Source organism: Muntiacus reevesi, chromosome 4, assembly GCF_963930625.1.
Source record: "Muntiacus reevesi chromosome 4, mMunRee1.1, whole genome shotgun sequence".
Taxonomy (NCBI): domain Eukaryota; kingdom Metazoa; phylum Chordata; class Mammalia; order Artiodactyla; family Cervidae; genus Muntiacus; species Muntiacus reevesi.
In genome coordinates this window covers 135,080,200-135,224,378 of record NC_089252.1, presented here as the reverse complement: position 1 = coordinate 135,224,378, position 144,179 = coordinate 135,080,200, and the positions used below count along the sequence as shown (strand labels likewise).

General features: G+C 39.5%; 1 protein-coding gene across 2 annotated transcripts; it reads left to right on the top strand.

Annotated features, from left to right (window-relative positions):
• Window positions 1-40,531: 40,531 nt before the first annotated feature.
• KITLG (KIT ligand) lies at window positions 40,532-137,287 on the top strand. 2 transcript variants are annotated; one of them, XM_065934179.1, is made up of 10 exons: window positions 40,532-40,731; window positions 80,433-80,546; window positions 92,752-92,814; window positions 110,344-110,514; window positions 113,026-113,185; window positions 113,915-113,998; window positions 122,455-122,564; window positions 123,225-123,292; window positions 124,294-124,370; window positions 132,906-137,287. In XM_065934179.1, exons 1-9 carry the CDS (start codon window positions 40,717-40,719, stop codon window positions 124,331-124,333), a joined length of 825 nt encoding a protein of 274 aa, XP_065790251.1. In that variant the 5' UTR covers window positions 40,532-40,716; the 3' UTR covers window positions 124,334-124,370; window positions 132,906-137,287. The 2 variants fall into 2 exon arrangements, with proteins under 2 accessions (XP_065790251.1, XP_065790252.1); XM_065934180.1 differs by lacking the exon at window positions 113,915-113,998.
• Window positions 137,288-144,179: the final 6,892 nt, after the last annotated feature.

Sequence of the window (144,179 nt, the reverse complement as noted above, 5' to 3'; positions counted from 1 at the left end):
GGGGTCACGAAGAGCCAGACACAACTTAGCGAAACAACAATTACCCCTTTACTCAGGGAAATACGGCAGCGACTCTATCTTGTAGCTTGCAGCTGTAAAAACTTAGGCATTAAAAAAAGAGAGACGGTAAGTTAAGTATTTGTTGGAAATCACTGAAACCCTAACACTAAGCTTTAGTGCCCCCAAAAAGAGGACTGAAGGGAAGGAGACATGTTAGAAGAAGTCATGGGGGAGGGGAGTATCTTTCACTAATATGTATGCTTTAAAAAGACAAGATAGCATAAAATTTGAATAAACAGTGAACTTGTGTGTGCCCCACTCTGAAAGCTTAGACACTAGAGTATTTCCTTGAAAAGTCTACAGGTGTGCTTAACCTTGGAGCTACTTAATGTGAGAATGGCTAAGAAGGTATGTATGTCATTCTGAGGAAGAAGTATATGCAACCTCCTCCTCAGTTAAAGAGAGAAAAACTGGTTAAAAGTGCTAAGAAACTGCTGAACTGCTTTTAAAAAAAAAAAAACTTTTATTGCAGTAGAGTTGATTTAAAATGTTTAAAGTGATTTAAAATGATTTAAAATTTAAAATGGAATTCCATGGTGATTAGGACTCCGCCAAAGGCCTAGTTTCAATCCCTGGTCAGAGAACTAAGATCTCACAAAGCATGTGCTGTGGCCATAAATAAATAAATAGATAGATTAATTAATGAATTAATTACATGTTGTGTTAGTTTCTGCTGTAGGGTAAAGTGAATCAGGGATACATATATCCACTTTTTAAAAAATATTCTTTTCCCATACAGGTCATTACACAATATAGAAATAATTCCCTGTACTATACAGTAGGTCCTTATCAGTTATTTATATATAGTAGTATATGTATCGAAGAAGGCAATGGTACCCAACTCCAGTACTCTCGCTTAGAAAATCCCATGGACGGAGGAGCCTGGTAGGCTACAGTCCATGGGGTCGCTAAGAGTCGGACACAACTGAGCGACTTCACTTTCCCTTTTCACTTTCATGCATTGGAGAAGGAAATGGCAACCCACTCCAGTGTTCTTGCCTGGAGAATCCCAGGGACGGGGGAGCCTGGTGGGCTGCTGTCTCTGGGGTCGCACAGAGTCGGACACAACTGCAGCAGCAGTATATGTACTTTGGTCCCGATCTCCCAATTTAACCCTCCCCCTTTAACCCCACCCTCTCCCCCTGGTGAGTATAACTTTGTTTTCTACATCTGTGGCTCTATTCCCTGTTTTGTAAATTGCTTTGAGCTCAACAAAACAAATTCTGATTTTGACTGAGTTAATGTCTCCTCCTAGGGCAAAACAGAACCAGAATACCTAAAAGAACCAGCCAGCCTACCAACTCCCCAGGACAATAGACTTTTTGGGAGTACTGGGATCTTTTGAAAATCTGATGGGAAAAAATGGAAATAGTGTACTTTTTTTTATGTCATGAGTTTCCAGAAGCCCATCCTTCCTATGAGGATAAAGACCCCTGAGGAAGTCAGAAGCAGCTCGCAAAGCAACCATATTGAGGGGCTTTAGTAATAACAACAGCAAAGATGCCTTTCAGAGGCTGAGGGAGTCCTCCAGCAGCCTAGCAAAGCAGCTGGGAACTGATCAAGTGACTGCCAGATGCTAAAAGCTTTTGGGACTCCAAGCCAGAGGCAAATAAAGCTACATGAAATAAGTCCAAGGTGGGAAGTTCAGAGCGCCACTTCCCTGCTCTGATAGTCTGTTTAAACAGGTTATCTAAGACTGTTTCTAGGCCCATGAATGAGAATGGGTCTTCTTCCCGTCCCTTTATGGCTCTGTCTTTGAACAGACTTTGAAGGAAGGGAGGTACAGATGTTCAAAACTCGTATTTGTTTAGGCTAGCATAGCTGTTATTGATGATCTCATGAGAAAACTAAACAGGTGACTGTATTAGTCAGAGTTCTCCAGAAAAAGAGAAACAAAAAGATATATATAAAGAGGTTTATTATAAAGAACTAGCTATTGGAATTATGTAGGCTTAGAAGCTTACCATCTGCAAACTGGAGACTCAGGAGAACCAAAGGAATAGTTTCGGTCTGAATCTGAAAGTCAGTGAACCTGAACAGCTGATAATGTAAGTTTTCTTCTGAGTTTGACTCAAAGGGCAAGAAATGACTGATATCCCGCCCAAAGACAGTCAGGCACAGAGAGAAAATTCTTCCTTACTCAGCAATTATATCCTATTGAGGCCTTCAACAAACTGGATAAGGCCCACCCACATTAAGGAAAGCAATCTCTTTTACTTGGTCTGCCAATTTAAATGTTGATCTCATGGAGAAACACACTCACAGACATATCCAGAATAATGTTGAATCAAATATCTGGGTACCCCATGGCCCAGTCAAGTGGCCTAGTCAAGTTGACATATAAAGTTAACCAACACAATAACTTCTAGTGGAAGAAAGACCAAGGAAACTTTTAAGGGAATCCAATCATAGTCCAGAGAACATTAAAAAAAACTTCAAACACTACTGCTAATTTTTATAGATACAGTTAACAAAAGCAATCAAGCGGCCATAATGACATTATACCATTCTCTACCACGCGCAAACTAAACAACCCAAAAGTATCAGCTGTTTCTTAGATCTTATTCTAAAACATAAGCAAAAGTATTTTCTTTTTATATTTTATTTAAGATAATGCGCTGAAGGTCTATCAAGAATACATTGCAGTGTCTGCCTTGCTGATCATGCTTTTTGCAAAGAGCTGTTTTCCTTTTATTTGTTGTACGTTTATTTCTGGGGCCATTATGACAGTTTTGAAGTTACACAATACTTATCTTGGCAGAAGTGATCCAATTTTTACAAATATGTGTATGTAATAATCTAACCCACTGTATCATAAGTATGGAAAACTAGAAAGTGTTGAAAGAACAAATTTTTTTAAACTATTGCTTGGATTTTAAAATGAGATCAAGGGTGAGTCTTAAAAACTATCAAATGTTTGGTCGTCTAAGAACACATCTATCAGTGGGTTTTGGTTTTTGATAGTTTCTTGTTTATCTATGAGTTCCAGGCACTGGAATTTGGTCAACTGTCTAATTAAGAGGAGTAATTTCAACAACAAATAATTTCAAATCATGAACAGCCTAAAGCACACTGTATTTGATTTTATATGTTCTGTGAGTTTTTGTCTTTTTTTTTTTATGTTAAAATTCCATATGTTTTGCTGATACACACCATAGCCTTCCTCATGGTTACGTATCAACAGCACAATGGGAGGAAATTCTGACTCTAAAGCTCTACTTGATTTTGGGTAACCCCTAAGGGCTTCAATGGTGGCTCAGCTCAATCAGTTCAGTCGCTCAGTCATTCCTGACTCTTTGCAACCCCATGAACTGCAGCATGCCCTGTCCATCACCAACTCCCGGAATTTATTCATACTCATGTCCATTGAGTCAGTGATGCCATCCAACCATCTCATCCTCTGTCATCCCCTTCTCCTCCTGCCTTCAATCTTTACCAGCATCAGGGTCTTTTCAAATGAATCAGTTCTTCACACCAGGTAGACAAAGAATTGGAGTTTCAGCTTCAGCATCAGACCTTCCAAGGAATATTCAGGACTAATTTCCTTTAGGATGGACTGGTTGGATCTCCTTGCAGTCCAAGGGACTCTCAAGAGTCTTCTCCAACACCACAGTTCAAAAGCATCAATTCTTTGGCACTTAGTTTTCTTCACCATCCAACTCTCACATCCATTACATGACCACTGGAAAAATCATAGGTTTAACTAGTTGGACTTTTGTGGGCAAAGTAATGTCGCTGCTTTTTAATATGCTGTCTAGGTTGGTCATAACTTTTCTTCCATGGAGTAAGCGTCTTTAAACTTCATGACTGCAGTCACCATCTGCAGTGATTTTGGAGCCCTGCGCCCCCCGCCCCCCAGCCACCAAAAGAAATCTGTCACTGTTTCCACTGTTTCCCCATCTATTTGCCATGAAGTGATGGGACCAGATGCCATGATCTTAGTTTTCTGAATGTTGGGCTTTAAGCCAACTCTTTCACTCTCCTCTTTCACTTTCATCAAGAGGCTCTTTAGTTCTTTCACTTTCTGCCATAAGGGTAGTGTCATCTGCATATCTGAGGTTATTGATATTTCTCCCAGCAATCTTGATTCCAGCTTGTGCTTCATCCAGCCCAGCGTTTCTCATGATGTACTCTGCACATAAGTTAAATAAGCAGGGTGACGATATACAGCCTTGACGTACTCAAAGGGGTACATTCCTGAGTTGGAACCAGTCTGTTGTTCCATGGCTCAGTGGTAAACAATCCATCTGCCAAAGCAGAAGACACAGGTTTGATCCCTGGTCTGGAAAGATCCTACATGCTGTGGAGCGACTAAGCCCCTGTACCCCAACTTCTAAGCCTGTGCTCTAGAACCCAGCAGCGGCAGCTCCTGAAGTCTGAGCACCTTAAAGCCCATGCAACAAGGGCAGCCACCACAATGAGAAGCCCGGGCACTGCCACTGGAGAGCAGGCCCCGCTCACCTCAACCAGAGGTGAGGTGCAACCGTGAAAACCCAGCACAACCCAAAATGAATGAATAAACCAATAAAATTATTGTTTAAATATCCGGATATTAAGTTTAAAAGGAATCTGAGACAGTTCGTGCAGTAAATAAATCCTGTGCAGTTAATTTTAAATTGAACATGCACAGAAAATCCAATTTAAAAAAAAAAATGTTGCTGATAAGTTTACTAAACTAAAACCCACCAGAACAGAGGGGAGTAGAAACATGGTCAGCCACTTTACTATAAGTTTCCTCGCTAACATCTCCCCTATAATAACTCTAATGCACCTTGGTCTCCTGCCATGCAAGGCTTTCATGGCAGAAAAGAAGACAGAATTTTTTTAATAACAACTTAAGGGAAATCCTCTGAGGCCCTTCTCCATTAGGTTCTGAAGACAGGATAAGGAAGAAAGGGAAATTGAATTTTCATATCTAATAATTACATTTATTTTTATGAACTTTCATAATACATATCTTTATAGACATTAATTATTTGATGGAAACACCGCAGCTTTGAAGGTTCCGACATAGGGAAAGCATGTGTGCACCCTCAGTTAGGGGAGACTCTGGAAGTGTCTCCAGCACATGGTTCTTTCTCAAGTGTACTCCTGCTTTCTGTCCGAACCTCTTGATTTTTCTCTTAACTCTTCTCAGTTCTTGCCCACTTCTTCCCCTTCTCAGCTTAACTCCCTCCCTTTGACTTTTCCCTTTCCCAGGTGACACCCACGCCGTCCCTTTTTGTCCTGACATCCTGTGAGGAAAGCCCTCCTCTCTCAAGCTTTCTTCCTGGATACCTTCCTCCTCCTAAGATTCTAAGGTCCATATTTTCTGAGATTGAGCTACTTCATGATCTCAATCATAGCCCCTCAGGCCAGCTCCTCAGGAGTTACTTTCCAGATGACGGTCCCTTAACCACTGATGAAGCAAAATGAAGTAAGGGAAGCCAGAAAATTAAGGGAGCACAAAAGCAGAAAGACAAATTAGTAGCAAGTTTATTCAATACTGTCTGTGCATCTCAGGGCAGGGGAGCTGGTAATAGGTCACAACATCCAGAAATCACTTTGACAGCGCAACATCAGTCATGACTAAGAGCCAGGCCCTGTCTGTGCCTGGCGCCAGGTCTGTGGCACCAATTTATATCTCCCTTTAAGGCCCCTGACTCCTGATACAATCACTGATGTAGGGCGTGCAGTGTCAACCACAATTAATACCCACACTCACCTTCTAATCCCAGTCATTGGACTATTGACTAGCATTAGAGATTCTTTGTTCCCCCAAAGATTAAAATTAACTAATGTGAATGAATATTATCTATAATACCCTCACTGTTTGGGATAGAATGAACCAGTATGAATTGAATGATTTTTAACATGATGACAACAATTTAACACAAATTAAATTGTCCCAGAAGCATCTCTATTTTTAAACCGAAAAGCTCAAGAGGAAAAAATAAATGAGAGCCATAGAAGGACTATGGATCAAGAATTTTTTATTTGTGAGTCACAGTTACTAAGTGTGGCTTTGCACTTCTTAATGAAGAGAATTTTGGAGAATAAAGCAGTGACTAAGAAAAAACAGATTGCAAAACAAGCATTGTATCAGTGGCAGAATTCCAGGATGATAGTGAAAAACCACACTGAGACTGATTACAGAGTCAGATTGTTTTTCCATCAAAATTCTCTTTTATGAGATTTGTCAATCAAGTGGACTCCATTTGTCTTTTCAAAGTTAGATGACCTCTAAAGAGGCCAGTCTTACCAATATATCCATCCTTTTCATTGCCATCCTATCATGGTCTTTTATATCTGGATAAGATTTAACCCCCATAACCTCACATAGGGTAGTTAATGAAACAAGTTTCAATAGGATATTGCTAAACTTGAGGACATTTAAAAAATGTTAGCTTAACAACCTCTCAGAATTGCCTGCTTACTCAGTGAACAGTGTACTTTTCACTATCTTGCACAGCATTTTCTTTGTTCTTTCTGCAACCCTCTCTCATCAGAGTCCATGCTTTGGACTTGTTTTTTGCATAAGTAATAATCCTGTAAATGTGGTTTTTTAACAACAAAAACAACAAGTCACTACTCAAAATTGAATCCTGCTCCCCCACCATGATAGAATTCATAAATAGTTGCTCTTTTATAATATTGGCCCACTGGATGTATCAAATCATTGTAGTCTATGAAAAAGTGCTTCGGGGGCTCATGTAAGTAAGTCATGTCACTTTTCAAAGGAAGACGAAAGAGAGGCATAGAAGGAAGGAGAGAGGGAGAGATAAAGGGAGGGCGAAAGTTCTAGGGCTGGAAAAAAAAGGAAGCACAGCAAAGGGCCACAGTGTTTTGCAAAATACAACTGGGACTTTGATATCCTACATACTATCATGAAGTTTCAGGGTACAGTTTGTACGTGTGTGCACAAGAATATGGTTATTTTCCTTGTGGTTATGATATACCAGCCTAGACTGAATTCAGTAGAGTATTACACACAACAGCGAAACCACATTTGTATGTCCTTAACAATTGTAATTTTAAACAAATACAAGAAATTCTCATGCATTCTATACAGTGAAATACCAAATACACAGCAGGCCTCCCTCTTTCTTTTACCTTTTTTAGGTTAGAGGCCAAGCAAAGGTCAACAAAAGAGAGTACCTCTATCCTATTGCTCTCCAACTGCTTGCTCCTACTTTCTTATATTACGGTAGAACTCCAAGGCCATTTCACCAAGTTAACCCTCTAGCACTGCATGTTCAGCAAACGGGGAACCTGGTCCAACATGCCAGAACATGAGTAAAGCAAGCTGGCAGGAGATCTCATTATCCAGTTGCTAAACATAGTAAGGAGGTCAGAGTACCACATCCATGCTAAAGGCAACTTAGCGTTTCCTTGACCTCCGTGTTAAGAAGGAATTAAACTTCTTTCAATTTACAACACTCCCTCTAGTCCCCACGCCTCCTCCACCAACCTCATCTCCTGCCCCAGCCACTTCCAGACACTTTACATCCAAATCCTTGCCAATGAGGAAGAAACAGGAGAAATTTTAATGACCGCTCTAGTACACATTGTCAAGGACCTGCCCCATAATGGATCCCCATGACCATTAGCAGCAGGAATTCCTGCCAGAGATAAGCAACTGTGGGCTTGATAACCTCAGATTTCAAAAGTTTGAAACAACAAACATGATTTCATTAAAGCCTTCTTCCTACATGGGAGGACCAGGCACCAACACAAACACGATGATGAATGATGCGATTTCTCTGGAAGGGAGTTTCCTCTTCACAGTGCGCTGTCGTGCTTACAGTCAGAGTATCCTGGAGCTGGAAGGGGCTGCTCGATGTTCAGGTTAGAAAGTGACAGTCACAGTCGTGATGAGGGGGATGAACCTGAATCCTACTGTAAGAGTGAAGTAAGTCAGAAAGGGACAAATACTGTATATTTAGGCGACGTATGGAATCAAGAAAGATGGCACTGATGATCCTACATCCAGGGCAGCAAAGGAGACACAGATGTAAAGAACAGACTTCTGGACTCAGCGGGAAAGAGAGAGAATGGGATGCTTTGAGAGAATACCACTGACACATACATATTACCATATGTCAGTGCGAGTTTGATGTATGAAAGCAGAGCACCCAAAGCCAGTGCTCTGTGACAATCTGGAAGGACAGCGTTAGAGGAGGGAGGGGGGTTCAGGATGGATGGGGGACACGTGTACACCTATGGCTGATTCATACTGATGTACCGCAAAACCCATCACAATATTGTAACTATCCTCCAATTAAAATAAATCCATTTAAAATAAAAAGGAAAAGAAAAGAAAGTGAGACTCAGAGTGTATGCCTTGTGTGCAAAGGCCACAGAGATGGTAAGCATTAGGACTAAAAATTAAGGTCCTCGGATTCCCAGTTAGTACTCTTTTATCCTCAAATGTTTGTATATCTTGGGGTCACCAGCAATGCTCTTGAAAAATGCTAAGCTCCTAGGTCTCATCCTCAGAGCATCCTGGTTGGTAGACGGCATGGAATCTGAGAATGTATTTCTACTGAGCTCCCCTTTGTGATTCAAAGGCAAGTGGACCCCACTCGGGGACAGGGTACAACAGCTGCTGAGAAGAACACCAAAGTTTGCTCATGATATTTATACACATTTTCTGCATCTTTTTGGGTCACCTCTCACAATTCTTCCTTTGCCAATGGGTTCATGACTAACTCATCAACAAGCAGAACTCATGTTTAAACCCCCAGTGCTTTAAAACTCCATGTAGTACTGTGTTGGGGTAGGTGTGAAAAGGACAATCTCCCACATAAAGAATTGCTCAAGTAACACATGCATATATGCTCATTGAAAAATTTAAACAGTGCAGAAGACTGTAAATTAAAAAGTGAGGTTCTTCCTTTATCCCTCCCCTAAGCTCACTCCTCTCCCCAAAGTTACTTACTGCTGTTGGATGAGTACCCTTCAGATTTTTCTATACATTTACACACACACACACATAAGTGTGTGTGTGTGTGCTTTTTGCACTTTTTGGGAAAGTTCTGCTTAGAGAATGATCTCAGCAATTGTTTCTTTTATTATATAGGTGACAGTGGATACAAAACTTCAATCAAGGACATCTCAGGATACGTAATTATCCTGAGATAATTATCCACTGCTAGTGGTAATTACAGCATCCTTCCTTGATCGTTCTAAAAATGAAGGCTTCCTGGACCTCACTCACCTCCTCAAATACATTTTGGTCAATGTAAGTAGTGTTCCTCAGTTATATAAAAAAAATCTGTGAGGATGCTAAAGGAAGAGGAAAGGGCGGGCAGTCACACTGTGTAAACGCGTGAATACTATTATAGAGTTCTCATGCGAACACAAGGTGCTAAATTAATTCACCTGGTTCCAAGTCCTGCATGACGGAGGATCTGCTTCTGTGAGAAGGGTTGCATGGGGTAGGGTCAAGGACATAAAGTGAGTGCTGCTGTGCATTCAGACAAAATGGACAGCGTTTGTCTGCTTTCCCACCTTCTAAATCCCTCAATGCAATTGTCACTCTCTGCATCCAACTGAAATGGCTCTTGTTAAGGCCGCTCAGGACACCTAACTGCTGAACCTTGTTCTCTTGACTTCTGCAGCACTTTTTATTTAACCATTTCTGCCTTATCTCTCCTCTGGTTCTAGTGAAACAGTATTCATTGTCCATCTTCAGCAATTTCTTTTAAATCTTCGTATACCTCAAGATTCTATCCTGGGATTGCTTTTATGCTGGCTCTATATCTTCTGATGGTGCTCACAGCCTCAGCAATGAAACCCAGATTTTCATCTACAATCCCATTTTATACTGAACTCAGGGATCACCTTCTGAAGAGCATCTGCAGTTCAAATATGGCATGTCTAACAGCAAACTGGTGTCTCCCTCCCCATTTTTCCACCAGCCTCATCTCTACCCTATATATTACTCCTATCAGTTAAGGATAAAACAATGTATCAGTTCCCGAATCAGAAACTCCATCACTGTTCCTCCCTTTATCTTATTCTTTTCATCAAATCCTATGGATTATACCTCCAGAATATCTATATACTCTACCGTCTGCACTCTGCTCCCATTAGTTAGTTACCCTTGCGCTCATCATCCCAACTTGGACCAAAGTCATGGCTCCCTAGCAGGCATCCCTGTATGAAATCTCTTTCTTCCTCCAATTCCAAACAGTTTGTACCAAAAAAGTTCATGTTTCTGAAATATATAACATATATGGTGCTCTCCACTTAATAACCTTAAATAGTTTCCCATAACCTACTGCATATAAATTTAAAATCCTTAACATATTTTCAAATCCTGTCCCAATCTACATTCCCAGCCTTACCCCTGGTCACAAATAACTCAGCAATTCCCTCAAAATGCCATAAGCTTCCTTATCTGTTTTGGCCGTTCAGTTCTCTCAACCCAGAGTGAAGTCTGCCAACAACTCCTTTAGTTTATAAAATAAAAGTTTTCTCCTCTGTAAATTCATGCCCACCTGTCCACCATCTCCTTCAAGGCACTCACATCTTTCTCTGGGTCCCACTTTGCACCTACCTCTAACAGGACACTTACCATTGCATTCGTTCACATATTCTTTCAGCCAGCATGTAAGTAAACACTCATAACTGTGTATAGTAACATAATTTCTAAACCCAATTGACCCTAATGAACCTGCTATCCTGGAATTCTGTACCAACTTCCAGTATATAGAACTGAGCCTTGTATACAAAAGGCTCTCAACAAGCTGAATGGATAAATGAATAAAACATAAATAATAGCCGTGCATGGAAATGACCTTCATCTTATTTCTCATGATGCCAGACACTAGAAAACCACAGATTTGAACCCTATTACCAGCTCTGAGTCCTGCCCTCCAGAATGTGTTCATTCATCCTTTTATGTGTTCACATATTCAATAACTGTTCAGTACCTGTGATATGCCAGGAGTCAAGGTGCCAGGGAGACAGCAATGAACAAGACTGAAAGAAGCACTGATTTCTTGCAATTTACATTCTAGTGGGGAAAAAAAAAACTATAGACGAATATAGAAGTAGAATGTATGGCATTCCAGTCAGTGATGAATATTAGGGATGAAAATAAAGCTGAAAAGGGAAAAAATGCTGGGAATATAGCTAAAGTTTTGGTTGGGGACAATCTATATAGAGAGGTCAAGAAATGGCTTTGGGAGGCATAATTCTAATTTGTACTCCGGGGATGATTTCCTGCAAAAGTCAAGAAAAGAGGATGCCAAACTACTTTCCTAGCTCTTTCTCAGGGGAGAAAAACAAAAACAAAAACAAAAAACGGGGAGAGAGGGACAAAGAGGCCTCCAACACACAACCATGTGGTGTGGATTTATAAGGAGCAGGACAGAAGTGTTGCCAATCTGGGCCTAGGGTCATAAGTTCATACTTGGGAGAGCCTCTGGACTTTATAAGAGAGGAAAAAGCTTGAAGCCCTTGGGCCTCGCAGGGAGCTTTGGAGAAGAAGATCAGGTACTTTATCAGAGAGAGGCTTGGACCCGAGGCACTAGTCCACCATCTTCTCAGTCTGCGGGCATTCTCTGTCTAATAAAGTCACTGTTCTTTGCCCCCAACAATTCATCTCTCGATTTACCAGCCTGTTGGGCCCATGAACAGTACAAGCTTGGACTCTGGACTCAGCAACACTAATAACCCAGAAACCCAGCCTATCTACCTGCGAGAAAGAAGGCAGGGCCTGCCACGTGGGCTCTACTCTGGCAGATACGCCAACCTGCTTCCACCTGCCTCCAACCTACCCCCACAAGAAGAAGAATATAAGGAGGCCATGGCTCAGATGATTCTTCAATGACATTGCTAGGTTTTTCTTGATGATGACACTGGTACATATCACCCAGATGATTTGCCTGGACTCAGGCAACTTCTCACGCAATCTCTCTGGTTAGTCACTGATTCCTGGTCCATTATCCAGAGTTATAAACCTCTGTGGCAGTACTGCCAGTGTGCTGGAGCTGACCCATATTAGCTCATACCAAAGAGCTGTTAAAAGTGCAAACACTTTGCAAGTCCATTTATCTCATTTTGATAGCTTGAAAGTGATTTCAGTAGGAGTATTTATACCAGGGAAATTGGAACAAGCTACAGATTCTCTTTTCCTTCCCTACTCCTGCATTCCCCACTGCAGTTACCAATCCACTGCTTGGTTTAACCTGGAAAACTTGCATGCAGATCCTGCTGTATCTAATTTCCATGGATGTATCACCATGGCCACATGATCCTTTCTGTCTGTGAGTTCTTAGTCTCACCCCATTTAACTTACCCTATCCTGCTGGTGCCCATGTCTGAGCATGGGAATATTCTCTGCCAAAAGCTACCATGGCAGGGGAGATAAACAGCCCTCTCATCTACAGTATGATCTGGCTTCAGAGTATGTAAAACTGAGTGTTACAGGTGGATTGTAGAGTCACTAGCTCATCAACCACCCATCCTATTTCTAATAACTTCCATGGCATCACTGATAGAGAAAAATGCGAAGTGAAATGTTCATAGAGATTACAACGTACATAGCCCAATTTTAGAGTGCTGGATTGTGGCCCCAGAAAAGTCTTAGAAGTGAAGACACATGCTAATTAAACATAAAAGACTTCGAGCGGTTATTTTTTTAAAGCATCTTTTGACAACATAGGTGAAAACTTCCCGAAGGAAAAACTATTTGGAGCTGAGAATACATATATTTTTTCTTTCCTTCAATTTCTCCTACATTTTCCTGCCATATTATTTTCTAAAATACAAATTTTATTGTAACAACAGATTTTTTTTTTTTTGGGAAGAGAAAAAAAGTGACTTTGTTACTTTGATAGGCAAAGGGGGTACACAGTAGGCTAGTGCCTCAAGAACTCTGCCCTGTAATTTAAATTATTTGATGAAACTGTATATGGTTGCATATGGTTGCAATTAACACTAATTTTTATATCTCAATGAGAAAGAATAATTAGGACAGTGTAACAGTAGGAAAAATAATGCAGAACTTATTAGGAATTTAAAAGTACAAAACCTGGGAATTATACACTTCTTTGAATTATTAACATCCTGCTCCCATTATTTATGATAATCATGAATTAAATGTAGTTCTACTTAGTTTGATACCTTCCTACAAACTTGCTTAAACATAGGAGTCATATCAGGGTCTTGTTTAAAAAAAAAAAAAAGAAGGTCTTAAGCAGACCTATTGAATCTTCACAGGGAGAGACCTGGAACATTATAATAAATGTCTTAGGTAATTTCATGGTCATACAATCTGGAAAATATGGGTTTGGTACAACCTTCTATTTTTTAATAAATGAAGAAACTTCTCTGGAGAAATAAAATACTGATGGTTAAAAACAACCAACCTAAGACTATTAATTAAGTTTTCATAGTTTAAGGCAGTAGACAGAATAATTCTAGATTTATGAGACACTATTTCCACAATAAAAACAGACAACCAACTTTTATGGAAAGGCAAACAAATGTATTATATAATAGTAACAATATTACTATATGAATCATTTTTAAGAAATTAAGTAAATTTTAAATTATATGCATCATTTAAAAGATTAAACATATATTTGAAAACCATCTATAAATAGTTAACTAAGCAAATTAAAAAAAAACAAAAAACTGCCACGTTGCCTTTTATGACCTGTTTTCAGAAGTCCCATAGTAATTTTTCTACTGCTTTCTATTTATGGAGGCAGTCAGAAGGGCCCACCAAGTTTTAAAGAGGAGGACTGCAGTGGAGAGAGGCACAGACTCCACCTCTGGACTGGGAAATTGCCAAAGTCTGTAGGATTGGAAATGTTCTTGCAGCCATTTTTGGAAAATACAATCTACAACAGCGGGGCTCTTATTGAACATACTTGGGATGACTTTTAACTCAGAGTACAACCCCACATAATTTATTTTAGTCTATACAAATGCATCCCAAAACCATGTTGAATGTAGCTTGAAATTGTAGGTTAATCTAAAAAAGAAACTTAATGAAATTCATTTTTAAACAGAATGCTTTTAACATGGTGAAAATGTGTGATTCTGATTATTCATTTGATCATGTGTAACTGGTCAATAAATAGGTATACACTTTTGCATATAAATGTATGAGTTAAAAGGTAGATGTAACCACAGCTGTCTCTCTATTTCTCTATTACCTTAACACACTCATATATACCTGGGGATATATATATATATATACACATATATATATTTCCTCATATCATACATATGTATCTGTGTGTATAACTAATTCAGAAATGTCTTTTTTTTTTTTTAGGAAACTTTATTTTCTGCCTGTCTTATTTCCATTTCCTGTTTAAGGGTCTGTGCAAGAGCAACCTAAGACCACTCAGTGGTCGCTCCTACCGGTTCAGTGGCCAAGCAGTGGGAGCTGCAATCCTGTCCTCGGTGTTGGGCTGAGCGCGGCAGTCTTCAGTAGGAACAGCTGGATGGGCCCAGAGGGCACCAGCAGACCCATCTGCAACTCCATGTCAGGTAGCAGTACATTTGGGCGCTGGAGCAGTCCGTTCACCCTGAACTTCCTCCCGAGTCGAGGCCTTTCCTGCAGCAGCCAGCTCATCCCGGGAGAAGAGATCAGGCTGACCTTCCGGAGCGTGCTCAAGGGAGTCGGCGCCACGCATGCGCAGAACTTCTCGCCGTGCATCCACCCGGCATTGTTGTTGATCGGGGATGGCGCAGAGAGTCACCGGGACAGGGCGACGAGAGACCGCTTAACAGAAGATGCCTCCGAGATCAGCCCGGGGCCAGTAACCGCTCGAAGTCTTGGCTTCGGAATGGAGGCCTGGATGGAGTTAGGAAAGGTTCCAGAAGAGCAGGAGCCCGCAGAAGGAACGGCTCCAGTGGCAGTAGCAACCTTCAGCCCAGTTCGCTGGCCAGTATCCCTGGAGGATATGACACTGACATCAGCCCAGGGGCCGAGGGCAGCTGTGGCAGGAGCTGCCAGCAGAGGCTTCTCTCGTCAGGTGTAAGAAGTACCACCACCACTCTTCCTTTCATAGACCATTTAGCAGTCAGGGTTGGTGCCACCGAAGTGGGTTCCTGCTGCAAACAATTTGAGGATACCTTCCTTTCTCATTTGCAGGACATCAAGGGCTCCAAACATTGTGATCCTTTTCCTTTAACGTCCATGGGGAACCCAGAACAACGCTGTATGACCCCTTTTGGGGTAATGCAGAAAAGCAGGAATGCCATTTTAATAAATAAATAAAAACATGCAGTTAGTTCAGTTCAGTTGCTCAGTCGTGTCCGACCCTGTGACCCCATGGACTGCTGTATGCCAGGCTTCCCTGTCCATCAACAACTCCTGGAGCTTGCTCAAACTCATGTCCATCTAGTCAGTGATGCTATCCAACTTATCCAAGATAAGATGCTATCTTATCCTCTGTCATCCCCTTCTCCTCCTGCCTTCAATCTTTCCCAGCAGCAGGGTCTTTTCCAAGGAGTCAGTTCTTTCCATCAGGTGGACAAAGTATTGGAGTTTTCAGCTTAAGCATCAGTCCTTCCAAAGAATATTCAGGATTGATCTCTTTTAGGATTGAATGGTTTGATCTCCATGGAGTCTAAGGGACTCTCAAGAGTCTTCTCCAACACCACAGTTCAAAAGCGTCACTTCTTCGGCACTCAGCTTTCTTTATAGTCCAAGTCTCACATCCATACATGACTACTGCAAAAGCATAGCCTTGACTTGATGGACCTTTGTTGGCAAAGTAATGTCTCTGCTTTTTAATATGCTGTCTAGGTTGGTCATAGGGACTTCCCTGGTGGCTCAGACAGTAAAGTGTCTGCCTATGATGTGGGAGACCCAGATTCAATCCCTGGGTAGGGAAGATCTCCTGGAGAAGGAAATGGCAACCGACTCTAGTATTCTTGCCTGGAAAATCCCATGCATGGAGGAACTTGGTAGGCTACAGTCCATGGGTTCGCAAAGAGTCAGACACGACTGAGCAACTTCACTTTCACTTTACTTTGTAGGTTGGTCATAGCTTTTCTTCCAAGGAGCAAGTGTCTTTTAATTTCATGGCTGCAGTCACCATCTGCAGTGATTTTGGAGCCCCCAAAATTAAAATTTGTCACTGTTTCCACTGTTTCCCCATCTATTTACCATGAAGTGATGGGACCAGATGCCATAATCTTAGGTTTATGAATGTTGAGCTTTAAGCCAACTTTTTCACTCTCCTCTTTCACTTCCATCAAGTGGCTCTTTAGTTCTTCTTTGCTTTCTGTCATAAGGGTGGTGTCATCTGCATATCTGAGGTTATGATATTTCTCCCAACAATCTTGATTCCAGCTTGTGCTTCATCTAGCTTGGCATTTCACATGATGTACTCTGCATAGAAGTTAAATAAGCAGGGTGACAGTATACAGCCTTGATGTACTCCTTCCCCAATTTGGAACCAGTCTGTTGTTCCATGTCCAGTTCTAAGTGTTGCTTCTTCACCTGCATACAGATTTCTCAGGAGGCACAATAAAGGACAGAAATGGTATGGACCTCACATAAGCAAAAGATATTAAGAAGAGGTGGCAAGAATACACAGAAAAACTGTACAAAAAAGAACCACATGACCTAGATAACCACAATGGTGTGATCACTCACCTAGAGCCAAACAGCCTGGAATGTGAAGTCAAGTGGGCCTTAGAAGCATCACTATGAACACAGCTAGTGGAGGTGATGGAATTCCAGTTGAGCTATTTCAAATCCTAAAAGATGATGCTGTGAAAGTGCTGCACTCAATATGCCAGCAAATTTGGAAAACTCAGCAGTGGCCACAGGATTGGAAAAGGTCAGTTTTCATTCCCATCCCAAAGACAAGCAATGGCAAAGAATGTTCAAATTACTGGACAATTGCACTCATCTCACATGCTAGCAAAGTAATGCCCAAAATTCTTCAAGCCAGGCTTCAGCAGTATGTGAACCATGAACTTCCAGATGTTTAAGCTGGATTTAGAAAAGGCAGAGGAGCCAGAGATCAAATTGGATCATTGAAAAAGCAAGAGAGTTCCCGAAAATCATCTGCTTCTGCTTTATTGACTATGCCAAAGCCTCTGACTGTGTGGATCACAACAAACTGTGGAAAATTCTTCAAGAGATGGGAATACCACACCACTTCACCTGCCTCCTGAAAAGAAACACTATACTAGCAAATTAAATGGTGGTCAATTTACATGCAGTGAAAATTTTGAAGAAAATGCATTCTAGATCTGAGAGAACTCTGAGCTCTTTGCAGCTACAGTTCACTCTTAGAAGCTGAACTGAGTCCCCTCAAAATGTTATATATGTTGAAGCCTTAATCTCCAGTACCTAGAATGTGACTGTATTTGGAAAGAGGGCCTGTAAAGAGGTGACTCATTAAAAGGAGGGCAATAGGGTGAACCCCTGACTGTTGTCCTTATAATGTACTCAGTCGCTCAGTCATGTCAAACTCTTTGTGACCCTATGGCCTGTAGCCCACCAGTCTCCTTTGTTCATGGGATTCTCCGGGCAAGAATACTGGAGCAGACTGCCATACGCTCCTCCAAGGAATCTTCCCAACCCAGGGATTGTACCCACATCTCCTGCGTCCCCTGCATTGCATGCATGTGAACACTTTACCCACTGAGCCACATGGGAAGCCAGTCCTTATAATAAGGAGAGATTTGGACACACAAAGAGAAAACCAGGGCACAAATGCACAGAAGGACAACCCTGTGAGGACAACAGCAAGAGGTGATACCTGCAAAGGAAGAGAGCAGTTTAAGAAGAACCAGCCCCACTGACACTGTGACCATGGACTTCAGCCCCCAGGCCTGTAAGAAAACTACATTTCTCTTGTGTAAGCTACCCAGTCAGTGGTAGTTCCTTATGGCAGCCTAGGAAACTAACATAGCCACTCAATCTACCATTTAAATGCATGAACAGAATTAGATATCTCTCAATATTTTTCCAAATATTCTATCAAGTGTTTTCTATCCAAAAAGCTGAAATAAAATTTTGAGAAGTCTGTCTTTTGTAAAGTCTCATTTGTTGCTGGTCAGTTGCTCAATCATGTTCAACTCTTTTCGACCCCATGGGGCAGCACGCCAGGATTCCCTGTCCTTCACTATCTCCTAGAGTTTGCTCAAACTCATTTCCATTGAGTCAATGATGCCATCCAACGATCTCATCCTCTATTGTCCCCTTCTCCTCCTGCCCTGAATCTCTCCCAGCATCGGGGTCTTTTCCAATGAGTCCACTTGTTTCCCTAAATATTCCTCCTACACTTGTGCTCCTCAGGCACCTATGTTTAAGGTTCTTTGTGATTCTTTTTAAAAAGACAGTTCCAAGTATATTCAAACCATGTTATTACCACAGTTCCCTAGGAAAAGCACAACTATGATTTAAGATGAGAAGTCTTATTATGAAATGAGCCTATGTTTAAGTAGCCTTTTGGTTTTAACTGATCTTTATTTTTAAAAATGAACAAAATGCAGCGTTAGGATCAGAGCATTTGCTACTTGAGTTAATAGCCACAAGAGACTTAAGCACTCTTCTGTGTGACTATAAATGCATTGACCTTTCTACACAAGGATGGAACTGCTACTGTATAGTCATTATTTAAGCATAAGCTGACAGGAGAAACAACAACAAACACCTTTGTTTCATTTTAAAAAGGAAAAATATATTCATAGTCTTTTAAAAAATAGAATGTGCAAGCATTTGTGTTTACTTGTGTGAGTTTATGTCTGTATATTTGTATTAACACATTAATTAAGTCAATAGAATAAACCATTTATGAACTCTGTGTCTTAGTATAAATTCCTAAATCTAAAACACTGTTCCCTCATCTAGAAAATTGGTGAATAAAGTGCAGTCTCTAAAGGATTGATGTGGGAGGATTAAAGAAGAAAACATGGCCGTATTTTCCCTCTGTGATGACCCACACTCGCTGTGGAGTCTGCTTCTCTCTGTATCTGAATAAATCCACTTCTTACCTATCACTTTGTCTCTCACTGAATTCTTTCTGCGATGAGATATCAAGAACCTGAACTTCATTAGGTCCTAAAGCCAGGTACTGTGGGTTTTGGCTGGGTTTGAGTCCCAGCACATGGGTTCGAGTCCTGATCTGTGTTAAACAGTTTCAGCTGGTGACCACAAAGTGATGGTGATAAGGTAAGAAAAGGTTTAAAGTCAGGTCTTGGTCCTAAAGAGTTTCCCGAGACACCTGAGCCAGGTATACTGAGGAAAATGCTCTGCTGTTGTCTGCTTATTTGTGACTGGCAGGTCAATTCTGAATGCTTATGCACATCCAGGACAGAATTATACTGTTTTCTTTGACTGAGGTTTTTCTCCTACATTTTTTTGTTCTTATTCATTTCTGATCTGTTTCTTCTGTTAACCCCAGAAGATTGCTTTTATTCTCCTCCCTCTTACCCTTACAAGTGTTGACCCTTTATCCCCAACTTATAGCTAAACCACCTTCAGCTCATCACCAACACCATTGGGGATGTCTTTGTGCCATTTCTTTATGACAGCTTTTGGGTACTAACAACTGGTTGGGAGACCCCCTTGGAAGGGATAGCATCTAAAATTGTAAGTGCAAATCTTGACCAAATTGTGTGGTGGATTCTGACTTAAGGGTAAAATTTTGAATAGAACAGGAATTAGAGACATCATCCCTGGTTTGGCTCTGAAATGGGTCAGGCGGCATCAATCCCAACCAATACCCACTATGTCTCATCCTCCAGGACTGGGAAAGATTCAGACTACTGGGATTAAAACCAAAGAAATTTGTTAGGCTATGTAATCATGTTTGGCCATAATATGAGTTAGGATGCCAAGAAAAGTGGTCACTAAATGGGTCCCTGAGTTATGATAGTATATTGCAGCTAGATTTATATTGTAGAAGGAAATTTAAATGGAGTGAGCTTCCATATGTTTGAATTTTCATGACCTTGTATTAGATCCACAAGGGATTTAAGGTGTGTGTAGCTCTGAGGGATAATTCTTGTAAGGACACAAAAGATGTTTTAGCTGATTTACTCTTTAGGGCCATCCAAAGATTAAATCCTTTGCAAGGAGGAGCCACAGCTACTCCTCACCTGCTGGGAGGAACCATTGCCTTTGGGGGAGACACAGCTAAGGATGGAAAAGAGGCCCCACCCATATTCAGGAACCTCTTCTTTGTACCCTGAGTTACCCAAGGGGCCCACCCTTAGCTCAGCTAGCAGTGTCAAAGCTCTAAGTCACCAACCAACTCCCCCTACAGTTTTGCCTGTGAGAGAAGTTCTCGATGGAAACCGAGGAACAATGAGCTTATGTACCTTTCTCAATATCTGATCTCAGTATGGCAGAGAACAAGTTGGGAAGTTTTTCTGAGGATCCTGAATGTTTTACAGAAGAATTTACCCTACTAGTGAGTGAGATCTTTTGATCTCACCTGGGAGGACTTACAGAGTTTCCTATTGCTGTACCCCTGAGGAAAACCAGGGTATAATACTGGCAGCCTGAGCCAGACAGGACCATGCGGTGCACCAGGTGAGGAAGGACGCTGTCCCTTAGGCAAGCCCACAATGGAATTACCAGCTGAATTCTATTGCTAGAGATAGACAGGATCATATGACTAACTGTTTAATAGAGGGTATGAAGAAACTTACAGTAAAGCCTGTTAATTATGAAAAGCTGAAAGAGGTCTAACAGGAACATGAAAATCCTGCAGTTTTCCAAAGGAGATTAGTGGAGGCTTTTAGAAAGTATACAAATGTGGATCCCTCCTCCCCTGAGGGACGGACCCTTTTGGCTATGCGTTTCATAACCCAGTATGCCCCAGACATCAGGCACAAAATTCAGAAAGCAACTGCTGGTCCTCAGACTCCAATGAATGATTTAATCCAGTTGGCTCATTTGGTTTTCAATAATCAGGATATAGCTGAAAAGGCTGAACACATCCAGAGAAATATACAAGAGACCCAAATGACTGCAATGACTTTGTCTGCTCAAAGACCACCAATCTGGTCCTGACAGACCACAAGGCCCATGGGTACCCATACAAGGCCGGTATACCCTGTGTAGACAAAAGGGGCACTGGAGGAAGGACTGTGGTCAATGTGTCCTTTACAGGCAGCCAGGTATTGGCAGAGGGAATGCCCCAGATACCAGAGACTGTCAGGGGCCCCTCAGCCATTGAGGCTTTTGCAATCAGAAGACTGATGGGAGCCAAGGCCAAAAGTGGCTCTGCCTGGAGATACCATCTACATAAATAATGTCCAGCCTCGGATGATCATTGATGTGGCTGGCTACTTGGTAAAATTTCTTATAGGCACTGGGGCAACCTTCTCAGCCTTAACCCAAAGGATTGGAAACCTTAGCAATCATAAGAAATATGTAATGGGGTTGTCAGGGAAGAAACAGACACAATTTTCTGGAGCCTGTTTTGTGCAATGCTAATGGTCAGTTGTTTTTACCTTCATTTCTGGTTGTGCCTGATTGTCCACCCCTTTAATAGGAAGAGATTGATTAACTAAGTTAGGGGCCACTCTGTTTCTGGAAGGGCAAAGGAGCCACCCTCATTGCCAAATGATTTTAACAGAAAATAGAAAGGGACAGGTTGAATCTGAAGTTGAGATAGAAGACTTACTAGGCCCTGGAATGTGGAATTCTGAGGTCCCAGGTCTGCCCAAAGATGTCCAGCTAATGGTTACTATACAAGATCCCCAAGAAATAGCTGTTGTTCACTGTAGGGGACATCAGACTCAGATTCTCAGGTCTGAAATTGGAAAGGGAAATCACCGAGTTGACCAAGAAGCAAAGAAAGCAGCTTACATACCAACAGATAAAACACAGGCAGTTTTAAAAGTCCTAGGCTTGGATAGAGGAAATGCAACAACCTTGCTATACCAAGGGAAAAAGTTGTGCTAAAAATAGGGGGTTAATAAGTCAAAGCAATAGTATACGTTAGGTAAAAAGATTATGATTCCACAAGCTCAACAATGGAAAGTAATCAAGGCTTTATATGAAGCTGATCAGGATTTTCTAAGATTGGATGAAATTTAGTTGGCCAAATGGATTTTGTTAGGATTGGGCTAAGACAAGACTGGATTTGGTTTCTCTCTCAAAAGATTCTTGAAATGCTACTTATGACAAATTGAGCGGAGTTTCTTCACCTGTAAGTGACTTATATTTGCTTTTGAGATCGTTATAACCTTGGATAGGGAATAAGTATTGTCTCCCTGTGACTTATGATTTATCTGACTAAAACTTAACCTTGTGATGTTTTAGAGGACTCCTGAGGAATCTCAGAGAGAAATATTTAATTAGGGTTATTTGGTATGTTAAATGTGATCATTTGTAATTCTGGTTATTGTAACCAAACTTTATCTTACACTGTAATCAGATATTTGACCATGACTTTTGAGTCTTTTGTCATTTATAGATATTTCTGTACACTGGTGCTGGTACAAAATGCTTCATCATCAAAAAGATACATAAGAAGACTAATAAGAAACCAGTTACAACAATTCTACATCAAGAAGATGGCTATGAAGGGATTTCAGCCCATGTGGACTAAAACAAGGAGCTTCCCAGTCCCTGGGGCCCCTAGATCAGGTATCCAGAGATTTTTACTCCCTGATAGGTAGGGATGATGCCTCTACTCAGCCTGGAAGCAATTACAGAAGATGGCCCTTCTGCTTTCCATAAGAATATAGGAGTAAAATCTCTGTGGGGGGAATGTAACAGGAGGGACGGGGTAGGGCACAACTTTTGAAAGAATGACATAGCCCAAGCACATAATATAAACCGACTAGAATCAGATGGGACCGAGATGGCAGACAAGACTAGATCCTGATCCTCAATCAGCAAGTGAAATGACACACCCAGAAGTGCCATGACAGTTCCAGTTCAGCTCAGTTCAGTCACTCAGTCGTGTCCGACTCTTTGCAACCCCATGGACTGCAACACGCCAGGCTTCCCTCTCCATAACCAACTCATAGAGCTTACTCAAACTCATGTCCATCAAGTAAGTGATGGCATCCAAACATCTCATCCTCTGAGGTCCCCTTCTGTCATCTGCATTCAATCATTCCCAGCATCAGGGTCTTTTCAAATGAGTCAGTTCTTCAAATCAGGTGGCCAAAGTATTGAAGTTTCAACTTCAACATCAGTCCTTCCAATGAACACTTAGGACTGATCTCCTTTAGGATGGACTGGCTTAATCTCCTGACAGTCCAAGAGACTCAAGAGTCTTCTCAAACACCACAGTTCAAAAGCATCAATTCTTTGGCGCTCAGCTTTCTTTAAGGTCCAACTCTCACATCCATAAATGACTACTGGAAAAACCAAAGTCTTGACTAGATGGACCTTTGTTGGCAAAGTAATGTCTCTGCTTTTTAATATGCTATCTAGGTTGGTCATAACTTTTCTTCCAAGGAGCAAGAACCTTTTAATTTCAAGCTTCTTGTAGTTTCATCTTTTAATTTCACCATCTGCAGTGATTTTGGAGCCAAAGAAAATAAAGTTTGTCACTGTTTCCATTGTTTCCCCCTCTATTTGCCATGAGGTGATAAGACTGGATGCCATGATCTTAGTTTTCTGAATGTTGAATTTTAAGCCAACTTTTTCACTCTCCTTTTTCACCTTCATCAAGAGACTCTTTAGTTCTTCACTTTCTGCCATAAGGGTGGTGTCATCTGCATATCTGAGGTTATTGATATTTCTCCTGGCAATCTTGATTCCATCTTGTGCTTCATCCAGCCCAGCGTTTCTCATGATGTACTCTGCATATAAGTTAAATAAGCAGGGTGACAGTATACAGCCTTGATGTACTCCTTCCCCAATTTGGAACCAGTCTGTTGTTACATGTCCAGTTCTAACTGTTGCTTCTTGACCTGCATACAGATTTCTCATGAGGCAGGTCAGGTGGTCAGGTATTCCCATCTCTTGAAGAATTTTCCACAGTTTGCTGTGATCCACATGGTCAAATGCTTTGGCATAGTCAATAAAGCAGAAGTAGATGTTTTCCTGGAACTCTCACTTTTTTGATGATCCAATGGATATTGGCAATTTGACCTCCGACTCCTCTGACTTTGTTAAAAGCAGTTTGAACATCTGGAAGTTCATGGTTCACATACTGTTGAAGCTTGGCTTGGAGAATTTTGAGCATTACTTTGCTAGCATGTGAGATGAGTGTAATTGTCCAGTAGTTTGAGCATTCTTCGGCATTGCCTTTCTTTGGGATTAGAATGAAAACTGACATTTTCCAGTCCTGTGGCCACTGTTGAGTTTTGCAAATTTGCTGACAAATTGAGTGCAGCACTTTCACAGCACCATCTTTTAGAATTTGAAATAGCTCAACTGGAATTCCATCACCTCCACTAGCTTTATTCTTAGAGATACATCCTAAGGCCCACTTGACTTCGCATTCCAGGCTGTCTGACTCTAGGTGAGTGATCACACCATTGTGGTTATCTGGGTCATTAAGGTCTTTTTTGTATAGTTCTTTTCTGTATTCTTGTCACCTCTTAATATCTTTTGCTTCTATTAGGTCTTTACCATTTCTGTCCTTTATTGTCCCATCTTTGCATGAAATGTTCCCTTGGTATTTCTAATTTTCTTGAAGAGATCTCTACTCTTTTCCATTCTATTGTTTTCCTCTATTTCTTTTCATTGATCACTGAGGGGGGCTTTTTTTTTTTTTAAATCTCTCCTTGCTATTCTTTGGAACTGCATTCAAATGGGTTTATCTTTCCTTTTTCGCTTCTCTTCTTTTCAAAGCTATTTGTAAGGTTCCCTCAGACAACCATTTTGTATTTCTTTTTCTTGGGGATGGTCTTGATGACTGCTTCCTGTATAATGTCACGAACCTCTGTCCATAGTTCTTCAGGCACTCTGTCAGATCTAATCCCTTGAATCTATTTCTCACTTCCACTGTATAATCACAAGGAATTTGATTTAGGTCATACCTGAAAGGTCTAGTGGTTTTCTCTATTTTCTTCAATTTAAGTATGAATTTGCCAATAAGGAGTTCATGATCTGAGTCACAGTCAGCTACTGGTCTTATTTTCGCTGACTGTATAGAGCTTCTCCATCTTTGGCTGCAAAGAATATAATCAATCTGATTTTAGTATTGACCATCTGGTGGTGTCCATGTGTAGAGTCTTCTCTTGTGTTGTTGGAAGAGGGTGTTTGCTATGACCAGTGCATTCTCTTGGCAAAACTCTATTAGCTTTTGCCCTGCTTCATTCTGTACTCCAAGGCCAAATTTGCCTGTTACTCCAGGTATTTCTTGGCTTCCTACTTTTGCATTCCAGTCCCCTATAATGAAAAGGACATCTTTTTTTGGGTGTTAATTCTAGAAGGTCTTGTAGGTCTTCATAGAACTGTTCAACTTCTTCAGCCTTACTGATCAGGGCATAGACTTGCATTACTGTGATTTTGAATCGCTTGCCTTGGAAAAAACAGAGATCATTCTGTTGTTTTTGAGATTGCATCCAAGTACTGCATTTTGGAGTCTTTTGTTGACTATGAAGGCTACTCCATTTCTTCTAACGGGTTCTTGCCCACAGTAGTAGATATAATGATCATATGAGTTAAATTCACCCATTTCAGTCCATTTTAGTTTGCTGATTCCTAAAATGTCAGTGTTCACTCTTGCCATCTCCTGTTAGACCACTTCTAACCACTTCTAATCCTTGCCTTGATTCATGGACCTAACATTCCAGGTTCCTATGCAATATTGCTCTTTACAGCATCAGACTTTACTTCCATCACCAGTCACATCCACAACTGGGTGTTGGTTTTGCTTTGGCTCAGTCTCTTCATTCTTTCTCCACTGATCTCCAGTAGCATATTGGGCACCTACCGACCTGGGTAGTTCATCTTTCAGTGTCCTATCTTTTTGCCTTTTCATACTGTTCATGGGGTTCTCAAGGCAAGAACACTCAAGTGGTTTACTATTCCCTTTTCCAGTGGACCATGTTTTGTGAGAACTCTCTACCATAACCCATCTGTCTTGGGTGGCCCTACACAGCATGGCTCATAGTTTCATTGAGTTAGACAAGGCTGTGGTCCATGTGATCAGATTAGTTAGTTTTCTGTGATTGTCCTTTTCATCCTGTCTGCCCTCTGATGTAGAAGGATAAGAGGTTTATGGAAGTTTCCTGATGGGAGAGACTGACTGAGGGGGAAACTGGGTCCTGTTCTGATGGGCGGGGCCATGCTCAGTAAATCTTTAATCCAATTTTCTGTTGATGGGCAGGGCTGTGTTCCCTCCCTGTTATTTGTCCTGAGGCCAACTATGGTGGAGGTAATGAAGATAATGGCACCTCCTTCAAAGGGTCCCATGCACACACTGCTGCACACAGTGCCCCCAACCCTACAGCAGGCCACCACTGACCCGCGCCTCCACCAGAGACTCCTGGACAGTCAAGGGCAAGTCTGGGTCAGTCTCTTGTGGGGTCACTGCTCCTTTCTCCTGGGTTCTGGTGCACACAAGATTTTGTTTGTGCCTTCCAAGAGGCGGCTCTATGGTGGGGTTAATGGTGACCTCCTCCAAGAGGGCTTATGCCATACCCAGGTCTACTGCTCCCAGAGCCTCTGCCTCTGCAGCAGTCCACTGCTAACCTGTACCTCCACAAGAGACACTCAGACACAGTTATGTCTCATTTTCTGTGGGGTCTCTGGGTTCCCAGTTCAGTTCAGTTGCTCAGTCGTGTCCAACTCTTCACAACCCCATGGACTGCAGCACACCAAGCCTCCATGTCCATCACCAACTCCTGGAGTTTACCCAAACTCATGTCCATTGAGTTGGTGATGCCATCCAAACATCTCACCCTCTGTCATCCCCTTCTCATCCTGTCCTCTATCTTTCCCAGCATCAGGGTCTTTTCAAATGAGTCAGCTCTTCACATCAGGTGGCCAAAGGATCGGAGTTTCAGCTTCAGCATCAGTCCTGCCAATGAACACCCAGGACTGATCTCCTTTAGGATGGACTGGCTTAATCTCCTGACAGTCCAAGGGACTCTCAAGAGTCTTCTCCAACACCACAGTTCAAAAGCATCAATTCTTCGGTGCTCCAACACTCATATCCATACATGACTCCTGGAAAACCCATAGCCTTGACTAGATGGACCTTTGTTGGCAAAGTAATGTCTCTGCTTTTTAATATGCTGTCTAGGTTGGTCATAACTTGTCTTCCAAGGAGTAAGCGTCTTTTAATTTCATGGCTGCAGACACCATCTGCAGTATTTTGGAGCCCAAAAAAGTAATGTCAGACACTGTTTCCACTGTTTCCCCATCTATTTGCCATGAAGTGATGGGGCCAGATGCCATGATCTTAGTTTCTGAATGTTGAGTTTTAAGCCAACTTTTTCACTCTTCTTTTTCATTTTCATCAAGATGTTCTTTAGTTCTTCTTCACTTTCTGCCATAAGGGTGGTGTCATCTGCATATCTGAGGTTACTCTGGGTTCCCAAGGCACTGTTAAAAGACGAAGGAAGGGGCAGTGGCCCAAATTCTGGAAATCTCTGCCCCTTCCCAAAAATAGTTGGACTAATCCTCCACCATTAGCATGTGAAGTTACCCAGCCTAAAAACTAACCACACCACATTTTGCCACTGCATTCTCTCTCTGCAATGGCCCACATTCTGTCTGTGGAGTGTGCATCTCTCTGTATCTGAATAAATCCACTTCTTATCAATCAAAACAGGAAAAGAAAACATATGCAAAACCCTTGGCAAAGTGGCTGATACATAATAAGAGATCAATAAAAGTCAGCAACTAAAATTGTATTACCGTAAAGCTGAATTCCTCAAGAACAGGGCCCTGTGTTATCTCAGGGCCAGTATCATGCCCTAGAGAGTAGGTTCTCTTTGAATATTGTAGGTTGAATTAAATTGTCAGTTGAACAGAACCAAAATATATATTATATTTTATATATACATTTACACATTTTTTATTTCTGTTACTTTCTAAAAGTATTTTAATATGGCAAAGAAAAAATTTATCAAGTATTTAAGTAGCTAACTGAGGATAATAAACTATTTTAAGTAATCTAAGTTAGTTTAGACTTGATTCTTACAAACCCAATGCTTTTAAACTCTATGTAGTCAGTAACCATGTTTCATAAGACCTCTGTTTCAAAGAAATTTTAATCATTTTGTTAGTATTCCAAGTGCTTTATTCATCAAAATATTTAATTTTTTCTTTGCTATGTCACGTTGAGAAATTTGATTTCTGATCTTAAAAACTTTGAATTTTTTTCCCAAAGAAAGACAAAACATTTTGCTATTTCAGCTTTCAAGGGTCTGAAATCAGTTCAAGTCTCAAAGCTGAGAGTGGCACAAATCCATTCAATTTAGCAAAGTGTGTCCTCTGTTCCTCTCTAAATGTTACAGAGAATTCTTCATCATTTTTCCATTTAAAAAAATGAAATGATAAGCCAAGGGCATCAACATATCATGAACTCATTAGAGGAAAGCCTATCTTGATTGCTTACTTCTTGCTCTTACAATTTATCCCAACAAGATTCCTTGAAAGTTATACCAGAAAAATAAGACAGTGAGAATGTTTTATGATGGAAAGATTGTTTGCTGGGGCAGAATTCAGGAATCCAGATTCCAGCCTTGATCCTACTGAATCACACCATTTCTGCAGTATACCACTAAATTTCTCTGGATCTCAGCCTTCTTTTCTGGAAAATAGAGAATATGATGTATATGTCCTTCTCCACAAGGATATGATTATGCTTCAAAAAGTAGTGAACATAGTTTAAATATGGGAAATTTTTGTCTATTTTGTCTGCTATGGCATATATTTTTTCCTATGAAAACAAGTATTGAGTAAGCCAATCCCACCAATAGACATAATGTGGATTTAACAATGTACTCCAAACATTTACTGCATCCCAGTTGTGTATCATTTATTGCCTGCTTCTATGAACTAGGAGCTGGCAGTTCTGAATATTCATTGGAAGGACTGATGCTGACGTTTCAATACTTTGGCCACCTGATGCAAAGAACTAACTCATTAGAAAAGATCCTGATGCTGGGAAATATTGAAGGCAGGAGGAGAAGGGGCCAACAGAGGATGAGATGACTGGATGGCACCACTGACTCTATGAACATGAATTTGAGTAAGCTCCGGAAGTCGGTGATAGACAGGGAAACCTGTCATGCTACAGTCCGTGGGGTCACAAAGAGTTGGAAATGACAGAGCAACTGAACTGAACTGATGAACTATGGACTTGAAATGTATTACTTTAATCTTTAGAAGGCAACTACCAGGTAGTCATTTTTATTTTAACTTGACAGATAAAAAACCAAGAGAGTCAGTCCTATATATTTCGTCCATCTGTGCAGGAAAAGTTCCAGATTGGAGCCAGGAAACATGACTATTCCCATTTTACAGATGGAGCTTCTGAGGCTCAGAAAAGTTGAGATTCCCCAAGTCAAAAAGAAGGTTTATGACAGATATAGGCTTCAACACTTCTGAGTGATGGATACTGGGAATTCCATTTAACCTATGGGGAAACTGAGGCTCAGAGAGTTTTAAGAATCTGCCCTAAATTTCCCAGGCAAAAACTACTAAAGCCAGGATTTTATCCCAGGTCTGCTGACTGCAAAGCTAATGTTCTTTTCATTACCATACAGTGTAAAAGGAAGGACATTCGACACAAAATATACTTCCTCTTTTTATACAATACACAGTGTAAAATCAATCGTTTTGCACTTTATAACTTCCTTGTTCATTTTTTCCTCCATTGTTGGCTACAAAGCCTCTCTCTGCTCTTCTACCTGATTTAGCTGGTCTCCAGAAGTCATACATGTTCTGTTTCCTTTTCAGAGAAAAAGGTTTATATAGCATCATACTTTCTTTTTTTTTTTTTTAATCAGTTCTGCTTATATTGCTAGGAGTTCAAGGATTATCTTCCTTAACAAAGCCACATCTTTGATGTATTCGATTTAGGAGAACAGCTTCAGTGTAAGGATGAATTGACAAAAACTCTTTATTGAAGTTCAAATAGAATAACTTTGTACCACAGCAAATAATCAAGATTTTAGCCAACCCTTTTTGTTCACCACGTACTGTGTTGTCGATATTCTTAAGTGAACCTTCCCCCTAGGAAGCCTTCCTTCCTCAAAATGCCTCCTTTAGGTTAGCTGTTGGCGCTTTAATACCTTTACTACTTTATTTCTGCTCAAGCAAACTTTTTTAGTTTCTCTTTTTCCTAGTTAGTACCATTGGAAACCAGATTAAAGGCAGCTTCTCACTTTGCACTGATAGTTGATCAAGATAAGCTGACAAACACAAAGGTTACAGAGATGATATTGTACAAGCTATACTAAGGTCGGGTATCCAGAAACCGGATAAGGTGGATTAAGGGAAAAATCAGCACAGATAATCTTAAGCTTCCAGTGTTTGCCCTGAAAAGACTCAGTGCTAGCCTAACTATTTCCTGAGCTCTACATAAAAGAACACAGCTTTGCTTTTGGAGCCCTTCATTGTCATGAAATCAGTCATTTGAATCAAAATCCTTAAGGACATTTTCCATGCTGAGAGTCTTGCTTTGAAAAGTGTCTAATTATCTCAGAGTCCTGATAGCTATCCAGCATGCCCTACACTTGACAAATTATTTTCTACCATTGGACCCCAGGAGAAAACTCTGCAAAGTAGATACTGTACTATCAGAAATATTTAACTCACTTCTTAGCCCCTAAATTATTCCATGAACAAGAAAAAATCATTTGGAGAAAGGATGGGCTTTTAAAGCCATTCAGGCACAGGTTAAATCCAAGACTGGCCACTTTCTATCTGTATGTCCTTGAGTAGTCACTTAACTCCTCTGTGGCGAAGTTTCCTTATCTGTAAAACAAGTAATTATGCCCACCTCATAGTAGTCGTAGTTTAGTTGCTAAGTCATGTCCGACTCAATTTAATTAGCCTGCTTCTCTTTCTCTAAACAATGACAATGATTAGCATCATCCTGTACATAAATGGTTTGTCAAAACCAAACAATAACTGTTGTGCAAGGAGTAAAGTGAGAATTATTGTATAGATTACTACAGAGGTTAAATAATATATGCAAAGTACATGGTAAGTGCTCCATAAACCATTATGAACTGACTCAAGCCAATTCAATATGCACAACTCTTAGATTCTTTATGGTAGATTATGCTATGTGGCTACAAGATCTTGTTGAAAGCAAATCACAGACCAAATTGTGCAACACATATAGACCTTCTCCAGGGGATCTTCCTGACCCAGCGATTGAACCTGGGTCTCCCAGATTGCAGGAAGATTCTGAGCTACCAGGGAAGCCCCAATAAAATGATAGACATAAACCAGGTCACACCAAGTATTCTTTATAGCTTTATAAAGTTCCAGCTCTTAGTACAGTTAAGTGTTCCACTAACACCTCACATGAATTATTTACTCAAAACAAACACATCATTAGAAATTCTCTTACCCCATAGCTGGAACCAATCTGTTTAGGACTCAAGTCTTAGGCATCATTTTTAGTGCTAAAGCTTTCAGGCCTCCTTGCATCATTATACCCTGTTCATGACTATGCTTCCAGAACAATTTTAGTCAGTGCACATATCCTGAAGAGCTTTAATTTTACCAGTGAGACTGCCTTCTTACATTAATGATGTTGATCAATAAGCCAGCATTTTCACCTCTGAAAAATTATTTGCCATATTTTATGCTGTTTATGAATAATATCAAATATTCCTATTTCTAACCTATTTGCCATCTATGAAATAAGCTAGATTTAGATAGCATAGATATGGATGATAGACGCACATACATTAGTATCTCATAGTGCGTGGAACTTTTAGCTTGAAAGCTAGCTGGCTAGCCCTGGACTAAAATTCTTGAATATGATGTTTTTAGTACGTGGAATGTACTCTCCATCAAATAACATACACACAGTACTAAGCTGCATATTTTTAAGGTAAATGAAAGATATCATAGCAAAAGTCAATCCAATTTAAGCATGAATTTTTTATAAATGAAAAAGAAAACATATATTTAAAAATCAGTGATTATGACAATGATTACCTTATTTTTATCTACTGTCTCATGTTAGGTGCAGGCCTCAGAAAAAGAAAGCTGGTTACGAGGATTTGCCATGGGAGCCTCCACAGTATGGAATAACAGATCTGAATGGGAAAAAAAAAATTTTTTTTAAGGAAAGTGGGTGAGAGTGGCTGGTGTATATGGCTAAGATGACAATGCTAGGGCTTACCAGCCATTCTAAGCTTGGATCTCTCAATTATGAAAGCCATCTCTTCCCTCATGGCCTTTGCAGACTAGGTTGAAAAGTGGTCAAGATCTGCATAACCTCTAAAGATGGGGTCATTGCAAATAGTTTCTAGCTGAGGGAAAACACAGACAATAAGGTACATTGTTAACAAAAGTCTTTTATCCAAACTTGATAAGTGGTCTGATGACGCTGGAGGGAGACATAAAAAATCTGCTACTTGTCTAAGCAAGTTGCACATCCACTTTAAAAAAAAAAGTATCTACAATGCTTGTTTCAGACTTTGGAACCCACAATAAAGAGTAAAGTTTATTTGTTCTCTAGCTGCCTTAAAGTCAAATTCTTTTCACTCACCATGCTCCAGAAGAAGAGGAAAGTTCCAAATACATGACAACTTCTCTGCCATTCCCTGTTTATAATTTTTAAAGGGAGATAACCAGGGGAGTCACATTACATTTCATGATAGAGCTTTACCAAGTTCTAGTACATTTGTCGATGTCTCTATACTGTTCACTGACTATGCCATTCAAGAGCTGAATATAACAAACTTGTCAATTAGGAAATAAGCCATTAGCTAGCAACTTCTCATTTAAATGATTCATTAGAGAACGCATTTCAAAACTACAATGAAAAAAAGAACACTGCTACAGTTCAAGTCACACATCTCTTTTAAATCAGATAAGTGAAGAGAATAACATCACTGACAAAAACATCACCCTAAATTAATTTATCTAATACACATAAAAGTTATGGGACATATATGGATGTCATAATATCAAGGGAAATTCTGTAAAAATGTGGAATTATATGTTTTTTAAATGTCATGGAGAAGAGGGACTTGTAGTAAAATATTAAAAGTTCTAACAGCTCATGGTATTTGATCATCATATATATGTATGGATACATATATACACATATATGTATATAGAAATGCATATTCCCAGAAATACATATAAATTAGAAAATCAATTCTACTTTTTTCTCTTCTCTAGAAATTCTTCTCTAAATAATCTTAAAATCATTATCTTATTAATAAATCACTCTTTACTGTAAACAAGGTAGAATATTTACTCTTTGATCTGGATTTCTTGGAAGTAGTACTTCCGGACTAGTCAGAAAGTGTTTCATAAGTCAATTATGGAGACAAATGTTCTCTTCCTCATTCAAATAAGACTTTCTGTGGCCTCCATTCTTCATCTGTAGATGAACGGTGTAAACCACATTTTATCAAAATTCTTTTCTAGTTTTAAAACCTAGAAATAGTGAAATAACTATTTCTGAAATTTTTAAGGATTTGAAAGACACAAAAACATTTATATAAGTTGAAGGGAATAATTATACCTATTAAAAATAAAACTTTGAGTCAAAACATATTTGCTAACCTTTTATTAAAAAAAAAAAAAAAAAAGAAATCACATGAAACTATTATCAAGCCCCCATTCTCTTGCTTGAGTGTTCCCATCAAATTCCCACAGCTCATTTTATTCTTTCGCTCAGCTCATACTGAGAGTATCCTTCTCTCTTTCTCTGAATGAGGGCTCATGGATTACCAAATAACTTTCTCATTAATTGTAAGCCTAATGAATGTTATAAGGAGTGAGCAACCATTCTGCTTCTAAGAGGAAGTGTTATTTGAACCAGGATTTGAATGACGAAAAGGATATTTCAGGCATAAAATAGAGAAAAAGCTACTCCATGCAAAAGGAACAATGTGAACACAGGAACAAAGGTGTCAAAGAGAAAATGTTGAGAAGTCCAATATGGCTAGTTGGAAGAAAGTAGCTAGTACGATTGATGAGTCTAGGGAGCTACAAACACGTATTGTGGCCAAATTGCGGGGAACTTCAGATTTTATTCTCTAGTTATGGAGAATCAGACTACATTTATAGACTGTGAGGTACTGTGCCTAGATTTTTATAGATGCTACTGTAATGTTGACAGTGATGATGAAGTGGATGGGAAGAAGAAAAGCCAAGAGACGGGATGACATTAGGTGAATCTGTTCAAATAGTTTTAAATGAAATTCATGAGCTCTGAAGTGGGGTAGTGAGGATTGAAATGAATGATACATGTGAGAGGAGATTATTGGGGGTAATTAAAAATTATGTTATAATTACCGAAAGCATTAAAATTATTTGTCAAATGAATTCATTAATGAATAAATGAGTTAATTCTACAATTTTTTTTTTTTCAGGAATGTAATTATTTACTGTTGTTTTTAAACTGGACTTGTGATTAATTTTCAGGTACCTGTAAAGGGAAAGAATGCTGATTACCAATTATTAAAAGTATTTCCTATCCTTGGCAATATTTTCTAATCTGTATTCTATAATCAAGAAAAAATAAACTAATGAGTTTGACAGTATTCCCTAAATATAAGAACTGTTGGGTTTTCAAAGAATACTCTGAACTGTTATCTTTTAGCATTTTTAAGGCTGGTCAAACCAGACATCAATAGGATAAAGGAAGCTTCACATTTTTGTAGCTTGTGGCAAATCCATAGGAAGAAGGTAACATTTCCAAGTAACTTTAGCAGGAAAATATTTCAGAGGATTCTGATTGGTCCATCTCAAGTGATGTAGCCATACCTCACCAATCAGGGGATTGGCCAGGATTCTAAACCCAGGCCTCTAGTGAAGGGGGAAGTTGGGGAAAAAAGGCTTGTGAATGACAATCCCTCCTCAAAGACTTGGAATTATCTTGTGTGATTTCTACAAAAGAAGTGGGATGCTGGTAGCAGAGGAAGAAGAACAGGAGAGGTGCTGAGTAGGTAAAAAATCCTAACCATAGTCCACAGCCTGAATTAGATCATGCCTTTTTCACTTACCAATTGAGGATCCTGAATAAATTACTTAATCTTCTTCGTCCTCAGTTTCCTTATTGATCAAACAGAAAAATTATCTCCCTTACCTGATTGTTGTGAGAAATTGGTGATATCATATAAACTATGGGCCTTGTCCAATTACTGCCTCCTCTCTGGCATCAGCAAACTAATCAGAATAATATTTAAGAGATTCACTGTGTTCTGCTCACTGCACTAAACACTGAAGGTAAAATAATGAGTGAGGATAGTCAGTATGACTTTAATAATCACACAAACAAATGTGAAACAGCCTCTGTTTTATAAATACTATAAAAGAGGGGATTCATACTTGAGTTTCTAGTAAGAACGTGCATGCGTGCTAAGTCACTTCAGTCATGTTCAACTCTTTGCAACCCCAAGAACTACTGCCCACCAGGCTCCTCTGTCCATGGGATTCTCCAGGCAAGAATACTGGAGCGGGTTGCCATGCCCTCCTCCAGGGTATTTTCCCAACCCAGGGACTGAACCTGCATCTCTTATGTCTCCTGGCAGGAGAGTTCTTTACCACTGGCGCCACCTGGGAAGCCCTTCTAATAAGAGACATGCATGCTCAGTCGCTCAGTCATGCATGATCTTTGCAGTCCTGTGGACTGTAGCCCACCAGACTCCTCTGTCCATGGGATTCTCCAGGCAAGAATACTGGAGTAGGTTGCCATGCCCTTTTCCAGGAGACCTTACTGATGCAGGAATTCAACCGTGGCTCCTGGGTCTCCTGCATCACAGGCAGATTCTTTGCCCACTGAGCCACCTGAGAAGCCCCTCTAAGAAGAGGGAGATGATCAAATCAGAGGTTGGTGAAAACCTACTTGAAGAAGGGAATTTAGGAAATACTGAGTTGAGATCTAAAGAATAAGAAGATATTTACTAGGTGACAAGGAGCGAGTTGAGCAAAGTGGTGTAGGCAGAGGCAGAAGGAAGAGTACTGAATGAGTACAGGCTCTGAGATAGGAGAGATTCTGAGGAATATCAAACGTCTCTTGCCTCTGGAGCAGGAGCACTGCACGAATTGACTTTGGAGAGGCAGTGAGGAGCCAGACCTCAGAAGGTTTAAAGCCTTTGCTTTTTTTTTTTTATTCCAAGAGCAATGGCAAGCCACCAGAGTTCTCAGCAGAGGAGGTTATGTGATCAAAGTGTTACATGTAAGGGGCAACCAGAAGGGGTGAATGAATAAGAGATGTTTCGTATGCAGGCAAGACTTACCAGACTTACATACTAAATTAAATCTATCTCTAAACAACATCAACAACAACAAATGTTAAAGCTCAAAAGAAAAAAAAAAAAAAGCTTTCCAACAATTAATCAAAAACAGCATGATGGACCAACTAGCACTGAATGTATGCAAGTAAAGACTGGATAATCATGGGCAGACTTTCTTCCCAATATATCAACGGTTGAACTCCCTGAACCCTGTAACAGGAGACTACTATTCTGCAAGAAAAAATTCCTGATGCTTCCTATCCATTTAGGGCATAGTCTTACCTCTTGTTCACTTTTAAGTAGCTCTTGGTTTCCTTCTGCTAAGGGGCTGGAGGCTGGCTCTTGTTTTCTCTCAAAAGCCTACCCTGAAGAAAGATCTGAGTCTTTCTGACCCACTTCTGACCTCCTGATGAGCTTGCCCACAGTCTTCGATTGGTATGCTAGCTCTTCTAATTGCTTGGATATCTTCTTTTATGTTGCTCAGTCTCTCAGTCATGTCCGACTCTTCAGGACCCCATGGACTGCAGCACTCCAGGCCTGCCTGTCTTTCACTGTCTTCTGGAGTTTGCCCAAGTTCACGTCCACTGCATTGGTAAGGCCATCTGACCATCTTATCCTCTGATGCCCTCTTCTCCTTCTGCCCTACATCTTTCCCAGCCTTCAGGGTCTTTTCCAATGAGTCAGCTGTTCGCATCAGGTGACTGAAATACTGGAGCTTCAGCATCAGTGCTTCCAATTCTCCAACACTCTGCCTTCTTTATGGTCCAGCTATCAAAACTATATGTAACCACTGTCTAGGTATGTCATAGCTTTTCTTCCAAGAAGCAATCATCTTCTAATTTCATGGCTGCAGTCACCATCAGAATTGTAGCATCGTATGAAGGAAACAGCAGATACAGAGTTATCAATGAGAAAGTCAATCATGCTATTAATGGAGCTAAAAAGCCATTGACTATGGAGGTGGAAGAAGAAAACAGAACTGAGAGGGAGAAGAAAGGAAGAAGGGAGGAAGAGGGAGAAGAGAGTGAGTCATTCTAGGAGATGAGCATATTGAGTACCGAGATGAATTATCCAGTTGATTGAAAAGAAACTGGACTGAATTTCTGCTAGGTCTAAATTCTCTGGTTTCTTTAAACCTGTTCTAACCTATAGGCCATTTCCTCTTATTGGTTTCATAAAATTAGTATGGTTAGATAGATGTTGGCCAAGCTTCAGTAATTCTACCATGTTGATTTTTGTCAATATCTATCTTCCTTTACTACCAGTTTTATTTAATGTTATAAATTAAACTTCTTTTAAATTGACCCTTAATTTTTTTTCTAAAAAGCAATCAACTTGGACTCATCTGTTTAATATGATATATATGTTGTGTGTGTGTGTGTGTGTGTGTGTGTGTTAGTTGCTCAGAGGTATCTGACTCTTGCTGACCCCATGGACAGTAGCCCGCTAGACTCCTCTGTCCATGGAATTCTCCAGGCAAGAATACTGGAGTGGGTTGCCATTCTTTTCTCAAAGGGATCTTCCTGACCCAGGGGTCAAACCCAGGTCTCCTGCATTGCAGGCAGATTCTTTACCATCTGAGCCACCAGGGAAACCCTATATATGTTATACATGTAAATATATAGTAAGCATTTTAAAAATTCACATTTCAACTTATCCTCATTTGATAAACAAAAGTGTAGTATCACATATAGTCACTTGAGGAACCTTTACAGTTAGGCATGCCACACTGTTAAATCCCTCATTGGACACAAGATCATAGAACCCGCATAGAGTCTGAAATAGAATCAACCTTCCTCAAACTCATTTCCCTTTCCATTGGTCCATAATGATACATTTCAGGAGTGTGACTCCTTAGTGCGTAATACATATGCAACTCTTTGGAAGATTCTGGCAGACCAAAATTACTCCTAAAGGCTGGTTATATTAAGATTGGATTGCCAGGGAGGAGTCATTAGTTAAATGATTTTCCTCTACTGTCCTATTTGTTTCTGTTTTCACACTTACCACTCTGTTTAAAATGGTTTTATAGCACTGTTTTGACTGAAAGTAAGTAATTATTTAACACTCTGAACTTTGGTTGTGGTCTTTTTTCAAACACTTATTTTCATAACTATGGAGGAGATAGTCTCCTAGCCAGAGATCTGTGGCTGCTTGGAGTAAAGCACTTGATGAAGGATGCATAGTGAAATAAATCCACATTTCCACTCCATGTTCTCCCGGAGCTTGTTTGCTATTAAGTGTGGTGTGTGTTGAGTTACATCTGACTCTTTGTGACCCCCATGGACCGTAGCCCACCAGACTTCTATGTCAACGAGATTTTCCCAGCAAGAGTGGGTTGCCATTTTCTCCTCTATGGGAACTTCCCAAACCAGGGATGGAGCTCGTGTCTCCTGAGTCTCCTGCACTGTGGGCAGATTTTTTTTTTTTTTACTGATGCGCCACCAGGGAAGCTCACATTGAGTGTGGCAGATAGAATAATGCCTGCACCTGTTGCTCCCAAACCTCTACGAAGATATCAATGTTCTAAGCTCTGGAACCTGTGAATATGCTATCCTAAATGGCAAAGGGGAATTAAGATTGCAGATGGAATTAATGATGCTAATCAGATGATTTAGGGAGCATACCCTGGATTATTCAGGTGAGCCGAATGTAATTACAAGGTCCTTCAAAGCAGAAGAAGGAGGCAGAAGGGAAGGTCAGAGTGGGTGATATGAAGACTCAACTCACCATAACTGATTTTGAAGAGGAAGATGTCTGTGAGTCAAAAATTCTGGATAATTTCTACAACCCTGAACAAGCAAGAAAAGGAATTCTCCCTAGAGCCCCGAGAGATTCATTTTGGACTTCTGACCTCCAAACTGTAATATAATAAATATGTGCTGTTTAACATGAATAAGTTTTAGTTATTTGTTACAGCAGTGATGGAAAACTAATACTTCAAATTTTACCTAGTTTCTTGTTTTTCATGATTATAGGTTTGGCATATTCATTTATTTAAAAAGGCTCACTGAATTAATTTGGAATCCTACTCATTAAAATACCTAATTTCTAAATTTACATAATATTCTTTCTTATAGATTATTGACATTAATCTCTAGTACATATTTTCTTCAAATTATTAATAAAATGCTTTTTAGTGGTCTGAAATTATAAGAACAAATATAATGGGGCTTTAGAGAGTCAATAATTGTTTTAAATAAAAGCTGTATAGCCAGGACTCTGGATTCAACTTAAGTTCTGCCATTTACTAGCTGTGATTTGGGAAAGTTGACCTAAGACTGTTTCACCAACTATAAAATGGAAATAAAAATGACAAGACCTGTATAATAGATTTGTGGAGAGGACCTAAGTGAGATAATCGCTATAAAGTACTAACACTTTACAGGCACAGCGCCTGGCATGTAATTAAGTGCATCACACAGTGGTTTTAGCTATTATTGTTGTTGCACTATCTGACTCCAAAACCTTCTCCAACAACAGAAAGTACAGGTTTCAAAACTGCCTGATTCTATGGCCTGCCTGTTACCTACCGCTTCTCTTTCCATCTAAATTTCTAAAGCAGCAGCCATAAATCACTCGGGAAACAGCATCTCCCTTAGCAACATTCAACTCTGCATCAACAATCATTTCGATGATTAAATATCCATTCACTAATTATTAAAAAAAAATTGGAGTGGGACAATGACCTAACTATATAGATCCTAATTAAGCTTTAAACATTTTTTCCCCTAAAGCAGGACGAGGTGAATTCTTCGCTAGGCCCCCAGTGACCCCTCCCGCCCCGCCTCTGCAGTACAGAAGGAACGGCCAGCCCTCGCCCAAGCTCCAGGTTTCTCTTGAGTCCCCCGGCAGTGCCAGGCTAAGAAGCAGATCAGAGACTCCCCGCGCCCAGCGCGCCGCGCAAGTGGCGGCTGCAGCGTGTTCACCTTCGTCCTAGGCGCCCCCGCGCCCCTGTGCTCTCGCAGCCTTGCGCGCACCGGCCCCCCAGCGCCGGAACGCGCTTGGCTTGATCTGTCCAACTTCTGGTGTTCCAGCCGCCCTCCAGGGTCTGCCCTCCCGCTCCCCTGCCCCAGCCCGGGCTTGCTTCCCCGGGGCTCCGGAAGGGAAGGAGGCGTGTCCGGAGTAGGCGGGCGGGAGCCGTATAAAAGTGCTGGCGGCGCGCCGGCCAGGGCTTCGCTCACCGCCTCGCGCCGGGACGGGGATCGCCGCGCCAACACGGGCAGTGGAGAGGGCGTTGCGCTCGGGCTCAATGCGTGGACTATCTGCAGCCGCTGCCCATGCAGTATGCCGGAGCTCCAGAACAGCTAAACGGAGTTGCCACACCGCTGCTTGGGCTGGATCACAGCGCTGCCTTTCCTTATGAAGAAGACACAAGTAAGTAGGGCGCGCCCGGGAGCTCGCCAGCTCTCCAAGAAAAACCGTGCCCGGAGGCCGGCGCGTCCCGGCCGCAGCTGCCCCGGCGTGCGGGGCTGTGCCTGCCGGACTAGCCTGGAGGCTGCGGGGGAGGCGGGCGCGGCGCGCGAGCCCCAGCCGCCCGGCCCGGGTGAGCCTGGAGAGGAGGAGTGGAAGGGATGAGGGAGAGCGGGCATCAAGTTTGGAGCCATAGCCCGTAAGTTGGGAGCTGTCAGTCGGGAGCCGGCAATTCCTGTAAGACAGAAGGATCTGTTCTTTGGCCGGAGAGTTGAAGTTATTCCGGAAAGGCATGTCCTTGCACGGGAGACATATTCCCGTGGATTTCGGGAAGATTACACAACAGTTCCCCCACGCGCCACGCTCGATCACTCGCGTACTCAGATTTTTGTGTGGCTCCGGGGTGGGTGCCGGCCTCGTGCGGACTCCGGTGCAGCCGCGGGAACCGAGCCAACCCCGAGGTCCTTACTCGCCGCGCTCAGCTGGGCGGAGAACCCGCCCCAGCAGCCAGGGAAAAACTTGGCTCCCGCGGCGTCTGCCAGTTTTGCGGCTCCAGGCGAGCTCTAGATAGGGTAATACCTCCACGTTGCACCCACTTTCTTCCATTACAGAAGAGAAAAAGTTGTGTATGTGTGCGCGCGTGCGTGTTTTAATGGGCACCTCTGGTGGTAGTTACGGAGGTAATTCCCAGTGCTGCAAATTTTGCATTATGCACAAGAAGCACAGAGGGTATTGATAGAGCACCGTCCAGGGATACAATTAGTTGGTGTGGTTTTTTTTTTTTTTTTTTTCCTTTCTTTCCTTGTAGCAGATATCTCTGGCTTGTCCTTGATAAAGGGCCGGCGCGGCACTCCCATCCACAGTTCTTTTCGCCGGGTCTCACCTCTTCTTACTTCTCCCCTTAGGAATTTTTCTGTTATCTGCTGCGGGTTGGCTAAGGCTGCCCTCTCACCCCCCAGAGGTTCTGTCGGAGATTGCAATTCTTGAAACGTGTCGAAGGGGTGGAAGTGGCGGGTGAAAAGATTGTACACGTCTTCAGTTCAGAATGTGTTGAAAATGCTTTATTTAACGACACACTCAGTGTCACATTTTCAATAGACGTCTAGATCTGGAAAGGGTACCAACGCATTCAGAAGGGAGTAGAAAGACCCGAACCCATTACACTGTGTGGCAGAGGGCAGCGGTTTGGGACTTGGCCTGGCAGAAAGGGTTGTGTAGTCTCTAGGGCAGCTGCCCGAGGCGGAGGAGGGGAGCGCAGCGCAGGTTTCTCTCTTGCAAGCAGGTTAGTTTATAGGCAGAGCACCTGGGATCACCGCAGCGGGCTGTTGAAATGCAAATGTGGAAGACTGGCAACAGAAGTTTTAAAGTAATTGCTTGACATATACATGCTTTCTGCTGTGTGAAATTAATAAGCATGGGCGGGGAACCAATTCTTTGTTACAGTAGCATCTGCTAACATGAATGGCAGTAGTGAGATCAGGGTGGAGAACCCTGCTACCTTCCAGTTCAGGAAAAGAGCCTAAACCTTCCTATTTAAACACGATCTCTGGAGACAGATCAGGTTAATGACCAACAATCCAGAGGTGGGGGTGGAGGGGGAGTATGGGACCGTACTATCAAGTCAACTTAGACTCTGTAGGATTGATGATCCTTGCACCCTTGCTTGCTTTGCAAAACAAACGGTGAGCTCTGTAATCTCTTTTCTCACTTTGATTAAATAGCTGTGTAAATCGGATTACATGGAATAATTCCATTGAAAGCTAGAAAGAGGTCGAACTAGCCTGAAACTCCTTGGTGGTGGTGAATCAGTACTGCTGACCAGGGACGTTGGAGACAGGGAAGTATTTTAGAAATGTGACCTGCTCAGGCTGAGTAAAAGTGCAAGCCCTTTGGGGGAACTTGCTGATGCTGAAGGGCTGGAGGCAAAGGAGGGCAGTACCCTTGGTGAATGAAGGCATTCATTGCCTGGGATTTAATGACCTTCAAGGTTTCCTTTAAGGATACTTCTAGCAATTCCACATTCTTGCCACTGAAGAAGGAGACCCTGGAAATAACATGAAATCAATGAAGTAAGCAGTGGAAATGGGGGAGGGTGCGAAGGTCCTCATTCATATTGTTAGATTTTCTAATATAAAAGTTACAAAGAAATTTCCTAGTGCAACTCTGTATGGAGGGAAAGTAGCATAAGGTAAGCTGGCATTAAGAGATGAGATCAATTGTTCCAGTCAATCTAATGTTATACTCGAAAGGGTGGAATAGCTATTAATATTCAGTAGTTGAAATAGTCATTTATAAAGATGGAATCAATTCCAAGTTCTGTTATAAAGCAAATAGTTGTGTACCCTTCCATTACCCAAGATATAAAATGAGAAATTAATAATAATACACTTGAATTATGCAGCTCTCCAAGAATCACAGGGACTCCAGGCATTCTTGCCTTATAGTCAAGCTAAATAAATGTGGAAATTCCACCAACAACCACTTGGGGTGTGAAAAAACGATTCTTTCATTTATTTAGCACATGCGATGGACCAGCAGATGGGCAATAATTACACGGCAGGAGTCGTGAGGAGCAATTTGAACGGTTAAGTTTTAATCACAAGTCTACAGAAATGAACGTGTTTTGCATTTTTCAGATCTCTGGATGTATTTTATCCTTATTGTGTGGTTTTACGGTTTCTGAAGGGAATTGTGTCTCTGGCTTAGAACATCTATATTCAGCGTATAATAACAATTGGACATCTTAATTTGCAAGACCAATTAGAAACGTGCTATCAGTTTAACAGGGCTGATGCCATGTTTGTTGATGTACTTATATTTTAGTTTTCAGATGGTTTGTGAGAGTTTTCACAACTGCTGTCGGGTTTAGAAATATGAAGATAGGAAAATTTCATCTGGCAAATGGTGTAGAAAAGACCACATTAGGCACATATTAGTTCTCAGAAGAAGCAAATAGAATGATTATTAGCTTTTGTTTTTCCAAAGATGCCCCCCCCCCCTTTTTTTTGTCTGTGTGAAGTTTGTCATCTGGGTGATGATACAAGGTTATAGAAAAATTTAACATTTATGAAAAGAGCATTTTTAAAATCTTGTCCTTAGAAATCACTCCATTTGGAATCTGTGCTTTGAACAATCCTAATTTATGTAGCTTTTAATTGATACATTCTGCCAAAACTTTGAAACTCAAGTGCTAAATTGATTACGTTTAACATAAAACAAGGAAAATAACCATATGTAAATCTGAAGGCCTGAGCCAAACCAATTAAAATTGCCAAATTTTATTTATATCTAACTGCTGATTTGGAGATAGCAAGTTGTGAGCCACATTTTTTCTATAATGATAGGTGATTGAAATCTTTTCATCACCATCAGTAATGTTAAAAAGAATAAATTCTTCCCCAAGTAGGTAGTCTGAATATGGGAGGTTCTTGCATGGTCTGGCAAGCCCCATTCCCTGTGCCCTTCCTCATCCATGTCCAGGGAACACCTAAAAATAGTGAAGAGATCTTAAACTTTAGCTTTTCAAGACTGATTTTAATTCCTCTTTTACCACTAGTGAGAAAAAATGACTAGGCACGTGGTTTAACATCTTGGGATTTCCATTTTGTAATCTGTACAATGATTATCAAATAGTTATAAAGATTTGTAAGGATTAAATGAGATTTTATGTATCCCAGCACAGTGGCTTGCTGTGGTTACAGTCTAAATTTATTATCCCTAGAGGAAAGTTGCCTCCCGGCTCTCTTAAAAGCCAGAGATAAAACTAGCTTTTGCAGGTAAATGATGCTTAACCATCAAAGCATAGAGATCAAATTTTCATAATCTGGATCTGTGGATTCAACTTTATAGGCTGCTATGTGTCTGTACTCATCAAATCAAGAACGTGTGAAAAGAAAGTCTATCCATGGCATGGGAGATGCTAAATTCTTAAAAATATTTTCTTTAAAAGTGAAAATGAGACAGTGAAAATGGAAAAAGGGAATATCATCACTATCTCTGATTCACTTTCATATTTCTGCACTCTCGCTTTCTGAGTCCCCCTAGTATGAAATCTGAGGATTTATGTTATTTCGTTTTAGACTAAAGGGACTGGGTCAGCTTCTTGTCCTTGATGTTCTTGAACTTGCTCTTCTGAGTGAGGACAAGCATTCATGTCTGCAGGGTTCTTTATTGTCTTTACCAGGCAACATGCAGTGACATTTTTTTTTTTTCCAATTATGCAATTTTGGGAGATTTTTTCTCCCCCTTGATTACCTTAACATTCCCTTTCGTAAATTAGGGTAAGGCATTTCGATATAAATCTGTCAGAATTGATCTTTTATCTTTGTTTTCTAGTACATGAATCATGAGCAGCTGCCGGAGACTGTCTTTTCGGTGTCAGTCACCTGTGTAGTCAGAACAATTTAGAAAACAAATTGAAGGAACACCAGGATGCTTTTCTAATATATGCTGCTTTCAGGATTATTTTGTTTGGACTTTGTCTCATAGAAACCATTGACTGTAGCCTTACTGATTTATAGATGCAGTGAGATGCTTTTGCCTTTTCACTTAATTATGGGCATGCTAAAATTGTTTACTAGGAGTGGGAGAGAATTGTCATTATCTATCTCTACCTATTTTCTGCTGTCCAGAAAAATGGGGGTGATGGGGGGAATGTGATTTTCTTATAATTAGGCTCCAGGGATCTTTTTCTAAAATCACGATGTGTGTCAGGAAGGACAGGAAGACTGTCCTTTATATAACTCTCTTTGTCTTTTGACTATATTTTCCTATTTTTCTAGGTTGCTGCATTGACTTGGTTATTAGGGGCTGGAGTTCTTTTTTAGCACAGATACTGTATGACTTTGGGAAGGCATTTGAATCTCTCTGGACCTCAGTTTCTTCTACTGTAAAATGAAAAAGTAGGACTAGGTGATTTCTCAGTGTCTCACACTTCTAAAATTCCTATTTTTAAGGTTCTAGTAAAATAGATAATTTGAACCAGTTAGTGTTTAAGCTTCCATTGGTTCTGAGGCTCATGTAGTCATTGCTTTGGTGTGAATAGAAATCATAACCGTTGTCTTATATATGGTTATGGAATATAACCATATAACACACACACACACACATACATACATATATATATATGTGTGGAAAATAAATCCAGTGGGGCAAAATGAAGGAGATTTCATTTTGGACTGCTCTACTTTTAGCCTTTTCACCTACTACTTGATATTTTTCTATAAAGAATGGTGTTTACCCTTCCTATTTTGGCAGTATCCCTCGTTAAAGGGGATCTTTTCTTTCTCTCTTCCAGTCTTTAAATTCTCTTAAGTGAAGAAGAATCTTAAAGCAAAGTCAGACAGCCAGAGAGGTCCTCTTACGTAACTAATGTGTGCCTGCCTCCCCATTTTAGCTTGTCATTTCTGCCCCTGCGGTCTCTAATAATCTGTGTGCCTGGAGGAGAAATGGAGAGAAGCTGATCCTGTATAGAAAGAGCTTGCGTGGAGGGTATCAGAGGTGTGGGTCCTGCACTAGACTCCGGTTCCAGGGCCAGTCACTTGGTCTCTATTCTTGGCGAGTCTCAAACAAGTCTTGGGCAAGTTGCTGAGTCTTAGCTGTATCCGTGCCCTGGTGTTAATCCTGAGAAGAGAGTGAAGGGGAGGGGGGTCTGCAGCTGGAGACGCAGAGGCTGAGAAAGGAGGGAGCAGCTCTTCTGCCTCCAGGAGAGGCCGTTCCTGAGGACAGCTCTTTGGCATCTGAGCCTGTCCGTGCCCTGGCTTTTGCAGGTCTCTGGAACACCTTTTCCTCACCACTTTTCCTTCGCTTCTCCTGCTGACTGACAGAGTTGGAACCTGGGACTAGCCCGGTAGCCAGCAGCTGGTTTTCCTTGGCAGCCAGAAGCCACTTGGCTCATGATTGACATGAAAATATTCAAAGATCAACCGGACCCCTCCCCCCTCCACTTCCAGGCAAAAGACTACAAATTCTGCAGAAAATAGAGCTGTGAGAGTGACAACAGTGTACCATTTGCACTCAGCATCTAGCACTCAAAATCTAGCGAGCTTCCTACTAAAACCATGTCCAGAATGGAGGCAGTGATCCAGATGCTTGACAAAGCAGCGGTACTCTTTCGGTAATCTGGATGCAAGAATTCAGCGCTTGACTTTGCAGGTGTAAGCTGTTGCCTTGGGGCTTGGAGTGCAGCTGATTAGAATGTAGTCTCTAAGGGGGGCAGTTAGGGTGCCTTTTCTGTGTTCCTGGCACACAGACAGCAGCTCAGAAATCTGACAGTTGCCTTGCAAATAATGCCTTTGCTCTCCAGGGTGACCATGCAAAAGAGCGTGCAAGACGAGAGCAAGTGCAAAGCTCCATCACTGGTCACTTGCAAAAGCAAGCCCCAGCCTCCTTCACCTTTGCAGAAAGGGTGTCCCCCCCTGTCTAACGTACCCTGACTGTACACCGTGTCACCGCTGGAGACCGGGGAAGAAAGAGCGTGACCTGGAGGGGGCCTTGTTTGTCTTATATACACGTGCTCTGTTGCCCTTTCAGGAGCAGAAGTTCATCTTTTGTGTAAAAGCCCTGTGAGTGCTTAGCACTTTTGCCTCTTTGTCGCCTTGACATGAAATCTCTGAAGCCAAGGACCTTTCCTTTCAAGTGTCTTTACCAAAAGTCCAGGACTGAATCACATCTGGTAATTGGCCTGTTTCTTCTAAATGCCAGTATTTCAGTGGTGGTAAACCAAGTTGCCTGTAAACATTACAGCTTAATAGTGGTAATCTATTGTCACAGACTCTGTTGTGCTGCGTTTTTGACTGTTTACTTGGGGTCCCTTTCTGAAGCCTTCCTAGATGCCTTATGAAAACGTGCATCTGTTGATTTCCAAGAAGAGTGTTGCAGAGAAAGTAGGTTGTGTTATTAAGGCCTTGCCCCTCTCCTGGAATGTGTTGTCCTTATAAGAAAGAGAAGAAGAAAGATAGCGCGAAGTCGTGTCCGACTCTTGCAGTCCCATGAACTGTAGCTTGCCAGGCTCCTCTGTCCATGGGATTCTCCAGGCAAGAATATTGGAATGGGGGGACTTATAGATGGCTGTTAAAATTGACATTCAATGCAGAACTTTAGATGGGGGGAGGGAGGAAGGGTAGAGATGGATTGCAAAACAAACCCTGGCAGTCGCACATCATTATTTATGGTTCTGTGTAAACCTACAGTTTAACACTTCTGAGATAGTCACTGCATTAGGGATTTCCATTTTTGATGACCGACTAAAACCTCTGTGATTGCTTTTGCTTGGATCTCTGGCAATTTTAGAAAGCTGCTACCTTCAGCCAGCCCTACCCAGAGATCTCTGATGTGTTCTGTTAGGCAGAGAATGAACTCAGGTCACTCCACTGCTTGTTAGATATATTATCACGCTACAGGAACTGGCTCTGTGCTTTCTGCCTCCAGATGGTCCAAAGTGGCCGCTAAAATGCTGGGATAGTAAAGAAGTCAGAAAACATTCATGAAGAATCCAAAAGGAGTTATTAGCATAATGTTTTTAATACTGGATGAAATTAATTCTATGTAGAAAAGCATAGAACTACAAAGTAGGGTTTATATAATCCTTCCATTGTTATGCAACAAATTGTAACACTATTGTTTTTGCTTTTTCTAATTCTTAACCCCTGCCCAGGAAAGTATTTTAAAACTTTAGGACACATTTATTTATAATGTACTGTAGCCATAATGGTGCTCTATGTCTGAACAGTACTAGGAAATAGTGAACTCTAAAAAATAGTCCCCCATTTGAAACTCGGATCTTTCACATTAAACAATTCCATAGACTTCTAACCCCCAAGTTGATTTGACCGTTTATTGTTTGCATTTCTGTATAAATGTCACACATAAATGATTTGGCTTGAAGGAATGATATTTACTACAGCTTGTGTCAAGCATTTGACATTTAAATGTGTAGCCATTTTAAATAGCTTTCATGGTTATTTTGTAAAATCAGATCACCCCGATAATAAGATTATGCCAAAATAGCACTTAGTAGAAAACAGTTCCAAGATGGATGAATTCAAAGACCTTGTCTTCTTCAGTCCCGTTTCACAGATGAGGAAACCAAGATAGTCTTTTCCTAGTTAACTCGAAGGGTTTTCTGGTCATGATTACACCCAGAGATTCAGCTGGCACTTCCTCAGTCCATTAGTGCAGCTTATTCAGAACCTCAAAGATATATGTTCTGCTCATAAGAACACTGAGTTAAAAACAAATACAATCAGATATTAAAAACAGCTGCCTGTAATAGAATTTGGCAACAAAACTTTTGTGATTCCAGTGGATCTAGCAGGGTGGTTCATACTAGAAGCTCAATGATAATAAATGAAATGTTGTGGAATGAATACATGCCTGATATCAGGTTGTTAAGTGCCAATAACCTGTTTTAGAAGCCTTTTTCTTTCTTTCTTTCTTTTTTAACAGACGGCAAATTTTAACTACTGTCCTGGCTCTGTTGTACACAGAAATATCTGATTAATGATTGGAAAGGCTACTTCGGTCCCCATTTACAGCATTAATTTTCAGTGAATATGCACTACTTACTAAGCAAAACTGGTGGGTATGTGAGAATACAAAAAACACTGGACTGAAGCAAGCATGAGACTGGTTCTGCCACTCACTAGCAGTACGCTCTTCAGTAAGGATTTCTCTCTGAGCTTTACTTTCCCAGCCTCTAAAATGGGTGCAGAAGTAACTACCCATGGGTAGTATTGACGTCGTGATTAAGTGAGATAGACTGTGTGACGGCACAGGGGCTTGCTCCTAGTAAATAGCCAGTTCCTTCTCAGCAAGAAGAGTGAATCAGTCACAGAACCTTTCAGCAAATCCACATACTGAAAGACATAAATGCATTATTCGCAATTCCTGACTTTGGGTATAGGACTTGCATGAGTAAGTGAATTAAAATAATAGAGCTTGGGATAGCTGGGGAATTTGGGATTGATACGTACACACTGCTATTTTTAAAATGGATAACCAACAAGGACCTACTGTATAGCACAGGGAACTTTACTTACTTAATGTTATGTAACAACCTAAATGGAAAAAGAAGTGAAAAAGATTAGATGCATGTGTATGTATGACTGAATCACTCTGTACACCTAAAACTAATACAACATTGTTAATCAACTATTACTCCAATATAAAAGTTAAGGTATAAAGCTCTATTTTAACTGCCTTCTTTATACACAGCCTACCTTCTTTAGCACTCCTAGAAGATTAAACAGAATTTTCCTCCAATTTTACATCCTCTACCTCATTTCTACGCTTACTACAATGGTAACAGGTATACAAAATGGGCCAAAAGACAAGCTGCTTAACAAAAGGAAGAATGAGGAAATAAAAAAAACTAGTTAATAAGTTAATATCCATTGATTACTCACCATAGCTGAGGCACCAGGCCACAAACTGCAGAGGAATTTCTCATTTTATTCTAGCCACACACACACAAAATCTTATGACGCAGATATCATTATTGATAACATTTTTTCAACAAATAAGGAAACTAAAGTTCAGAGAGAGTAAGAGGACTTGCCCAAGATTTTAAGTGGGGGGAAATGCACGTAAGTGGAAGAGTTTGGATTTGAAGCCAAGCCTGTTTAATTCTAAAAACTAGATTCCACTGAACCACGTCAATGGAATGCACCTATGTTTAAATATACATATAATCTGTAAGACTTGAGACTTTAAAAAGGAAAAAATGTGTGTGTGAAGATGATGGTTTTTTAATCTTATAAGGGGAAGGCTGAGCAGGCAAAGCAGAGCTCCTGGGATGAGTGAAGGGTTGCTTCTGACTCAGCTCCCAGGACCACCCAGGAGTGTAAATGGCTGTGAAGCTCAGTAACACTCCCACAGTCTGGGAGCCCAGGCTTGGTCCTCAGTCTCCTTAGCCATCAGATGCTTGCCTCTGCTGACCCATTGTGAGGGAGGCCACTTGTTAACTGGAAAAATGCCATTTTATTTTATGGAATTAAGAATCACTGCCAAATTCTTGGTGTCTGTCAAATAAAATGGTACTTTTGTTGGCAGAGGGGAAGGTTGTTAAATATTTGAAAATTGTTGCAAAATCACTTCTTGGGAGAAGAAAACTGTTTCAAGGATTACTTTAATCAATTTGCTCTGACTCTCTTTTCATGTTGTTTATGAAGACGATTTTCAGTGACTGTGGTCATTTTTGGAAAACTACTGAATAATGTCTTTATGCTTATGTCTAGTTGGTAAAGGTACCAGCTGTTAAAGTTGTGACCTTTGCTTTGTAATTCCCTATCAGTCCAACTGCATGAATGGTAAAAATTCATTTTCTGCATTGATGTTATGATTTTTTGCAACAAATGACTGTTGGAGCATCCTTGGGGGCAACATCTCTTTATAACTTATCAGTTTAGTGATAAAAGGTCCTGGGATCGTTTGAACACAGGTGAAAGAAACAGCAGAACAGATATGTGATGAGCTAAACAGAACTAAACAGACAACAGTTAAGATGGCCTGCTTTGGTTGACTTAGCCCCTGAACCTCAGTTTCCCCATCTGCCAAAAGGGACAGCAGTACATTTCTCAAAGGTGGTTGTGAAAATTACGTGAAATAATCCACAAAAAGTCCTTAGTCCAGTGTCAGGCACCTAGGGAATCCTAAGTAAATATTCACAGTAATCATTAGCATTAAACAAATGGTAAGCTTATATTTATATTAAACAGATGGCTTCCCTGGTGGCTCAGTGGTAAAGAATCTGCCTGCCAATGCAGGAGATGTATGTTCAATCCCTGGGTCAGGAAGATCCCCTGGAGAAGGGAATGGCAACCCGCTCCAGTATTCTTGCCTGGGAAATCCCATGGACAGAGGAGCCAGGCAGGCTACAATCCATGGGGTCGCAAAGAGTCGGACATGACTTAGTGACTAAACCACCACCACAACCAAGCTTATTAATAGCAATGAAGCCTTATGTTTTAAAGTGACTTTCACTGCAAAATCTCCATTGTCAGAATGAAACAGAAAGTTGAAGCAATTTATCCAAATACCTCAGGCCTGGAATTCACTTTAGTCCTAAATAATTGTTTTCATTCCCTACTCTAACCAAAAAACTGAAAAAGAGCTAAATGTGTATAATTATAGTCGCAAGATAGTTTACCTAGAGCAAAGTTACTTTTTTCTGTCGTGTGTCCAAGGTCACAGTGCTAGCACGTGGTGGAGCTGGCCTAGGAACCAGGTCTGGAACCAGAGCCTGCATTCCTAAGCCCTATGCTGTACCTGGAATTGGGGGTACAGACCATGAGTCCTTCACCTGAATTGGTGAGTGATCTCCTCTCCCTCTCTGGGAGGAGCAGTCGTTTTCTGCATCAACAGAAATATAGCCACTTGTTGAGGGAGAAAGGAAAGAGCGTGGCTTTTGTGTCAAAAGCACCTAAGTTTTACCTCTAGCTCTTGATTCTAGCTTTCAAAGGGATCTTAGGCAAATTATTTAATTTGGCTTAGCCTTCTCTTAAACTGAATTTCCTCTCTTGTAAAGTGGAATAATACTTTGCAGCTTTTTAACCTAAAAATAGTGTCGTATATCTGCTTTCTGATTGTCACTCACAGAATTGTACTGTAATAAAAAAGTGCTTTTCAGGCTGAACACATGTTTTCCCACTATAGTATTAAGCACTATATTGTGATTGTGGAAGTGATTGATTCATTGGCCTCATCAGACACTGAAAGGAGCATGGACTTTGGAGTTAGAATGAGGCTTAAGTCCTTAGTCTTGTTATTCACCAAGACCCACTTTCTTTCTCTGAGCCTCAGTGTTCCTATCTGTGTAATGGAATGGTAAGGGTAATAATATATAGTTGGAAGAATACAAAGATTACATGAGATAATGTATGGAAATTGACTGACCCAGAACTGATGTTCAATGAGTGGTATCGCTAATCTTTAGCGACTGGACTATGCCAGCAGACAGATCCATATGGATCAGTCTGCTCTGCCTCTTGCTCCACTTGTGTGACAGCTATAATTATTTAAACCTGTTGTCACTGAAAAGCAGAAAAGCAAAGAGAGATTATGGGAAATGGGCTTGTGTAACCGTGAACCGAGACTAGTAAGGGTCTGGATGTGGGTCAGCCTCCTGCTTTGAAACCAAGGATGCTGACACACGTCTTGACTACATCACCAGTTGTTGTGTGAGACAGAGATAATTAATAGAGCAGTGCTCCTTACACTGTGTTGATCCATTCAGAGGCCTACAGTCATGCTATTATTCTAAGCCCTGAGTAATGAGTAAGTCCAACTTTCTAAATAATGAAAGTTTTGAGTTTATTAATATCTTCCAAAATGAGCCTCACACTGCTTCATATAATATGTATTAATAGCTTTGGAGATGCATAGATATGGAGTCACCTCTTCAAATTGGAATGTCTTTGAATCGCTTAATTCTTCTAACATTCTGACTTTCTCATTTGTAAGATGACATTTATAACAATGTTTAACTCATCAGGTGGTTTTGAGGATTAAAGGAGCATGAGAAGGGCTGTTCATGCCAGATACCCAGGAAACCTAGGTAAATGCTAGCTGCTTTCGAGCAAAATTCATTTTTGTATTCAGTTGGTTGCGTTTTTTTGGTTTTGTCTGCATATATTGACTTTGCATGGGTGTAGGATCAACAGTTTGGGGATATTTGCATTATAAACTCAGGTTTTATTTTCTTGTGGGTGATGGTGTTTTAGAGTTTAAGGGCTTGATTGTCGAGGTTAATCTTCAAGTAAGTGTATCAATCAAGACCAGGCGCAAGTTACTTTTATCAGTCCATTATTTCAGGTAAACAAGCATTCCCTTCTTGGAAAGAACATTAAACTGTTATGTTCCTTTTGATGGAGTACTGACTTGTGGAAGACAGAAAACAGCTCCTATTTTCCAACATTGCATAATCTGAAGACTGTTTCTAGAGGGTTCTTAATTGAATCTTTGACTCTCACGACTTCAACAATTAAGTTATCAATCCAGAGAAGCGTGAAATAACTTTGAGCTCAATTCAGAGTAGGCTTTAACATAACAACTTGAGTCAAGACTCTAGTGAAACTTAAAAGCAAAAAGATCTCTTTTAAATGTTGGGGGGGAAAAAAAAAGTATGTCCATTCTTTTAAGGCCCAAAGGAGAATGGGACTGAATCATTGATATGTGTGTTATTTTTATAAGTTGTTTAAGAGGAGAGTTAGATTATAAAGGGGCTTTTCGCATCTTTCCTTGAAAATATATGCCCTGCTACAAGCACTTTACTGACTGCACAAGAACCCACATCCTAAATTCAGCTCTATGGTGTTGATATAGAGTTGGTCCCTCTGACGGCATCCATTTCGTAACTCAACGAAATGATGAGTGAATTCTGTAATGTTAAAGATTCTCTGTAATGCACACAGTCTAGATTATTAAAGAAGTCTGATCATGTGGCTGCCCTGGTTAAAATCCTCCACTGACTTGATATTACCTGCAGAATAAAGTTCAAACCCTCAACACACTGTACAGGATTCTCTGTGATTTGGCTGTTGCTTATTTCCACTGCTCCCTCAGTGGTAAATTTCATGCCAGTGTCACCTAACCAACGTGTAGTGAAACAGTGATATACTCCATGCTGCACTTGGTCTTGAAACCCCGGGTAGCCGCTCTTCATCCTCCAGTTCATCTACCTGAAATGGTTCCTCTTCTCAGAAGCCCTCCCTGAAGTCTGTTGCCCTTCTTCCCTGCCTCCACTCCCCCTGTATTTAGTGATCTTACCCCATGCTTCTATAGCATTAAATATATATATATAAAACAATATAACAAGGTTTTCTTATTTACCTGTCTACTTGGCTAAATTGGTTCATGTTGATATCGCCAGCTAGTGGTACAACACCAAAATCTTAAGGTTTTTGGAACCAAATTATGAGTGAATGAATCACACCAGTTGTATCTTTTACTGAATCTTTGACTATAGCATTCTAGGCATGGGTCAGACTTCTTATCAGTTTAATGCCTGCTGACCTCAGTTGACACATGGGGTGGAACCATGGAGGGCGATTTGGAAGTTAGGAGGAACATCGGTCATGCATTGATGTCATACCTATATATGACCATGCATATATATAGGTATAGAAATGCATATAACCGTGCATGCAGTACCACTTGGCACAGACATACGTTGTTCAAACATACTTCTGTTTGGAGAGAGAAGTGGGCCACTTGGGGCTGTAGAAGAAGGTAGAAACTCTGGATTAAAAAAAGAGTTGGGTGGGTCAAGTTGCTGGCCATCATTAAGGAAATAACACAACAGGCTGAATAGCAGGTTGAGATGGTGCTGGCTAATTCAAGATTATACAGGGTCTAAGAGCCAGAAGGGATTCTAGAAGATGATACTGCCACTGATAATGATGAAGAAAATGCTGATTCTGATTCTCATTTGGTGTGCCAGGTCCAGACCTAAGCGTGTCACATACTTTGATCTGCACTAATCTCTCCACTTAAGAGTCTGGTGATGTGATCCCTTCCATTTACAGAACAGGGATAGGTAGGTTGTGCAAGTTGCTCAGCATCTTGCAACTAGTTAGTCTTAAACCCAGTCTGTTTGCTTGGCATTAATATTGCTGGAATTTTCTCTTTTTGCTTAGGTGAGATGTTTTTCTTGATACATGATAATGAATAAGACTGTCATAAATAGAATAAATGAAATTCTTTCCAGCTTAGCCACATTCAAGAAGCTTCCTTTCATATTTTCTTTCCACAGTTTGTGTTGGTTAACGGTTAGCCAGTGCAATAGACAAGGATGTTGTGCAGCTTTACATACTGGTGTGCATAATCTCTATCAAGAAAGTGATGAAAGAAATATGAGACAATAGACAATATGAGAACTTCAGATGGTCAAACCTAAGTGATATTTGTGGACTTAAGATTGCTGTGGTTAAGGAATTTAGCAAAAATGATGTTTCAGTACAAAGGATCAAAGATGTATTTAAGTGTGCAGGAAGAAAGTTGGAGAAGGATTTACCATGAAGTGACATTTTCAAATTTTATCTGTGATTAGAAGCTACCATCTTAGTGACCCAAGGCAATGATACCACTTATAACATGGAGTTCTTAGAAACAAAAGTATTTTGATGCCAACTTTTCAAAAGTTCTGAAGTTGTTAAAGTTATGCAACTTTATAGCATGCCCTAGTTTTATTTTATTTATTTTTTTGTCTAATCAGGTAAGCTGCTTGATTTCAGGTGTAGAACTGAAAGATTAGCATTTCTGAAACCTGTAAAAACTTTTTAAGTTTTGGATAATGCTACATTATAAGGAGCAACATCTACCTCCTGTCTCCATTTACAAGCAAAAGTTCCAAAAAGTACCATCATGAGAAGGAGAGATGATACACAAAAATTTAACGACAAAGTTGACATGCAAAATAGCTTGTGCAGATTTGGCACTCGAATCATATGGCAGCTGACGCATATCTTTGAAATTTCATTTAGTTGGATACACGGCCCTATCTTCATTTTCTGAGGAATTGGATTCCCATTCTTCCCTGTATAGTGAGAGAATCTCTTTGCTCTCCAAGCGCGCTCCATGTTTATATGTGTCCCTCCATCCACTTTTCATTCCTCAGCAAAACAGCTGCTTTGAAAAAAGTCCAAAGAACAATCTTGCAATGGATACTCACTCATCTTTCCTGACCCAAGGAGAAATCCCTTTCTTTCTTTTTTTCCCTCAAGGGTTTATTTTTACAGTTAAGGCTTATGGGTTTAAAGTACATTTTTTGTATTCTTCTTTTGTCCTATTTATACAAGGAAACTTAATTGATCATCTCCCAGGTCATCTCTGAGAAAAAATTTCAGAACACAAAATAGTTGATATTTGCTTTGAAGATTGTTAACTGAGAACCTTTTAAAAGCTAGTAATAATAAAAGTGTGTGATGCCACTCCTCACATCCCAGTACATTGTTTGAAAAGTCTTTTCCTTTTTTATTTCTGTCCGACATCTTCCTTTCTCTAGTGAGTTTGAAGTCTCTTCCTACACAGTCATATTATGGAGAATGCTAAGCACACCTCTATGGATATCTTGGTGAAAAATTGCAATAAAAGAGCTTGCCGTGTAGTCATGCTTATTAGCATGAAACTATCTATTTTGGAGGGGAGGTGGTGAGGGCAGTGTCATCTGAGTCCACTCCTGTGTAGTCTGGCATGCAACTTTCTGCTTCTTGCAAACAAGTCTTGCAAGAGGGAAATGGTGATATTATGCCTGTGTTGCTCTGAAGAAAAGGTAGTTGTTTTTATTCTTGAGTCAAACTTAGGAATGGGTCTGATGACATAAAAAAAAGTCATTTAGTTCTGTGAGCTTTTTTTTTTTTTTTCTTTTTGCCTGCTTCAGTAGGGATGACAGAGTCAACCAGTGCTTTGGGAAAAGATAAGATTAGCATTTAAAAGCTTAACCTATGTCATCACTTCGAACTTGCCTGCTCCCTAGTGAAATCATATTCCCTGCATGTTTTTCCCAGTGCAGAGCCACCATGAATAACTTTTTATGAATGACTGCTTTAGAAATTTTGATGGATTGCAGCTCCCTGGGGAAACAGGGAGAAATTTATAGATGCATCTTATACTGAATTCTAAATAAGAGTTTAGAATTGTACACTTCTTACATACTTCCACTGAACTTACTATAGGAAAGTGTCTGCATTCCAGGTCTTTTTTTTTTTTTTTTAATGCCCTTATGAGTCAATAAAGGAAAGTAACTGCACGTGATACTCATCTAGTTCCTTTAGAAAGGGAATTGGGATTTTATAGGCAGGTCAGCACTTTGGGATACTGTCACATTTTGACCAAATCTGCCAGTAAAAACCTTTTCCACTGGTTGTTTATTAAAAATAGTTTATTTAGCATTTAGCAGAGCATGTGCTAGAGGCTAGTGCTACAGTAGTGAACAAAACACATCATTCCTGCTTTTCATGGGGCTTACAGTGTAGCCTTGGTTTTATATCCTTATTTTCCATTTTCATGGGGCTAGAGAAGTATTTAAAGGTACAAAGAAAATGGTTTAAGTTCAAACTGAAAAAGCATTTAGCTGATGTTGCATTTTGGATTATTAAGAAAATGTTGCAACATTCACATGTGTCATCATTAGGGTTTGGCAGTTACTGGACAGTGGTTCATGCCCAGTGGATGAGCAAATCTGTTTCATTTATCCTTCATTCATTGATTCATTTTATCCTTCATTCATTCATTCATTGATTTATTTTATACATGTTATTGGGAAGCTCCTCTGTATTTAGCACTGCTCTACTCACCCTGGGCAAAACAGTGAGGGACAGAAAGTGCCTGCCTTATGGGGCTCAAACGCAGGAGCAGGAGACAGGTAACAAGCATGCTAAGTCGCTTCAGTTGTGTCCGACTTTGTGTGACCCCATGAACTGTAGCCCGCCAGGCTACTTTGTCCATGGGGATTCTCCAGGCAAGGGTACTGGGGTGGGTTGCCATTTCCTTCTCCAGGGGGTAACAAGCCTGCCTGGCGGGCAATGTTAGTTTCGTGTGAATAAGAACACCATCTGTTAAGGATTGAATCCTGAATGATCAGAAAGCTTTGCCTCATTCACAGCCCAAGAGGGAGAAAGCTTGCAATAGTGGTGCAACAGCTTAAGGCAGAAATATATCCCCGGTGTTTAAGAACCAGAAAGGAGGCCCGTGGAGCTGGAGTATGGTAAGGGGAGAGGCATGGTGAGACTGAGCATAGAGCAGGACAAGTCTGTGTTAAATAGGGCCTTGGAGACCTTGGTAGGGATGTGGATTTTATCATAAATGTAATGGAAAGGTATTCCGAGGTTATAAGCAAGTGGTGGTGAATTGCATTGCCTGAAGACCACAGTCTTGTGAGTAGCAGGCTTGGAAGCAAAGGAGGCTATTTAGGAAGTCCTTGGAGTCTTCCAGGCAGGAGTGATGGAGCTGGGCACAGGTGTAGTGCTCTAAGATGCGATGGAGGGAAGTGAGTATTTTGCTGGTAGAACTAACAGGACTTGACAGAGTTGATGTGGAACTAGGGGAATGGGAAGGATCAAGGATAGTGCTCAGGGCTGTGGCTGGATCCGCCAGGCTTCAGGTCTGGAAATGACATTACTGGGGATGCTTGTTCTGGGTGTGGTTGGAAAAACAGCACTGAGAACCACAGTAGTGGACATTTAGGAGGGTGAGCTAGCTCTGAGATACTCCATACCAAGTGCATTTGTAACTTTAGTCCTCAAGAAGCTTGTGAAGTGAGTTCCATTATTAGGTCCATGTTATAGTGAGGAAACTAAAGCAGAGAAAGATATCTTTCCAAAGGCCACGAGGCAAGTCTGTGGCAGAGTAGAGATTAAATCTAGAGCAGCTTGATTGTAGAATCACTGCCTCCCAGCCCCCCAACTTTATATCTGTTCTCTGTGCCTGAGTAAACACACTCTGTTTTCTAAAACCGTCTTGGATTATTACTGAAGCTGAAGTTGACTTTTGAAACTCGACTATTCAGGTTAACATTCACCTATTGCCCAAACAATTCCGTCTCACTTTTGCTCCAGGTGGAGATGAGCCTGTCGACTCTGGGAGAGCTGATCCTGAATCTAAGCTCAGGGGTCAGTTTCACAACCTCTTTTTATCATCTTGCTGTGCTGGTCTTTAATCTATGGGGAAGGTGGAAAATGAATGGGATTGTGACATCCACTGTTAGTATAGTTTTTAATTTAAAAGTCAACAGTTAAAAAACCAGGAGTAATGGTAAAATAACTACAGGCACACCTTCTTTTATTGTGCTTCCTAGATATTGCTTTTTTTTTTTTTTAAACAAACTGAAGGCTTATGGCCTCCCTGCCTGAACCATGGCTTTCAGCATCACTTTTCCAACAGCACTTGCTCTCTTTATGTCTCTGTCACAGCTTTTTGCATTATTTCAAACTTTTTCATTATTTTAATATGGTGATCTGTGATCAGTGTTGTTTCATGTGACTTCTTTGACTTGCTGAAGGCTCAGATGATAGGCAGCATATTTAAACAATATTTTCTAATTAAGTTCTATACATTATTTTAGATGTAAAGCTATTTTGCACTTAATAGATGATGGCATAGTGTAAATACAACTTTTGTATATAATGGGAAACCAAGGTTATTAGTGTGACTTGCTTGCTTTATTGCAGTGGTCTAGAACTGACCTTACAATCCAAGATATGCCAGTATAGTTTTAACAGGCTTCCCAGGTGGTATAGTGGTAAAGAGTTTGCCTACCAATACAGGAGATACGGGTCCAATCCCTGGGTTGGGAAGATCCCCTGGAGAAGGAAATGGCAACCCACCCCAGTATTCTTGCCTGGGTAATCCCATGACAGAGGAGCCTGGCAGGCTACAGTCTGTCGGGTAGCAAAGAGCTGGACGTGACTGAGCGTGCACACATGCATAGCTTTAACAGTCGTGTCTCGGTCTACCATGTGCCAGGCCCTTTGTATAACAGCTTTATATAACACTGTATTCTGATTAATCTTTTCAAATATCCAAAGAAATGCTATCACCATGAGAAAACTAAAAGGAACCTCAGAGTTTCCATCATTTGTTGACATTTGCAGCATGTAAGTGACAGAATCAGGATTTGAATTTATGTCTTACTTTGTTGATTTTCTTCTTTTCTAAACATCATCTCATCTCTTTCATAAGCAGTGAACCTGCAGCTGAAATATATTGTTACCAGAGGAACATGTCCTGGGCATGTCAAAAGTAGATGCTTTGCTGGGCTTCAGGTGGTAGAATTACCAGAGGAATGTGTTTTATGCATGCCATAGATACATGATTGTGGGGCTCAGGTGGTAGAATTGCATTAACAGTCTCATGAATTGCCAACCAAAAACTGCCTTTAAAAGAAAAAAAATTAAATGATTCTTATTTTACAATTTGAATTTTGAAATATTTATGGAAAATTCCTAAGGAGAGTTTACACTGACCTTATGAGAAATAAATGCTCGGTAACTTAAATGTTTCGCTCCTAGCATTGCTAGGGGTCTGGTTGCAGGCAATACAATCTACTCTAGCTAGTTTAAACATTAAGGGATATATTGAAGTATATTTGATGGCTTATGAAACCACTGGAAGGGCTAGAAGAACAGGTTGAGCTTTCAGAACACTCCCACACCCAGAACCCAGTTAAGTCCAAGGCAGCCTGTGAGGCAGCTACATACAGCCAGTGCGGTCCAGCCAGGACTGCTCCCGAGGGCAGGCTGTCCCTGCTGCCTCCACCACCTCTCAGCAAAATGCATGCCCAGCATCCAGCTTCTCTTCTCCTGGCTTTTTTTTCCATATCAAATCTTACACAGTTGTGCCTGACTGATAAAACCTAAGTCACATCTGCAACCGTCGCTAACTGCAAAGGAGTCCAAGACATGAAAATTTTAATTTTGCAACCACTATAATACAGAAGAATATGGTCAGAGAGAGCGGGAATGGGAATTAAGGGGTCAACTGACAGTCTCCTCTACACTCACTATATTTAACTCTTCTTTTTTCAAGTTCCTCTAAATCAGGAGTATCTAACATGTAACCTGGAACCAAATGCAACCTCACATACCTTTTCAGACATTTTCATTTTCTCTAATGATATAGCACTCATGAGCTAGTGCAGCCTAAAACAGTATGCTCGGACTTCAGAGAGTATCTAAGAATCTTGTTAAAAGTACACATTTCTGAGATGGACCCTCGGAAATTTGGATTCCACATGATGCCCAGGAACCTGCATTCTAAATAAACACCCCCAGATGATTGTACTTTGATCTAAACATACGACAGCAATTCCCCTTTTTTCATTTGGGGCACCTTTCATGAAAGTGGGGGGAACATTTCAACAGTTTATTCAGTTCAACCACAGGCATTTGGTATGTCCAGCACACATTGCATAATCAGGGAAGCTCATGCAGTGACCTTTGCAAATCTGGCTTGTCATCTGATGTGATAGAGAAAATGATCAAGATTGTGAGTGTTCTTTAAGCTCATGCCTTTGACCTCCTGGTTTTGATGCTATTCGGAGTAGTTCCAGCAGAGTATAAAGATTTAGTTTATTTGTAGTTCAAAAACTCAGGTGGGGAAAAAAAGAAACTTCGTCGGAGATTTCCTGAGCTGCTTCCTCAGATTGAATCTTCTTAAAATTAAAAGGGCCTGTGAGACCAAACTTGTCACACTCCCAATAGCTGATATGACAAGACCTCTGAGCCCTTTTAATTACAGCCAAAGGGGGCGGGAAACACAAGAAGTTTTAGGAAACTCAGGCATTCGATCCAAATTCAGTGCATGGAATCAGAGAGCAACTGGAGCCCATGCTCATTTTCATCCCTGAATTGTTTGGAGTTCAAAAGATTGTACAGATTTTACAGAACCTTTGATTTACAGGAGATCATAACTTCAGAAGTGAGTCACATAGATGGAAGAAGATAAATTATGATTTAGGTTTTGTAACTGTTTTTGGAACGCTACAAACTCTCAGAATATATGCCATGGTGATTCAATTTTAAGAGCAATTAATTAACATAATAGTGAATACTGCCATCCTGAAAGAATCAGTGCTCGTAAAGTGCTGAATTTTTGAGTATGTGGATTTCAGAACTGTCACAATTTCTTTTTCTTGCAATATTCCTATACTTTCCAATGTTGAGGGCCTGTTGCTCTTATTAAAAAACAAGGAAAAAAAAAGAAAAAAAACCCCAAAACAAAAAAACACTGATAGCAAAAAAGAATTGGCAACATATGTGTAAATCTAGGTTCAACATTGAGCTAGCACCCACTGGTTTTCTAGACCAGTTTGGTTTGTTACATATCCTCTTCCTCTTAATATTGATTAGAATTAGGTCACCAGCTAGCATCTCTATAAAATACATCCTTTCTCTCTGCATTGATGTAACTTCTGAAGACCTATATTTGTGAATAGCAATTACCTATTACCATTGTTTGTAATGAAATCTCCACTGCTGCACAAAGCTTATTCTATCACATGTGCTTCTATTAAAAGTAATGACAGTAAAACTTGAACACCTAGCCCCTAGATTCTAGCCTGGGGTAGAAGTCCTTTGTAGATATTTTCATACAGAGACAAAGTCTCTGAGCTAACTTGGTTCTCATTAACCCCAGGGGAGTTCTCCATGCTCAGGCTATTTAAGGTGGAAGAAGGCTTAGTTACTCATTTTAGCCCATTATTTTTCTTTTTAAGATTTTTATTTTTTTGATGTGGGCCATTTTAAAAACCTTTATTGAATTTGTTACAGTATTGCTTCTGTTTTATGATTTGGTTATTTGGCCTTGAGGTATGTGAGATCTTAGCTGCCTGACCAGGATTCAAAGCTGCACTCCCTGCAGGGGAAGGTGACGTCTTAACCACTGGACCTCCAGAGAAGCCCCACCCCATTCTTATAGAGGTGCCTCTTCTCATCTACCAAGACTAGAGTTAACTTTCTAGCCATTCCAGATCTTACCACTCTCTGTTGTGGTAAGCCCTTGAAATTTCCTCACTCTCACTGACCCCGCTGGTCCATCCTCCATGGTCTCCCACCATGGAAACAGCCCTCATCACGGTCAGTTCCACTGGATCCTCTTCCAACAACCAACTGGTTGACATCTTTTAGTGCTTGTTTTATTGATTATACGCTCCCTTTTATACTTTTTTCCTCTATTGGCCAGGGTACCCCCAAAGCAACTAATATGCATCTCATTTCTATTTGATTTCTCATTCTCTCATCTCCTATGTAGCTAATTCTTTCTCTTATATAGGGTATTCTCCAGGGTTTGGGATGATAACTTCCAATCCCCAGCTGCCACTTCTGAAGGGACTAGCACCACTTCTGCCTCAGTTACCCGTGGAAGTCATTTGTGACTCCCTCCCTTACACCCCACACTTTCTTTCTGCCTACTTCCACATCCTCTTGAACTTGTCTGTTTCTCTATTCCCACTGCCCCTTGTGAGTTAAGGGCCTCCTCCGGTGGCCTCTGGATGACTCCATTGATCTTTTAACTGACCTCCTGCCCCAGGCTTCTTGCTTGCCCCCCTCCACCCCATCTATCCTTTATTCTGATTACTGACAAAAGTTTTCAAAAATAAATCAGATCTGGATACTCCTTGCTGAAAATCCAGCAGGATATCCCCATTGCCTTTAAGATAAAATTCAAATCAATTAGCGAAACTGGGAGGGCCTCTGCCTGTCTTTCTACCCTCGTCTATTGTTGCGTATCCCTTGAGACTCATTTTTCATTCAGTCATAAACATGAAGATCTATGAAAATGCCTCTTTCACTTCTGTAGGCACCTGCTTCTTTGGTTTCTCAGTCACAGATCTTTGACCTGGCTACCTTCCTCTCACCTTTGAAAAAGAGGACTCCTCCCAAAAGCTATCACTGAGTCCTTCCTATACTCTCCCATCCCAAAGTCAGGTTTAGTGGTCTCTCTGGGCCGTTCCCCTCTTAGATGCGCTATCATTTAGTTATGTTTGACAAGAGCTTGAGCTCCTGGAGGCCATGACCATATCGTTTGTATCGTTACCTTCTATACTTATCAGGTACTCTATGGATCTGATGATGAATAAGTAGCTTTTCTTAGAAGTCTGAAGGCACTCAATTTTGTTTTTATCAGAAGGAACAGCTTATCACTTCATTTTCTGAGCTCTCCCCTCCCTCTAGCTATGCAATTTTTTAAGTTATGGCAAGCATAACCTGATTTACCTGCATTACGTGTCTACCCAGCCTAGTCATAATTTGAGATTGTTGTTTCACTTCGAAATTGATGCAGTTAAAGAGACCTGTATGCTGTCCACAGCACAGGCATTGTGAAGTGAAGGTTGCTCAGTTGTGTCCGGCTCTTTGCGACCCCGTGGACTATACAGTCCGTGGAATTCTCCAGGCCACAATACTGGAGTGGGTAGCCTTTCCCTTCTCCAGGGCGTCTTCCCAACCCAGGGATTGAATCCAGATCTCCCACATTGCAGGCGGATTCTCTACCAGCTGGGCCACAAGGGAAGCCTGAGAATACTGGAGTGGGTAGCCTATCCCTTCTCCAGAGGATCCTCCTGACCCAGGAATCAAACTGGGATCTCCTGCATTGCAGGTGGATTCTTTACCAACTGAGCTGTGAGGGAAGCCATAGTAAATAAAACTTAATTGTTCATCAGATATAACAATTAAGTTGTTTGAGCAAACTCCCAGAGCTGGTGAATGACAGGGAGGCATGCTGCAGTCCATGGGTTTGCAAAGAGTTGGACACGACTTAGTGACTCAATAACAACAGAAGTTTTACTAACTGGCCCAGTGTTTTTCTTTCCAGTGTAGTGTAGGTCTTGGTTTAAACTAGGTCGAGGCATACAGATGGCCTGCTGCTGCTAAGTCACTTCAGTCGTGTCCGACTCTGTGCGACTCCATAGACAGCAGCCCACCAGGCTCCCCCATCCCTGGGATTCTCCAGGCAAGAACACTGGAGTGGGTTGCCATTTCCTTCTCCAACAGATGGCCTACAGGCACATAAATGTGCAACATATCACTAATTATTAGGGAACTGTAAATCAAAACTACAATGAGGTATCACCTCACACCAGTCAGAATGGCAATCATCAAAAAGTCTACAAATCATAAATGCTGGAGAGGGTGTGGAGAAAACGGAGCTCTCCTACATTCTTGGTGGAAATCTAAATTGGTATATCCACTATGGAGAACAGTATGGAGGCTCTCAAAAAAAACTAGAGCTGCCATATGATCCTTCAATCCCACCCCTGGGCATATATCCAGAGTAAACGATAATTCAAAAAGATACATGCACCCCAGTGTTCATTACAGCACTATTTACAAGAGCCAACAACCTAAATGTCCTAAATATCCACCAACAGATGAATGGATAAAGATGATGTGATACATATATACAATGGAATATCACTCAGCCCTGAAGAAGAATGACATAAAGGCATTTATAGCAAAGGCTTAAAGATTTTCATAGTAAGTGAAGTAAGTAAGGGCTTATCCTGGTGGCTCAGCAGTAAAGAATCTGCTCGTCAATGCAGGAGACACAAGAGATATGGGTTTGATCCCTGGGTCAGGAAGATCCCCTGGAGAAGGAAATGGCAACCTGCTCCAGTATTCTTGCCTGGAAAATTCCATGGACAGGAGATCCTGGCAGGCTACAGTCCATGGGGATGCAAAGAGTTGGACACAGTTGAGCATGCATACATGCACATTACTGTATATAAAATATAGTATGCACATAAAATATGGTATATAGAATGCACATTTCTATATATAAAATAGGTAAACTCGACCTACTATATAGCATAGGAAGCTATATTTAATCTTATAATAAACAAAGAATGGAAAAGAATATACATATTCAACTGAATTACTTTGCTGTCTACCTAAAACATTGTAAATCAACTATACTTCAATAAAATTAAAAGAATAAACTTGGTTTCAGGGGTTTACTAGCAGAGTGGCCATAAACAAATTACTTAATCTCACTGAATCATGTTTTACTTACCTACAAAATGGGGTAATAATAATCTGCCTGGTTGATGAGAAGGTCATATGAAATATTGCAGATTGCAATGTGTGGCCCTTTGTAGGAGTCAATACATGTGAGTCATTTTCCCTTTTAAATAGTATTTACATATAAAGTATGAACATATAGTATATGAACATACATATATATATATGAAGTGTCACAGGGCGTTTCTCCTCCCACCCCCATTTTTTCCTATAGATTATCTTGAAGTCCTTAAATTCTCCTTTTACTTTAAAGTCATTGTCTGCCTTTTTCTATTAAGCAGTTCCCTTCAGAATGTTCAGGTTTTGTTATAAGAGCATTCTTACCCATATTTCAAAATATTCTACTTCACAAAAAATACCTGCATTGAGAGAGAGAGAAGAGTGAACATCTTTATAGGATTTTATTGGACCAACTTGGACTTCAAGCTGGTTTGGGTTTTCTTTAACTGACCTGTTAACATCTCCTTTCCTGGTAACGGTAAAAACAGCCAATCTGCTGTTTCTTTTGCCCCTTTGAAATTACTAGACAATCACTAGAGAAGAATTTGAGCCTGTGTAGGATGCTTCTGTATTTTCTTTATAATGTTGGATGGTAAAATCTTGAGCAATAAAAAATCCGAAAGAAGAAGTCATACAGAACTAAACGGTTATTCGCTGACTGACAACCTGCTGTTGCTTTAGGTAAAGATTATTTTGGGAGGATATGGTTTGTATGACCTCAGAAAATCTGAACTCACGACTCATTTCTATACCTGTATCTTGGTAACTTGCTTTCCTGGCTCTGGGTGGCTGAGCCAGTTGGCTGTCTTCCAAAGCACATTTGGGCTACAAGGGAACTGCCTGCTTGGCTAGCTGGCAGGCGAGATTAAAGAGGAGATGAATGTTGTTCTGGCAGCAGCTGCTGTTTTTTTCGGGGCAGTCCTAATACCATTCTGTAGTTCTCTGCATAAAGAAAAAGGCTACACAGACGCCCTGCTTACCTTTTCGACTTAGAAAAGTCTGCAATGTGGACCCTGGCAATGCATATTTTAAAACTACTTCTCACATGCATAGAAAAGTTTGTTTTTTTTCCAAGTTTAGAGAATTAAAATCTTCTGATTTCCCGAACAGCATATGTTGCCCTGATGTTCTTGGTCTGCATGCATGTTAATTTCTACTAAAGGAAAGGAGTCTGCAACCTGACTTCTATGTAATAGCACATGTTCAGATCAAGTAGATAGTTTGCTTTAGGGGGCTTTGCAGCTCCTTTTTCTGGCTTGTGGCTTTTTATTATAAGGAAGGCTGTTTTGCTTCGGAAGAATTGATGAATGGATGAATAGTCCACTTAGAGTCTCTTGAGATAGGTTCTCAACAAAAACGAGATTTAGATAACACCTTTGCTTTAGGGGTCTCCAGCCTCATCTTCCTGTAAATTTTCCCTTTTAAAGTACCTTTTCAGTTCTCTCTGCCACTGTTAAAACCTGCTCCCAGAAAAAGACCCGCTATATCTTGTCATTCACAATTGAATGTGAGTTTTAGTCACTGTTACCTCCCTCTATTAGGGCTGTTTCTACTGAATGTTTTAGTTCTAACAGTGCCTGTAGATTTCTCATTTTTCATCATGTAAATAAGCTGAGGGTTCTTTTAACTATGAAAGGGTTATTGGAATTTTGTGTCCTGTGGGGAGGACGTGGGGGACACTTTTGACGCATGCCTCCAAATTAAAAAAAAAAAACAATCTAGAAACAGCCGACAATAAGATTAGTTTAATGTGTCCGTGCAGTGAAAGGTTATCATGAAATGAGGGGTTATCATACAATGAGCGTGACCTAGAGAGAAAAGTTGTACAATGCTAAAACAAAGTAGCCAAAGAAAAATGTCATCTACAGAAGCAGAGTGTTAAGGAAAAAAACAAGGAGATGATTACCCAAGCCAAAAAGATACATTGTAGAACTGAAGTCACAAATGAGGGACATTTTGCTTCAACTTTCTATCTCCATAGGGTGTGTGTGTACACACCTGCCCACGCGTTCAGGCACCCGCATACCCTCCTTGGAGTTTCCAGAAGTTAGAGAAAGAGGAAGGGAGAGAAAGCAAGGATAAATATTTTGTCAATGTATTGAAATACCTCACTTCATTGGAAGTCAATTGTCTGTTAACTCAAGCTACTCTCAACACAGCTGAGAACTAAGAAATAAATTCAGAAAGCCATCTGACCCCCAAGTCAGTGTCACAATACCTGTGCACTAAAGATCAGGCTCTTCGTTCTTGCAGGATTGATTCTATAAAGTCCTTTCTTGGACTCTTATTTGTATAGTTTTGAAGCAGTTGTTTCCCTGACTTCCTAGACAATGCAAAACCTACAGGGCACACAACAAATCACAGCACCTGTGGTTTGGAAAGTTTTCATTTGATTCTCACCAGCACTCCATGAACATGGAGGCAAAAATGATTTTCATTGTAGACACTGATAAACAGATACTCAGAAGGATTCACTGACTTGTTTGAAGTCACACAGTGAGGGGCTCAGAGGTTTTTCTGGATCCACCTTCTGTACCCTGCCATCACACTACAAGTTTTCAAAAGCGTGAACCTTTTTTCTTTCTTGTCCTTGGAAACCTTTGTTCAAACAAAATCTTACCCGGAAGCATGAACAAATAGAACAGAAAAAAAAAAAAAAAAAGTTGAGCTGCTTGCTTAGAGCAAGCATCGGGGGCCCAGAATTCTGGTGAGGCAGTATATTTTCCTTACCAGGAACAACTTGAACATTGCATAGTGCTGCATTCATTACTTAATTCATCCAGAAAGTAAATTTATTGAGCTTTGATTTATTTTTCTATTGCTGTTGGAACATATATGATCACCAATTTAGTGACCTAAAACAATACAGATTTATGATATTATGGTTTGGAGATTCAGAAGTCCAAAATGGGACCTCCTGGGCTAAAAGCAAGGTGAGACCCTGTGCTTTCTTGAAGTCTGTAAGGAAGACTCTTTCCTTGCCTTTTTTCAGCTTCTATCCTAGCCTCTTACTTCCATCTTCAATGCCAGCAGTGGCAGGTCAAGTCCTGATCGTGTCCCATCTTGCTGACCCTTCTTCCATCATTGTATCTCTTTGACCAGCTGGAAAGGTTCTCAGTTTGTGAAGACCAGTATGGTTAGGTTGGATTTAGAGAATCGAGGATAATCTCTCCCATCTCAAGGTCCTTTGCTTAGTTACATCTGCAAAGTCCATTTTGCCATATAAGGCAATATATTCGCAAATTCCAGGAATTAGGACATGGCTATCTTTTTGCCATTATTCTGTCTACCATAAGTACTGCCCCGCCCCATCCATGGGACATGTGTTGTATTTGCCATGGAGACTACAAGAGGCTAGACACGGGCATATTAACAGTAAAACTATGTTGCAAATCAATACCTGATGACATGGGAGAAATAGGTAAATTAAGACACAAACCAACAAAACTAAAAATAAAATTGAAAAGTCATTCAAACAAGTACAGTAATTTGGAGCTCCTTAGAGAAGGGCAGTCACAACTACATAACCAAAATACTTTCTTCCCCCTAGCTTTATTGAGGTTATTGTTCAGTTGCCCAGTCGTGTCCGACTCTGCAACCTCATGGACTGCAGCACACCAGGCTTCCCTGTCCTTCTCCATCTCCCAGATTTTGCTCAAACTCATATCCATTGAGTCAATGATGTCATCCAAACATCTCATCCTCTGTCGTCCCCTTCTACTGACTTCAATCTTTCCCAGCATCAGGGTCTTTACCAATGAGTCAGCTCTTCGCATCAGGTGGCCTGAGCATTGGAGCTTCAGCATCAGTCCTTCCAATGAATATTCAGTGTTGATTTCCTTTAAGATTGACTGGTTTGATCTCCTTCCTGTCCAAGGGACTCTCAAGAGTCTTCTCCAACAGCACAGTTCAAAAGCATCAGTTCTTTGGCACACAACCTTTTTTATTGGCCAGCTGTCACACCCATCCATACCTGACCACTGGAAAGACCATATCTTTGACTATACAGACCTTTGTGGGCAAAGTAATGTCTCTGCTTTTTAATACACTGTCTAGGTTTGTCATGGCTTTCCTGCCAAGAAGCAATCGTCTTCTAATTTCATGACTGCAGTCACCATCCACAGTGCTTTTAGAACCCAAGAAGAGAAAATCTGTCACTGCTTCCACCTCTTCCCTTTCTATTGGCCATGAAGTGATGGGGCTGATGCCATGATCTCAGTTTTTTTAATATTGAGTTTTAAGCCAGCTTTTCATGCTCCTCTTTCACCCTCCTCAAGAGGCTCTTTAGTTCCTCTTGGCTTTCTGCCATAAGGGTGGTGTCATCTGCATATCTGAGGTTGTTGATATTTCTCCTGGCATTTCACATGACGTACTCTGCATGTAAGTTTTTTTTTTTTTTTTAATTTTATTTAGTTATTTTTTTTTTTCAGTGGGTTTTGTCATACATTGATATGAATCAGCCATAGAGTTACACGTATTCCCCATCCCGATCCCCCCTCCCACCTCCCTCTCCACCCGACTCCTCAGGGTCCTCCCAGTGCACCAGGCCCGGGCGCTTGACTCATGCATCCCACTTGGGCTGGTGATCTGTTTCACCACAGATAATATACATGCTGTTCTCTCGAAACATCCCACCCTCGCCTTCTCCCACAGAGTTCAAAAGTCTGTTCTGTACTTCTCTGTCTCTTTTTCTGTTTTGCATATAGTGTTATCGTTACCATCTTTCTAAATTCCATATATATGTGTTAGTATGCTGTAATGTTCTTTATCTTTCTGGCTTACTTCACTCTGTATAATGGGCTTCAGTTTCATCCATCTCATTAGAACTGATTCAAATGAATTCTTTTTAATGGCTGAGTAATATTCCATGGTGTATATGTACCACAGCTTCCTTATCCATTCGTCTGCTTCCATGTCCTGGCTATTATAAATAGTGCTGCGATGAACATCGGGGTGCACATGTCTCTTTCAGATCTGGTTTCCTCGGTGTGTATGCCCAGGAGTGGGATTGATGGGTCATATGGCAGTTCTATTTCCAGTTTTTTAAAAAATCTCCACTAAGCAGGGTGACAGACAATAAGCAGGTACAACAAAGTCTTGATGTACTCCTTGCCCAGTTTGAAACCAGTCCGTTTTTCCATGTCTGGTTCTAACTGTTGCTCCTTGACCCGCATACAGGTTTCTTAGTAGGCAGGTGAGATGGTCTAGTATTCCCATCTCTTTCAGAATTTTCCACGGTTTGTTGTGATCTACACAGTCACAGAACCAGAGATCAAATTGCCAACATCCTTTGGATCATAGAGAAAGCTAGAGAATTCCAGAAAAACATCTACTTCTGCTTCATTGACTATACTAAATCCTTTGACTGTAGATCACAGCGAACTGGAAAATTTATTGAGGTATGACTGACAAATAAAATTGTGTATATTTAAGGTGTATGATGGGATGTTTTGATATATGAATACATTGTGAGATGATGACTACAGTCAGACTATCTGCGGTTACTCATGTGTATATGTGTGTGTATGTCTGTGTGTGTGATGAGTACACTTGAGATCTACTCTTAGAAACTTTCAAGTAAACAATATAGTATTATTATTTGTAGACAAAGTGCTGTACATTAGGCCTTCAGAACTTATAAATGAAAGTTTGTAACCTTTAGTCAATATCTCCCCATTTTCCTCCACCCCCTAGCCACCTTTCTGTTCTACTCTTTGTTACTATGAGTTCAGCAATTTTTTTGTTTTTGATTCCACATATACGTGAGATCATGTGATATTTGTCTTTCTGTATCTGGCTTATTTCGTTTAGTCTTTCCTTTTTTTTATGAGAATGAATCATCAAAGAAAAGCAAAGTTTAATATTTCTAGTCACTGTTTAGGAAATCAGGGAAGTATGTGTACTATATATTAGAATAATTTCTGCATAGAATAATATGGAAAAAAATACTTTTCCATTTAAAGTAGTAAGCTCCTCATTTCAACCCTCTCCCAAAAATACTGATAGGGAGGTATTACTACTGCTGTGCAGAATGCTCAATACATTTCTTCCCTGACTGCTCCTCCATCCGAATGTTTAGTTATGCCTGAGTGAATGATTGACTTTTATGAAAGATGAATACTCATCAGTAGCAAAGTACATGACCCTTGAAAATCATGAGTGTGAACTGCATGGGTCCACTTATATGTGGATATTTTTCAACAGTAAATACTGAGGTACTACACAGTCTTAGATTGGTTGAATCCCTGGGTACTGAGGAGTCAGGGATAGGGTGGGCTGACTATAAATTATACATAGATGACTGTTGCATTGCTTAAGGGCCACTGTACATGCAATATCAAATTACAATTTCAGTGTCACAGCTTTAACATAGTGTTTCATGACATGTGTTTCCCAGAGATACTTGTTTTTTATTTTGTTAATTTATTTTATTGAAGTACAGTTGTTTTACTATGTTGTGTTAATTTCCAGTGTGCAGCAAAGTGATTCAGTTACACTCATACATTCTTTTTCATGTTCTTTTCCGTTATAGTTTATCCCAGGATATTGAATATAGTTCTTTGTGCTATAGAGTAGGATCTTGTTTATCCATCCTATGTATCATAGATTGCACCTGCTAATCCCAAACTTCCACTCATTCCTTCCCCACCTCCCCCCACCTTTGGCCATAACTACTATGTCTGTGGGTCTGTTTCTGTTTTGTAGGTAAGGTCATTTGTGTCATATTTTAGATTCCAGATGTAAGTGACATCATATGGTGTTTGATTTTCTCTGACTACTTCACTTAGTGTGATAATCTCTAGGTCTACTCATGTTGTTTAAATAGCATTGTTTCATTCTATTTTATGGCTAGTATGCCTTTCCATACGTGTATCACATCTTTACCTGTTTATCTCTTGATGGACACAGGTTGTTTCCATAGCTTGGCTATTGTAAATCGTGATGCAGTGAACACTGGGATGCCTGTATCTTTTCCAATAATAGTTTTCTCATGATATATGTTCAAGAGTGGGATTGTGGGATCATATGGAAAATGTATCTTTAGTTTTTCTGAAGATTCTCCACACTGTTTTCCATAGTGGCTGCACCAATTTACATTCTCTCAGGAATACTGGAGTGTATTAATAGATTTAAGTTTAGTCCTACCCAAATAGACTCTAATAAATTGAGCAAAGTCATCTTTACAGGTGTTTGTATATAGTTGATCCAGAAGAAATTGCTGCCCTGGTGAAATTACTTTGCAATGGTTATAGAAGTCTGTATTAATATATATTTTTAAACTATCAAAAACATATAAAATTATAAAATTAAAAGTTCTGAAAAATGTAAAATATTCAGCTTTGACTTGGAAACAAGCTTGTCTTCATATGTATTATATTTAAATAATTATTGAAGTCTTTGAGAGATGGTGTCAGAGTCCTCATCAATGATGTAACAGTTTCCTGGGAGTGTTATGAGTATGAGATGGTGAAGAGGACAGGATTTCAAACTGGACACACTTGAGTTTTCATTCTGATCTCACCACAGAGTGAAAGTGAAAGTCACTCAGTAGTGTTCGACTCTTTGTGACCCTATGGACTATTCAGTCAATGGGATTCTCCAGGCCAGAATACTGGAGTGGGTAGCCTATCCCTTCTCCAGGGAATCTTCCCGATCCAGGAATCGAACCAGGATCTCCTGGATTGCAATCAGATTCTTTACCAGCTTAGCTGTCAGGGAAGCCCTCACCATATAGAAGTCACTGAATTTCTCTTTATCTTGGTTTCTTCATCTTCAAAATTAAGATAGATAAATCTTAAATTTTGTTTGTGATCAGTTGGTCAAAATGTTTGCTACCCAGTAAATATTCAGTAAGTGAAAGATGTATTCACTGCTGCTCAGAAAGCAGCAGCATTTGTGCACACATTCAGACGTCCTGCCTGGTGGTACTGATGACCTAGGTATATACTCTATTCAGGGCCAGGCCCTCTGTTTGAGGCCTGGCTCTCATCCCCTCCTGTCCTCAGGTGCATTGCTCCAATGTACCTTTCTTCTGATCTACAGTGCCAGTTGTATCTCCTTCTGGATTGTCCCCATGGGTATACAGACATCCTGGTATTTCTACCATCTTACAAATAAAAGTCTCCCCCCATCCCAACCTAATTCTTCACCAACTACATTTTCACTTTGTTTTTATTTCCTTGTTCATTTATTTATTTGCTGTCCTTTGAAAGACACCTCTTTTTAAAAAGCTATCTGTATGTACTGTTTCTAATCGCTCACCTCTCACTCTCAAATCCACTCCTCGCTGGCCTTTTCCAAACCGTTTCAATAAAAATGCTCTTGTTAATGTCACCAGTGACTTCTGTGCTGCTAAATTCAGTGATCAGTTCTCAGTCCTCATCTTCCTTGATCTATTATGAGTATTTGACGTAATTCATAGTTTGACCTTCTTAAGGTACTTCTACTTTTTCTGTTTTTTTTTTTTTAGCTTGGGTTCTTCCTCCTCCTCCACTGGCTCTCTCTCAGGCCCCTTTGTATGTTCTAAATCTTTTTCCAGACCTCTTAGGGTTGGAGCACCGTAGGACCCAGTTATTTGTTCCTTTTTCTATTTGTATTCACTCCTTTGATGGTCTCATCCACTCTTGTGCTTAAAATTCCATTTATGTATCAAAGGGTGTCATATTTATATATCCAGCCCAAACTACCCTCCTCAATCCAGATTCAAATATCCTGACCTACTTTCATCACTGGGATATCTCAAAGACATCTCAAACTGAGGACATTCAAAACTTTACTCCTGATCTGACCCCCCAAACCTTCTCTACCCCTCAGTCAGCCCCATATTGATAACTTGATGGCAACACTGTCCATTCAGTTGCTCAGACCAGAATCCTTGGACTCATCCTTGACTCTGAGCTAACCACCTCAAGCAGTACTCTGCGACAACCCTTTCTTGCTTGGATTACAGCAGTATCCCCAAATTGGTCTTCCTGTTTCTATTCTTACCACAGCAATCAGAAGTGATCTTTTTTAAATTTTTTTTTAGGGGAAGAATTTGTATTTTTAGAGCAGTTCATAGCAAAATTGAAGGTACAGAGGCTTCCCCAATGCCCCTTACCCCCACACACGCAGGGCCTCCCCCATTATCAATAATCTCCTACCAGAGTGGTGCATTTGTTACAGCTGATGGACTTATATTGATACACCTTAATCACCCAGAGCCCACAGTCTATGCTAGGGTTTACTCTTGGTGGTGTATCTTCTGTGAGTTTAAACAAACATATAATTATATGTATTCACAATTATCATATAGAGTACTTTCACTGCACTAGAAATCCTCTGTGCTCTGTCTGTGGGCTTCCCAGGAGGCTGAGTGGTAAAAGGAAAATCTGCCTACTAATGCAAGAGACATGAATTTGATCCCTGGGTTGAGAAGATCTCCTGGAGAAGAAAATGGCAACCCACGCCAGCATCCTTGCCTGGAGAATCCCATGGACAGAGCAGCCTGGTGGGCTACAGTCCATAGGGTCGCACAGAGTCGGCCACAGCTGAGCACACACGAGTGCATGCCCTGTCTGTGCATGCCTCCCGCTCCAACCCCTGGCAACGCGGATCTTTTTACTGTTTGCATAGCTTTGCCCTTTCTGGAATGACAAAGGAGTTGGAATCAAATGGTGTAGAGCCTTTTCATATTGACTTCTTCAATTTGTAATAGGCATTTGTTTCCTCTATGTCTTTTTATGGCTTCATAGCTCATTTCTTTTTAGTGCTGAGTAAAAGTCCATTGCCCAGATATACCACAGTTTATTCATCTGTTCACCTGCTGAAGGACATTCTGGTTGTTTCCAAGTTTTGGCAGTTTTGAATAAGCTGCTATAGAAATCAGTAAGCAGTATATATCAGTAAGATATATATTTTCAGCTCCTTGGGATAGGAGCAAGGAGCATGGATCATATGGTAAGTGTATGTTCAGTTTTGTAAGAAACAACCAGCTTTTTAAAAAATATTATTATATAATATGTCATCTGGTTCCTATGCTCAAAATCCTGCAACGAATCCCACTTGGTTCACAGTAAATGTCAAAAATCCAGATGAGTATACAAGACCCTACATGATCTGACCTGTTCTCTTTGACATCATCTTCTTCATTGCTCCCTGCTTTAATCTCACATGTGTGCATGTGTGCTAAGTTGCTTCAGTCCTGTTCAACTCTTTGCAACCCTATGGGCTTGCCCATCCAGCTAGCCCACCCAGCTCCTCTGTCCATGGGATTCTCCAGGCAAGAATACTGGAGTGGGTTGCCATGCCCTTCTTCAGGGGATCTTCCCAACTTAGGAATAGAACCCAAGTCTCTTGTCTCCTGCCCTGGCAGGTGGGTTCTTGACCACTAGCACCACCCGAGAAGCCCTGCTTTCTTCTTGCTCTTCCTTAAATAAAGGAGGTTCCTTAAATCAATGAGTACGCATTTCTTTTATAATGGCGGGGGGAGATATACTTGCTAAAAATTGTCAGGGCAGTGACATTCCAAGTAGGTTTTTTCTTTATTCTCCAAGTGTTTGGTAATGATAATATTTTACTTTTATAATAAAATATCTTGAAAGATTCCATTGAAAACAACAAAATAGACCTTAGGGACTTAGCAGTAGCTTCTCTTTCTCTGTCTATAATACTCTCCTATGGACATCTGCATGGATAATTCCCTTAGCACTATCTAATCTTTGATAAAACATTGCCTTCCCAATGGGACCCCACCAAAAAAGCATTCTTTTTCCAGTCATTCATATTGCAGTCTCTGGGGAAAGAGAGGTGGAGTTAATAGCTGGTACTGTGGCCTTTTCTCTAGATTCAGAGATGCCTGGGGATTTGACCTCTCTACCTTCCTCTTTGTATCAAGGACTCAAGTAACTGATAGGCGTAGACCTAACCTTCACCCAAGAGAATCCTGCTGAAGTTACTAGGGAGCAGAACAATCTCCAGTATGCACGTTATTGTAGAGACTGGTGGGAGTAGCTATACTGGAGAATGAGTGGCAGCTCATGGCATTTCCCTGATGGGGCTACTCAACTAGCGAGACAAGCCTGAGAAGTGGTCCTGCCCAGCCAGCATTGTGAATCATTGCCACGTAGCCCAAGGGTGTAGTGATATGTGCACATTAGAGGTGGTGCAGGAGTCATCATGGGTTCTACCCTGCTGTGCATGCTGCTTGTCACCTCTCCTGTTTCCTTTCTCAAAGCTAGGTAATACACTTGATGCTGGGTGAGGCCTCCAGTGCCTCATGAGCGTAACTGTCACCTGGAACCTAAGACCCTGCTGCTAGTAGAGGAGAGTAGGCATTATCAGCCCAGTCCCTCTACTGAGATCTTTTCATGGCATACTTTTGACATACTATATAATCGGTTATTTACCAGTTTTATTGGTTATAGTCTGCCTTCTCTCACTAGAAGTTAAGCTTCATGAGGGCAGGGATTTTTGCTTTTTCTTTTTTTCTTACTAATATATCCCCAGCATCTAGAACAGTGCCCAGCACACAGTAGCACTGGGTGCTTAATAAATATTTGCTGAATGAATGAGTGAACAAATGCTTGTGGAGTGTTTCTTCAATGTCAGGCATAAGACATGGTAAAGAGAAATCAACAGAATTTCTGCCCTTGTATTTTTTTTTCATTCAGTCTTACCGAGATATAATTAACATATCCCCTATATAAGTTGTACACCATAGTGATTTGACTTACATACATCATGCAGTGATGACCATATTAAGATTACTGAACATCTGTCATCTCATATAGATACCAAATTAAAGAAGCAGAAATTTTTTTTTCCTTGTGATAAGAACCCTTTGGATTTACTCTCAAACAACCTTCATATATAACATAGAGCAGTGTTAATTATATTTATCATGTTATACACTACATTCCTAGTAGTGATTTACCTTTTGACTGAAAGTTTGTACCTTTTGATCACCTTTATCGAATTCCCCCTCCCTCATCCCTGTGCCTTTATATTTCTTACAGCCTAGAATATGAATAAAGTTATTAGAGATTGGCCCTTTATAGAGATCCTTAGGGAAGATTCCAAAGTCAGATCATGAAAGAGGGTGTTGGAGAAATATATTTCAAGGGAGGGTTAGATTTTAGCAGTGATAGTATGAGAGAAACTTTGAGTTTAAGCATTGTATTTACATACATGAAGGGAGACTCTTGGAGGAGATGCTATGTGTTGGGATTGTCCACAAAGCAGAATCCCCCAAACAAATCATTTACACCAGCGGTTCCCAACCTTTTCAGCACCAGGGCCCAGTTTCATGGAAGACAGTTTTTCCACGGGCCAGGGTAGAGATGGGGATGGTTTTGGGATGACTCAAGCATATTACATGTATTGTGCATGTAATTTCTATTATTTATTACTCAGCTTCTCTTCAGATCATCAGGCATTAGATCCCAGAGGTTAGGGACCCCTGATGTACACAATTTAGTCTTTATTTTGGCCCAAGGGAGAAAAGCAGGATCCCACCAAGCTCAAAGTAGCCTTAAACAAAATTAAGCAGGATTACTGTTAATGATTACCTATGATCATCTATGTAATCATAGATTACAATGGTAAAACAATGAAGGGATTTTAGTTTTGTTTACACTACATTATTATCTATGTAGGTAGCATTGTAGTCTTAGAAATTTTAGTAAATGATAATTGTAACTTGGTCCAGTATAATATCTATTAAGCTGGCAGTTATTAACTGAAAATAATAATTCAGTTCCATTTAATACATGGCTGGTTACATAATAAGTAGGAAAGATTTCTAGCCATGTGCAGATGGGCCTTTGCGTAATTTTAAGATGCCATAGATGAATGTTAACTCATAAAAGAATTCTCACATTTAAAAATATCATCACATCTCCATGCCTTTGCTCCTGTTGTTTATTTTTCCTGGAATGCTCATCCCTTCCCTGTCAACTCTTGCAAATTCCTCCTCTGTCCACCAGAATCCAGTTGGAGTCACATATTTTCTGTGGCTTTTCTTGGCACTGCCTTTCTGCCACGAGTTCTCTCCCTTAAGATTAATTGATTAATTGCTTCCTCCTCTGGGTTCCCAAAACATTTATCACAGGGTGTGGGTATTACTTAGTTCCCTGAATCTGCATTTCAGGGGAGTCTTATCCCCTTTGTTTCTCTGGCTGGCTCGGTCTCTGTCTCATACAAGTTCAATAAATAGGTATCAAATTTGAAGCATTAGACTCTTTTTTAACCTTGATCACTGATTCATCCAGCAAATATTTAGCAAGAGCTTTTTATATTCCAGGTGCTGTTATGTCTTATAAAGATACTGAGGGGAAAAAAAAATAGATGCCCTAATTTTTAGAAATATAAAACATAGGGTAATAAGAAAAAGGAAGCCATGCATAAAAGTAACTATTTAACATGGTTGAGTTATTTGGAAAGAGAGATATCGTGTATATGTGTGTGTGTGTGTGTGTGTGTGTGTGTGTGTGTGTGATTACTTCATGCTGGTGTTCAAAAATGTCTTCTCATTGACTAAGAAAATATTTTTCCTTGTTAAATTGCTAAAAAATTGTGATTCAAAACAATGGTTCTTTTGATGTCTCACAAGTTAGATTAAATTCTTTCCTAGATCTAAACATCTCTCCCTCACTTTAACTGGGTGTTCTAGTAGGTTATTGGGTTAAAGCAATGCTCAGAGTTTTGCTGTTACTTGCCAAACAGTCTACTTTTAAAGTAGAGAAAATTTTTTTTGGTGCCTTAAGGCACAAATTTTATACATTCCCTAGTTTTTAGAAAATAGCTTAAGTGATAAATTCTTTTCGTGTTGCTACAAGTTCATTTCTAATTGCCATTGGGAAATTGCCCATAGACAGCTTTTGACAAAAGTTAATGATACTATCATTGAAATGAAAAATCCAAACTGTATTTTAACTGAGAATTTTTAAGAAATTTGGTTAGCATAGTTTGTGTGTAAGGCATTTAGTTGTATTTAAGCCAGTAGCATTAAAAGAAAAATTCTTTTTTCCACATTAAGGCAGAAAATGTTAGTTGTTAATAGTTTGAGTGATTATGGATGTTTATGGATGGATATTGGATATATCCATGGATATTTATGGATGGATTATGGATATATTATGGATGGTCACCAGCATTTTTTCTCTTTCCATTTAGACTTGGATTATCACTTGCATTTATCTTCAACTGCTCCTATTTAATCCTCTCGTCCACACTGAAGGGATCTGCGGGAGCCGTGTGACTGATGATGTGAAAGACGTTACAAAATTGGTAAGGAATGCTTTCAATTGCTCTGACTCTTGTACTTTTTGGAAAAGATTTCCTTTTCTTCTTGCCCCAGATTAGTGTCTTTCAGAGATCAGGAGGGATGTCACCGAGTTGCCCTGAAGGGTTCGTAGCGAGCAGGTCAGGAGATGTTTAGGGTCACGGAGCATCTTGGTAACGCTGGCCCGCCGCGCCTCTCTTGGGGGACTGTTTCCTCGCGGGTCTCCTCATCGCCTTCGCAGGCGGTGAAGGGCACTGGTGGGTGCTGTGTCAGCTGATATATGAGCACTAGCTTGTTCCCCATTATCTCATAGGCTTGTTTCATTTTCCCTCCACATGTCTTCCTGCTCTTCTCTAAAGAGCCTAGCAAAAGGCGATCTGAGCGGCTCACGCTCCGCTTTCCAGCTGCTCTAGGACTCCGTTACACGCGGGTGGGTGTTTGCCTCTCAGTAAGCACAGCTGGAGTCATTTGTTGCCCAGACGTTGACCAGACACGTCTCCCACATCCATCCCGTCGTAACCCTTCCCTCAGCAAGAGCCGCTTTTCCCGAGTGCCCTTGGTCACTGCCGGCTTCATGCCAGGCTTCTCTTAAGGCGCAGACCGCAGAGAGGGAGGCGCTAACAGCCCCTGAGATGGGCTCCTCCCGACCCTCACGATCTCGCGGCAACTGTGCGCGCTCATTTGAGCTGCGTTGTATGCTTTTGGAGTGAGCAAAGTTTGAAAAGCCGTTTTGTAAGTTCCTGGTTTAAAGGAGCCCAGTGGCACTCAGTTATTTGAATATTGTTTAGAGGGCAGAGTGATGTGAGAATAGGAAAGAAATGAAGGTTGTCGTACGTAAAAAAGAAAGTATATTTGTTGAGATGTTTATCTTCCCTACCTTGATATTCATTTCCTGGTGTATATGTTGTTATTTTGGGTTCATAGCCAAACTTCAAAACAGAACTTTAATGTTACGATCTGAGTTTTGCTTAGTCTCAATGCAGAATTAAGAATATACACATCCATGCACACACACACACACACCACGCAGATTTCTTTGGATACCTACCAAGTCCAGGCTTACAAATATTCTCCGGTGCAGTATCTGAAGGTGTATCAACCTGTTTTATTGGAGGGGCTGGTGATCCAAGCAGTATAACATTTGCCTCCTAAATGCCCAGCTGGGTTTAAGGATGGGCTGAGGGAAGTACTTTTTTTCAAAACATAGATCATGATCCTTTTCCTCAAGTTGCTTGTTAGTTTGTGAGCCAAGGGACTACACTAAGAAGAAAATGTTTATATTCAAAATTTGGTATGCGTCAAAGGCCCTCATGAAATGTTTGTTCAATGAATGAAGAAAGGATGTGCACCATCAAAGGCTGTGTACAGCATCAAAATTATCTGTTCATGAAGGTCACAAGGGCCCCACTGTGCAAACAGGTCTGAGGAAGAGCTCTAGGCATCTACATTTAAAAGATATTCCTTAAAGGAGATTGAGGAACCATTGCTTTAGATGGTTATGCTGTCAAAGTTTAGAGACCAAAATATTGTGCCCTTACTTTAACCTCATTTCTTATTATGACTAGTTTTTTTCTTTTTTTTCTTTTATGATGACTAGTTTTATCTACGTTGTATAGTTCAGTTGCTCAGTTGTGTCCAACTCTTTGTGACCCCCTGACCTGCAGCACACCAGGCCTCCCTGTCCATCACCAACTCCCAGAGCTTGCTCAAATTCACGTTCATCGAGTCAGTGATGCCATCCAAATATCTCATCCTCTGTTGTCCCCTTCTCCTCCTGCCTTTAATCTTTACCAGCATCAGGGTCTTTTCTAAGAAGTCAGTTCTTTGCCTCAGGTGGCCAAAGGATTGGAATTGCAGCTTCACCATCAGTCCTTCCAGTGAATATCCAGGACTGATTTCCTTTAGGATGGACTGGCTGGATCGCCTTGCAGTCCAAGGAGGGACTCTCAAGAGTCTTCTCCAACACCACAGTTCAAAAGCATCAATTCTTTGATGCTCAGCTTTCTTTATGGTCCAACTCTCACATCCATACATGACTACTGGAAAAACCATAGTTTTTCTATGTTGTATGGGTTTACATATATGTTAGATTAAACGAGTCTCCAAAATAGACTTAAAGTAGGTCCCAACTGGGAAATTAACAACTCTTATGGGGCTATTTGTGGAACCATGGAGCTACAATGAGCAGGGGGATCAGAAGTAGTCCTAGGCATTCAATTTCAAATATGTGGGCAAGGAGTCACAGATGGAAGGTGATGGTGTATCTGACCACAGGCTGAGAATGTCCAAAATTAAAATGACATTTAAGAAAAATTACTTGTAGTCAGTATTTTTTGCTGTTTGAAGAATATTACTTAATGAGCCCCACTTCCTGTGAAATGTCAAACCGATATTTTCAAGTGGCATAAGTAGCTACTATAAGCACCTTCCAAGATTTTCTGTTCTTGTCTTTAACCATCTGCTTATTTTCATTCTGTTACCTATCAGTTGATACAGTGAAAAATGCAAGAAACTTTGAGAAAGAAATGCCTGGAAAGAGATACTTATTAATAGTAAAATATTAATATAATTCCTTTCCCCAGGGGCAAAGGTAAAAATCATTAAACTGAAAAAAGTCTTTTTTCTCCCTTCCAGCAACTGACTCAGAGGGGAATTTTTTAATTTCAAGAGTTGATCTAAATGAAATTAGTGTGTTTACTTCAGATTATTGGGGGGAAAAGTCAAGTTAATAACAAAAAAGGATTTAGAAGATCACTTCTGATTGAATAAAGACCTACTTAATGCACAGCCAGTATTTCATAGAGTAGGAAATTGAAAGATATAAAATAATCTCTGGTCTCAGAGTGATTATAATCTAGTTTGGGGCTAAGCCATCTCTATGAATATATGAAAGCAGATCACTAATACCACAATAACCACATGAAAATGGATGCCATTTAAAAGGTTTTCTGGTAAAGTATGGGATCCAACTGGTACTAATTTTTTGGTTAGAATGGATTTTAGGATCTGACAGACCTGCTCTTTGACCTAAGATGAAGAAACTATCTAAAGTTCAGTTCTTACTTCCCAATTTTGTGGTGTAGATTAAATAAGAGAATCTGTGTGTGTGTATTACATATATATATATAACACCACAGTTATTGTAACATAATCTCTCTGTGCCTCAGTTTCCTCATCATTATAATAGATTAATAGCAGAACAGGGGTTGGCAGTGCCAACCTTCTGGCAGTGGAAAATCATCTCACAGCCTGTAGTTGGCCCTCTAACACGTAAGGTTCCTCCCTAGCTGTGGTTTTTGCATCCACAGATTCAACAACAGTGGATTGTGTAGTAATGTAATGCTATTGAAAAAAAATAGGAGTATGAGTAGACTCATAAAATTTAAACACGTGTTGTTCAAGGATCTACTGTACTTAACCTCATAGAGTGATTTTAAAGATTAAATAAAAGAACGGTGCTAGGAACATTGCAAGTGCTTGCTAAATATTGTGTTTGTGATGGTAGTATAGGACTCCTCTGGTGGCTCAGTCGTAAAGAATCTCTCATTGCAAGAGACTGGGTTCGATCCCTGGGTCGTGAAGATCCCCTGGAGGAGGAAATGGCAGCCCACTCCAGTGTTCTTGCCTGGGTAATCCCATGGACAGAGGAGCCTGGTTGGCTACAGTCCAGGGCCACAAAGAGTTGGACAGACTTAGCAACTGAGGGCAGAATGGTAGTGTGATGGTAGTGATGTTTGTGGGGTTATAGGATACTGGAGCTGAATTTAGAGAATTTAGAATTTCATAAATCGGAAAACTGAGATCCCTGAGTGGTGAAGTCCAGCTCCTGGTCCCATTACCTGTGTTGTCTTCTAGGACAGTGGTTTTCAGACTGGCTTTAAGAGACTGCCCAGCAGCTCTGCTTTTATTGATGTGTCTGGGTTTTCTGAATAAGACTTGGGTGGAACAAAGAATTGAGCTTCTGGAAAAATGTTTGTGAATCACGTCTCTAAACCGGAACCATCCAGTCACAATCTCTGAGGGTCCTTATGGAAAGTATAGCCATCAGGGCCCTGCCTCAGAAATACTGGATTGCAGCTCATGGAGATGAGATGCAGGAAACTTAACGTGTGGGGCTGGCATCCCAGGTGATAGTCATTTGCACAGGTCAGGACTGCTGAGGTCATAATATTATACTTAGAATTTGGGGTTGTTTCCATATTTGAAAAGAAGTGGCATCCCCATCCTTAGCCTAAAACTCATTGACTTTTGGGGACATGAGTGACTTTTCTGTTTTATGGCTACAGATAACCACAGCCTCACTCTGGAGAACAGTGGAGCAGAAAAGCATCTTGAAGTAGGTCAGGCTTACTGGGGTGTTTCATACGAGCTCTGCTGTTACCCAGCTGTGTGCCTTTGGACAAGTAAATCTCTGAACCTTTCTAGGATTCAACTTTTGGTTTTGAAAATGAGGAATGAGGACATGATCAGTAGTTCTTAATCTAGAATTCATAAACTTTCAAACTCTTTCAAATGAAATTCCAAATTATGCTTGCTGTGTGCCTTATGTGTTTCTGGTGGTGATGGTTTATTTGCTAAGTCGTGTCCGACTCTTGTGATCCCATGGACTGTGCCCGCCCATGGGATTATCCAGGCAGGAATACTGGAGTGGGTTGTCATTTCCTTCTCCAGGGGATCTTCCCGACCCAGGAATTGAACCCGGGTCTCCTGCGTTGCAGGCAGATGATTTACCAACTGAGCTACGAGGGAAGCCCTATGTGTGTTTCTAAGAACGTGTGTAACTTTTCATTTGCTTCCCAGAGAAGTCTGTAACCCTCCCCCCAAAATGATAAGAACTACCAAATTGGATTACTTGGGAGGTGCTTTTTGGCCCTGAGATTCTTTTATTCCATAGTCCTACTTCTTCAGATTGTACATGTTGGAATGATCCAGTTATATGCCTTGACTAAAGGAGGTTATATCAGATTGGATTTACTTGCTTTGAAGGCATAACGTTTGTACATTTTATCTGAGAAAAAGAAAGTGGGTTGAGAATACTTTTTTACCCTTTGCTCATTGTATTTATTCAACTAAAATCATTCCTTTGCCAGTGCTGCCAGTTCCGCCTTTGCTGTAGGTGGCAACTTGCTCTCTGCCCACAAACCTTGCTTGTTTGCTTGGGGTGACTCCCATGTCACAGAGGCACATGGTTTGTGACTTTAGTGTCATTTTCTTTTTAATTTCTCTTGGACGTTTTGTACTACACCTTTAGTCCCCATGGTTTCCATTTGAAATCCTTCTGGCATGTTTACTCAGCATAATAGTTCATCTATTTACAGAACATTTTGCTTTGTTTCTAAAAAATGTTGCAAGACTTGTGTTAAGTGGCAGACTCAGACCTACCTAAAGTAAGGGTATTTGGGAAGGGGGTGAATCAAACTTCAAAAACTTGTATCTTTGGGGTGGTTCAGCTGCAGCTCTTAATGATTGTGTTGATAAAAAAGGAATCCGAACATTGAAATAGATCAAATTAGTTTTTCCTTCTGTTCTTTCTACTGTTTCCTTCATTTATGATAATTTTTCTTCATTTGGGGGAGTTTAATTAAATGTGACTTTGCTGGTTTTTGAAAACATTTTTATCTTTATCTGTTGGGTAATTATTTGTCTTCCTTAAAATGTTTAAGGCAGGTTGCTGTTCCAGCCTCCATCTTGTAAAAGTGAAATTACTCTGTCTTTTCAAGGTCGGTCTATAGACCAGTAGGGTAAAGTCAGAAATTTGTGACTTTCTTGGTCTTGAGGTAGGCAGTTATTTTAAATAGATTATATTAATACATGACTCTTACAGTTTGACATAATAGGAGATTATAAAAATATTCTTAGATAACAAATTTCATACTTCGAGTGGATGGTTTTGAATAGTGCTGAATTTTTATTCTCTTCAAAGACAATGTTCTTTGGATAGAATTACCACTTTATTAAAATGGAGGATTGGAGTCTCTGAGTCTTCCCATTTCTAAGTATATCTTCTCTTTAAAAGCAGAGGTCCCCCATAGTTTTGTTTGCCCGTTGAAGAACAACGGTTTGATAGCTGGATAATTTTTAAAGTTGAGTTTTTATTAATTTGCAGTATTTAGCATTTTACTTTCTGCTCCTGCAGTCAGTAGATTTTTTTTCCTCTCTATTTAAAGCTAAATTTTGGACTTAAACAGTATTCAAAGCACAGAGTATATTAGAAATAATATTTGTAAAAACTGACTAGCTATGTTGCCAAGCATATCAGTCTTATCATAAAGAAAATGTTGTTCTTCCTTTGTAAGATAAACCACTTAGGTACAGTATCCCCTGCTCCTTGACTTTTTTTTTTACAGCAGATATTGTGTGAACATCCAAGCACCATGCAAAGCCCTGTCTGTGGATTCTCTGTTTTAGTTATTGCAACCTTAGGAGGTAATGATTTTGTCCACCCATGTATTCTTTACCGTCTGGGTCAAAGGGAAGCCTGATTAATGCACCAATGTATTGACTAGGCAGCTGAAGCCTAGTGATGGTTAGTAACTTGATGATTCTTACCTGGAAGCTGGGAGATGAATAGAGGTATGAACCCATACCTGCCCATCTCTGGAACATAAGAACCCAGTTCATAATTTATGATGTCTTATGTCAGTATCAACTGCAATTTAAGAACTATCATTCTGTCCTCTTGAATTGTATTTCCTAGGTAGAAGTCACCTTATTTTATGATTAGGAAATTGTAGATTAGTACTACTTAACAGGAGTCATCACCGTAAGGTGTGTTTATGAAGCAGACCAACATTTTAAAATTAATTTTTATTGGAGTATAGTTGCTTTACATGTTGTGTTAGTTTCTGCTGCATAGCAAGTGAATCAGTTATACATATACCCTCTCTTTTTTAGATTTCCTTCTCATTTAGGTCACCACAGAGCATTTAGTAGAGTTCCCTGTGTTAGATGGGAGAGACCAAATGTTTTTAATCTCTTTTATTTGAAGGAGACAAGGATCATCTAAACTTATTTTGGTATTCTTCACTGAGAAAAGATGACCTAGAAAGTCTTGTCAGTTGTCATGTTAATTTTATCTAAATCACTAATTGAGTTATTATTTAAAAAAGAAAAAAGCAATTGACCTGGTTAGATTTTTAGTCAGTACTAACAAAAAATGGCTTACAAGGGGAAATAAAAAGGCAAAAAGCCTTGTTCTGTGTTATTTCTGAAGACTGAATAACCAGTGTTACAGTAAGCTGTGGCAGGATAGTAAACTGGGATATTACTGGGGTATTTTAAGTACAGCATAGAAGGCTTCTTTGCTCTAAGAATCAGCAGTGATTCTTAAACTTCTCTGGGTCTCAGAGACTTTGAGAACTGGACTCTTTCCTCAGAAAGGTCAACTGTGTGTGCACCATTTTATGTAGGGTCAAGGGAATCATGAGTTACTATTAGTGCATTTTGATTCTTATCAAGATCTTGACAGAAACAGCTGAGACAAGTATCTCACCAAGGATGTCCAAAAAGCCACTGATTTCACAAGACTGAGAGACCTCAATGACATTTGAATCTTGAGATCCAAAGCTTTTAGATCAGTGATCTAGACAGGAAGTTAAATGTTCTGACTTTGAGTTCTTTTTTTCCCCAAGTCCAAATACCTGCAGGGCATGGTAAGCAGCCAATGACTGTTTGGCTTGCAAAGACTTTTTCTTGGCCGAGTTTCCAGTATTTCTACATGCTGTTTCTTTCAAGCATTTCCCCCCTAGTGTCACTGAGTATGATCAATCCTTAAGATATCCAAAAAAATGAAAAGATAGCAAATGGGCCTGTCTAGTAATAGAGTAAAAGTGAAAGTATTAGTTACACAGTTGTGTCCGACCCTTTGCAACCCCATGGACTGTAGCCCGCCAGGCTCCTCTGTCCATGGGATTCTCCAAGCCAGAATGCTGGAGTGTGTTGCCATTCCCTTCTCCAGGGGATCTTCCCCACCCAGGGACTGAACACAGATCTCCCGTATCCCAAGCAGATTCTTTACCATCTGAGCCACCAGGGAAGCCCATCATATCACAAAATGACTTGTTTTGGAAGTTTTATGCATTTTCTAATCTGGCACAATATTTAAATCCTCACACTCCAAACCATTTCTTTCATGGGAATAACTTGACCTTTGATACATTTTCCATCAATTAGGTTCTATTTCATTTTAATTTTTGCCCTGAACTTATTTTACTAGGACAGTTAGGTTTTCAAAATCTGTAGCCTTGATTATGTATCCATATAACCTTTCCAGCAGGGTGCTTCTTTGGAATCTAAGCCACATCTCTGCTTTTTCAGCTTCTAATCTCTGTAGAAATATTTAATACGTGTTCATACTCTCCTACTGGTCTTCTAAGCTGCCCCTGGTCTCTCTTTGCTTCAGTCCATGCTTCCAAACTAACCATCCTAAATTGGATGTGATGTTTTCTTCCTGCTTAAACACATTCCGTGTAGCACCACTGCTTACATGAGGAAGCTAAAGCTGACTGAATTCTTAGTAATTTTCTCCTTCCACTTCATCTTACAGATGGGGGGTAGAGGTTCCACAGGGAGGAAGCGATGTGCCTAAGACTAGAGTGACTTGTTGTAGGGATCTAGTGCTGGAACTGGTTCTGCTGAACCTTACTGCTTCCCACTTGGCCTCCGTGGCCCAACATTCTGGTCCCTCACTGATGTGGGTCTCCTGGTGTATTTCTTACCTCCTACCGGCTGGAGCCTGAATGATCCGTCCCTGGTCTAACATGCCTTTGTCTTTGAAGATGTCCCTTCCTTCCTATATATAGAATGTGCCTCTCCCTTGCAATTAATAAGTACTCGTTCACACACAACACGAAAGAGCTGAGTATTTTAAACTAGTTACATTTATCCTTGTGTAGTCTTAATAAATCACCAGCTCAGTTCTGTGATTCCCATTTTACCTATGTGGAAATTGAGGCTAAAGAAGATTTGGTAACTTGCCCAAGATCTCTGAATTAGCACGTGGCAGGACCTGGATCCAGCCTGAGCAGTGTGTCCCCAGGACCTGAGCTGTGAGTCCTTCATCAAAGTAACTGCCCCGAAGGAACAGCTTATCTTCCTAGTTCCAGGCCAAAGGCTCCCTCTACTCTGAAATTTCTGCAGTGTTCATCATACATAAGAGAAACCGAATTTATCACAAGGTTATCTCTGCTTTTTGGATGCTATTCAACATAGTATGAATGCTTAGAAAGTAATATAATAATTCATGAAGTGGCCATAAAAAATATACAACTCGACTTCCTAATTTCTCTTCCAAATGTGATTGGAAATGAACCAGTGCAATCCAAGAAAGTAATAACGTGGAGACTGATCGACAGATAACTGCTGAGACCAGCGCTCAGAGCCAGGATTTGTGCGCTCACTAGCACCGTGTACTCCTCATGTCTGTGACCCTGAGATGCAAGTTAACCCTTCTGAGCCTCCATGTGTTATTCGGTGAAATAGGCCCAATGATGTATATCTTGGTTGTGGCAGAGACTGTGTACCAAAACTTGTTAAAATTTTAAAGCATTTTTCAAAATAGTATTCAGCTCCATTAGAAACTAAATATCATAAATCAGTTTAAGGCAGAAGTTATTATGATATACCACCCCCCCCCCACCATGTGGTAAGGAGGTTTCTTTGACTTCTTTGCACCAATTTTTACATGTAAATTATTAATAAAACAGAATTGGCCAGTCTATCTTTTAACATTTTCTCTGTTCTCTTGGTACATACTCAGATCATAAGTTTTCTGAACACTAATTTGGTCAATTCTATATTTATTTTCCGATAATGTTAATTGTGCTTAAGGAAGAGGGCTAGATTGTCAAGCACCTGTATTCAGAATTTTTTCTGAATTTTGTGCCATGCTTCTCCATCTGGAATGGCTTTCACTTTCCTGGTTGGTTCGTAACAAAACAGAACGTTGCTGCTCATTCTGATTCCAGCTTTCATACCTGTGAAGCTGTCCGCTCTGTTTTCCACCAGGGCTTACATAAAATGATGAGGTCCGTCTGCTTTTCAAATATGGAGGTGAAGATCCACAAGACAAAAGAAATCATGGAAGCATGGTGGGAAGTTTGACCAGGAGAAAGAACGTTAATGTAAAAAGTCACCCTTCTGTGGTGGCCCAGATGTGTTCTCAGTAAGCAGTGCAGACTTGACCGTTCTCTTGGGGGTGACACGAGGAGGGATGTTGGTGAGTCTCACAAGTGGAAAATATCTAGGACAGTGTGCAGGGTAGCTGGGTGACCATGTGCAGTTGAGCTGAGGGGTAACGGAGGCCTGGCTGTCAGAGACCTGAGTTCTAGTCCAGACTTGACAGGTAGCAGTCGTGTGACCTCAGTCAGGTTGCCTGACCTCTTTGAGTCTTAAGTTCTTCATTCATTAATTTAGCAATACTATGTGAAAGTGATTCTCTGAGGGTTGGATGCGATCACACAACGTAAGCCCATAATTAGCACAGTGCTAGAACATGGTAAGTATTTGGTAAGTGTTAGACTGGAGGCTGACATGAGTGTGAGGTGGTTCCATTGGATGTTGGATGGTAGCAGGCATGATGGGATTACCTGCTCCCTTGGCTCCCCTCTGACTGCATATGTCTTCACCTAGATTCTTTTCTCAGCAAATTGTTCTCAAATTCTAGAAGCTATTGGGAAAGCCAAGAAGAAACATAAGGGTTGTGTTCTGGGAGTCTTGTCAGAGATGAACTAGCCTGAAAATATGCACAAGGTACTAGCTTATGATGGAGAATAGTGATGATTTTAGAAACAGGGTAAAGCGGATAATGAGTCTGCCAGAGCAGGTAGACCCATTGAAGATATAATGGAGCAAAACCACTTTTTTACATTGTCTATTGTTTTAAGACTCAGCAGGCTAAGTCAATTTATACATAAAATAAATGGGCCATATTCTACAGAAGGAAATTTTAACTATGCTGAAGGGTGAGATGTCAGAGCTGGCGATATGTAGGAAAGGGGACAAGTGAACCTAAAACTCTGTAACTTACTGGAACTTGTGCCTTGGAAGTCAGTTTCCAGTGTAGCTCTCAGTAAAGAATATGGATTGATTGTTTATGATGTTTGGCACACTCATCTAAGTTCTTAAATTGACTCTTAGACACGGGTACTTTTTTTTTAGTTGGAGGACTGCTGCTTTACAATGTTGCACTAATTTCTGCCTTATAACAATGTGAGTCAGCCATATGTATGCATATATCCGCCCCCACCCCGCCCAGTCTCACCCCCATCCCATCCCTCTAGGTCATCACAGAGCCGCCAAGCTGAGCTCCCTATTACACAGACGTTTCCCACTAGCTAGCTGTTTTATACATGGTAGTGTATATAGGACATGGGTACTTTTATCTCCACTTTACAGATGAGAGAAACCAAAGTAGACTTTAGATTTGTTCTAAATTCCCTGGTTCTAAATCAGGTGCTTGTTCAACTTATGCCACAGTGACTGATGGAAATGGGTTAGATATTTTTTGAAAGTCTTTAAAAGAAGCTAGTTAAACATTTGAGGCATCAAACACATTCAGTCCCAGGCAAGTAGGTTACATGATATCACAAAACTGAATCTTTCTAAATTAATTAACTGATAAAGCATTGCAGCTTATAAGTATCATTGTTCTTTTGAAATTTAACACTTTTTTTCCTAGGATTAACATAGAACAGTAGTTCTCTAACTTGAGCACACATCAGAATCACCTGGGGGACTTGTTTAGGAAGATTCAGTAGGTCTGATGTGGCCTGAGACTTTGCATTTCTAACAGGTTCATTCCCTGGTTCCGTTGACACATCACTTGGAGAACTACTTATGAGAAAAAAACACTGCGTTACTGATCCTTTGGAGGAACAAATAGGAAAATAGTCCTGAAGGGAAATTCCAAGACCACAGATGGAAGCTGAAATTCAAATCATGTTTCCAAACTCAGTAGATTATAGTTAGCCACCCATAACTGAATTTGGAATAAAAAAAGATTTGTATTATTACTTCATTTCTGGAGAGTGCTTTTGATTGCAGAGGGAAATCAAGAATGAAAAATCACTATGTATGTAAATGATGAAAATCAGTGGTAATTTAAAAGCATACTAGGTTTGCAGGTGTTTTTCTCTAAGCCACTAAAAACGTGATTAACTGATGTGTATGGATTTTCTTACAGATATTTTTTTTTTCTTTTGGTCTCTGTAGGTGGCAAATCTTCCAAAAGACTATATGATAACCCTCAAATATGTCCCCGGGATGGACGTTTTGGTATGTAAGCTGTACATTTCTGGGTTTCCTTGTGGTAGCTGACAAAAGAAATGTGGTCATTCATATTGAGATAGGAAGTTATCTGCCATTTAAGAGTTTGCTAATTGTCAGAATTTGAAGAAGGTATCTTTGGAATTTGACTTCTATATTTATATTTTTTCCTCAGGCAACTGCTAAACTTTGGTTTGGGGTGAACATTTCAGCATGTGTCTTACCTGTATACTCCCAAAGCACATAAAATCCCCTTCTTTATAGCTAGCCATTGACTTCTCTTTTTCTTTCAGCCTTCCTTCAAACAAACGCTCAAGTGTAAAGTTATGTAAATTATTTTCATACCTGAAAAGGTCCTATATAAGTCTCCTATTTAATTTGAGAACACAAAATGTTTTATCTCTGAATTTATTTGCAGTGTGATTGATTCTTCAAAATTTACAATAAAAATGTAGCTATGATTATAGGTATGCTTTTATGACGGTAACCAAGAATGTTCATTGATTTTCTAATTATGTAGTGTTAGTATTAAGGCATGAAGAAATGTTTCACATATAGGGACTAATGTAATGCCTGTGGACCCATCACATAACTTGTCAGATGTTACCATTTTGGAATATTTGCTTCAACTGTATTTTTTAATTGGAGTATAATTGCTCTACACTGTTGTTTCTGCTGTACAATGAAGTGAATCAGCCATGTGTATACATGTACCCCTTCTCCCTTTGGACGTCTCTCCCACCTACCTCCACCCCACCCATCCCGGTCATCACAGAGCACCAAGCTGAGCTTCTGGTACTTTATATAAATAGCAGGTTCCCACTAGCTATTTTACATATCTGTTTTTTTACATATCTATATTTTACATAGCTATCTGTTTTACATATGGTAGTGTATATATGTCAATCCTAATCTCCCAATTCATCCTACCCTTCCCCCCATCCCTCTCTTTGCCCTCATGTCTGCAAGTCCAATCTCTATTTCTGCATCTCTATTCTTGCCCTGGAAATAGGTTTCAAATGTACTTTTTAATAATGAATCGTGATAAATATAATTAAAGCCCATATATGCCTCTGTCCTATACCCTTAAGTACCATTTTTTCTCTTAGGGAGAGCTTATCTCTTAGGAATAATTATTCTGAACTGGAGTTTCTCATTGCAATGCATGTTTTCAGGGCTTGACATGAAGATACCATCCCCTTGGAATTGTGTTAAGTGTAACAGCCCACAGTAGCCCTACTCTTTCTTATACTTTGATAGCAAACTCTACATTCATGTATAAGATACCGTATTTTTGCATATTTTCATAGTTTATGTTGATACCTATAATGCATGTATCACTTTACAACTTGCTCATATTTTGCAACATGCCTTTGACACATAATATGTTTCACGTTGATTCACTTTAACTACTGTACTGTGTTCCTTTGAGTTAATTTAAAACCATGTGGGTTACTCTCTGCTCTGCAAATTGACATCTTTCTATAACACCAAAAATACTTATTACACATTGACTTCTTGCGAGTTGACTTTGAGTCCTTTCTGTGGACACATCCATCAAAAGTTCAAGTGTGTTAATAAGCACGTCACTAAATTGTTGTTGTTCAGTTGCTAAGTCGTATCCAATTCTTTGCGACCCCACGGACTATAGCATGCCAGGCTTCCCTGTCCCTCACCACCTCCCAGAGTTTGCCCAAGTTCACCATTGAATTTGGTGATGCCATCCAACCATCTCATCCTCTGTCACCCTCTTCTCCTCTGCCTTCAATCTTTCCCAGCATCAGTCTTTTCTAATAAGTCAGCTCTAGTATCAAGTGGCCAAAGTATTGGAACTTTAGCATCAGTCCTTCCAAAGAGTATTCAGGGTTGATTTCTTTTTAAGATTGATTGGTTTGATCTCCTTGCAGTCCAAGGGACTCTAAAAAATCTTCTTCAGCACCACAGTCAAAAGCATCAATCCTTCAGCACTCTGCCTTTTTCACTGTCCAGCTCTCACATCTGTACATGACTACTGGAAAGACCATGTGAAAGTGAAAATCACACAGTTGTGTCTGACTCTTTGCAACTCAACAGACTGTAGCCTGCCGGGCTCCTCTGTCCATGGAATTCACCAGGTCAGAATACTGGAATAAGTAGCTGTTCTCTTCTCTAGGAGATCTTCCCAACCCAGGAATCAAACCAGGGTCTCCTGCATTGCAGGTGGATTCTTTACCAGCTGAGCTACCAGGGACTTCACTATATGGACCTTTGTCAGCAAAGTGATATCTTTGCTTTTTAACACACTGCCTAGGTTTGACATAGCTTTCCTGCCAAGAAGCAATCATCTTCTAATTTCATGACTGCAGTCACCATCCACAGTGCTTTTAGAGTCCAAGAAGAGGAAATCTGTCACTGCTTCCACCTTTTCCCTTTCTATTTGCCATGAAGTGATGGGGCTGATGCTATGATCTCAGTTTTCTTTAATATTGAGTTTTAAGCCAGCTTTTTCAGGCTCCTCTTTCACCCTCATCAAGAGGCTCTTTAGTTCCTGTTCAGTTTCTGCCATTAGAGTGGTATCATCCACATATCTGAGGTTGTTGATATTTCTCCTGGCAATCTTGATTCCAGCTTGTAACTCAGCTCAGCATTTCACATGATGTGCTCTGCATGTAAGTTAAATAAGCACATCACTAAGTGCTTGTTCTTAAAAAGTCTTCCAAACTTTGTAAGGTTGTCATTTCAAGAGCATTCTCTTGAAAGGCATATTTCTTGTCATTAGTCCATGCTAAAATCTTTACTATCTACTAAATTCCTTAGGATTCCTTAGAACATGTACCTTCTTGTTGAACCAGTTATATCCTCTTTGTTGACCTAGCAAGTCTATTGAATAAGGGAAGTTCCTGGGACATAGTAATGTAAGTCTTTTAGCTGCCTGAACCTTAATTAATCTAATCATCTGCTCATTTAGCAAGTATTTGTTTAGGGAAAACTATGGAGCGAGTGCTTTATGAGACACTTTAAGAAACAAACAAACATACATCAATTAACCTTACGTTTAAAAACTAGTAATTATGGGGGTGGGGTAGCTGGCTTTTTCATAATGCTTTTCTATTTGCAAAATGATTTCACATGTTTATCTCCTTGGATGATTAAGGAAAATAGGAGAGCAGGATGGCTACTGTGATTCTTATTATACAAATGACACCCTGAGCTTCATAAACCAGAAGTATTTTGACCAAGGTTAAACAATTAAAAAGTGATAGTCTTAAAAAGAAATCCTAGGTCATCTGATTCTTAGCCCTTCATGTGGGTATCTATTAATGGCAAGCCAAAGTGTTCTCAGTGAAGCATCTAAGTAATAAAGACATACCCTGTTCCTGACCATAGAAGCACTTAGGCTGGGACTGCCAAACTCATTTAAAGATGTCGTGCAACTCTCTGAAAAACAATGTGTTAAACTGAAAATAGCAAAATAGATTCTTTTGTGCTGGTATAATCATAGATTGTGCCGAATCATAGATTTGAGTATTGTCTGGTGCTAACAAGAGCTAAACATAAAAATAAAACTGATTCATTGCCACCTATTTTTTCCCCCTTGTTTCTGTAATTGAGAAAAGTCCACTATTATTTGGTCTTGGCACACCGTCCTGGCACAATTGGAGGAACTCTGTTCTTGGCTACCACAGTTGGCAAGAAAAACAAACCCGAACATAGCCTTTGGGTAGAAACAGGGGGCCGTATGCTTTGTTTTACCTTCATTTAAAAATGTTAGTTTCTTCCAAGACCAGAGGAGTTTCCCAGTGGAGAGGCTCAGGCTTATTTGTCAGTGGTTGGAGTCTAGGCAGCCTTATCTTTTGTCTTTAAACAATACAGGGTGGAGTGGGAGCCTGAATGGGTACCAGAAAGATTCTCTGGGGCCAAACCAATAAAATTCTGCTGGAGGCCCTGGGCGGAAGAAAGCTCTAGAATAGAATACTTTTTTTTTTTTTTTTTAATCAACTGTATACTCCTGAAAAGGGGAGGTTACTTTTCTAAGTGCCTTTTTAGAAAATTACCCAGCAGATTGTCTCTCACAAATAGCCGGGTATGATCCACTGGTTGGTATTTAAATCTAACGATAATTACCAATTTTAGTTTAAACTCTTTGAAACTATAATATTGTCAGACTTAGGATTTCCTTTAAATTCATAGCCTAAAAATCCTAAAAGTTTCTGATCCTTTTCACTTTCTAGTCATGTTGTTATAGAAAGAACAGAAATTGAGTTGCTGAATCTGCAGTCATTCTGACCTCTCAAATGATATCAACTATGAGTTGCTTGTGGTATTTGCATAATAAAGTTAATCTGCTTTTAGTTAAATTACATACTTATCACTTTTTATCTAACTTTTTAGTTGAAAATACTTTCAAATTTACTGAAGGTTATAAGAATATTCACCCATATACCTTTTAATACAGATTCAATTGTTTTTAACATTTTGCTTCATTTGCTTTATAAATGCTTGCTTTCTGTATGCACCTATCTAAACCCCTTGAGTAAGTTGTATACAAAATGACTGTTTACCCCTAAATACTTAAGTGTATGTTTCCTATTTTCTCTTACATAACCACAGTTGTCCACTTGAATAAGTTTAGCAGTAACTAAACTACTTCAATCTGTTGAAAATTTTTCAAATTTTTCAAATTTTTCTGGCACATTTTTCTTCTGGTACAAGATCTAATCTAGAATCATGATTTGCATTTTGATACTATGTATGATCGACAGAATAATGGTCCCCCAAAGATGTCTCATGCTGTGACTATATTACCTTCCATGACAAAGAGTCTTTGCAGATTTAATTAAGGATCTGAGGATGGGGAGGGTATCCTGGAAATATCCAGGTGGACCCAGTCTAATCACATAAATCCTTATAAGAGGGAGTTCAGGAACCTGAGAGAAGGTGTTACACCACTGGCTTTGAAGATGATGGGGCCACAAGCCAAGGGATGTGGGAGATCCCTGACAGCTAGAAAAGACAGGGAAGAAGATTCTTCTGTAGAGCCTCTAGAAGAAACACCATGTAATCTGTGGTCACTTTGATTTCAGCCTGTTGTTGTTCAGTCACTCAATCCTGTCTGACTCTTTGCAACTCCATGGACTGCAGCACGCCAGGCCTCCCTGTTCTTCACCATCTCCTGGAGCTTGCTCAAACTCATGTCCATTGAGTCAGTGATGCCATCCAACCATCTGGTCAGAATAAGCATTCCAAGGTGTGATGCTACATTAAGGAATGATGTGTCCTCTAGTTATCACACCCAGAGGCACTCCCCATAGCGCTGATTGTTTTAACTTCCTGGTTCAGGTGTCCCACTATTCCTGTGTATTTACTCATTAACAACTAAACAGCAATCTTTGGGAAGATACTTGAAGACCATGTACATTTCTTCATCAAAGTTTCTCTTATAGATTGATTGATTTTTACATGAGCCAGTCTTTACTGTCATGTCAGTTTTTATTTTTTTTTTAAGTCAAGGTTAAACAAAGAAGTCCTTGGCAATGCATGATGTTATTCTAAAAATACGGCTCCCAGCTATCTTCCTTTTGCCGCACCCTTCCTCCCTTCTGGACTATTTCACTTTCTCAACTATTCATACCTTTTTTTTGCTGGTCTGCCCCCTCTGGGTCTTCTCATCTCCCTCACCAGTCAAGGATTTATTACTTGATATTTCAACTCTTCTTTAAAAGACAAAGTAGATCTTCAAAACAAATACACCAGGTCATTTTATCCCTCCTCTTCATATACGTTGAGTGGTTGCTCTTAGGAAAAGAAGCTCATTAAACATGGCCTCCAAGACTCTGGTGATCTGGCACCTTTCCAGATTCTTTTTCGGTCCTGCAGCCTTACATGTTCCCTGCTGCCGTTGTTCCTTTCTTGCATGTCCTTCTCTGAACCTAGCGTGCTGGTCAATCCTTTTCTTTAGATAACTCCTCTTTCACTTTCTTTTTTTTTTCTTCCATGATTTTTCTTTTTTTTTTTTTAAATTTTTTAAATTGAAGTATAGTTGATTACTTCTAGGAGACAGAGGACAGGGAAGCCTGGTGTGCTGCCGTCCATGGGGTTGCAAAGGGTAGAACACAACTTAGCGACTGAACTATAGTAGTTGGTTTATAAATGTTGTGTCAATCCCTGCTATATAGCAAAATGACTCAGTTTTACATATCTATTCATTCTTTAATATTTTTTTCCATTATGGTTAATCGAGAATATTGGATATAGTTCTCTGTGCTATACAATAGGACCTTGTTGTTTATACATTCAAAATGTAATAATTTGCATCTACCAACCGCACATTCCCTCCCAGTTTCCTGGCAACCACAAGTCTGATCACTGTGCCTGTGAGTCTGTTTCTGTTTCGTAGATAGGTTCATTTGTGCCATATTTTAGATTCCACATATAAGTGATATCATGATATTTGCCTTTCCCTTTCTGACTTACCTCACTTGGTGTGATAATCTCTAGTTTTATCCATGTAGCAGCAAACGGCATTACTTTGTTCTTTTTTATGACTTAGTAGTATTCCGCTGTGTTTATGGACCACATCTTCTTTATCCATTCCTCTGCTGATGGACATTTAGGTCGTGTCCCTGTTTTGGCTATTGTAAATAATGCTGCTATGAACATAGGTGTGCATGTACCTTTTTGAATTGTAGTTTTGCCCAGGTATATGCCCAGGAGTGGGATTGCTAAAGATCATACGGTAGCTCGATTATTAGTTTTCTGAGGAACCTCCATACTGTTTTCTACAGAGGCTGCACCAACTTACATTCCCACCAACAGCATAAGGGGGTTTCCTTTGCTCTGCACCCTCTCTAGCATTTGTCGTTTGTCTGACAAGTTCATTTTCAATTTCACTTAAGGAAGCCTTCGCTCTCCTTGAGGAAGCCATACCCTCATATTAGAAGCTTTTAACGGTACTCCTCAGAATGGTAGTGCTTTTGTTTATTTGTGCAGTTATTTAGTTGTAATCTTCTATTTACCTATAAACTTCCTGAGGGCAGCAATTGTTTAATTTTGCTCATCCATCCTCACTGTCCAATGTATGACTATTGTTGTTCAGTTGCTCAATCATGTCTGACTCTGCAACTGCATGAAATGCAGCACACCAGGCTTCTCTGTCCATCACTATCTCCTGGAGTTTGCTCAGACTCATGTCCTTTGAGTCAGTGATGCTATCCAACCATCTAATCCTTTGCTGTCCCCTTCTCCTGCCCTCAATCCTTCCCAGCATCAGGGTCTTTTCTAATGAGTGGGCTTTTAGCATCACATGGCCAAGTATTGAAGCTTCAGCATCAGTCCTTCCAATGAATATTCAGGGTTGATTTCCTTTAGGGTTGACTGGTTTGATCTCCTTGTTACCCAAGGGACTCTCAAGAATCTTTTCCAGCACCACAGTTTGAAAGCATCAATTTTTCAGTGCTCAGCCTTGTTTATGGTTCAACTATGACATCCTTACGTGGCCACTGGAAAAACCACAGCTTTGACTCTACAGTGCTTTGTTTGCAAAGTGATATCTCTGCTTTTTCATATGCTGTCTAGGTTTGTCATAACTTTTCTTCCAAGGAGCAAGCGTCTTTTAATTTTATGGCTGCAGTCACCATCTGCAGTGATTTTGGCACCCAAGAAAACAAAATCTGCCACTGTTTCCACTTTTTCCCCATGAAGTGATGGAATCAGATACCATGATCTTAGTTTTTTGAATGTTGAGTTTTAAGTCAGCATTTTCAGTCTCCTCTTTCACCTTTATCAGAGGCTCTTTAGTTCCTCTTAGCTTTCCACCATTAGACTGGTATCATCTGCATATCTGAGGTTGTTGATATTTCTCCTGGCAATCTGGATTCCAGCTTTTGAGTCATCCTGCCCTGCATTTCACATGATGTACTCTGCATATAAATTAAATAAGCAGGGTGACATTACACAGTGTTGACATACTTCTTTCCCAATTTTGAACCAGTCCATTGTTTCATGTCTGGTTCTAACTGTTGCTTCTTGACCTGCATTCAGGTTTCTCAGGAGGCTGGTAAGGTGGTCTTGTATTCCCATCTCTTGAAGAATTTTCCACAAGTTTTTGTGATCCATGGAGTCAAAGGCTTTAGCACAGTCAATGAATGAGATGTTTTTTTGGAATTCCCTTGCTTTTTCTATGATCCCAGCAGATGTTGGCAATTTAATATCTGGCCCCTCTACCTTTTCTAAATTCGGTTTGTACACCTGGAAGTTCTTAGTTCACTTACTGCTGAAGCCTAGCTTGAAGGATTTTTAAGCATAATCTTGCTAGCATGTGAAATGAGCACAACTGTATGGTAGTTTGAACATTCTTTGGCATTGCCCTTCTTTGGGATTGGAATGAAAATTGACCTTTTCCAGCCCTGTAGCCACTGCTGAATTTTCCAAATTTACAGCATCATCTTTTAGGATTTGAAATAGCTCAGCTAGAATTCCATCACCTCCACTAGCTTTGTTCATAGTAATGCTTCCTAAGGTCCACTTGACTTTGCACTCCAGGATGTCTGGTTCTAGGTGAGTGACCACACCATCATAGTTATGTGGTTCATTAAGATCTTTTTTGTACAGTTCTTTTGTGTATTCTTGCCACCTCTTCTTAAACTCTTCTGCTTCTTTTAGGTCCTTACCATTTCTGTCCTTTATTTTGCCCATCTTTGCATGAAATGTTCCCTTGATATCTCCAACTTTCTTGAAGAGATTTCTAGTTTTTTCCCGTTCTACTGTTTTCCTCTATTTCTTTGCATTGTTCAGTTTAAGAAGGCTTATTTGTATTTCCTCACTATTCTCTGCATTCAATTGGGTATGTCTCGGCAAAACTCTGTTAGCATTTGCCCTGCTTCTTTTGTACTCAATGTATGATAGGAACTTACGTGCTGAAAGTGAAGATGGAAGGAAGGAGAGAAGTTCTCTAACATGTAATCACTTGTAATATCCCTGAGGTACCAATCAAATAGAATTTGTAAGATGATGATGATGATGCAGTGAATGACTGTAACTTACCACACAGTATTCACACCTCAGTGTTTTACTCATCTTCTTTTAGATATGTATGCATTTTGTAAAAAGTTTTAGGTCTACAAGGAATATCATGCTATTTTGAGAAATCATGATTTCCATGAGCCTTCTGTTATGCTACTACTTTTCATTGAGTCATTTTCTTAATCAAGAACTTTCTCATTGTCCTCAATGATTGAAGACTGAAAGCCAGATTCCTGAGTCTGATGTTCACAACCTTCCATAATAACCTCCTTGCCCCACCCCAACCCCCTCATCTTAATGCCATTATTCTGCAACACACACTCGTCACCCAGTCAGGTGCATCCCGCCCTCCTAGAATCAACTTGAACTGAAAGTGTTAGTCGCTCAGTCTTGTCTGACTGTGTGTAACCCTATTAGCTTGCCAGGCTCCTCTGTCCATGGAATTCTCCAGGTAAGAATACCGGAGTGGGTTGCCATTCTCTTCTATTCTTAATTCCAAGACTGGATGGTATAGCTTGCCTTTACTGGGAATGTTCTTTCCTCTCCCACCCGCTCATCCAAATTCTATCCAGAGAATTATGCAGTATCCTGGGACTGAATGCATCTTAATGGTCATCTCCTCCAAGGTCAGCTTAAGATCCTTATTTCTCATAAGACCGTTTCCTACCGTCCCAGACATGCCCTCTTCCCTGTATCACTGGCCAGTAAAAACTGACATCACCCCAATCTGTGCATCTGCTGGTGCTTGGGTGGGACAAAGTGATGTGGTATCTGTTCTGTGGGCCTTATCTGTTACTTTATCATCTGAATTTCTATAGAATTTGTCTCAAAACTAATCATTTGGAGTAGTTGATCATATATTGCTTACACAGCTATTTAAAATTGTATGTGTTATGGATCTGTCTTATAGTATTGTTGTGAGAAATGATTAAGATGTGAAAAACCCAAGAGATAGTGTACGTGCAATAATTGTTCTATGTCCTCACAATTATTTTGTTGTTATATTTTCTCTTTTTACTGTATTTATCTAAAGATTATGGATCAAACCTTTGTTGTATTTCCTTACCATTTGAGCAGGTCGTAGCTACGCAAAAGCTACTTACCAGTAAACATTTAACTGCTGGCCAAAAAATGTCTGATTTACAAATCTTGAGGGAGCCTACCTTATTTGTTTATATTCCTTTGGTTCTCGCTAACAGTAATGAACTCAAGCTTCACCAAAAAAAAAAAAAAAAAAAAGTTCCGTTACTGTAAGGATACTGAAGAATAGCATTTCAAGCCAAGGGGAGGGATGCAGGCAGGCCTCATGAAGGGACTCGATCCAGGATTGGGAAGCCTGCAGGTTTTCCTTTCCCTTCTCTGCATCTCTGCCGCGTTCTGCTTCACCTGTACAGGATTTTTGTGTTTTCAGTCACCTGGTGGCGTAACGGCTGACCCAGAGCTCCCACACTTACATATCACAGTTTTGACCCTGCTCAGAGACTAGTTATCAGTTCTCATCACTACTACCTGTTTGGGGGAGGGACTTTCCGATTGACGCCACCACTGGCCAGTCAGCTGTAGCTGCTTTGTAATTGTGGATCCTGAGGATCCACCCCTACGATTCGAAATGCTTCCTATGGAAACGGAAGTCAGTCAGGTAGACACTGTACTTGTCTACTTCTAGCTCTCATATAGTATATATTTCAAAGAAATAAGCATAAAATCTTAGGTAAATGAATAAAACATAACATTAAGTACTATTTTTTAGGTGGCTCTTTTGTATACTCAAACTACAGGGCCCATCTTAATAAGTAAGTGACTACATTAAGATACTTTCAGAACATCTAGACCATTACTACCTGAAAAAAATAGCACAGAAGCCACATGTTGTTAAGTTGCTCAGTCATGACCCGACTCTTGTGACCCCGTGGACTGTAGCCTACCAGGCTCCTTTGTCCATGGGATTTTCCTAACATGAATACTGGAGTGAATTGTCATTTCCTCCTCTAAGGGATCTTCCTGACCCAAGGATCAAACCTGTGTCGGCTGAGATCTTGGCAGGCAGATTCTTTACCACGGAGCCCCCTGGGAAGCCCAGAAGCCACATATGTGATGTTAAATTGTCCAGTAGCTGCATTTAAAAAAAAAAAAAAGGAACATGAAAAAGTATAATGAAGTTTATTAGTCTAATATATTCAAAATGTTATCACTGTACCTTGTAAACCATATAAAATTATCAACATATTTTCATTTTTAATATTTATTCAGAATCCACTGTGTATTTCATATCTACAGTACACTCCAGTTCAGACACTAAATTTTCATTAGAAATATTTACTCATTTTAGATTTTTATAAAATTGGCAATTGAAAACACAGATTCACATACCTAAGCTTTTCCAAAGATTCTTTAAAAGTGTTCCAGTCACCAAATCAGGTAATGATTTTTTAACTTTCAACATGTTGAATTAGTTAAGCAAAATTAATATTTTAGTTCCTCAGTCATCCTGGCCACATTTTGAGTGATGAGTAGCTGAAGGTGGCTAATGGCCCCTCTATTAGCTCACACAGATTAGACAGAGATATTTTAGAGACAGAGAAAGTGATACTCTGAATAGATTAAGTGACTTGCCTAAAATCACAAAGTGTGTTAAGGAGTTAGGACTAGACTCAGCCTCTAGTTCATCAGGGCTGCCCTCATCTCCCACATTGACCTTTCTCCCTGGTGCTATTTTGTATCTGGCTCAGAGGCCATTTATAGGCCTGCCTGGGGAAACAACATGTATTTATAGTGTTTGGACTGATTACCATCTTAATCAGATTGAGGTTTCCACTCGCTTTAATTAAAGTGAGAAAATGCAGTTAGATGTCCGCAGTGAACACTGAAGACCCAAATTAATTGTTTAGAGAGAGGACTAAAATAAATCATGACAAAACACAGCTCAAAAAAGGAGCTAAGATTTTGGAGACTCTATAGCAGTAATGTGAACACACAATATTTTACAGTGTTTTTGGTAGGAATGTTTTAAATCTGCCTGCCCATGAAATGTTTGAGATTGGCAAGGAGTATCTGTTTTCTAGTGCTAAGAGTAAAAACCAGAAGGAGTCAGGAGAGTCCATTAAAGTCAACTGGTGGTGATGGTTTAGTCGCTAAGTCGTGTCCAACTCTTGTGACCCCATGGACTGTAGCCCACCCAGGCTCCTTTGCCATGGGATTTCCCAGCAAGAATACTAAAGTGGGCTGCTCTTCCTTTCTCTAGAGGATCTTCCTGACCCAAGGATCCAACCTTGGTCTCCTGCATTGCAGGTGGATTCTTTACCAGCTGGGCCACCAGGGAAGCCCACTAAAAGCAATTAGCACTTGCTATTTGGTTGCAACAGTTACTGGAAGAAATCTGGCTCTTATAATATAGTTCTGGATTCATTGAAATGATACGGAGCCATTTCTAATTCCTAAGTAATCTCTTAATTGAGTTGAAGGACCAGTGTGTCTCGTCCAGGAGCAGCACCACATGAGTCCTGGAGAAACCAGCAGAAGAAAGGGCTGCAGATGTGTGTGTTTTGACTGTATTTACTGATGAGAAAGAACTAGGCAAGTGCTTGGGAGTCTTGGTTTTTATTATTTGTTTGTTGTGTAACCTTGGTGAACCACTTCACTGCTCGAGATCTTCCTTGATTTTCCCATTTATGAAACTGGTGGGACTGGACCAGATGGTCTTTTAGCATTTCTTCCAGATCTAAGCCATTGCGATTCTAGTGGCATGGTGCTAGATTCTTTTTGACTGACCAGCCAGGAGGTAAATGCTGGAAGCACAGGAGGAAAGAAAGGAGCGCTTTGAGCCTGTGGGCATTCATATTTCTCATTCTGGCAAGATTGAAGGTTGACACACATTAAAGAAAACAAAACAAATAATCAAACTGGGCGGCAATGCTGGTAATTAGATTAGTTGGATTAGAAGATGGGGTGGAAGACTCATTGTGAATATTCCTCAGAAGCCTCATAGTTTATGAGCCAGGGCTTGGCTCCCTCAGAATCTCTAATGGGTGTTTTACCCCAGCTCCTTTGTGGAGAATTCCCTCACAGTGCACTTAACTCCATGAGGCTTCCTGATGAAGCAGACACATATCTCTCAAAGAACAGTTACTAAATGGAAAAACGGTGCCAAGTACATCCGTGAAGACACATTAGTGTGTGTTTTGTCCACTTTCAGATTCTAGTACGAAAAGGCTTCTGGACTGCTCTTGGAGACTCTTCATTTAAGACTGATGCAGAATACTGTGTCAAATGTTTTCAGCTAATAAACCAGAACAGTTTCTTATATGAAGCAGGGGATGGAGAGAAGAAAGCAGGCCAGATTTAGCAAGTCTCTCGGATGTTTTTATTTCAGCCACCGTCTCAAATTTACCAATTCTGGGTCTGCAGAGATATTATATCACACATCCTATGAAATTCACGTATTATCTATTTTAAATTTGTGTGAATGTGTGAGTTTTCATTGTTGGTTTTTGAAAATGGTCATATTCTTAATTATGTTTAGAATGCTTTCAATCATAGTTTTTTTTTTTTTTAATCTTATCATTAATTTGGTGCTTATGGTACTTTAAAATCCTTAGGAAGTTCATAGTTTTTACCCAGATCTTCTGTGGTGGTGGCATGTGAGCAGGTCAAGGACTGATTCAATTCAGTTAGCATTCTAGAATGATACATGTTATATATCATTTATATATACACACACAAACATGAATAGAAAGTATATGTTGCTCCAATAATCCTAAATAGAGCTGTTATAATTGATCCAGAAAATGTAAGACAGAGGCTACCAAAAAAGAAGGTAAGAAATTAAGAGTATGAAGTTAAGGAAAATCCAGATAAGTTTTCCCTTTCAAAGCAAAAAACTACATTTCTTTGTGTGTGTATATGGGTGAATAAAACATTACATTATATGTACTTCAGGAATTTGAAACATACTCTTTACATCCTCTTTGACGTCCTGTCTGACTCTATCAACTTTACTGATCTTTCACATTCTTCTAATGAAATAGAGAACATCATTTATATCTTACATTCTTCTAATATATATTGTGAGTTAATAGCTATGAATCTAAAACTAGTTTAAAATGGTCTCTGAAAGATGAGTGACAGTAATGCCTGTTTATTAAGGTAAAGGAAAAATTTAAATTTGTAAACTGCATACTTTTAATTATCTATTTCCTAATCATAATAATCTTGTGAGAGTTGAAAAACAGACTTCATATCATCTCACAAATGAAATATTTAGGTCACTGTGTTTTGCTGTCTGGAAATCATTGACTACATTTAATTAAAAAGAAAATGCATCACTGCTTGATGTTCTAGTCAAGGCTGGTTTCCTTTCTTGTAGGCAGACAAGTTAAAACTGGCTGATATTTAATATTGTTTACCTCAGTTTTATCTTTCCTAAATTCAATAAGCTTTAAAAGCTAAAATAGAGCTGTTTAAACAGATTAGTGAAAAGAAATAATTTTGAATTGATTATATAGTCTTTTCCAATAAAATTATGCAAGAATGTATAATGAATGAAATAGTTAAAGGTATTTAGAAATGTATTTTTCAGCAGTGTAGTCTCAATATTTATGTCAAATATCAATGAATTTTTCATAACCTTAAAGGGGCAGATATTGGGCTAGGATTCGATTATAGGATTTCCATGATTTAACAGTAAGAAATTACAGGTTTAGGGTTGAAAATGTTTCTGAGAAAAGTTGATTGCTTGGACTGTTGATTAGGTATGTGAAAACAAGGGTGGGTGGCCATGGGGCAAGTAGTCATAGCTAAATAAGAACTTGAATGAGGAATGTAAACATAGAGTTCAGTTGAAGATAGAGATAAACAGAAGTGACAGCAAGCACCCCAGAGTTCCCAGTTTAAAACTAAGAAACATATAAACAAGCTCCTCTCTGCTTTAACCACAAAAAAAGCAACAAACAGACAGAAAGCAAAAAGAAAAAACAACCTGTTCATTTAAGGCACAGACCACAGTACCTTAATTCAGAATAGGGGAATCTGATTTTGGTTCCTATACGTCAGAGGATCAGAGAGAAGGACAGGTGAGCTTATTCATAAAGTGGAGCAAGGACAGAGTTTGAAAAGATTAATACATGAGCTGTACTTGCCATGGAAAAATTTGCACAATTTCAGTGGGATGAACTAATAGGTGAAGGCTGTTCTACCATATAAATACTACTAAAGTGATATTTACAGAATGTACTGTTTCCCATATCCTAGGAAATCTGCCCCTTGCTGATAGGGATGACTATCTAAAGGCAATGGTTGCTGTCTAAATGGAGGGAACCTTGGCAGAGCAATCAGCCTCCAAAGAAAGACTGACAGCTTGTAAAGAGACTTGTTAATGATGCAAATATGAACTTGCATGTGCTTTAGATAAGCACCGATTTTATAAAACAAAGAGTTCATTCTCAGCATATTTTGGAAACACTTAGTCTTTGAGAACTTGGTTGGTGAGTCAAATGAAATGGCCAAATTGAACTAATTCCCACTAGGAGTTTGTTTATTCTACTTATCTGAAGCCAGAGCCAACACTCCCTAAAAGTTTTGAATGGCATTTAATGCTTCCAGAAATTGCAACGTACCTATCAGTAGAGAAACCAGTTTCCTCTTAGACTGGGTCATGTTAATTGAAATTGTTCTATTAAATAAATATAAAATGACTCTCTTATATAATTTAGAAAACACGATTTACATGACTTTCCCCCACATAGATATTCTGCTGTTAAGTAGAAAAATAAAGTGTAGTGGGTTTTACTTGTTTTACATGGCATCGATTACCCTTTCTGATTATGTATTTTTATTACAATAGAAATAATTTAAAATTATGTGAGATCTTAAGAAGCCAAGACCATTTTACCTTTGTCTAATATCTATCTTATTTTTTTCATTATAACATTTTAACAGAGTTAAAATTATAAATCAGAACCTAGACTTCAAAGTTCTTTATAAGAGAAAACAGCATATTACAATATACAAAGTATGTAAATTTTCAATTATTTTAAGTGGTGTCACATTCATTTTTAAAAATGTTATAATTCATCCTAATATACTAAGAAAGTTTTCCCTAATAATCTAAACCTTTATTTATCTGCAGCAATGTATAAGAGGGGTTGGCAAACTACACTCTATAGACCAGATCCAGTCTGTTGTTGATATTACATGTACAAAAGAGTTTGTCTTGGGGAATACATGTAAATCCATGGCTGATTCATGTCAATGTATGACAAAAACCACTACAATATTGTAAAGTAATTAGCCTCCAACTAATAAAAATAAATGAAAAAAAATTTTTTTTAAGTTTGTCTTTTTACAGATGAATATTTACAGTCTACTTGATAATAGAGAATGCTTTTAACCCTAAGTGAACAAAAATGTTGACCCAAAATAAAGAATTCCATTCTTCTTATTGCTAAACTTGTGTTACAAAAGAAGCTAAATTATTAATAATGCAGAAGAAATTATATCCATTTATAATCATTACATCTTAAACAGTAACAAGAATGGGTGGAAATTCATTTTCTCTTGTATAACTGGACCTACACAATATTCTTGATTTTTGCCTCTTAGCATACAAAGCTTGAAAATATTTGCCATCTAGCCCTTTCCAGAAACTGTGGGACCCTTGTTATGCAGTATTTTTTCTCACTTTTTTTTTTTTTTCCACTTCTATATCAGTTAAACAACTAGTTCCTGAGCAACTCCCATATGCCAGACACTATTCTAGGTCTTGGGGACCCCACAGGGAACACAATTATTTAAAAACCCTACCCTCATGAAACTTACATTCAAATTATATACCTCATCTCCTCAAAACTACCTTACTTCCATTATCCCCTTTCTACAGGGGGACAAAATGAGGTTCAGAGAATTTAGGTAGCTTGTCAGGATTCTCTCAGCCAGAATTGAACCCAGTTTTGCTTGACTCCAAGGCTTGAGCTTCTAGCCCCACAAATTCTGTAGCTGGTCCTGCCACTAAAACAAAAGTGCTTCTCTCTCAGACCACATTCTATCAGGGCTTTTTTTTTTTTTTTTAACACCCACAGAAACTCAGCTATGAAGAAGCTTTGAAATCTATCAAGATCTTGAGAAAAATAAGCTATTATTGATCTACTGATTCATATTCCAATTCCCCAAAAGACTGGAAGTTCTTTGAAGAATAGGAATCTTTCCCACTATAACTTTTTTTTTTTTTTAATTTCTCTGGGTCTAAAATTCATTTTAGAATACAGTAAGTGAGAAATAAATATGCTTCGATAGAATTAAATTTCACAGTATCTAAACCTTGTCAAGGGCTCTGTCTTAATTTTATTTCCATGGAAGGGCAAAATCTTTACCATCAACAATTTCCTCTGATCTTTATGCATTTGGAAATTTTGAAACAGCTGTTAGATATGACTTAAACAGAACCTAAGAACTAACCTGTTCTGATATAAGGAAACCTTTTGTCCAGCAATCAGTGACTGTACTTAAAACAGGTGCTTTGTCTTCTTTGCATTTAATTTCTTACAGCCTAGTCATTGTTGGATAAGCGAGATGGTGGCACAACTGTCAGTCAGCTTGACGGATCTTCTGGACAAGTTTTCAAATATTTCTGAAGGCTTGAGTAATTATTCTATCATAGACAAACTTGTGAAAATAGTTGATGACCTTGTGGAGTGCATGGAAGAACACTCATCTGAGGTAACTTTGTATTAGGGTTGCTTTTTATTACTTGTCTCTGTAACCTATGGCTGATTGGTGGTGGCAGGAGTGGGGACGTGTTTGTGAGATTTTTAGTTTATAAATTTGTAATTTAAAAAATTTTGAAGATGAGCACAGAGATAAATGTTTATAGTTATATCACAACTGAAATGTATACTAAGACAATTAAATGTTGTCACTTAATATAAAAATAAAATGTATTCACAATGCACTTATAAAAACAACCCTGACTTTATTTCATGGATAAGGTTCTACCAATGTTCATTTACCTTTAAATGGAAAATTGCCTATAATGAACATTTGACCTTTTATCTGTAGTAATAATATCACAACAAAGAAGTGCATTTTAACGTCTTTGGGTCATTTGATGATTAGTTGTCACTTCAGAGTATGGGTCTGGCAGTGCTTTGAGTTCAAAGCATATTAAAGAAGCCATGTACCCACTAGAGATTAAGGATGAGATTCTGGAGGTCAAATCCTGGCTTTGTTCTGTAATAGCTTTGCTCCCCTTCTTTACGCATAAAATGGGGACAATAAGAGGTGCTGATGTTACATGATAATGATGAATTTTTAGCCCCAGATTTGGCAAAGTAAAATGTTTATTTTTTTTTTTTTTAATTTTATAACATTGTGTCTATATAATAAATGACCTCTTGGGACACCTGTTTTGGCATAGAGTTCACAAGCCAAGGTTTAGCCTACAGGCCTTCTTGAAGTTCAAACCTAAGGCTTTAACCATGATGCTGTATAGTAACAGTCAAATACTCGGTCTCCATTCAAATTCCAGTCACTCTCTAAGACCCCACCTCCATCCCATTTGTGCTCTCCAATCTTAAAATCCTCATAATTCCAGTAACCTAATCCCTAATTCATCATTTCTAGTGTTTTGCTTTCTAATTTCCCAATCAGAATGTATCTTATAATCAATGACATCTTAGAGTTAGCATCCCTTTTTATCATATCAGTATGAATGAAATACTAATGGCAATGATAAGTAGAGGTCACAAAAAGTAAAGTATACCAGACAAGGTGTCATGAAGAAAATAAGATATGCCCTAGGGCCTGAAAGATGAATTAATTGGTCGATAAATGACAATTTATCTAGAAGAGCATTCCAGATACCAAAAAGTGTACATTTACTAACTGTGGCACTTTGGCTAGAACCCAAGAGATTCATACCAGGTGGTATTTCTCAATTGTTTCAGAGGTTAACATATATAAAACACTTAGAGTAGTACATAGTAAGTGGTACATAGGTGTTAACTCTTATTATTATTACCTGTGTTTATTTATAGATAACCATGTTTGAGACGATACCCTGGAGAAGGGAAAGGCTGCCCACTCCAGTATTCTGGCCTGGAGAATTCCATGGACTGTATAGTCCATGGGATCACAAAGACACTACTGAGCGACTTTCACTTTTCATATATTTCTGAATTCCTAAAGTATAACTTTGACTTGTTTGGGGATTTTATAGAAAAATCATACGCTTTTTATGCTTTTGAGACTTGCTTCTTTCACTCCACATCCACATTGATTATTAAAGTTGTAGTTGATTTTTTTTTTTTCTGTTCATAGAACATTTCATTGATTCAATATACCACTATTTATTAAACCACTCTCCTGTTGATTGGTGTAAGAATTTATAAACACTGCTGGCAAGAACTTTCTTAATATACCTCCTGGTACATCTTGCAAAAGTTTCCTTATAGTTATCTAGGAGTGGAATTTCTGGGTCACAGGATGGGAGCATGTCCAACCTTACTAATATCAAAGTGCCAATTTATGTCATTCCACTGGTATATAAGAGACCCCCTCTGCTCCATGTCCTTGCCAGTATTTATCATCATTAGACTTTTTAATTAGTGCATATTTGGAGCATGTGTTGTGTATATATATATTTTTTTTCACGGAAGGCAACGTGCTGGACCTCTGTGTTGTGTATATTTTTAATGAGAAGTAATGATTTTAATGAACATCTCTAAAGAGAACAGTTTGTAATTTGTTGTTAGGATTATTTCATTGTTATGATGTTGCTTTCACCTTATTCACCCTCACCACCACCCTCTTCCTTTCATCCGGAATTGAGTCCCAGACTGAACTGCATAGAATCATTTGTCCTATAGTGCCAGTTTGAATTATGAGTTGTAAAACAGTTGTCTAGAGACTTTCCTGGTGGTCCAGTGGTTTAAGACTCTGGGCTTCCACTGCAGGGAGCGCAGGTTTGATCCCTGGTTGGGAAACTAGATCCTGCATGCCCTGTGGAGAGGCAAAAAAAGACTTTAAAAATCTAATTCAAATTTAACTCAATAGATAATGTTCCTAAAACATTAACAATGTTACTTAAAAAAAAAAAAAAGTTGTCTAAAAGTGTCAGTTTCACTTGAATCTGTCAAGGACATATTTGTAGTCTATTACTTTGACATTCGTTAAATCTGCAGGCTATTTGGAAAACCTAATCTTGTTTTCTTTATTTTTTTCTTCTTCTAGAATGTAAAAAAATCATCTAAGAACCCAGAACCCAGGCAGTTTACTCCTGAGAAATTCTTTGGAATTTTTAATAAATCCATCGATGCCTTCAAGGACTTGGAGATAGTGGCTTCTAAAATGAGTGAATGTGTGATTTCCTCAACATCAAGTCCTGAAAAAGGTAAAGACATACAAGCATTGCTAAAATAAATGTAAAAAGCAAGATTGAATCTTTTATGTGTAGGTAAGAATCTACTTCTGACTCAAATATATATGTAGCTAGAAAAAGACATGTGTGTGTGTATGTCTAATATAAAAGCAAATATCAGTGGCAAAAGAAAGAAAAAAACAGTTATATATTTGTTGGTGTTCAAGCCCAGACAACACTTAATCATCTTCAAAGTACAGAATTGTGTATGAATAAATGATATATGAGATAGTCACTCATTTTCACCTGATATTTACTAGTAATATACAATTATATTCTTCTTCACTTCCAGTCTTCTTAATGTCCCCTTCTCAAATCTTTTTCTTAGGGGTCTAACTCTGAGTCATGAATTCTCATCTTCACCACTTACCCTGTACTGAGACTTCCTCCCGCTACCATCCCTATGATACAAAATTTTAATTTCATTACTTACTTTGAAAAAGTGGCCAATTGCCAACCGTTTGCATTATTTACATTTATTAGCGTGTGTAGGCAGTGAATCTTTGTCCTGTAAGGTGACTTTGGTGAATTTCTTAATACAAACAGAATAGCAGGACCCAGTAAAAAATAAATAGGATCTGAATAATCAAGATTTGGGAAGCAGGCCTGGAAAGTACTCTAATATTGCACTTCACCTTTTGAGGACTCTTTAATTTATGTACATCGCCATGCAACACTGACACATTATTGCTTTCTATTTAGATTCCAGAGTCAGTGTCACAAAACCATTTCTGTTACCCCCTGTTGCAGCCAGCTCCCTTAGGAATGACAGCCGTAGCAGTAATAGTAAGTACATATGTCTGATTTAATGCATGCATGGCTCCAGTTAACTTCTGTTAGGAGTATTGCATGAGCTTTAAAGGAAACTTCTGCAATCACCACTATTAATTCTGTTCTCTTACTATTCTTCCTGTTATGATTTTCCTGAGATTTAAATAATTAGGTTTGCACAATTGGATTTCCCTAAAGCTGGAGATAATATTTAATTGGGGTAATAAATTTTCTGCTAAGATAGTTTTCAATAAGGCATGAAATTACTTTTAGATGATTTAAGCTTTTTTCATTGTTGACTCAAAATATATTCTGCATGGAATTTGCCTGACAAAAAATGGAATTTTTAAATGGAAAATACAGGTGCTGGCTGTGTAAAATTCCAAGGATGTCTTCTGTTTTGTTGTGAATAACACTATTTACTACTGTATGTTTGGAAATTTGATGATTTTTTAAAAAAATTTTACTATAAAATTATATGTTGGGGGACAATATGCTTCTTTCTCTGAAATTTCTATCCTTGTTCGTGAAGAAGAATCCAGTTTTCTGGAAGTCTGATGTCCTTTTTTTTCCCCAAATGTAATCCAATGGACAGAGGAGCCTGATGAGCTACAGTCCTTGGGGTCGCAAGAGTCGGACACAACAGACTAAACTTACCTCCCTAGGCAGAGGTCACTATAAGCGTCATTGGATTTACTAAATATTCTGACCCGCTAGTCTCATGGATGCTGTCAGAGGAAAAAATTCATCCTGTGATCTTAGCTGAGAGGATCGTCCCTTAAAAGTTAGTAATGGGACACTCTCATATGTTCAAGAGCATCAAAGGCCTTTCTGTAAAAAAGAAATCAATTTAATACAAACCCACAGTAGCAATGCTGCAATTCAGAAATTAAAAGGAAAACCTCTAAAATCCAATCTGTTTGGGACGTTTTGCCACCAAAACCTGACTTGATGAGGCTATTTATAATCTTTACCCTCTAAAAGTGGGTATGCCTTTCACTAAGGTATGCCTTTCACTAAGAAGTATTAATGCATTTGACTATAGGGTGCTACGCATACCTCATTTGAGAATATTATATAATATATAGTATTTATAGGACAGAAACATTCTAAAATCTAAAATTCTGAATACCCATTGGATTTGAAAAATTTGAAGACACTGTATATGTTAAGGTCTTTCTTACTAAGAATTTTATTAATCTTTTCAAAGAAGTGATTTTTGACTTCTAAAATTCTGTTAGTACTTCATTGATTTATAATCTTACCTTTTATAATTTCCCTACGTCTACCTTGGGTTTAATTTGTTCAACTTGTTCTAACTTCTTAAGTTCTCAAGGTAGAAAAATTAGATCATTGACTCTAAACTATTCTTCTTTTCTAAAATAAGCACTTAAAGGTATAAATTTCCTTATAAGCAGCTTTAGCTGAATTCCACATATTTTGATATATTGTGTTTCCATTATATTTCTTTAAAAATAATTTTCCTTGTGATTTCTTCTTTTGTTCATGGGAATATAAAAGTGGGTTGTTTGTTGTCTAAAAATATGTGATTTTTCTAGATATCTTATTATTGGTTCCTAAATTAACTCCATTACTATCAGAGAACATACACTGTAGTCTTGTGAAATTTATTGAGACATTTTATGAATATTAAAGTTTCAGGTGTAGCATTCTGAAATTTGATACAAGTTGTTGATAGCTTTCAGATCTTCTGTCATTACATTTTTTGTCAAATTTTTAATCGTTTACTGAGGGGGGTATTAAAAATCTTTCCTTTTGATTGTGGGTTTGGTTGTTTCTTGTTTTGGTTCTAAGGTTGTTGCTTCACCTCCTTAGCAGCTCTATTAAGTACTTATATATTTATTATTGTTATATCTTTCCTGAGTAATTGACTTTTACATCTTCCTGAAATATTCCTTATTAACTCTGCTAGAGCTCTTGTTTTGAAGCATATTTTGTTTGACATTGGTAGAGCCGGCCTTTCTTATATTTACTGTTTTCATATATGTTGTTTTTCTTATCTTTATTTGAAAGTATATCTCTGATAGACAGGATGCAGTTGGGCCCTGCTATTTTATCTAGTCCCTTATTTTCATTAATTAGGCTGTTTCATCCATTTTGTATTTAATACAGTTATCGGTTTGGTTAGATGTAGGCTGACAGTTTTGTTATTGGCACCACATGCTTACTGATCCTCTGTTCCTCCTTTCCAGCCCTCTTTTGTGTTCATTGATTGATTGACTTTTAGTGCTCTATTTTAATTACTCTGTTGTCTTTTCCACAGCACCTCTTGACATTTTGTGGTTGCTCTAGGAATTACCATATACATCTTAACTTGTAACTTTATTTAATGTTGTAGCACTTCAGAAACAATGTAAGAATCTTGCAACAGGATAGTTCCACTTGCCTATAACCATCTTTTGTGCTGTGCTGACATATATATTTACACAGGTTATAAACCTCACAATGCAGTCTTAAAATTATTGCTTAAGCCCATCTTTTAAAAAGAAGGAAAAAAAATTATTTTCCATTTACCCACATATTTATTATTTCTTGTTACTCCTCATTTCCTCTTGTAAATCCAAGTTTCTGTCTAGCGCTAATTCCTTTCTGGCTGAAGAGCTTCCTTTAGCATTTCGTGTAGTGCAGATCTGTTGCCAACAAATTCTTTTTCTTTTAATAGAAAAATGTCTTTGTCTTCAGTATTGCAGGTGCTTTTTACTAGATACGAAATTCTGGGTTAACAAGAGTTTTTTTCTTTGAGTCCTTTAAAGATGTCACTCCATTGTCTTCCTGCTTCTATTGTTTTTGACAAAAAGGCAGCCAGCATTTATATGATGTTTTTCCTTATATGTACTGAGTCATTTCCGCTCCCCGTCTTTCAAAATTTACTTCTGTTTTAGGAGTTTAAATAAGATGCGCCTAGGAATGGTTTTCTTGTTTGTCAAGCTTCTTGGATATGTAAGTTTAAGAATCACACATATGTACAATCACACACATAATAATCCCACATATATTATTGATAAAATCAGTCTCACAGATCATGGAAGTTTTGTTAATTTTTTTTCCAACCTCTCTTTAATCTTCAAGATGAATAATTTCAACCTATTTTCAAGTACCCTGACTTTTCTGTCATCTGCTAAATTTTTCTTCCAGTAAGTTTTCCTTTTTCCATTAATTTTTTTTATTAAGACTTTATATTTTTAGAGCAGTTTAAGGTTTACAGCAAAATTGAGGTGAATAGACAGAGGTTTTCCACACACTCCCTGCCACACATGCATAGCCTCTCTCATTATCAACATCCCCCACTAGAGTGGTCCATTTGTACAATGGAGGAATCTTCATGGACACCTCGTATCACCCAAAGTCCATAGTTTACATAGGGCTCACTCGGTGCTATCCATTCTATGGGATTGAATCCAGTGCATTTTTTTCATTTCTAAATTTGTACTTTGTGTTCTAGAATTTTCATCTGATTCCTTTTATATTTTTATTTTTCTGCTGAGATTTTCCATCTGCATATTCATTATGACAATATTTTCTTTTTTGGCTCTTGGATATAGTTACAATAGTGTATCTAAAGTTCTTGTTTTCAAATTTCAATATGTAGGTCATCCCATCATGGTTTCTATTAACTGATTTTTTTTTTCCTTCCTGATTGTGGGTCACAGCTTCCTTTAGATAGCTAGTAATTTTTTAACATATGCTGGATATTATAGGTATTATGTTGTTGAGTATCTGGATTTTGTAGCATTCCTTCAGCGACTGTTTTGTTCTGATAGGCAGTTAGTTCAGTTCCTAGCAGATCAGCTTTCTCTTCCTTCCTAGGCTTTTTGTTTTTTTTTTAAGCTTTCTTAGAGGGTGGAGGGAGAGTAGCCTTATTTCTAAGGCATGGGGTCGCTGAGCTATTTCTTGAATGCCTAGAAAATCTCTCCATTCTTGCTTGTCAGAACTTCTTTGTCTCTGAATTGACTGCTAGGGTCTTTGTTTAAGTCATGGTTTCCTGGACACTGTTTATTGCCAGCTTTTGTGAAGTTTCTTCCTATGCATGTATAGCTTATTATTCAACCAATGATTGAGTCTCCTCCAGACACTTGTAGCACTTCTTTTCTGCACAGTTCCTCTCCCCAAAATAACCCTGCCTCACAAACCGCCCTGCCTTCAGCTAAGGCAGAGCCCTAAGCTTCATTCTCTGATGTCCTATCTCAGTGAGGCCACTAAGTCAAAAGCTGTCACCCAGCCAGCAAGTCAGGACAGTTGTGGGTCTTATCTCTTGCACTTTCCCTCTCCCAGGGATTACACTCTCACATTGCCTTTTGGTCAAGGTCTGAAAGTAGTTGCCTTGTATAATTTGTTTAGTATGATAATTAGTTACGTTGGGAAGGTTAAATTGCTATCATCAGGGTTGAATGCAAAATCTTTTCTACTTACATGACAACTGAATATATAACACCTGTTCGGTCCTATACCTTTGAGACTGTCGGTAGTTTTTAAATGACAATGTGAATGACCAGACTTGTTTTTTATTTCCCTTTTTCTCCCTTTCTTCTTAAAAAAAAAAAGTGGGTCTTGCATGATCGATCAGCAGCTTTTGGCTAGGTGTTCTCACTCATGAATATGGCACTTAGATACCCATGGATAGTTATGGAGTGTATAGTCTCATTAGAGAAGCAGACACAAATCAAAATATTCATATTTTATGCTATATATACTATATTTAATAGAAGTATGTAAATGTCTTTAGTTGTAGCATAAGGAAAGTAAGAAGTTTTGGGGCGTATGTTGAGGGAAATTTGAAGAAGCCATGCTGTTTTCAGGGATAAGACCCCAATTGTTGCCATACTGGTCAGAGGACCATGGCATGTGATGGAGCAGTTCAGAGGTGTAAGTGCACTCTCTGTAGCTTATAGGGAGAATCATGGGATAAGGTAAACATGTAAAAGTTATCCAAAGGAAATTGTACTTTCAAAGTAGTGGTAATATTCTTTGTACCAAGCTAAAGTGTGTTTTAAAAATGTTTAAGTTTGCAATCCTTACAGACAGTATATTTAAATGACAGAGAGAAGATCCTTACTTTGACATTACCTTACACATCTTCTAGAAAGACCACTGCCCGGCTCTAGCCCTTGGCTAGCTGTGTGATCTTGGGCTAGTGTTTTAATCGCTCTAGACTCCTCGATCAAACTGAGGTTGATAATCTTTCCTTCATAAGTTTTCTATGAGTCTTAAATGAGTTAGCACATGTGTACTTAGCACCATGCCTGATGCATAGTACATGTTCATCAAGAGTTATTAGAACAATTAAGAGGCAGCGACGCCGGGTCAGTAAGTGGCGAGCCTGCGGTGAGCTCTGAATCAAGGGGAGAGTACGGAGTTGCATGTTTTCTAAGGATCGAGAAGAGAGACGTATTCATGGGCATGGTGCCCATAAGCAGACTCACTCTACAAAGAAACTCAGCAGAACTCTAGCACAGGTTTTTGTGGTCTGTGTTTGTACAGATGTCCGGCATTATTAGTCAAACCACACAAGTCAGTTCCCACCAATTTTGAACGCTGAACAGTTTTCATAATAATGAGAACAACTAATAAGAACTCAGGAATTCAGGATTACTCAAATCCTGTCCAGATGAGCTTCCCCACCCCCATAAACTTAGAAGCATTTTTATATAAAAGCAACGCTTTGGACCCAATACCCTTCATTTATGCTTCCCAGGTGGCATTAGTGGAAAAGAATGCCCCTTCCAATGCAGGAGACACAGTTTCGATCCCTGGGTTGGGAAAGTCCCCTGGAGTAGGAAATGGCAATCCACTCTAGTATTCTTGCCTGGAGAATTCCATGGACAGAGGAGCCTGGAGGGCTACAGTCCATGGGGTCGCAAGGGTCAGACACAACTGAAGTGATTCAGCACACACGCACACCCTTCATTTGGCCCTTGAGGCACATAATTCAGATCTCATTGACCCCTGATGGATAGCAGCAGTAGCAAGTATTGGGAATCACACCATGGAGGCGTAAGCAAGCCTTTTCTAATGGAGTAGATTTTCTCTCCTGGAAGAGGGATGGCAGGTCACTGAAGAGGACCCAAGGCCCAGCTGTGAAACCATTTACATGAAGAGAGAAATAAGGAAGTGGCGCCTCTGTAGAAGGTGACGTCAGCTCCTGTGGATCTGACCACCTCCTATCTCCTTTTCTCCCTCATACAGGAGGCCTGGTGCTAGGTGTTAGTCAAAGTCCAGAACTTTGCTCAGGGCCACAGTCCTAGGGGTAGGACTTTGGTTCACAAGTCACAGTGTTCTGGGAGGCTGAGCTGTGCTTTCTTTAGCCACTCCTCCAGCTTGGCTTTATTTGCAACACCTCCGCTGGGGGCTGCCCTCCTAGCTGAGAAAGATTTAGAGTGGGGAATCCCAGAGCAACTCACTCTGTAACAAGTTCTTTCAGCTTACTGCTGGTGGGTATGATCTTTCCTCTGGTCTGACTAATAATACTTCAAGATTTGGCCTTTGGATAGAACAGGAAGAACAGATGGTTAGCTGCCTTGACTCTGGGGCATCTGGCTGCTCAAACATGGGCATTGGAGTTCTCTGTAGTACCATCCCCACTGGTTAGTTTTCCATCAAGTCTGGGGACAGAATATTCATAGCTTTCTTTGTTCTCTGTATATGTCTGGATATGTCACTTGGCCAAAGCATAATCACATGCCAGCAATCAAAATAGACAGTGTTGGCCGTCAGTGGGAATTCGAATATGTCACTGGAATACAAACACAAATACCCAAATTATTATTTACCAGTAGTGATACAAACATTTCTAAAATGGCCAGAATTGCCTGTAACTCCAAACACATTTCCTCAAAGAAGTCACTTTTATAAATAGTAGCAAAATCTCAGACAAGCACATATAATCTTATGTAACCCTTAAATAGCTTTATTATTGTAATAATAGTGTTCCTTCAATTATGCCAAATCCCATTTTATAACTTAGGCTTATCTTGGTGATAAAATTCATGTTGAGTTTTAAGATGCCTAAAACATATTTCCCATGGGGTTGGCCAAAAGATCTGTCAGTCTGCTCTTAGGAAGTGATTCATAGTTACATGAATGGAAGAGTCCAGTTCTTTACTCAATCTCCTTTAAGTATAAGGGGCACCATTACTCAGCATGTTTCCCCTACCCTTCCCCAGCGCACACCTAAACTTACTATTATGAAAACCTCTGGAAACATAAGAATTGTAGAGTTAGTGAGTTTTCTGTTCCCAGTTTCCAAATGGTAGGGAGAAGGGCAATTCCTATTCTCACTACAATAGATAAGATTTGTTTCTTGCCTCTCAGGTTAAATCTATAAGTTTATTTTTCCCTCTTAAATGCTAATACACATACAGTGGTTTGATTCTTTTAGATCATGTACTTTAGGTACTTAATATTACTGTAGGCTGACACAGTAACCCAAGTATCATTGGGAAATATCAGAACCCAAAACAGCCACTTGTACTTAATTGGCTTACATTTTGATCATATGACTGCTCAAAGTATATAATTTATAAATGTATTACATCTTCCAAAGAGAACTGAAAGTTTAACTCTTACAAGTTGACACACACGTGTCCATGTTCTCAAACCAGGAAGTTGTTTCTTGTAAGGAGACAGAGAGGAAAAATCTGTCAAAATGTTAAGTTTTGTGATGGGAGCAAGAGACCCTTAGGGGAGTTTTGTTGTTTAATTCCTGAATCATTCTGCTTCTCGAGAAATATCAAAGCAGGATGAAGGGAGGTGTCCCAAGTTGATTTCATGTGCAGGTTTTCTCTCTCAGTTTTATGGGGAAACACTGGTGTTTCCAGCCATTCTTCCCTGTTCAGTAGTCTCTGGCTTTCTAACATAGAAAGCCTGAAAAATTGAAACCTCTAGTCCATAGCACAGTGCAATGCACTGCCTGGTATCCAGTAAATGCCAACTTGGTATCCAGTAAATGCAATGAAGAGACACCGTAATTCTAAGCTTGAGGTCCCTGAAAATACCCTAAGCATAATATTCAGATATTAACTTAAAATTTGAGACAGGCCAGACATAGCTTGATGCATCAAGACCTTGATCAGGTTGCAGAATGTCATCTTTAAATTTTCTTGGCAAGATGTGACATGTAAAAAAGTGAAAAGGTGTTAGAAGATAAAGGCATAGAAGATGGATTTGCTTGATTAGATAGACATCATTTTCAGGTATGTTATCTGTGTTCCCTATGGGTCCACATTAACTAAGTCAGGCAGCCTTCTGCCTGTGGGGTTTCTTTTTCACCTTATATCTTTCAGAAACGACATGAACTTGTATTGAAAGTGGAAAAATCAGTATGTTAAATATTTTAAACAGATAGGTCCAGAGTACATTTCAGAAACAGTTGGGAACAACCACAGCATTAAGAGCAAAACCTCTGGCATGGATATGGGTATGTGGTGTTCACCACTGTACTGTTTAAATTACAGGGAAGGCCTCAAATTCCACTGAAGATTCCAACCTACAATGGGCAGCCGTAGCATTGCCAGCATTCTTTTCCCTTGTGATCGGGTTTGCTTTTGGGGCCTTATACTGGAAGGTAAGTGTTGTTATTCTTTTTTATTTTTCCCCCTTAATCAAAAACTTTACATATTTATTTGTTCATTCTACATTACATAAATGGTTAACTGCCCTTTTCTAAGAAAGGATCCTACCAAGAAAACAGTAAGATAGGATATGTCTTAAATTATAGCCTCCACAGAATATAAACCTTAGAAAGGTTCCCCTATTCCTCCTTATGTTTTGAAGATCACTCCTCTAATTGAGAATACATACTTAAGAAAATGAAAACTGTTTTTATTAGTCTGAACTAAATATAAAAAGGAATAAATATATGATGTGCTTAAAATTAGCTAGAAATGCTGTTTGTATGATCTGCTGTTTTTGGATTTCTACTCTTATTTCTCTTCTCATTGAAGCCTGTCTGAAATTTTTAAATGTGCTAAATGATTGCAAGTCAGCTTTTTGAAATGTCTTTTTAATTTGATGACTATTTAGATCTTTCAGTTTCTTTACTACTCTTTCATCTCCAACATCCTGAAACTTTTGAGTGATAGTACCATGCATTTTTCGTAATTTCTTACTGCAAAAGTATTTTCATAGGCTGCCTGCCTGCTGACGAAAACATGGAAGTGGAGACTATTTACCTCTTAAATAGGACATGATAATTTTATAATACATATCATTGTTCTTTTCCCAGAAGAAACAACCAAATCTTACAAGGACAGTTGAAAACAGACAGATTAATGAAGAGGATAATGAAATAAGGTACTTCATTTTACTAAAGATGTTCATCAGTAAGGTTGGCCTCGCCACTTCGCATACCATGCATGTGCTCATAACATCTTTTAAGAAGTGTTTCACCCTCACGATGGCAGCTCCTAATCAATGTCTTCCCACTTTTAGCTCCATTTCTGATCTCCCATTGTCTCTTTAGTCCCACATCTCCACTTACCTGTGAAATACCTTCACAGAATTGTCTTCCTGACCCTTCTTAGGGTATGCACTCTCTTTTTCTATAAGCAGCAGAATCTTGCTCATCGTGTTCCTGGTCATGGAGCTCGGGAGGCACGTCTCCCCTCCTCTTTCCCACACTATAACCAAGACATGCTTAGTTCCTTCTTTAGCAGCAGTGATTATTTTCATCTTCTCTGAGCTGCTGCCACAGAACCTTCCTTGGCCCTTCTAAATTCCACCTTCGTTTCCTCCTGTAAGCCCCATTCTTGATATCACCTCCTAGTCAAGATATTTTCAGTGCTTTCCTCTTTCACACTTCATATATTTGACCTCACTCTGGATTTTGGAGCCTTTAACGTATTTCAGCTTACTCAGTATTTTTTTAAAGCCAAATACAAAATTTGTTTTAAGATACCTTTCATCTTATGATAGTTGACTTCTGATCACTATTTTACTCTTTCCACATACTGCCCAGGACCAGTACTTTGACTTTACATTCAGTTATGGTTTTTCCATTTGGCATGTTATTTTCTCTTATATCATGTTGCATGTGTATGCATTCACATATTAAGCACATATATGCATTTTCTGTATATGTATTTGCATATGCGTAGAGAATTTTTTAACTAACTGGGGAGACTGTGTTGAAGTCCTCCCTATAGTAAAATTATGAAAGTAAACTTCCCACCCAATTGTGTAAGCTTTTTGCTCCTGTGTTTATGGAAAAGTAAAAACTGCCCTTTACAGTACCCAGGTCATGATATACTTCAGAATCTGTCTTAAAGCAAATAAGCATGTTTCTTGGTTTTCAGCATGTTGCAAGAGAAAGAGAGAGAGTTTCAAGAAGTGTAATTGTGGCTTCTATCAACACTGTTACTTTTGTACATTGGTAAGTTTTTAGAACTCAAGCTAAAAGATATAACCGGAACTACACAGCATCCTAGATGCCAGCATGTATTGTCTTCTATCAGGCTGATGTCAGTCTGGCAGCTGAAACTGTTACATTGAATTGTGCATTCTCAAGTTTTGAAAGGCAAGCAGTGTTACTCCAGATTAGTGGATCTGTCTTGTATAGGAGTTATACAAAACATTAACAGTTGAGTGTTACCTTTTCTTTTTTTTTGGCCACACCACATGGCTTATGGGATCTTAGGTCCCTAACAAGGGACTGAACCCACATCCTCAGCAGTGAAGGTGTAAAGTCCTAACCACTGTTCCACCAGGGAATTCCTGAGTGCTTATTTTTGAGGCCAGAAAATAAACAAGAGGAATAGAGCAAAGTAGGACTAAAATAAAATAGAAGAAGAATAAATAAAACCAATTTCAATTCGCTGTGGTTATTGTAACATGATAGGAAACGTATCTCATTTGTTAAATGCTCAATCAAGTGCAAACCAAAAACATTTCCCTGCTATTTTAAGGAAAAGGAGTAGAGGTCAAAGTCCCTTGTAGTCAGGAGAGGGAAAGCATCAAGGTAAGGTGCCACCTGCCACATGACTGGTCCTCACTGTACCTCATCACAGTCCAGAACCCTGGATGCAATGAATACAAGCCAGGGATAGATACCTGAGGTTGGGGTTGTGTGGGTCTGTGGAGGGCTCGGGGAGAAGGAAGACCAGGAGGACAGGACTGGGAGGGCGCTGTTATTTACATCTCCTCTCCCCTCTCCTGTCTACTGCCTTAGCTTCCAAAATAGTTGCAGACGTGGTGTGGGGAGCACCCTGAATGGCATTAACCTGGTCCATCATCATGCATGCTTGTCCCATTTTACTGCTGCCAACTGGCTATTAATTCTGTTCTGCCCATGCACTCCCATGTATTCCAGTAGGGTATGAGTGTTCTTTCATTTTTCTAAAGCTTCCATTCTTCCCCTGCACCCCCTCATGGTTGGAGGATCATTTACTTGCCCAGATTATTACAGACGCGGTCTCTGGGGAGCTTCGCCTTTTACTTTCATGTCACTGTCCTTCCAGCTCTCCCTTCTGAATCTGGGACAGAGATTTCTCTCTCTACTGAATCTTCCCTGGGGAAACTGGGTCACAGAGTCTCTTGTCTCCTCCAGGAATTCTCTTTTTATCAAACGTCACTTTTTTAGCAACCCAAAATAACATCATATAATAATAGTAATTATGTCGCATATGCCTCTCACACTTTAACCCTGCTATTATGCAGACTTCATTTTTACCTTGAATCATGCCCTTGATCACCACGTCTGGGGCATGAATAGCACTCTCTCTTTTTCCTGCTTCCATCCTAGCCCTCTCTAGACTCATGTTTCCTATCAAATACTGTAAAGGAACACTTGACTCTCTTTTCAGGCCCAGTATTCCCTAAGCTGAAATAATTGTTATTCCTAAAAACTTAACTTCTCTGCCCTTGAATCCTAGTACAAACCTACTGCTGCTTCCCTATCTGCCGTTTCAGTTCCCTTAAGCCAGACATCCACCACGCACACGTTAAGTGGTTAATTGAACCTTCAAGGTTCAGGTAATGTCCTCTGTGGTTTGCTTTTGGATGGCATCACTGGGATCCTGTTTTGGCACACAAGTCATGTGGTATTTAATTGTGGTACTTGTCCTGTGACATTTGGAGAATAGATTTTGATGGAAAAACCCAGGGCATTGGCCTAGGAGGAAAAAAAAAGATGGCATTTTAAAGGCTGTAGTCAAGCAACTAACACACGTCTACCAGTCAGGGGACATGCAGACAGGAACCGAGGCTGTCTGCTTCTTGCTGTATCTCCTCACGAGCACCTCACTTGTTGCCTAAGCATTGTAGGCGCTCTGTTGATGTCTTTTGAATGAGTGACTGAGGGAATAAACAAACCCTAAATGAAAAGCTTATTAAGTGGTAAGGAATATGGTTCTTGGGAAATGACCTTTTTTAAAAGGTTTTTTGTTTTACAAGATAAGTATGTTTTAGAGATCTGCTGTCCAACATAATGCTTAGAGTTTAAAAAAAAAAGCTATATTGTGTATTTAAAAATGTGTTCAGAGGGTGGATCTTGTGTTAAGTGTTCTTACTGCAATAAAGTAAGATGAACAATCTTTTAAAAAGTGCAGTAAGGTTTATTTTTATCTTATACGTGTATGTTTAAGTTGCTGATTTTGGTCAGGACAGCAAAGTGTGTACAGCAAGGGGAAGATAGGCATATAGGCAATGGCTAACTTATTTTCTTAGAATCTGAAATATTACTGATATAATTAAATGAATGAAAATGAAGCAGGTTAAAGAAGACCCGGATTGTTTAGAAATAAACTCATCACAGAATAATTGAGGAGTTGGTGTGAAATAGGTGACCTTACTCATCATTATCTCGGCAAAGCTCTCTCAAGGCTCAGGTCAGAAACCACCCCTTTGAAAAGCTGACTTTCCAAATGAAAGTAACCTCTATGATTTCCAGGTGACTTAGTGGTAAAGAAATCCACCTGCCAATGGGGTAGACACAGGAGTTGCAGGTTCAATCCCTGGGTCAGGAAGATCCTCTGGAGGAGGAAATGACAGCCCACTCCAATATTCTTGCCTGGCAAATCCCATGGACTGAGGAGCCTGGCAGGCTACAGTCCTTGGGGTTGCAAAGAGTGGGACCCGATTGAGCACACACACGCAATTATATTTTATATTACATTTCATACCATACTGATAAATTAGGAAGGCATCACATTTACTTACATACACGTTTTGTGTCCTCTTATAAACCATAAGCTCTGAGAGGACAGGACTTGTTTCTGAATTTCTTTATGGGATCCCACTAAACTATATAGTTTATACTTTGCACATGCAAGTGATGATGACTGTATCTGTTGAATAAATGAAGAGATGAATGACTACATCAAAGAATTGCAATAATGTGAGAGTAAATTTTATGTAGTAAAAATAGATGTAAATAAGAATTCAAATGTTGAGGGAAAGATAGATATAAAAGGAAGTAAAAAGCAGCTCATTATCATGAATCTGCAAACCCCAAAGTCAAAATGTGTATGTATCATTTGTGACCATTTGTTGAGCACCCATTACATAGAGAAAGCTTTGTTCTCTGTAACAGTAGAGGTTTAAAACCTGCCAAGGAAATTTGAATATAATTTGGGGAAAGGGATGTGGTGGAGGGAGGATAAGCTGGGGCATGGTAGGAGAGGAAGTCTTCCAAGAAATAAGAATAACCATAGTAAAAAGTATCAAAATAGAAATGAAATGTGAACTTGTAATTATATATTTTAAAAATTGGATATAATTTGTATTACAGACATTTTCTTGGTTAACAAAAAAAGGGAAAGTATAAGAAATGACTTGGGTTTGTAGCAAAAATTCCTCCCTGAACTAAAACAAATTAAACCAGGACAAATATCAGAACACTAAAATAGAAAGCATATGGAATAGTTAGATCTCCAACCTATAACTGGAAAATGAAGAGGAGGGCTTGATATTTTAAATACAGGGAAGGAATGTAGATAATGAACCAGAAACAAAAAGAAGTTGCCTCTAGGAGAAAATATACTAAAGCTGTGATTATTTGACATCAAATGTGAAATTATCACTGTGAAAAGTTAAAAATGTATTTAGTCAACTAGCTGATGACAAGTATTCATATGTGACATCCCAGAATTTTTCATTTATTAGGTTGCCTGTAGCACAGTTTAGGAGAGAGAAATAGAGTAGATCATAGCACATATTCCTCTTCATTCTAACCACAGATGTGATACCAACAAGCTCTGGTATAGCAAAAGTTACTATAACCTATTTCTGTCCTCAGATTGCTTATAGCCTGCAAAAGGAGATAAGACATATGTATAAATAATCTATTTTTAAAAGCACCAAAGGAGGTGTTAGTTAAAAATCAACAGAAGGAGCTGACAGAGAAATGCGGTAAAGAATCAAAGGCAAAGCCACTGAATATGGTTGTAGAGAATGTTCTCTCAACATAACTCTAGATAATGAATGATATGGACGGCATCCCTTAGAATTGTACCACCCACATACAATTGTCTTAGAACTGACTCATTGGAAAAGACCCTGATGCTGGGAAAGATTGAAGGCAGGAGGAGAAGGGGACGACAGAGGAAGAGATGGTTCGATGGCATGACTGATTCAATGGACATGAGTTTGAGCAAGTTCTGGTAGTTGGACAGGGAAGCCTGGTGTGCTGCAGTCCATTGGGTTGCAAAGAGTCAGACATGACAAACTGAACTGAACTGAACTGATACAGTTGTCTTATTTAACTAGGAGAAAAGCTTCATTGTGTAGGTGATGGAGGTGGCATTTGTACTGAGCTAGGTCTTGAATGATTGGTAAAATTTTACTGGTAGTAGGGAAGGTACTGCAAACGGCATAAGCTAAATCAGAAGATCAAAAGTACAGACTGTGTTCAAGAGTATACAGCTGGAGATTACAGAGTGTTTAAATGCTAAGAAAGGATGGACATCAGTGTGAAAGAGGGTCTGAATTCCATATACAGGGCTTACACACTATTGAGCCACATAAGGAGTTGTTGGAGGGTTTAGAAAAAATGTGAGTCATACAGTCAAAGCAGAGGTTTAGGAAAGTAATCAGTTGTTGATGTGGCTGGATGGATGGGGGTGGTGAACTGGAGTCAGGAAGTCCACTTAGGAGTGGGTTTTCAAAACAGATGTGAGAGAATGACAACTTGAGCTAGGGTCACAGCCATGGAAATAGGAAATCACAGGCCATTTTGGAGACACAGCAGTAAAAGAATCAAGTCCTAGTTCCTGATGGATGTAAGGCTTGATATTATAGCACTCAGGGTGCATGTGCTCAGTCATGTCTGATTCTGTGCAGCCCCATGGACTGTAGTCTGCCAGGCCCCTCTGCCCATGAAATCTTCCAGTCAAGAATACTGGAGTAGGGTGCCATTTCCTTGTTCAGAGGATCTTCCTGACCCAGGAATCAAACCCACATTGCCTGTATGGGCACATGATTCTTGATGATTTGCAGCCTATAAGACCAACCAGATTTAAGCACCATTAGAAAAAAATGGGGGAAGGAGACGTTAGTAATTATTAACCAGTGGCCAAATATGTTGCAACTTCAGTGAACAGTCAGGGGTGGAAACAGTAGATTTGGGATTGGGAAGTCATCTACAAAGAATTTTAATTGAGACCTTAGGGGAAGGGCTGCATAATCATGGAGAAAGCCCAGTTTGGTTGGGGGTAAACAGCATGAGTCCGTAGACACACAGATAGCAGTGTTTGTAGACTCATCCCAGCATAGTAAGTGGAGAAAGTAATTCGTATTATAATTAGGCTGGCAGAGAGAGTTATAAAAGAAACACAAGTTGGAAGTTTACAGTGGATTTGAGCTAAGACAGAAGAAGGGAGATCCTAGAATTGGAATAGGGATGAGGCAAGTTATGCTGAGACAGTTAATGTACGCAACTCAGGAATGGTTGGTTACCAAAGGGCAGGATCTGTGACTCTTTACCACGTATATCCTAAGAATTTCTAGAGCTTTGAAGGTTTGGTTTTGGAGCTTGCTCTCTGTTGATACATTGTGATGCAGAGGATTAGAAGGAATTAGATTCAAACCTTGAGCTGCAACTTAACTAGCTATAGGTTCCTGGATGAGTCAGTTGTTTTTGACCCCTGGTTTTTCAAATATAACTGAAAGGATAATAATGCTCACCCTGTTTATTTCATGAGGTTGTTGTAAGAACCCAGGGTATCATTATAAAAATAGTAGTTTTGTTCTATAGAAAACCAGCTGTTGGCTTTAATTTTTTTTTCTTTTTTTTTAAAATGATCCAAAGACAAAGTCAGAAGAGATTTCCAATCTTGTTTCTCTCTGCTTAAGTTTAGAATTTTGAATTCTTCATAGCTTTTAAAAAAATATGTATTTTTTTGCCTTTTGTTAGGCCCTTCTGCTTTTCTAACCAAGCTTTATTTTTCAAACTTGGTAATTTGTATTTCTGAAATTTTCTCTTAATGTCTGTTAATTTTTCCTTCAGGATTTAATTCTGCTTTCCTAAATATAATTTTCCTATTTTTCAGAGTTTGGTAAATTGTCGTATAATACAGTTTTTAGTATATTGTTACATTTTATATATTTATAGTCTTAGTAAATTACATTTAGAGAATATATAAAATATATTACATTTAGAGATTATATACATCTAGTATATTACTGGAAAAAACACTGTACTTCTTACCACTCATACTATAAAGTTTTTAATATAGCCTGTGTAATGATCTCAAACATTTTAAAACCAGTGACCTCTGATTCTGGGATTGATAAATAAGGACAAAAATAGGTAAAGAGTAGGGGGCTTCTCTGGTGGCTCAGATGATAAATAATCCACCTACAAGACAAGAGACTCAGGTTCCATCCCTGGGTCAGGAAGATCCCCTGGAGAAGGGAATGGCAACCCAGTCCAGTATTCTTGCCTGGAGAATTCCATGAACAGAGGAGCCTGATGGGCTACACTCCAAGGGGGTTGTCCATAGTGAAACACAACAGAATGACTAACACTGTAACTTTTCACAGGGAAGAAGCTAAATACAAAATATACATTTATTTAGGGGTTGTGACTAAAGATAACATATAAATGCTGCCTGTAATTTAAAAAAAATAAAAGGAAGTACAAACACTTAAGTTGAAAGTTGAAAAACCTGGGACTTCCCTGGTGGCACAGAGGATAAGAATCCACCTGCCAAGCAGGTTCAATCCCTGGTCCAGGAAGATTCCATATGCTATGGAGCAGCTAAGCCCAAGTGCCTAAACCCTGTGCTGCTCAACAAAAGAAACCACGGCAATGAGAAGTCCTCGCCCTGCAATGAAGTGCAAGTGAACTAGCCTCCAATCACCACAACTAGAGAAAGCAAAGAAGACACAGCACAACCAAAAATAAATCAATCAATTAAAATAACAATAAAAAGTTGAAAAATCTGAAAGCTGAGTCCACAGCTCAGCGGTTTAACCCCAGCACTGAAAAACTAGAACAGAGTCTGGCTTTCATGATTCAACAAGTACAATAAGCTGCTCTGAGGCCAAATGAACTTCCCCAGAGGCTTTGCCGGGACATGGTGATAGGATTTCTTTGTTTCTTTTTTGGCTCTCAGTACCGGAGGAGATCTTGCTGCTGGTCTTTCTTGGTTGGTAGAAGTGATTGCTAGAATCTGGTGGGCAGTCAACACACTGGTGCTGCTCAGTGGCTGGGAGGCTGCCATTTGTGGGATCCCTGATCAAGTTCATGCCACTCCACTTCTCCACTCTGACACCGCCACTGTCCCTCATACCTCACTGCCTGTCTACAGTCTTTTCATAGCCTCATTAGAGAAATTCTCGTTAGAGATTGATAACTGTCATCACAAACGGAGCTAATCTGTGGTGTGCCTGGGGGTATGAAAGCCACAGGGCATTCATTCATCCACTCCATATTCAAGACATATCTATCAAATATAAGTGGGACTTGCCTTGTGGCTCAGTGGTAAAGAATCTGGCTGCCAGTGCAGGAGATGCCAGAGACATGGGTTCAATCCCTGGGTCTGGAAGATCCTCTGGAGAAGGAAATGGCAACCCGCTCCGGTATTCTTGCCTGGAAAATTCCATGGACAGAGAAGCCTGGTGAGCTACAGTCCATGGGGTCACCAAGAGTTGGGCATGACTGAGCATGCACAAACAGACCACTCCAGCACTATCCAAGAGCAGAGCATTCCTATGAAACCTTTCTTAAGCCAAAACGGCTTAAAGCAAAGAAGGATCATCTTAGGACACATCTTACTAACCGGATGCACAAAATAAATTGAGGTGAAGCACAGACGCTTATAGACACAGTTCAAAGATTCAGTAGCTTTATGCTGAGATTCTAAGTGTAGTTCCGGGGAAAGAACTTGGCGCCAGAACTTGTCACTCTTACTGATGGGGCTGCACGCTTACTGGTAGGCTTATTGCAAAACAAACACTGAATGCTAAACCGGTAGGCTTATTGCAAAACAAACACTGAATGCTATGTCACTTTTCGCCTTTTTTCATAGAAGCAAAATCCTCTTCAGATTTCTATCGTGTGTTGAAAACAGGTACTAACATAGGTCTTTTGTAAAAAGCAAAGTAGTGTAAAGGGAACTTGGAAAAAGCAGGGAATAACTGTATGGATTTTGTACCAGGCCCTGTTTCAGTTGTTGGAATACAGCAGTGAAAAAGATCAACAAAGCTCCATGTCTTCAGAGGGCTTACATTCTAATAGGAAGACATACTAAGTAAAACGATCATTTCAGATTTTGTAAAATGTTACTAGAGAGATCAGAGAGTGATCACTAATATCTAGGAAAATATTTGTCAAGTTATTTTAGGCTGTGAAGCATACATTGTAAATCTATTACTCATTCTTTAGGCACATGGATTTAGCTACTGAGAATGAAAAGAAGGCAGAAAGCAGATATGCTATATAATTTCTCGCTTTTCCTTTCTTCTCTAGGCGGGTAACAGTTCATGTTTGCTTCATAAATGAAGCAGCTTTAAACAAATTCCTATTCTGTCTGGAGTGACAGACCGCATCTTTATCTGTTCTTGCTACCCATGACTCTCTACGGATGATTGAGAAATTGGAACAAAGTGTTTTACTGTGAAACTGGCACTGAATTAATCATCTATAAAGAAGAACTTGTATGGAGCAGGACTCTGTTTTAAGGATCTACGGAGAGTTGTGGTCTCAGTTAGAACCTGCAAACTGATATTGGGAGAGAAAGCACGCGTCCCAGATTGCACATACAATTTTGCATGCCTCCAGAAGCATCTAACTGCTGAAAAACCACATAGCTTTATTTTACAGTGACAACCTGCAGTTCATAGTTATCTTGGTCTGCAAGTAGATTTCAGCCTGGATAGTGGGGGGTGGGGGTCATCATTTGTGTCAGAGGGATCTAGAAAATGTTCAAAAAACAAAAACTCAATAGCATCATCCACTGTACATTTAGAAAGCAGTGGAAACAGTGTGGGAGTAGGTGCAGGTCAGCCTCATACTTGCTGATCAGTGAGGGATGTGGGTCTGAACTTGGATCTCTTCCTGACATAGAAGGTGCAAATTTGTCCACGAGACAAATGGACATAGTTGGCTGGCTCTATCCATACAGGCTAGCCAGTGCTGAATGACAACATGCTGCCTTTGCAGAGAAGAGACTCCTAGAGAGTTGTCACATGAAGAAGCTGTGGACACTGATCAGCAGAACCATCTGCTGAGGAGGACATCTGGCACCCCAGTGATCTGCCAAGGAGGACATCTGGCACCCCGAGTGAAGCCGGCCTTTGCCCTTGACCACTCTAGAGTATATAAATTGTGCTTGCAAAATATATTACAAAGTGTTTATATTCTAAAACTATTACAGAGTTATGTAAGGGACTTAGGAGGAATCACTGAATGTACGGAGGCCCCATCTTCAATTTCTGCTGTGGGAGAGAGGAAAAATAAGTTACGATATTTAGTGTCTAAGATTAGAAAACCACACTCACATGCTGATAATGGGTGTTGAAAATTAGGTGACTTGGCTTTTACAAGAATGCAGGGAATCAGGTAACTTTAGTTATTTATACTATAATCACCATTATCTGTTTAAAGGATCCATTTATTTAAAATCAGGCACTCTATATTCATTAAGGTTTATGAATTAAAAATAAAAAGAGAGCTTTATGTAGTTATGCATGTCAGTTTGCTATTAAAATATGCGACAGCGTTTTTATCATATTAAGTGAATTTGGCAGGAATTCCCAAGATGGACATTGTGTTTTTAAACCAGAACTTGTAAAGACATTAAGTGAATTTCCCTTGCCAATTTTCTTTTTTTGTATCAAAGGAACATCTGACTAAGGTCAAAGAATGATTTCTTATGGTTTGTTTTGATGAAGAGTCTTTCAATATGTCATGAACATAAAGGAATCCAAAGCTTTCCTTCTAACTTCATCCTTGTGATAACATTATTGCCATATCCTACCACCATCAAATGACCTTCAATGCAGGGACACAGAAGGGCATGAAAAACTGCTACCTTTTATTTGACTTTACTAGTCCAAGAATTTCTAGTAGAGTTGGATTTTAGCTTATGTTCAATGCTAATTAGAATACAACTCCAGTAAGTGGCCTTTGCTCTTTTTTATACCAAAGAGCTCAGATGATTTCTATGACCCTTGTCTTCTCTAAAGTGCTGTGGTTCCTCAAATACTAGTCATTTCTCTAAGATACAACCCAGGTGCTTTGGGAAGCTGCATTAATTTATTTAGGCCCTCAAATATCCCATGGTACAGCTATGATATGTATAATAAAAGAGATCAAGTTAATGGCTGTCAGGACCTGTCTCATTGTGTGACACTGTTTTGAATAGACATAGATTAACATGAGTATGTGTAAGTCACGTATAGATTGAGAAGACTGATACTTCTCAATCTAATAGTTTATTTCAGCAATGGTTTCGATTTTCATAGGTATGTGAAAATGCTGCTTAATGAGCTTCAGAGTACAATAAATGTACTTTTGTTCTCCAAACTGGTAGCTGGGTTTTTAACGCTCAAGGACATGGTCCTAAATCAATAGAGTTAAATAAATAAATTCAGCAAGTTATGAAATCTGGCATGGTAGGGTGAGGGGAGATGTATTCTGCCTAATTAAATATATTGGTTCATTGACAGTTGTATGGATACCAATTTTTAAAACACTAAAATTCAATAAAATACATGAACAGTAGAAAATTGCTGAGCATTACTTTAGATGGTAGTTGCTTGGGAATTAACTGTCATATCCGCTTGGAGATTAATATATATATATATCTTTGCTTTATTTTATCCAATATGTGTTCTGAATAGCCTTCATAAATCATGGAAAACTCACAACTGACATCTTAAACAGTGAAATCACCCTTTAAATTGGTGCCATGTTTCTGAAAGTCTTCTTTTGTAATGTTTTAAAATTGTCTTTTAAAATAATTTCAGAAGTCTTCAGATTCTAAATTACACTAAAAGCTTTGTACCTCTCTGGTAGAATGCAGATCTGCAGAGAGATGCTCTGTGATAAATGATGCCTGCCCAGTGACATCAAAGTGTTGCTGGATTTTGTATTGTAGTCTGTTGTGTTTACCACACTGCCACTTTCTAATGAGTCAGCGACATTGATTTTTTTCAACACTTTAATAGAACAATACCCTATTCTCTTTAAAAAGGACTATGTGAAAATGACAATTTATGATAAAGTATGTTCACAACAAAGCATTTGCTTTTAGTAAGAATTAAAGTACTTTGGAGAAACTTTGTGGCATATTTTGATATTCTAATTCAGATGAAATTTTAAATTAATAGAAAAATCCATTCAGAATTCATAGATAGTTCTTCATGTTTTTCTGCAGCTAGTTTCTGCTTTCAAAATGTAACTCCAGTATGGGGCTTTTAGCCATTGCCTACCTATTCTGACTTAACTAAAAAATACATTTTTCAAAGAGGCAGTTTGACCATAGTGGGATGGATGTTAGGAAAATTGTCAGAAGTTTCCACTTTGCTGTTAACCTGTATTGATAAATCACTGCCCTTCTTTGGATCTCAATTTTTTATTTATCTATGTGGTGAAGTCAGGTCCACACCATAGGTGTGAGGGAAACCTATTGATATGTGAATGACAAAGATGATAGATAAAATGGAGCTGAAGCTACCGCTTACAAAATATCCAACTATGATCTCTGTGAATAAGCAATTTGAACATAAAAAGCTATGGCTGTTCTTGTTTGTAATGTAAATATGGTCCATTCTTAAAGTGAAATCCAGTCTACTGTAGGTTGAATTGGATAACCATTTACACAAGAGATGGCTTTTTCCTTTGCTTAAATAAACATTTTTGGATTACCTCTGAAGAATGAAAACCAAGAGTATATTTTATCCAGGAAAAGATACTATAAGATGTGTGTAGCATTTGGAAGTGCACCAAATTAAGCATTTAAATCTCTCATTTTCTTAAAAGCTTTAAGGGCAAAAAATGTAAGATGCTCATAAAGTTTTTAAGTGCCAAAAGATACTTTAGAATCCATTTGGAGATGGGTAAACCATAAATTAAATTTTAAAATTGGAAAGTGGGATAAGAATTTTAAAGAAAGCCAGCTTGTTTTGAAACAGTATTATTTCGAAATTGGCATTAAAATACAAACATTCAGATTGAAATTCCAACCACTTCATTTGTGGTGTTTATAGTGTTGCTGGAAATGCCCTTTGTGAAGATAAAATAATGGTACTTTCATTTCCTAACAAGGTATTGTTTTAGAAATAATCCATATTATAATGGATATTCATGATCCTAAAAATGTTTCCTAAGCATTGTAAATTTATTTATAAGTGCCATCTACAATTACATCTTAATTATATTGCTTTTTGAAAAATAACATTGTTTAAACTAAAAACCATAGTATTTTCAGTTACTTAATTTCTGAGCTATGACTCAATAAAAGTTTCCAATCAAAATATCCTATTCTCCTATATTCTAAGGGTTAATGTGTGATTATAGTGTCCACTTGCCACTGTTTTTTTTTTTTTTTTAAATCAATGGACTTAAAAGTATTCAGACATTTAGATGGATGTATAGATATACTGCTAGTTCAGTCATAGATTAGAGTTTGCATATTGTAATGTAAATGTCTTTCAACACTTCTATAGTTTTATTATGACTGAAGTTTAATTAAATAAAAAAGATTGTAAAATGTGATGTGTATGTGTATGTACTGTATGTGTACTTTTAAAAATAGGTATATGTCCTGACCCTTTTTTATACAGGTTTGAATTTGAAATTACATTATATATACATATACTTTATTGTTCTAAATAAAGAATTTTATGCACTCAAAGTTGTCCTGTGATTTGATATCTTAAGGTTATCACACATGTTCATAATGTGGTTGATTGAGCATTTAAGCTAATCTCAATTTTTTCCTATGGAAAATCAATCTGGATTTTGCTGTGATATGCACACAAGGAGATAAGAAATCAGTTTATTCCATAGAATAATGCCATTTGCAGCAACATGGATAGATCTAGAGATTGTCATACTAAGTGAAGTCAGAGAAAGAGAAATATCATATGACATCCCTTACAGGTGGAATTGAAAAAGAAATGATACAAATGAACTTACAAAACAGAAAGAGACTCACAGACTTAGAGAAGGAACTTAGAGTTGCCAGTGGGGAAGGGACAGTTAGGGAGTTTGGGGTTCACGTGTACACACTGCTACATTTAAAATGGGTCACCAAGGGCCTACTGCAGAGCACCGGAAATTCTGCTCCGTGTTAGGTGGCAGCCGGATGGAGGGCAGTTTGGGGGAGAATGGATACATGTATGTGCATGGCTGAGTCACTCTGCTGTGCCCCTGAAACTATCACAACATTATCAACTGCCTATACTCCAATACAAAATAAAAAAGTTTAAAAATAAGATAACTAATAAGAACCTACTGAATAGCATAGAGAACTCTATTCAGCGCTCTGTAGTGACCTATATGGGGATGAAGTCGAGAAGAGAGTGGATATATGTATATGTATGACTGATTCACTTGGCCATACAGCAGAAACTAACAGCGTTATAAGTCAACTCTATTCCAATAAGAAAGATTAAAAATCATCTTATTCCAATAAATGTGTATTGGTTAAGTAACTGATAAAGATAGGTAAGCTAATCAAAGAAGGTAAAGCTGAATTAACACATTGTTAGATCTCAAGAGGTTTCTAACTTCATTGAGGTTGGTGTAGACGCTAAGTCGTGTCTGACTCTTGCAACCCCATGGACTGTAGCCCACCAGGCTCCTCTGTCCATGGGATTTTCCAGGCAAGAATACTAGAGCGGATTGCCATTTCCTTCTCCAGGGGATCTTTCCAATTCAGGAATCGAACCCAGGTGTCCTGCATTACAGGCAGATTCTTTACCGACTGAGCTATGAGAGAAGTTGAGAAGATATGAAAACCACTTCGACTGCATAAAGCCACAGTGAAGGAACTTCCTAAGTGCAAAACTGAGGTCCAACTAGTATGGTTGCAGCATGCAGGAAGGAGAAATGGATAGACCAGAGATGGTTATGGGGGAGTTGGCGTTTGGGCCAAGACTTACAAGGATGAGAGAGATTTTGATAAAGAAGAAGAATCATGCCCAGCCTGTTCAGTGTTTTCCAAAGCAAGTAGTTGTAAAATGTTTCAGCTTGTCCCATCAAATCAAATCAGTTGTGTCCTGAGCATGGAACCCATAAAGAGGTATACAGTGAGATGAGAACAGAGCCTTGGATACCAGAACAAGAAAGTCATATTATTAGGGTAAGCCATTGCATGTTTCTGAGAAGAAGGATGGAATGGCAAGATCAGACACCATGGCTTATGTGGTTTAGGCAATAAATAATCGTCCTGCTCATTAACCCCTAGTTGGTACTTGACTCTTGAGACCATCCTCCAGCTTTATGACAGAACATTTACTCACCCACCATTTCTTTTAAATTTCTTGGCTGATTTTCTCTCTATTCACATTTTATATTATGAACTTCCATCAATATGAGTCTAGATCATAATAGTCTTGTAACTATCACAGTTCTCAACTTCTGAGCACTTTTTCAAACAGTTCCTCTGTTAGAGTGAATAATATGGAGACAACAGATAATATTTTTCTCTGGCTAAAACACTGAAATGCTTTCTAATTATTTTGAGGAGAGAACCCAAACTCAACACGGTTTTCAAGGCCCTCCTTGACCCATCTCATAATTTTTCAGGGAGGTGGGGAAGTTTGCTAATAGTTTGTTTTCCCCTTTAAGTTATAAATAACACAAGGACTAGGGCTGAGTATTTATATCACTGCAGTCTCCAAATTTGCACTTCCCTTGTGACTCAGCTGATAAAGAATCCACCTGCAATGCTGGAGACCTGGGCTTGATCCCTGGGTTGGGAAGATCCCTGGAGAACCAAAATGCTACCCACTCCAGTATTCTGGCCTGGAGAAATCCACGGACCATATAGTCCATGGGATGGCAAAGAGTTGGACACAACTGAGCGGCTTTCACTCATTCTCCAAATTTAATGCAAATAATAAAGTATGAAATTGAAACAAAATTTTATCTGAATATTACCTCTTGCACGTTCAATAAGTTATTTTCTGTAACTTTTTGCAGACAGTTTGAAATATATGCAAAAGTAGACAGAACAGTGTAATGAAACTCCACGTAAACATAACCTAGCTTAAACCTTACTCAACTTGTGAATGATTTTATTTTATCTGTCTCCTATTTATTCCTCTTACCCACTCCCCCTTTCATATTATTTTTAGGTTGATACCTACAAATAGTTGATCTGTAAATATATGTGCATCTCTAAATTATGACTTTTAAAACATCATCCTAATACCCTTGTCACACTTAAGAGAAAGTAATAATTCTTTAATACCAAAGACCCAAGGGACTTCCCTAGTGGTCCAGTGGTTAGGAATCTGTTTTGCATTGCAGGGGACATGGGTTCAAACCCAGGTTGGGGAACTAAGATCCCACATGACACGGAGCGACTAAGTCCACAGACCGCAACTACTGAGCCCATGAGCCGCAACTAGAGAGTCTGCACCACAATGAGAGATCCCACGTGACACAACAAAAATCCCATGTGCCGCAACTAAGACCCATTTCAGCCAAATAAATAGTAAGCAAAGACCCAGTAAGTATTCATATCGATTGTCTCACATCATCATGCACTGCAGTATTTCAGTATGAAATAAAGGTAAAATTGCCCCTCCTACATTATTTAGTTTCTCCAGAGGAAAACACTTATTTCTTGTTAGCCATCAGAAATATTGTGTATGTACATTTATATGCAATACTATATTCTCTAACCTTCCCCCTTCCATTTATTAGAAGAATGTGTAACAGTGCATCAGCCCACATAAACCCCTACCCCCTACCATAGCCCAGAAATTATATCTGGACACAGACATGGTACTAGAACATGTGCCCTTTGGAATTCCAGTCCATACTTAGCAAAATCCAGTGTACTTTTAGAGATTTTTCTTCCAAATTAAAATGAGGCTCTCTTTTGAGGATATATCTGCCTCTTCAGCCCTTTCAGGTGGTGGTTGTATTTCTTCCGTAACTGGGTCTGGAAGTGGGTTATCTGCTCCTCATTGCTGTTTCTGGGTATTTCTTTTCTACTCCCTAATTCCCCCAATTACTTGCATCTCATTTTATCAGATTACATACCCATTGCTATTCACTGTCACTTTCCTGTACTAGTTCCCAGGTTTTTCTTCATTTCTTGTTGGTATGAGCACCAAGGTTCACTGTCACCCAACTCATTTGTACTCCTGTCTTAATTCTTGGGAATTTGATACACATGTAAATGATGCTTTCAATATCCTGTCCTTTTAGGTCTTTGAAATGTCTCTCCTAATAAGTCAGTTCTCAACACCACCCTACCCACTCATGGTAACCCTGTAGGCTTTGTCACTGCCCTTAACAGCGACTCATCTGTATCTCAAGTCCATGCATCCCACTTCTTGTCATCACTCTATGTCTTTTCAGTTCACTCCCTCGTGCATTCAATTCTAACAATCCTTTGATCCACAAGACCTCTCAACCTATTTTACCACTTTTCACTAACCATCAACTTCTGATAACCTTTCTCCTCTCCTTACATAGGTCAAAATTCGTAAGCCAGGTTTAAAATCACTCTCTGCATCATCTTCTTCCCCCTTGATCCCTCTTACTTTGCAATATCTCCTTGGCAATGATGCCCCTGCTGAAATCCAGTTCTCCACCCACTCTTTGGTCTATAATTGTGTGACTAAACATGGCCAGAATGTAATACACTGTCACACCTACTGGTTTTTCTATAAATTCCTCCCCAAGAACATGAAGTAGGTCCTCATGCCATTCAACAATTATATTTCCCTAGTCTATTCCCATTCTCATAGATACTTCATATGTTATTTTCTCTCCCAAATTACCGACCTCATTCCTCATTCTCATGGTTATCCATCCTGATTGCTATTTTACCTTGAAAACTGAAGAAAATAAAAGAGAACTTCCAAAGACTCTTGGGCACATGGAGGGTGATTTTCTGTGAAGCTGAAGAAGTTTAAATGCCTGGTCCTTGCTTACACAGTTCTTTTATAAGTCATAGGAAGGGGACTAGCAATGTATTCCCACAGAAATATATTTTTGTAAAATTTGCCATTTACATTTATCTTTAGGTTATTAGTAGGTGTTCTGTGTGGCAGTGGCTTCCAGCAACTCTCCCACTGACCACTGTGCCAATGCACTAGGGCATCATGACCCAAAGGTGTGTGGTCAGAGGCTGTATTATGAGGCCCAGGTGAATGTGTCCTGTGGACTGACCCCAGAAGCATGTCAGTGATGGAGGAGAAACAGGGTTTAAAATGAATGGAACAAATCTAGATGTCCAACAGCAGATAAATGGATAAGAAAGCTGTGGTACATATACACAATGGACTATTACTCAGCCATTAAAAAGAATAAACTTGAATCCGTTCTAATGAGGTGGATGAAACTGGAGCCTATTATACAGAATGAAGTAAGCCAGAAAGATAAACACCAATACAGTATCAGTTCCGTTCAGTTCAGTCGCTCAGTCGTGTCCGACTCTTTGCGACCCCATGAATTGCAGCACGCCAGGCCTCCCTGTCCATCACCAACTCCCGGAGTTTTCTCAAACACATGCCCATCAAGTCGGTGATGCCATCCAGCCATCTCATCATCTGTCGTCCCCTTCTCCTCCTGCCCCCAAGCCCTTGCAGGATCAGGGTATTTTCCAATGAATCAGCCCTTCGCATGAGGTGGCCAAGGTACGGGAGTTTCAACTTCAGCATCAGTCCTTCCAATGAACACTCAGGACCAATACAGCATACTAACACATATATATGGAATTTAAAAAGATGGTAATGATGACCCTATACACGAGACAGCAAAAGAGACACAAATGTATAGAACAGACTTTTGGACTCTGTGGGAGAAGGCGAAGGTGGGATGATTTGAGAGAATAACACTGAAACATGTATATGATCATATATGAAACAGATCACTGGTCCAGGTTTGATGAGACAAGTGCTCAGGGCTGGTGCACTGGGATGACCCAGAGGGATGGGATGGGGAGGGAGGTGGGAGGGGGGTTCAGGATGGGGAATACGTGTACACCCATGGCTGATTCATGTCAGTGTATGGTAAAACCACTAAAATATTGTAAAGTAATTAGGCTCCAATTAAATACATAAATTAAAAAAAAAAAAGACAAGCAGGGGGGCACTCTTTCTGACCTCTTCTGATGTCTATCTCAGAAGCTCTCTCTCTCTTTAATAAAACTTGATTACACACACACAAAAATAAAAGCAGTGATATGATTGGTCACCAATGATAAAAAAAAATAAAAATAAAAAATATAATGAATGGAACAGAAGCCAATTTAGGGAAAACTGTTACAATCATCATAAATGATTGTAAATTGTAAATGGAAGACTCTGCAGGTTTCATTAATGCTTCATCAAAACTAGCTGTCAGACTTCCCTGGTGGTAAGTGGATAAGAATCTGCCTGCCAATGCAGAAGACACAAGTTCTATCCCTGGTCCAGGAAGATTCCACATGCCTTGGAACAACGAAGCCGCTGAGCTGCAACTACTGAAGCCCCTGAACCCTAGAGCCTTCAAGTCACAGCTACTGCACCTGCGTGTGCAACTAGTGAAGCCTGAGCACCCAGAGCCTGTGCTCTGCAATGAGAAGTCACTGAAAAGAGAAGGCTGTGCACCACTTGCTGCGACTAAAGCCGGCACCCAGCAATAAAGACCCAGTGCAACTGGGGGAAAAAAAAAGCAGTATCTTTCCTCAGCGAGAAAATACTCAGTAATGCAGAGTATACATTTATAAACAAATCATATTTTTTTCCACCTCTTAATAGAGAGGAAGCACAATAGAATTTAATAAAATTGCCATGTTTATGGAACCAGAGAATCTGTACATAAGGACACATGTTTTAGGGTTCTCAATGTACTGATCTTGACAAATACATAGCACTCTATATCCACCATTATAACATCAGGCAACATTGTTTCGTTGGTCTAAAATATCCCTTGGGCTTTACATATTCAATACTCCTTCCCTCCCCCGTACCTCTGGAAACCACTGATTTTTTTCTTTATAGTTTTTGCTTTTTCCAGAACGCCATGTAATTGAAATCCTACAATAGATGGCCCTTTCAGACAGGCTTCTTTCATTTAGCAATACACATCAGAGATTCATCTATGTCTTTCACAGCTTGATAGCTCATTTCTTTTTCTCACTGAAGAATATTCCATTGTGAGACTATGTTAGAGTTTGTTCATCCATTTATCTAGTAAGGACAACTTAGTTGTTCCAGTTTTTGGTGATTATAAATAAAGCAATTGTAAACATTCAATTTTTTTGTGGATATAATTTTTCAAATTAGTTAGGTAAATACTCTAGAGCACGATTACTGAGCTATATGGTAAGACTGCTTTGGTTCCTAAGAAAATGCAAACTGTCTCCTAAAGTGACTGTACCATTTAACATTCCCAGGAGCTATGAATCAGAGGTCCTGCTGCTTCACCCCCTTGCCAGTGATTGTTACTGTCAGTTTTTTTTTAAGCTCTCCTAATATGTAGGTAATAGTATATTATTATTGTTTTAATTTGTAGTTCCCTGATGATAAATGAGCATCTATTCATATGCTTGTTTGCCATCTATACAGC

What these genes read in the sequence shown, in the direction of transcription:
- KITLG (XM_065934179.1), top strand. An exon ending in TGACAGCCGTAGCAGTAATA is followed by an intron (nt 113,999 to 122,454) that starts GTAAGTACATAT and finishes TTTAAATTACAG; the next exon opens with GGAAGGCCTCAAATTCCACT. An exon ending in GAAGAGGATAATGAAATAAG is followed by an intron (nt 123,293 to 124,293) that starts GTACTTCATTTT and finishes CTTGGTTTTCAG; the next exon opens with CATGTTGCAAGAGAAAGAGA.